The sequence below is a fragment of the Lynx canadensis genome, chromosome C2 (genome assembly GCF_007474595.2).
Source record: "Lynx canadensis isolate LIC74 chromosome C2, mLynCan4.pri.v2, whole genome shotgun sequence".
In the NCBI taxonomy this organism is placed as follows: domain Eukaryota; kingdom Metazoa; phylum Chordata; class Mammalia; order Carnivora; family Felidae; genus Lynx; species Lynx canadensis.
In genome coordinates, this window is record NC_044311.2 from 9,851,207 (window position 1) to 9,992,709 (window position 141,503).

A 141,503-nucleotide genomic window follows, 5' to 3' on the forward strand; every position below is an offset into this window, starting at 1 on the left:
TTAGGACTCTCAGGTGATGGCCCCTGTGCCTCAGAACACAGAACTGAACAAACAGGAACAGTTAGTAAAAACACGGTCACACCTAACCTTGGCTGAATTTTTAAAGTTTTTGTTTGTCTTTGCTTTTTTCTGTTTTCTGCTCCTTCTTCCACTTCTGAATTTGTTTTGTGCCTTCTGACAAGTAAGGAAGGGTGGGTCCCCCGGGGGAACAATTTTGAAAGAACAAAGGAGTAATTTTCATTGCAAAGAATCTGCAGGGAAACGATTCTCCCTTAGTCACCTGCTTCCTTCCTGGGAGCCTGAGGAGCAGGGAGGAGGCCCTGCCAATTACCCTTAATGCCTCAAGCCTGCCCAGGCCGCTAAAGAGAAAGGTTCTTGTGGACCACCCTCCAGAGCCGGGGGAAAGAAAGCACATTCCCAGCTGGGAGCCTTGATTCCCTGTCTCCTCTCCTCCCACCAGCCACCTGACGGGCCTGAGTGTCAGGTGGCGAAGTGGGGTCTGGCTCCCTCCTATTCCCCAGTCCTCACCACCTTCCTCTCAGTGCATTCTCAAGTAGCCAAGATTCCTGTCCTCAGAGAGAGCAGAACTTGAAAAGACCGAGAGACAAGCTTTAATGGTGGGACTTCAGTATCCTGCAGTTTGCTAGGTGGTGTGTGTGTGTGTGTGTGTGTGTGTGTGTGTGTGTGTGTTGAATGGGCAAAGGTTTATGAGAGCCAAAGCCCATGGATTTGTCGTTCACATCAGGCACTCCTAGGACACTGTGCCAGCAGAGCACTCCCCAGAACTGGGACCCAATTCCACTGTCCCGCTGGAGAACTGAGACTTGAGAAAGGGTGCTGTCAGGGTCACAAGGGGAGTCAAGGACTCCTGGCTCCTGAGCCAAACCTGGCCCCCAGAAATGGAGATGGCAGAGGAGAAGCCTGGAGATTCTTCAAACACATCATCCATCGAAAGGCTGGGTCCAAACCCCAGAATAGCCAGGTCAGAGGCATCTCCACAGTGCCGGTATCTGGGGAAGGGCTGCTGTCCAGGCTCATCTGGAAGGAGGGAGAAATTGTGGGGAGTACAATAGCTCTCCAGGTCCCTCTCCATCAGGAGGTGCTGCTGTCTTATCTACCTCTGTGTGCAGCACAGAGCCTGGCACACAGCAAGGGAGAGAGAGAGAGGGAGAGAAGGAGGGAAGCAAATGCTAGCACCCCAAATAAGCCTAAGTCGAGGAGGGCCTGGGAGCTCATTCCTTCCAGGCTTTTGCCTGACTCCCCATAACTTCATCCCCCACCCCAGAAAGCCAGGGGCCGAGTTTCCCACGCTGTAAGAAGGGAAGCCTCGTTGGGTCTGCAGGGAACTCTGACGCACCTGCTAGTCAACCAGCGCCTGGAGTTGGGCCTCCTTCAAACAGCCTCGCCTCAGGCTGGGCGCCCAGGGACGCACCAACCCTCTCTGCCTCTTCACTGAACAGGCATCCCCTTATCAATACCCGCCGTCCACCTTATCTCTGCCGCCGCCGCCTTCAGCCTCGATCACAACGTCTCCAGCCCTCGGAAAGAGGACAAGGAGGCCACCCGCTCTTGGTCTACAAGAAGACCTCCCGGGGCGCGGCGCCAGTGTACCTGAGCCTCATTCTAGGGACGAGTAAAACTGAGCCTGAGGACGCGCAGTGGACGCAGGCTGATCCGTTGTCACCCAGAGGCCGACCGACTCGCCCGGTCTTGGAAGCGAGGCACCAGAAACAGGCGGCCCGAATCCAGGCCTTTCTCTGCACTTCAGTTTCCCGGGCTGTGAAACAAGGAAGGTGGGGCGGGGGGAGGAAGGGGAGGAGGTCTTCAGCTCCGTTTTAGGTAGGCTGCGCAGCCTGGTCGCGAGCACCGGGGACAGATCTTCCCTCCCCGCATGGGGGCGCTGGAACTTCGGCCCAGCCTCCCTCGGGAGGTGCCCGGGCAGGGGCGCGTGAGGGCGCGGACGTGCCATCCTCCCTAAAGCACAGCCCCCTCACTCCCTGGTCGTGAAGGGCCCGGAAGCCCAGCCGGTGCTAAGCGCGTCCTGCCAGGTCGCCTGGGCTCAGAGGTGGCACCGAGGATCCCAGCGTCGGGCCTCACTCGCGCTCTTGTTTCCCCTCGCTCTGCCTGTCCCGGCGAGGGATGAGTTGGGGCGATTGAAAATGAATCAAATCAACGCGCCCCACCTCCGGGTCGCTTACGACCTAGGGCCCTACGCAGGCCGCAGCCCGCAGGCCGCAGCCTGGGGGATAAGAAGTGACCTGTCCTGTCTCAGAGTCCGGCCCGCCCGCACCTGTCCTCCGACGCGCAGAAATGGGAAATGGGGAGGCTGGCAGGGAGACTTCCTGGAGGAGGTGGCTCTGAAGGTGGACGTGAAGAGCGTCCTGGGGTGGGGCTGAGGGGGCGTGTGGGAGTGGGAGATCTCAACCAGGCGCTTGGAAACGTTGTGATCTAAGCAGGGGAGGATGTGGCGTGTTGGGGTCTCAACACTCCCGAGGATGCGGCCCGAAGGGGTGAAGGCTTGTGAATCCCCGGCGACTGAGGAGGACTGACGTGGGTGATCCGCGGCGAGATCGCGGGGACGCCCCACTGGCGGGGGAGCCCCCAGCCCCGCCCCACACCTGAGCGGCGGCCCCGCCCCTGCCGATCCATTGGCTAGACCCGCCGCCCGTCAGACGAGCCCCCGGGGCCCGCCTCCAGCCCCGAGCTGCGCCTCTTCGCGTTGGGGCCACCGCGGCAGCGCCACTCGGCCCGGCTCCCCGCCGTCGACCGCGCGGTGCGCCGCCCGCCCGCCTATTCCCGGCGCGGGGCCGCCTGTCGCGGGTTCGGGGCGGACCATGCGCCCGACTAGCCCGCCGCCGGCCCGCTGGCTATGCGTGCTGGCCAGCGTCCTCGCCTGCGCTCTCGGCCCCGCGGTGAGTGTCCGCCGGGCCCCCCCCCCCTCAGTCCCGGCCGCCGCGGGTGGAGTGGGGGGACGGCGGGAGCCGGGCCGTCTGTGCGCACGTCTGTGTAAGGGGAATGGGGGCACGGAGCGCTGGGTCTCGCCTCCCAGCTCAGCCTCGGACTGGATCTAGACCCGAGGGATGGGATCTCGGTCGCGCCTAGTCCCTCCCAGCGCTGCTGGGAGCCCGCTCGGCGCGGTGATCTGAGACACCGGTGGAGGGGCGCCAGGAGAAAGCGTGCTCCCCAAACTTGCCTTTGGTGTCGTGGCTGCGTCGTGCGTGGGGAGAGGAAGTCAGTGGGTGCAAGGTTGGGGACTGTGTGGTCGATTGGAATGGAAGGCCCGGTAGACCGTGGGTGGCAGGGAGGGAGGCTGTGAGGGTCGTCGTTATGGGCTGTGCCCGGCTGGAGGTGTCTGCGGGGCGTTGTGTGTTACGTGTAGGAGTGACGTCTCAGCAGCAGACCCAGCGCTGGGAAGGGGCTTTGGGGATAAGGCGGCTGACTGGCAGGCCCTTCCTGTGCCCTCCCACTGAGCAGAGCTGAAAGGTAAGAGCCCGAGGTGGAAGGTGGTGGGCAGTGAGGGGTTGAGGGTGGTGTTTATCAGGAAGGGCCAGACTTGTGCATGGGGAAAGCTGAGCAAGGTGTGAACAGCCAAGAGGCAGTGGCATCCTCTTCCTCCCACTCCTGGTTCATCCCCACACAGGTATGTGTATGCCTCTGATGTGTGGCTGTGCCCTTGTGTGTGGCTGCGGGTGGCTCACCTGCAGGGCAGATCCTGGTTCAGGCAGGAGACGCATGGATCATCTCCCTCTAAGAGCAGGGAAGACCTCAAGACTCACCGAATCCACCTAAGCCCATTTTACAGATGGGCAAAATGAGTCCCAAAGACACCTGTTCCCCCCCTAATCAGACCAGGACTGAGGCTGATTTTCTCTCTTTCCCTACCCCAGGAATCTGGGGGGAATCTGGGGTTGCTGCTTGAGGAATCTGGGGTTGCTGCTTAGTCAGAGCCTAAAACCCAAGTGGGTCCCAGGTGTGGCACCAGCTCTAGGTTGGCTGCTGGGTGGGTAGAGTATATTGATCACCTACTCTCTTCTAGCCCATAGTTACCTCCCTTACCGTCACCTCCACCAAATCAGGAATCTCTGTGTTTCCATCTAGCTAATGTCTTGTACATCCTGGGGACGAGAAGCTCATTGTCTGTCCTGGGAGCACAACTCAATAACAATTGGTAGGAGCCTCCCCTCCTCCCATCGAGAGACATGAGACCCACCTCCTGAGCACTCAAAGCCCCACCTGCTTCTGGCCCTGAGGCCACAGCTCCACAGCCCTGGCACCACTTAGAGCCCCTCAGTGTCCTGGAGCCTCCGGGCCTCGCCAACAGCCCTCTGGCTCTCCCAACTGGGCTGTGACCACTCAAATTCTCCTTGGATGAGCCAGGTTTCTTGGGACCACCACTGGTACCTCACTCCCCATCCTTGGAGGCTTCTCAGCCCAGGGGTGGAATACTTTCAGCAGGGCCTCCTGTCGTGCTAGGCCACATCTCCCCCCACCTCCTGAGGCAGTCCAGGCCTGCCTCCTCCAATGCCTACTGTTCCCCGTCCTTCCACATTTTATTCACTCAATACCCCACTCTATCACCTCTTCCAGACAGCCTTCCCTGATTGCTCCAGCCCACTCAGCCCTCCCCCCCCCCACTCTGACCCAACTCTTCAGCCCTACCCACCTCCCACCCTGGGCTCTTCTGACCACCCCATGGATCAAGGGCTGTGGTCTGTCATTTTTGCTGTCCCCCACAGCCCAGTGCAGGGCTGGGTCTGAAGAGGGAGGACAAGGAACCCACCCAGGACTAGGTGAGGGCCACCTGGGATGAAGGGTTCCCCACATGCTTCTCCACTTGACACTCCTCCCCACCAGACACCACTTTCTCCCTCACTGAATGGACACCAGGCAGTCCCGCTCCAGCCAGACTCAGGGTTGAGGGGGCTGATGTTATCAGAGTCATAAAATGGCAGCTGCAAAGTTCAGTTTAAAGACCCAAGGCCTTATCGCTCCTATTTATGGTGCCCTGACCTCAGTCAGGGAAAGGGAAATCTCTGAACAGGGAAGCAAAAAAAGGGAAAGAAAACCTCTAGTGTCTCAGAAGAGGAAGTCTGCCCCAAGGCCACCTGTCAGGCAGGCCTTCTACTGCCCCTACCCCCTGGACAGCAGACACGGGACTCCTCGCTGGTAGCAGAACTGGACAGGGCAATGCCCAGCCCAGGGACAAGGAGAGGGGTGTCAGAGGAGGAGCAGACCCAGGTCCCTCCCTGGGAAGATTCTCAGGCTGGTCAGGGAGAGCAGAGCCAGTAAGCCAGGAGGAAGGCCCCGGGGCGTGAGGAACATCTCCCAGAACTGAGGCAAGAGTAGCTGAGAGAAGCAGTCAGGGAAGGCTCCCTGGAGGAGGCAAGACAATGCCCCAAAGAGTTTCGCCACATGGGCCAACCTTCCACCAGAGACTATAAAGGAGCCTCTGTTGGCAGGACCAATGGGCCTGACCCCGGAAGGAGGAAGAAGGTCCCAGGTCCCCCTCTGAGGCTGAGATGGCCCAGGGGTTTGGGGAAGGTTTGGCTCCTCTAACCCCTCTCTGAGGCAGTTGCTGGCCACCTGCTCCTGAAGGGCTGAGTCTGCCGTAGGCATCCCGCCCTGGCCATCGGCTCCCAGCCTCTCCAGAGGCTGTCCACAGCTGGCCCGTCTCTCTTGGCCCCCAGCTGACCACCCTGTGGGCTTCTGGGAACACGGCTACAGTGGGGTCAGGGCCTCCTCCTTGAGCAAAGTGACAACCTCAGGCCCGCCCAGGGCTCCTGGAGGACTGTGCTGGAAGAGTGACCTCCTCCTCGAAGTTTCCAGCCTCCCGTCCTGGTGCTCTGAGTCTCAGCCTTCCCTGACATTTCTGGAGCACATGAGACCTGGTCCTCGCCCTACTCTGTGGCAATGGTCAGTTGACCTTGAGAACAAGCTGGTCTCTGTGGAAGGGCCTCAGTCTGCTCATCACAAAAGGGAGGGTAGGAACGTTGGCCCCGGCGTAGGAGAAATGGGGCGAGAGGGCTGGGTTGGAGGCCAGTTGCACCCTGCGACTGGGGCGTAATTTTCCCTCTGAGCCTCAGGACTCTGTGGAAGGGGACTGGTCCTCTAGTCAGGACTTCCAGGATGCTTGAAGGACAAAGTGCCATGTGAACTGAGATAGGCCATTTCTTCTCTTGATGCCCCAGCTCAGGAGCTCTGGGGACGGGGGTGTCCTCATGAGGTAAGCCAGGCAATGTGGGGTTATGGCTCCAGGCCCAAATAGGTGATGAGTTGTCTCAGGGAAGGCTGGGTGGCAGGCACTGGGCCTCCTCGCACAGGGGGCAGCCTCAGCCTGTGCGAGCCTGCCACTCGCAGGGATCCCTCACTGCGGCCCCTCTGGCGGTGGATGCAGGAATGGGCAGGGGACTAGACGAAGCCCTGTCCCTTTCTCCCTGCTTTTGCTACTCAACCTCCCACGCTCTGCCCTCCCCAGTGTGACTTCCCACCGCAAATGTATACAATGTGCCGAGTCTCACGCACACCTTAGATGTGTTTCAGAAGTAGTAGAGACACAGCTTAATGTCTCCACCACATGACGAGACTTTTTAGCCAAACCTTATCGTAAAGATTTTCAAATAGATTTTAAAAAGGAGAATAATATCATGAGCATGGAAATACCCATTCCTTGGAGTGATGTCAGCAAAATGGCAGGATGGGAACTGCCCGTGCTCGTCCCCCCAACCCCTAGGTGTGACAACTAATAACCCGTAACAGTTCGTATTTGCAACATTTCCCTTTCGCGGCTCAAGTATTTTAAAGTAAATTATAGACATGATGACCTTGTGCTGCAAATTGTCTTAAGATGCATCTCTAAAACCAAAGGACATTTTTCCCATGTAACTATAATACCGCCACCACGCCTAACAAAATGAACAGGCATTCCTGAATATCTTGTGTTCAAATATCTCCAAACAGCATTTAGTCAAGCACCCCAGTATCATCGGGGGGTTGGGTCTGATAGCGAGGAGCATTCCTGCCTGGGTTGTGACGAGCCTGGACAGCGAGCTGGGGGGTGGGTGGACATCCAGCCCTTCACTGGGACATGGCCCAGTCTTTATCTGCACTCCTTTCCTTGTGGCTCATGATGTGAGGGTCCATATCTCTCAGGAAGTCCCTCCCGCCCCCGCTATCTGAAAAACAAGCTTTCTGCACAATCTGTCATCAGAAGAGGGGAAGAGGTCACCAACTGACTCTGGAAGTCTCGCGGCCTCGTGGCTCAGCCCTCTGCATGGGGCCCCAACACCAATATCGCCCTCCACCCCCACCCCGGACACCACGGGTGTAAACTGAGTCCTCTTTCTCCAAGAGTGCCCAGGATGACTTCCAAGAGGCAGAGGATTTGAACCTGAGTCCCTGCTGTTCCTGCCTCGCTGGCTATTGCCACGGTGGTCCTCTGCAAAGAAACTCTGAGAGGCTTTGTGCCCCTAAGTACACCTCACAAGAAGGGCCCTTAGATGAGGCCAGGCTTAACCACAGGCCGAACATCTTTGCTTGTATTCTGATAATGAGAGCCCTTGTCCTGGGGCCACCCTGCAATATGGAAAGTTCTTTCTTGCCCCAAGCCCAAACCTGCATCCCTGTGTCTCCCTCTCTGTCTTTACCCCTGCACCCCGCACTACCACCCAGAGTTCAGCCTTTCCCAGGAGGAGGTACGGGTGGCAAAATTTGGATATTTAGAGGGGAGGCTTCAGACTATCAGTAAAAAAGATATAAAAATACATGGAGGGAGGGGTGCCTGGGTGGCTCAGTCAGTTGAGTGTCCAACTCTTGATTTCAGCTCAGGTTGTGATCCCAGAGTCATGGGATTGAGCGGGGAGCCTGCTTAAGATACTCTCTCTCCCTCTGCCCTTCTCCCCTGCTCAAACACTCTCTCTCTCTTTCTCTAAAATTAAAAAAAAAATTTTTTTAATGGGGGTGCCCGGGTGGTTCAGTGTCCAACTTCAGCTCAGGTCATGATCTCACAGCTTGTGAGTTTGAGCCCCATGCCGGGCTCTGTGTTGACAGCTCGGAGCCTGGATCCTCTTCGGAGTCTGTGTCCCCCTCTCTTCTCTCTCTGCCCCTCCCCTACTCACACTCTGTCTCTCTCAAAAATAAATAAACATTGAAATTTTTTTTAAGTAAATAAATGATTTAAAAAAGCTTTTTAAATACAGGGAGGAGGAAGAAGTCAGACTGCAGTGGGCGGGGGGGGGGGGGGGGAACACCCGACTCGAGACCTCCCTTCTGGTGGGTACAGCTGCTGTCTGTCTATCCGTGGGACCTTCAGACTGCCTGGGGTTCTGTGGCGCTCGTCAAGGCCGTGGCGAGGCCGGGGTCCCCTCACAAGGCTGGCCTGGCATGTAGGGCTGGCGGGGCCTTTGACAACAACTGCTAACCTTGGTTGGCAGTCCCCTAGTGCCGTTTATGTGTGACCCCGGACACAGCCCTGGGAGTGGACAGCGCTGCCATTTGTCCCCATTTTCAGACGAGGTGGGAAGACTCACCCAAGGTCTCCCAGCCAGGGAGTGGCTGGCAGTCTGATTCTGGAACCTGTGGACTTAACTGGGCTCTGCCGTCTCACCAAGAGACGTTGCTTCTTCCCAAGCAGCTGTAGCATGCCCCGGGCTGCCCCGGGACGCAGGAGACATTTTTCAATTCATAAAATGTACAAATCTGGAGTGACATCCCGGGGAATTGTCACATACATATCTGAAGTGACGGCTCAGGCAATTGTCACCCATGTGTTCACCCGTGTGGACACCGCTCAGATCAAGCTATTCCACACTCCCCATCACCCCAGGGGTCTCCCTCGAGCCCCTTCCCAATAGGACAAGGCCTGATTTCAACTTCTTGGAGTGCCCTCTGCGAAGCTGGGAGCGGGTTTCTCCTCTTTTCTGTGACTTCTGGATCGCATGACTTACCTTACCTTCCTGTGCCCCCACTTCCTCCCTTCTGCCCTTATCTCCTCCTCCTCCTCCTCCCCCTCCTCCTCCTCCCCCCTTCCTCCTCCCCCTCCCCCTCCTCCCCCTCCTCCTTCTCCTTCCTCTCCCCTTTGCCCCCATACACCCTCTCCATCTCCTTACCAATTCAAACACAAAAGCCAGAATGAAGGGCACAGCCTGGGAAGCTGGGTTGGGGTCCTGTGTGCCTTTGACCACACTGCTTTCTCTCTAGGTCCTCAGTTTCCTCCTGTGACTCTTTGTTGCCCCATTATTTCAATAGGGGGAGGAGGCTTAAATAAATCATGGGATGGTGAGGGGAGAACAGTAAATGAGACCGCCACAGCCCTTTATTCTCCGTTCCCCAGTCCCCTACAACTTGGCGGGGGGGGGGGGGGGGGAGGGGGGAGGGGGGTGGGGAAGGGCCCTCCTTGACAAGTCTCAGAAACACAAACCATTCACGGTGACTCCTAGGGCTTGGTAATTCCCAGGCAGGAAGTGCTTTCTCCGGTCTTACCTAATCTAGCCTGCTGCATTTTTCACCCCTCTCAGAAACCAGCTGCCCCTCAGAGGGACTCCTGTTTCCCCACCATGCTGCTTCTGTCTCCCTTGGCTTCTCCCACCACAGTTCTCCGGCCCCAGATGAGGCCGGGAGTTCTGATTCCAGACAATAGCTGTGGGCTCAAGCTTCCCTTGAGGGATGGGTATGGCACCCACAAAACCTGAGTCAGCCCTCCACCCTGTCTTTCAGAGCCCCTAGCGTCTAACAGCCACAACTCCCAGCATCTACACCCTACCCCAGATCTCAGTGAGCCCCACATGCGGGAGAAAGCCCTCACGGTGGAGATAGAGGGGAAGGGACCCAAGTAAGCCGGCGGAATTAACAAGACTTGGTTAATCCCTGCCCCCAACCAGAGACTCAGGATTCTCCTGCCAACTTCCAGTCCGTCACCTCCCACCTGCAGCCAGTACCATGGCAGGGGACATAAGAGGACCTGGATTGAAGGGAGGCTACAGACTGCCTCACCCTTGCCTGGGCCTCCTCTTCTGGGCTCAGGAACTCCTGTGATAGAGAAGGTGCTGGGGACTCGGTCGGGCCTGAAACTCTCACCTCAACCCACCCACAGGGTCAGGTGACTTTAAGCCCACTTGGAGCTCAGCCCAGCACAGGAATCGGTGAGGGCTTGAGAGAAAGCCCTGTTTTCTCCTCTCCACGTGGGGCCTCAGGAGACAAGTTGGGAAATGTAGGCAGTAGTCGAAATAAGGAGGGACTTGAATGCCAGTTTTGAAGTGTGGGCTTTGACTGCTAGGCTTTGGGGACCCTGAGGTGCAGGTGGTGGTGCTGAAAACTAGTACACTGGCCCAGGCAGGTACTGGAGGCCTGGCCCCTGCCTGTATCCCACAGCTTGTCTCTTGATGCCTCAGGACCCCTTGCTGCAGTCACCCCAGGCTTTTGCAACCTTGCATGGATTAGACATTTTCATACCTTCATACTAGAATCAGTAGGCTTGGCTGTATCTGGCTGGGAATTTTCCAACTTCGCGTGTCTGCAGTCCAGAGGGATAATGAGGATGTTTAGCATAGGGAAATAAGTGGAAGAGGAAGTTCAAAGTCTGCCTGAATTCTTCAATGATAAGGACTACAGGGAGCTGCCCTGGCCCTGTCCCCCAAAGGGCAATGGTAGACCAGATGGCCCAAAGCAAGGTCATGGAGAGGAATTGATGCAGTCCAGACTAGTGGTCAGAGATATAGGTCCTATCTAGGAATGTGCCTTTGCTAGGTGACCTCAGATCCCTCTTTGGGTCTCTCTTTCCCCTACCCTTCTTCAGATGGGCTCTAGCATTCAACTAAGCTGTGGTAAAGACAGAGCTCATCTTCCAGACCATGCTCACTTTATTCAGAGATACCCCAGGCTCCTAGGTTATCCCAGGGCCTCCTGCCCCTGCTCTGCAAACTGCCTCTCAGGAAAGGCTTTATGGCTGTGCTGATGGGCGGTGCAGGCAGACTTGGCTAGAGAAGCTGACCCGATAGCTTTCCAACGTCAGAAGCTACTAGGAACCCTATGATGCCCTCAGTAATTTTGAAGAAGAATTATCTCTTGGTAAACAGCATGGCCACAGCTCTGGCTTAAGAGGACCCAGTAAATGACGGCATCCATTGTCCTGTCCTCAGAGCACTAGTCTGGACTCTCTTGGTTACAGGGATAGAAAACTCAACTGATTCTAGAAATAAAGAAAGACATTGACTCATGTTGTTGGAAGCAGGGCTACTTTCAGACATGGCTGCATCCAGGGACTTAGATGATGTCAAGAGGATCCAGTTTTTCTCTATCTCTTCATTCAGGCTTTACCCGTGTGGCTTTCATCATTGTGTTCCACAACAACACAAGAAGAAACAAGATGGTGACAATAGTTCCAGCCCCTGCACCCTTTGAGGTTTCCAGTCTAGTGGGAAAGACAAAATCCAAAGCCCCAGGAATGAGCCTGCTGGCTCTGAACCGCCTGACTGGGGCCATGTGCCAGGCACTAAGGCCGGGAAAGCTCTGACGGGCTCAAGTCTGATCACATGTTGATTTCTTAGAAGAGGGTTCATCAGAACCCCGAGAACTAGGGGTGGGGAAGGAGGTGGTTTCCCCGATAGAGATGAGGACGTGGCACCAGAGGAGGGTAAAGGATGGTAGAAAGGCAGCAACAAGAAATGTTTACTACCATCCATCCTGCGTTCATGTTGTGGGGGGAGCGGAGGGGAGAAGGGGCAGAAGGCAGAGCAAACCCTGTTGCTGGAGCTGGGAAGGCACTTTGGGGAAAAGCATGCTCCAGGCAAGCAAGACAGCCCAGCAGTGGGACACAAGCCCATCCCCAGGTTCTTCTTCCAGAGGCCACCTCTGGGGTCCTTTGGCCACCCCTCTTCCCATGCCTGAACAGCACGAGCCAGCCACAGATCTCTTGAGATAGAGCATCTTGAGTGTTTCAGTCTCAGTAATGCTTTTGAACAGGAAGGGAAGCATGGGACCCCCAAAGAGGGACCACCGCACCTTTCCTTCAAGTCTCATATATTTTCTTTTAAACAGTTATACAAAACAACAACAACAACAACAACAACAACAACAACAACAACAACAAACATATATCCTGCTACATAATAGATCTTTGTTACTCTCCATATGCCAAGTTTTTTTCTTTTTTTTTTACATTTTTTTTTCAACGTTTATTTATTTTTGGGACAGAGAGAGACAGAGCATGAACGGGGGAGGGGCAGAGAGAGAGGGAGACACAGAATCGGAAACAGGCTCCAGGCTCTGAGCCATCAGCCCAGAGCCCGACGCGGGGCTCGAACTCACGGACCGCAAGATCGTGACCTGGCTGAAGTCGGACGCTTAACCGACTGCGCCACCCAGGCGCCCCTCCATATGCCAAGTTTTAAAGACTTAACCAGCTAATGCCTTTACCCCAATTAGATGATAAAGTTAAAGGTCCAAGATCGAACCCAGTGGACCTTCCAGGCCATGGCACATGGGTGAGTGAGGTCTAGGTGCTAGGGAGTCTGAAGGCATCCTGGACAAGGACATCCTCCCTTGGGCTAGGCCAGCAGTGGTGCTTAGCTGCATATGGGAAGGTTGGACGGTGAGGACCTCTGTGACAGTGAGGCTCCACCAAGGCCTCCACAAGGGATGAGAGAGTATTAAGTGGAAGGGACTCAGCTGCACAGCTTCTTGGGCACTGAGTTGTCCAGCTTCAGCTTGGACCCCCTTCCTCTATAGCAATGGAGAGCTCCCTGGCACCTGGAATGCTTATCCCTCCGGGGGATCACCTTACTTAGAACAATGGTCAAAGTCACACCCTTGGTACCAGGCCAGATGGGGATACACTTAAGGAAAGAAATGCTTTCCCCCATAGCCCCACTGCAACAAGGCTTTGAGTCAGCAGGGGAGTTGGTAGAGGCCCGTTTGGCCTACAAGGAAACTGAGGGAGGTAAGGACCTTGTCCCAGGCCAGAAGGAACAAGTTGGAAGAGACACTGAGAGTCTCTGATTCTGGAGCTGCCTTGCTGAACAAGACTGTTGGGGACTATGGCATTCTCTTCCCTGGGCAAAGGTGAGGAAACCAATGTGGGGTTGCAGCCACTTCCCTAAAGCCAAAGAGACCAGCGGAAGCTTCTACCAGCTCAGTGGTTCCTCCATGGAGGCCTTCACCTGCCCTTGCCCACCCAGTGGTTCCCAAGACCCGTTTTGTTTCTTTTCTATCTGTTCCTGGGCAGCCATCACCCCTGCTCACCTGTTGGCCCCAATGCCAATGCCTGCCCACCCCCCATGCCTTCACACAGGTCTGGTTCCATCCCTGATCCCCTCGTAGGGTGCAGGAAAGGGGAGGGGAGAGGCATGGGCTTTCCCATCACTTCTCCCCACCTCCCAGAGGCAGGAGTAGGGACAGAGGAGGTTTGGTGGGATGGCAAGACAACCTAGAGGGTCCTCCCTTATTTCCTGAAACCTCCCTTCCTTCATTAGATCTGATATAGCTTAAATTGTTTAGAAGCTAAGAAGAAGGCAGGTGATGTGTGGGTAAAGAGGGCCAGTGTCCCCTTCCCAGCCTGGTGACCCAGGAGACCTAGCACAGGCTCCTGGAACGAGGACAGAGGCTGGAAGATGCAGCCAGACTCCTGGATTCCTCCCAGGCCTGGCTCCAGGGACCAACTCCTCCTAACCAGGTAGCGCTAGCTGAGCCCCAGTCATCCGCAGAATCTGAGGCAAGCACTGAGGACTCCCCACCCAGGCTGGAGGGGAGCAGAGTCCAGAGGGCCGGCTCTGAGCTCTACAGAGAGGTGCCAGAGGGGTGCCACCCACAAAAAGACTAAGTTGTTACAGCTGCAGCACTATTGGAGCCATCAGGAAGCCATGACAGGGCCCTCAAGGCAGACCCAGCTTTGGGGACTGTGGTCAAGAGTTCTGGGTCCAGTCCAGGTCAGGGTTGGGTTTTAGTCTGGGGTTGGGATTGGGGTTCCATCTGGAAGCTGGGTCGGTCAAGTGACAGGCCTTGTTGGGTCTCATGCCCCTGGAGTCTGTGGATGAGAGGTAGGCCGTGGATGAGGCTGACGGGTCCCCCCTCCCCCTGTCTCTGTTCCCCAGGGCACCCGGGCAACCATCCTGCAGCAGGAGGAATGTTACTATCTGCAGCTGATCGAGGTACAGCACAAGCAGTGCCTGGAGGAGGCCCAGCTGGAGAATGACACGGCAGGTGAGGCCCAGCAGGAAGAGAGGGCCGCGGACCTCCAGGGAGCCCTGCTTGTCCTCACCCCGTGAGCCCAGATCCAGGGTACATGCCTCCCACACGCATCAGACGGGAATGGCACCACGGAGCTGCTGGGGGTGAGGAGAGGACGCCGGGAGAAGCTGGGGGGCCAGGAAGCGAGAAGTCCTAACAGGCCTCTCCGGTGCCATCATCTGCCCCTGGTCTGGAAGCGTCCTGCTGTTAGCCCAGGAGAACACACTACGTGGGGGGTTCTGAGGCCCAGCTTCTTCCTCCCAACCCCAAGCTCTGCACCCAGAGGTGCCACCGCACACACACAGGCCCCCAGGCACACACGCGTCCCTCCCCATCCCAACCCACCTTCAGCAGGCCAGATGAACCACCCGCTCATTGTGCCGCTGATGAGACAAGTCTCAGTCAGACTCAGAGGCTGAGCACATGCGGGCCCGGCTCCCCCCGCTCAGGGGGTGTGGGAGAGCTCCAGCCTGGTAGTGCGAGGGCGTGAAGGGCGGTGCCAGAGGCACCCTCAGGCCGACGCTGCCCAGCTGCCCAGAGCCAGCAAGGCCATCACATCAGATGACACCTCCCTAGCCCGGGCGCCCCACACTTGGCACAACAGCCTGGGGAAGGAATGGGAAGGATTCCAGAGGCCTTCCTTTGCAAGGTGCCCTCGGGCCAGATTCTGAAGGGTGGGCAGGATGTGGAGAAGCCGAGAGGCTGCGCAGGTGGGAGGCGCCTAGGCAGACTTCCCCTGGGGACTGGGGGTGGGTATGGCTCGAGGCTCACTGAGGGCAGAGAAGGGCTGGAGCCGCTGGGTGGATGTGCCTGCTCCGGGCCTCCCTGCCAGGTCACCCCCCTGAGGCCAAACTTGCAGTTATGTAACAGCCTTGCTCAGGAGCAGGGAACATCTTTATATCTCCCAGGCTCCCCCGTCTCCTGTCACCTCTCTGAGACTGACAGTTATGCAACCCTTCCTGGATCCCTCCTTCTTGGCCCTGGTGCCCAGAATCTCTGCTTCCTACACCGTGAGTGAGTGCGTGTAGCCTCATGGGTGGACTTTGCCTCCCCAGCTCTTGAGGAAGGACAGACTCCTGTCTCCTGAGGCCTTAAGACTGAGACCTGGGTGAGGGGTGGCCTGACCATCCACTGCCTATGCACCCCTCCCCACCCTCCAGGTGGGAGAGGCAGGAGACACCGCGGACCGTCCTCAGCAAACCCCAACAGTAGGATCTGGGGGTGCACGTAGCCCAGAGAGGCCCTGACCCCGGATCTAGGCCCCATTGCACTGCCTCCTAGGCCCCAAGGGTAAGCCACCCTCGTGATCCAGGTGAGGTAATTGCTGGCACAGGGTGCCTGTCCGCTGCCAGCATCCTGTCACCAGGAAGACAGCCTGGGATCCAGAGGAGGGCAAGTGAGTCTGCCCATGACCTTGTGTGGGTGGGGCTCTGTGCGTGTTCGCGCACATCCAGATGCGTGCTCGCGCACATCCAGATGCGTGCTCCTGGCCCACGGCCGTCTGGAGCGGTCTCTGTGTCTGGGGTCTGTAAGTTCGATGTCTGACTCTGAGTGGCCTTTGTGTGTTGTCTGTGTGTGATCGTGGATGTGTGAGTGTGAATATCTGCGGTGTGCCCAGTCATGTCTATGCATGTGTGTTTGTGACTTGTGCGTGTCTCTCTGTGCCTTTGTTTGCTGGGGTCTGTCCTTCCATGTGCAAGTAAGCATGCATGTGTGTATATTTGCATGCATGACTGTGGTTCTCTGTGACTGGGAGTGCTTGTCTGTGTGTGTCTGTCGGTGCACACATATCTATAAAATGGCACAGTGGAAGCCCCCACCCTGCCTCGCCACCCCCGCCCCAGTCTCCAGGCTGTCTTTCTTGTTGAGGTGGCAGTCCCTTTCTTGTGGGGGTGACACACACAGCCAACAAGAGCCCTGTTTCTCTGTGGACCTGGGGACATGTGTGGTGGGGCCTGTGGGGCCTCTCTGGGGCAGGCACACAGAGAATACTCCTGAGGCCCAACCCAGGACAACAGGCTCTCCAGATAGCCAGCATTTTTTTTTTTCTGATTTAAAACAATTTGTTTAAGTTTATTTATTTAATTAGAGAGAGAGAGAGAGCAAGTGAGCATGAGTGGGAGAGGGGCAGACAAAGAGGGAGAGAGAGAGAATCCACACTGTCAGTGCAGAGCCCGACTGGGGCCCAAACTCACAAACAGTGAGGTTGTGACCTGAGCCGATGTCAAGAGTTGGGTGCTTAACCGACTGAGCCACCCAGTGCTCTAGCATTTGCTTGGCTGTTACTCCCTTCTCAGCTTCCTGACCCTGCTGCCTCCTCCAGGAAGCTTCCCTGACCACATGCCTCTAATGGACTTTCTTCCCAGGGTTCCCTGCCATGTCCACTGGCCTGCACCCCAGGACAGTTCACAGCCCAGTCCTGGTGGTGTTGAGACTCCTTGAGGCCAAGTGCAGCCCCCCACCCAAGGGCAACACCCAGTCTCCCTCTCCCTGTGCCACTTGTGGTGAAGCAGAGCTCAGGGCCAGAGACCCAGCTCTGAAACTGCTCTCTGACTATGCTGCAGCTCAAGATCCAGAGAGCTCTAAGTCTGGTGAGGACACAGACACAATAACTGGCCTATAAAACAAGGTGTGCCCAGCATTGTCAGAGAGGGCTGAACAGAGTCCAGCAGAGCAAAATTCCCCAAGAAATGGGCATCGAGCCCTTCAGGAGAAGAGGAGCGCAAGAGGTTTGCTGGAGAGGGAGCGTATGAACATGCGAACAGGCTGCGCCATTCACCAGCAATGTGACCTTGGGCTTAGTTACCGAGTTGCTCCCTGCCTCAGTTACTCGTCTGTAACATGGGAGGGTTAAATAAATAAGTTATGTATTTAGAGAGGGTAGAACAGTGCCTTGCACATACAAAGGCTACATAAGTATTTGTTGATATTATTAATAGCGTCTTGAACCGCTAGCAGGATTTACCTGGCATGATGAGCCCCTACATGGCCTCCAGAGAGGCTGGCACAGGAGCGGGGGAGGGACCGGGAATCAGAAGAAGGCCACGGAAGCCTCATGACAGAGTGGACAAAAGGGCTTGGGGGCCCTCAAGGAAGGGAGGCTGTGTTCTCTGGCAGGGCCAGAGTGGATCTGGGTGTTCTCAGAGAACGGATCAGAGAACGGATCCAGGTGTTCTCAGCCTTCAGCCATAGGTGCTACCTGGCTGCTGCAGCCCCGGAAGGTACCCCTCCCCGGGGCCACCCACCCCAGCACTCAGAGTCCCGAGGCTCTTTCCCACGTGGCGACATCCTTTCACCTCCTCTCTCTCCCCAGGCCCCCTTCTTGAGAACTTAGGAACCTTCGGACCTGGGCAGGGCTGGGCTTGGCTGAGCTGGCATTGACTTTGGCTCAGGGGTTGGGTTTCCCAAGGAAATCTATGGGACTGGCAGGGTTGCAAAGAAACAATTAAACCTCCCTCAGGGAAGGGGTTCCAGGGGAGTTCCAGTCCCTCAGGGGCACCCAGACCCTGAACAGGCAAAACCACGCATCTGCCAATTCAAGCAGCCCCCTAGGGACTCCACTGTGCACCCTTCGCTAGCCAGCCCTCGAGGCTAATACGTACATGGTGGAAAACACGGCCTGCAGTGCAGGGATTTCTTTGAACTCCCGTCCTGGACACCACCACCCCACAGCACAAGTCACAATTTGACGGAGTTAGGGGCATCTATGTTGCTTTTGAGTTCTATGAAGACTCCTCAGGAACTAGCCAACCCCCAATATACCCATCGTCTCATCACACCCAACACCTCCTTTTATAACAAATATTTTCTAATGTCTCCTTTCCTATACAATGAAATTCAGGACATGTGCCTTCATTTTTTTTTTTTTAAATGAAGTTCTGGTTGTAAAAGGAACATAAAAAGGAAAGTGATTTATAATAAAATACTATGTACATATTCAGGCACAATCACACTAAAAGATAAGAAGACACAGTTTGAAGGTTGTCCCTATAAACTCTGGGAATGCAGTAGCTATAGGTGTAGATTGATACATACAGCGGTTGCTTCACTGACTCAGGTTCACGGGCAACATTGCTGTCGGTAATGTGATTTTCCAAAACCTTGAACAACTCTTAATAATGTTCAGCATTTGAGAAAGCACAGTCTTCTCTCCCTTTACTCAGTTGCATTTCAGGAAAACCCCGTGTATGTTAAGCCTCTGCGGTAAGTGCCTTGTGTTTAGATGTGAGATGGAGGAAGAGTCTAGACTCCGGCCATTACAAAAGAGTTTCACCTGCACAAAGGCCCAGTGGCTCGTCTGAAAGTCTTGCAGAATACTCCGCTTACAGAATATCTCCCTGGCACAGACCCATCAAATGCCAGGCGAGGCCTCCAATCTCTGCAACAAACAAAACCCCACCACTGTTCAAAACACCCCCAGGGGGCACTCCAGCCCTCACTGAGGACTGTGGAGCTGTAGTGATGCCTCCTCCCCACTCCCTGTCAGGACAGGCCCTTTACAGCCTGGGCAGGGTGATGCCACCCACCCCTCTCAGACTGAAGGCTCCTCTAGGTGGGAGCCTGGAGGGAGAAGAAGAGTGGGTGCCTGTGGACTCAGGCCCCAAGCCTGGAGGCACTTGGTGGCCATGCTGACCTCTGCGTCCTCTGCCTTCACCCCTCAGGCTGCAGCAAGATGTGGGACAACCTCACCTGCTGGCCAGCCACCCCTCCGGGCCAGGTGGTCGTCTTGGACTGCCCCCTCATTTATAAGTTCTTCTCTCCAGTTCAAGGTAAGAGCCTTGGGTGGAAGCAAGGGAGCCAGGGCAGTACAAGTGGTGCCAGCTGGAGGGGGTACTCACCTGTCAAGGAAGTGAGAAGGCAAACGGGAAGGGGTCAAGGGGGTGAGCAATTGGGGGTGCGGGAGGAGCTTTGTGGAAGAGGATGTGCCAGAACTAGGTCTTTGAAGGATTCGTGGAATTTGATTAGCTCTTCACGTAAAAGATAAACACGCGGGAAGGGCTCGCTAAATATTTGCTCAGCAGTTGATAACCAATTGACTGACAGATACAGGACTAATTATGGCTCCCATGTTCCCCGTTGTCTTGGGCTGGTCATGATTCAGTCTTTCACTGGCTGGAGCCGATGACCTTTTGGGCTTTGCTTACACACCTTGTCATGTTTGTTTGTTTGTTTATTTGTTTGTTTTTATTTTGAGAGACAGCGAACGTGAGCAGGGGAGGGGCAGAGAAAGGAAGAGACAATCCCAAGCAGGCTCTGTGCTGTCAGCACAGGGCCTGACACAGAGCTCGATCCCACAACTGTGAGACCATGACCTGAGCTGAAATCAAGAGTCTGACACTTAACCGAATGAGCCACCCAGGTGCCCCACACCTTATCATATTTTTAAATGAATGTTCCCATAGAAGGCAGAAAAGAAGAGGGGCCTCTTTAGGAACTGGGCTTTCTTGTTACTGATTAACCAAAGAACCTTTCCTGCATATATTCAGCCATTCTTTCTTCAGTGAATATTTATTAAACGTCTACTAGCATGACAAGCATGGGCTAGACAAACACAGCATGAAAACAGCCATGCTCTCTGCCCACAGGGACCTAACGTTCTAGTTGAAGAGACATTTAGCAAGAGAACAAACACGTGTCATAAATGGTAAGAAGTGCCAGGAGGGAGAAGGGGGTAAGGCACAACATTAAGGCAGGTGTTCACGGATGGACGGGCTCGCCGAGGGGGTGCCACTGCAGCTTCTGTCTGAGGACCCGGAGGCCGGAAAGATCCTGGGCTGGGGGATCATTGAGAGGCAGAATCAGCAGCCTGCGGGATGGGCACTAAGGCAATGCAGTGGAGGCCAGGGCGGCTGGAGCAGAGAGAGCTCAGGGGAGGGAGGAGAGGAAAGAGACAGGTGGCAGAGGCCAGACCGTGCTGGCCCTGAGCACTGACTGAGGACTTGGGATTTTTTCCTAAGTTCACTGAGAAGCCACTGAAGGCCTGAAGCCAGTAACTGACATAGTCCAATTTAGGTTGAGGTTTTCAACCAGTAATTCAGATTTTTCATGAGAAGGAGGAATTCTGGTAGTGCAATGGGAAGACCCATTCACAGGGCAGCTGAAAAGTGGTAATCGTTCGGACTTAGAGTGTGGGTGGCAGAGGAGAGAAGTGGGAAACTTGCCCATGAAGGGTGTGCCAGGCTCATGGCGGGGAGGGAGAGATCCAGCATGCCCCTCTGGGGTTTAAGTTTGATGAGCTGAGACACTCACCAAGGACTAAGGGAGAAAAAAAAAAAAAAAGAAGACTAAGGGAGGAGCAGGTCTGGAGTGGGGAGGATCCCAGGGAGGAGCCAGTCCAGAGTGGGGAGGATCCCAGGGAGGAGCAGGTCTGGAGTGGGGAGGATCCCAGGGAGGAGCAGGTCCGGAGTGGAGAGGATCCCAGGGAGGAGCAGGTCCGGAGTGGGGAGGATCCCAGGGAGGAGCAGGTCCGGAGTGGAGAGGATCCCAGGGAGGAGCCAGTCCAGAGTGGGGAGGATCCCAGGGAGGAGCCGGTCCGGAGTGGGGAGGATCCCAGGGAGGAGCAGGTCTGGAGTGGGGAGGATCCTTTGGAGGAGCAAGTCCAGAGGGGGAGGACCCGAGGGAGGAGCAGGTCTGGAGGGGGAAGCATTAATGAAGAGCAGGACCCAGAGTAGAATTCAGAGGGGGCGCCTGGGCGGCTCAGTTGGTTAAGCCTCCAGCTCTTGATTTCAGCTCAGGTCATGATCTCACAGTTTGTGAGATCGAGCCCTACGTTGGGCTCTGTGCTGACAGCTGGAGCCTGCTTGGGATTCTCTCTCCCCCTCTCTCTCTGCCCCTCCCCTCCTCGTGCTCTGTCTCCTCTCTCTCTCTCTCTCTCTCTCTCTCTTAAATAAACATTAAAAAAAATCTTTTAAAGAATTCAGAGACTGAGCAGAAAGACTCTTGGGCATCTCTTACTTCAGGTGGCCTTTCCCTCTCTGGACCTGTTTCCCTGTTTGTAAAATGGGGACAGGAGGTGGGCCAGAGGGACTCTTTGGGGCAGGCTGGTTTCTCCCCCCAGGGCTCCGTGTTGTGACCTCGGCAGTCAGTGAACGAGAGATGTCAGTGCCCTCCCTGGGGAGTCTGGGAACAGCCACAGATGTGCCGTATTCCAGGCCAGCCCCCACCTAGCCCAGCTCTCCAGCAGAACCCGGCACCTGGGTGGGTAGGCGAGGAGCTCCTCCGGCAGCTCTCGGGTGTCCAATCGGCAGAGCCTGCAACCAGCCTTCTCTCAGATTCCCTGGAAGTGCCTGCTCCTTGTGTTCCTCCCTGACTCTCTGCTAATTGCATTCCTCCCGACGGCATTTCCTTCTGTCCCTGCTGGAGTTATCAAGGCAGCAACTTCACATAAGAATCTGGACCGCAGCCCACCATCTGGCTAACCCTGAGGCTGCCAGCCTCCATGGGGCCCACATGGTGCCTTGGTGCAGATGAGGAAAAGGTAGCCCTTCCTCAGGCAGAGTCAGCCTGTCACCAGAAGCCACCTAATGACAAGTTGAATATGAAATAGATTGCAGCCCCCACCATTTATCAGCCAGATGCCCCTGTGCAGTGAACAACCTGCACAGCTGTACTTGGTGCCTTAGCCTCTGAAAATGATGGAGAGAAACAGGAGACTAAGTTAGAGGCTGAAAATGTAAGGGAAAGAGGTGTGTTTTCCTGGGAAGAAGGTGTAAGCCAGTGACCTTAAACTCCAAAGAGGGAATTTCGAGAGAAAGGCAAATGTGAAGCAGGAATAATACCATCCCTAACTCTAGTCCCTTTGGGTGACAGGACTGAGGAAGGAGTGTCCTCCCTGGAAGGGTTGGAAGGGACCTAGTTCTACAGGGAAGGCTGAGGACACCTGAAGAGAATAAAGACTGTAGAGTTAGAAAGAAGCCATCTCCCGGGCTGGGTAAACATCCCGGGGGAGGAGTGCCGGCCAGGCAAGGGATTGCTCATCCAGGGACCAAAACGTTTGTGGGGACCTGATCCTTTAATTCGTGGTCTGTATGTCTTTTGTCTGTGGTGTTTTTACCTTTAAATATTTGAAAAGACATTTTTTAAGAGTGAAAACTAGGATCGCTAATTTGGTTGAGAAAATTCAACACAGGCTGCTAACTGTGTCTCTGGGGTCTAAGGGACACCTCCTCTCCCCACCTCACCACCTGCACTGTGAAGCCATAGATAAGAGGGTTGTGATGCCAACCTAAGACGTTTGCCCCGGTTGACTGGGACAGGATACCACTGACAGGATTTTAGCAGGAGAGCACCACGGTCACATAGAGGATTTAGAACAATCTCTCCAACTCTCTCGGGTTGGGAGTGGGTTAGCGGGGACAGGAAAGCAGGGAGAGCCATCAGGAGGCTCCTACCTAATTCCGGGGAGATAAGGTGGTGGTGGTGGTGGCGAGGAAGGGAGGCTGGGGCAGGACTCGTGGCTGAGGTGAGGTGGCGGGGGGCGGGGGGTGGAAAGAGGGCGGTGGGAAGGAAACGAATGCCCGATTTCTACCTCTAGTCACTGAGCCGTGCTTTTCACATGGAGGGCCCAGGGAAGAGTGGAGGGGTGGCTGTGACTTCTTTTCATGACATGGTGAGCAGGAAGAGACTCCTTCCTGCATATCACCCTCTACACACGCAAGTTCTGCTGGTTCCCAGGGCCGGACTGGGCTGCGTCTTGGGGTCCCATGGTGGCCACCTTTGAGATCTCCTCAGGAAGAGTTCCCTTTGAGACCTGGGCCCCAGTCCCAGGGCTCTTCAAAGAGGCCACCCAACCTTGAAGATGTCCCCCTATCCCCTGCCTTCCCCCCCAATACCCAGGGCGGCCAGGGTTCCAGGGGACAGGGTGGCCCTTCAGCCGCTCTGGAAGTTCAGAAAGGTGCAGTCAGGCTAACCCAGGTCTGTATCCCAAGCCTGCTGCTTCCTTGCTGTGTGACCATGGGCAGGTCACCTGTCTCAGCCTTGGCATCCCCCTCTTTGAGTGGAACTAATAATAGCTCCTAATCACTAGCTTTAACACAGTACTGTTTGTTGCCTCCCCCCCCCCCCCCCCCGCCACAGGAGGCATGAGAAGCTGCTGTGTAGATACAGATGGGGCACCTAATTCATGGTACCAGGTGCCTGCTGTGTCATGGGCCTGGCCCATGGGGCCCTGGTCCTTCTGGTGAGAGTGTAGCTCAAAACTTGAGGCATTAGTGTCCCAACCTCAAGGCTGGCTGATCTGACCTTGTCCCCTTTTTCTACTTGCCCCAGGCTGGTGGGGGAAGTCCACACAAGAATCGGATCCTGGGAGGGGCCCACGGTGAGCTCCCTAGATCTGGGGCGGAAGCAGGCCGGCGGTTTACTGACGGTCTGGCCGAAGCCTGCCTGGGCCACAAGGGGGAAAGCTAAGGAGCTGAGCAGGGCCAGCAGGAGGACCTGTCTCTCGTGCTGGGAGCCTCCTGCAGCAGTGTGCTCGGGAGGCCTGTGTGGGAAAGGGCTGCCGAATCAGGAACCGGTGCCTCTTCCTCAGCAAAGTCCCTCCTGCTTCCTCCAGGACCTCGCAGTGGCAAGAGACCCAGGCCCAGCTAGTCCTCCCTGACTGTCCCCAGCCCCCCAGCTGTCCCTCAATTCCTCAGCCATAAAGTAGGGTGCTAAGAACCTCTTTCAAATGGCAGCCAGGAGGATTAACAGAAATAGCGGACAGGGAATCACCTGGTATATTCCAAGCACACAGCCAAGTTTAGAAATAGTGGATGTACATGCACGGTGGACCCCCCCCCCGCCCCCCACCGAGCTCTCTGGACAGCTCGACGTCTCCAACAGCTCTGCACCTGGACACCTGACACAAGTCCCCAGGTCCCTTCAGTGCAGACGGGGGCAAGGGGGCAGCTGAGAAGACTCTGGGGGTCACACCTGCTCTACCCTCTTCTCTCCGTGTGGCCTTGGGCAAGTGACCAACCACTTGGAGCCTCACTTCTCAAGTGTGAACTGGGCTTCCCTTCCTCACTGGAGGGTGGAGGGGACTGAGACACTGAGCCTACACTGCTCTGTACAGTACTGATGAATGAAGAGTTCTCGAACTTGTCTTTGTGATGGAGCTGATGCTGCTGCTGCTGCTGATGCTGCTGGTGGTGGCGATGGGGACCATGGTGGTGACCGTGATGGTGACGATCGTGGTGGTGCTGGTGGCGGTACTAATGATGGTGACAGTGACGATACCAGTGATGATGGGGACAGTGGCTGTGGTGCTGGTGAGGGAGGAGCTATAGGGCAAGGACGTTAGGACCCATCTTCTTTCTCAGCTTCACCTCACCTCCTTCCCTACTGTGCTCTCCCTCCTCCTCCCTCTTCCTCCATCCCTTCACCTCCTGCTCCTGCCTCTTCTCTCCTCCTGCCACCCCCACCCTCCTCTCTCCCTCTTTCCTCCTCCTCCTTCTCCTCCTCTTTCCCCCTTCCCCTCCCCCATAAGCCAGCTTTCACCCCGGACTCCAGTGCCCCTTTAATGAGTCCTGGGATAGAGGGAGGGGGATCTTCTCTGGCTCACCCATTTTCCTTCTTTTTTCTTTTTTCAGTTTATTTATTTATTTTGAGAGAGAGCTAGAGAGCAAGCAGGACAGGGAGAGAAACCCAAACAGACTCCACACTGTCAGCGCAGAGCCGGATGTGGGGCTCAAACTCACAACCCTGGAATCATGACCTGAGCCAAAATCAACAGTTGGACGCTTAACCGACTGAGACATTCCGGCGCCCCTGGCTCACCCATTTTCTATTCAACTCCTCTCCAGGGCTAGAGAGTGGGCAGCCTCAAGGTAGCCCTCAGGTCACAGGCACTCTCATCAGCCCTGTCCCTTCGCTACAGCTTTGGGCCTCCAAGGACAGTGGAGAACTCAGTGAAGTTCAGCCGTAAGCTCCTGTAGCGCTGTGCTGCTCGATTCCCTGCACACACATGCCTTTGCCCGGGCAGGTTCCCTGCCAGGATTCCCTGCTTCTCCATTCATGAGCATTTCAGACCTGCACCCTTAACCAGGTGCCCTCCACCCCCACTTCCTGCCTCACCTTTGGTCCCTCTCCAGCAGCACATCTGAGCCACACCAGGTGTGGGAGGAAATCAGGCCCATCGGCCCAGGCGAGCTGACCCAGGAGGAGTCCCGCGGCCCAGCCACAGGACAAAGAAACCATCTGCCACACCGGCTCCTGTGGCCCTGTGACAAGAGTGAACATTTAGCTCGTGACAAGGGTCATGGGTCATTCTATACCAAGAATTCAGGCCGTGACAAAAATCGCTTTATTTATCTTCACCCGGGGTCAGTTTCAGACACGACAAGGGGCAAAGCTGAGCCCAGGAATGTCTGCTCTGACTGTTACTCGTGTTGCCAAGCCCTGGAAGAGCTTTTCCCTGCCCCAAGTGCCCCGGCAGCTCCCTGGGAGTCTGGGTCAGGGCCGCTGGAGCCTGATACAACTGGGGGTGCCGGGGAAAGGCTGAGCTCAGAAACAGCCCAGCCCCATACCTACTCCACGGACTCACGCTGCTCCCAGCCTCAACCTCTCTCCTCTCCCCCTCTCCCCTCCACCCAGGCCGCAACGTGAGCCGCAGCTGCACCAACGAGGGCTGGACGCACCTGGAACCTGGCCCCTACCCCATTGCCTGTGGCTTGAATGACAAGGCATCAGATTTGGAAGAGGTGGGCCTCAGTCCACCCCTGCCCTCCCACAGTGCCTTGGCCTGCAAGGCTCCTTCCACCCTCTCCCAGCAAGGAGTGAGGTTGCTGTCTATGCCGAAGCCAGGACTCGTGGGGTCTGCCTTCCCCAAGCCTCCTCCCTTGCCAGGTCTGCATTTCCAGGGGATCATCCCCCTCTCTGTCCCTGACAGGGAACAGGAAGGGGACTTTCATGAGGATGACACACAGCGACAAAAGCTGAAACAGCACTCGGCCCTCCGGCTGGGCCACCCCGCTGACTCATGGAAGCCTTGCTCCAGCCCTAGAGGGGCAGGGAGGGCAGATATCATCTTCCTATCTCATGCAGAGGGGAAACTGAGGGGCACACCCTCAGCAGCCAGTCAGGGACAGGGACAGGGACAAGACCGTGGTCCTCAGTCCCAGGACAGGCATATGCCCTGGAGCAGGTGAAGCGTGAATGGTTGCTGTGCAGATGTGGGCCCCGGAGCCACGTGGGAATACTGATGGGAAGCGAGAGTATAACTGGAGTCCTCGGCTAGGAGCCCCCTCACTGCTTCGGTGTGGGGTCGTGGGTATGTGTGTGTGTCCGTCTGCTGTGACGTTTGTCCCACCCCCCAGACACCCTTCTCAGAACTTTTGCTCCTCCCACAAGGGCAACTTCTTCAGAGGCCTTCAAAGCCCACCAGGTCCCCAGGCAGGATCTAAATCCCCCAAATCCCACTTAACCACTTGCCTGTTCTCCAGCAGGGTGTGGGACGTGGAGAGAAACAAGGGACTCACCCAGTGGCCAAGGATCTGCATACGTGTCCCTAGGGAGGGTTCCTGGAGGGGCCAGCCAGGAGCCTTTGGATTCCAGATTAGTCCTGTCCCCCTGCAGAAAGGCTAGATTGCCCTCCTCCTGCTGACCCCTGCCTCTGAGAGCCCCAGAAGGGAAATTGTCCCAGTGTCGTCTTTAGTATTCTAATTCCCTGTGTGGCTCTCTCGCTGCATGGCGGGAGGTCCTCACGTGGAGTCTGAAGGGCACAGTGTTGGGCCGCCGGGGGGCCGTGCCCAAAGCTGGCACGGAAGGGGTGCTGAACACATGACTGCAGAATGAACAAACGGGCACATGGAACGCGTGAGGTCTTTGCTCTTTCCGTCACTGACATTTCCCTCATGAAAGAGCAGAGAGAGGAGGTTCAAGTCAACCCCCGCCCCGCCCTGGGAAGCAGTCCTGTCCCGTCTGTGGAAACCCAGGGGAGGGGTGTCAGGGGTCCGGGGACCGGAGGGGGCGGCTCAGCTGCTCTTGGGACCCTGGAGTCTCTTCATCTGCCAAGGCAGGGATGGGAGGCAGGGTGCGTAAGGCACCCACCCCTGCCAATACCCCCTAGGTGAGCCCACCCCACCCCCACCTAAGACCCCCAACCCCGCCACCCTCTTCCCTCTAGCAGCAGCAGTCGATGTTCTACAGTTCTGTGAAGACCATCTACACCATCGGCCACAGCCTGTCCCTCGCTGCCCTTCTGGTCGCTACGGCCATCTTGAGCCTGTTCAGGTGAGGTCCAGCCGCAGCAACAAGCCTCAGAGCAGACGTAGCCAGGTCGCTCCTGTGCTCGAGCCCAGCCTGGTCCAGTCATGCTCTGGCCCCTTCCCTGTCACCCCCAGGCAGCATGGAGTCCCTGCCCTGTCCCCCTACCACCAAAGTGCTCCACCTGTCTCGGCCTAGTCCCCATGGATGGCCCTGCACCTGGAGATGGGGCACCAGAGTGTGGGGCAGGCTCTGGAGGCTGAGGCACTCGGAGGCCAGGCTGCGCCAGGGTTGTGCCCGGGGGCGCGGCCTGCCCTTGGAAGCCCTGTGCTCCCCCGCCCTGCCCTTGCTCCGAGCGCTGGACAGCGTGGTTGGAGTGGGGGGTCCGAGGCCCCCTCAGCCTCCCAGCTCTGCCCGCCTTGCACAGGAAGCTCCACTGCACGCGGAACTACATCCACACGCACCTCTTCATATCCTTCATCCTGAGGGCCACCGCTGTCTTCATCAAAGACTTGATCCTGTTCAACAGCGAGGACGTGGACTATTGCACCAAGGGCTCGGTGAGGACCCCGCCCAGGCCCACCTCCCTCTCCCTCTTCGCCTTTACCTTCTCCAATCTCAGTCCCTCTCCACCTGCTGCTTCTCCCCCCTTCCTCTCTTCTCCTTCCTCCTCTCCCTCCCCGAGAATGGCCAAACCCCTACCCAACCCCGTCTGCGGCTCCTTGAATCCCACCCCCCTCCCAGCCACAGGGAGTGGTGCTCAGCCACCTGGGAGCTCACAGACCTGCCCCTGCCCGTGACAGATGCCTCTCCTTGGTGGGAAATGCGACACTTCATAGCCAGAGTCCACAGTCCCCCGTCCCTCCTCTGTTGCTAACTTCCAGAGGGATCTTCGGGAACTCCCTGCCTCAGTTTCCCCATCTTGCAAGGACTTCCAAGCTTCCATCCTACTCCCCCACCCCTACCACCACCTGGATTCGGTCCAGATACACACACAGCCCTTCTCTTCCCTTCTTCCCCTGCCATCAGTCCGTTCTGGGCCTTCCTCAGGAAGGGAAGTTAAGACAGTGTCTAAGGAATTAATTGCCCGTCACTAAGGGGTCCATCTCCAAATGACTGTGAGCTCAGGACCCCCTCCCTGAGCGCCCCGGAGCTAAGACAGAGAGCCCAAGACCAGCCCTGGCTCCTACCCATTCCTGTGGCCAGTGACTCTGCTTCATGAGGACCTACCCCAGGGGCAGTGCATTATTTTGGGCGTCAGCAATACCTTCTCCTCAGAGAATGGACCTATGATGGTGGAGTCTTAGGCATGTAGACAAGAAGGAAGGGAAACGCAGGGCGGCCACCCTGGACAATCCCAGAGCTCCTCAGAGGATCCCACCCAGGAGCTGGGGCCCATGAGCCATGGACCCGGAGAAGCCAGGAAGCCTCCAGCACACTTGTTAAGCATAATTGTGGAGACTGGCTTTCTGATTCATTAGCAGCTCTCTGAAGCTTTTCTAAGGCAAGAAGCACAGATAACTGTCCTATTAAAGAGATGAGCTATTCTAGTTGCAAGGCAAGTGGGGGAGGATGGGGGACACAGGCCCGCCTGTAGCTGGAAGGACTGAAGTGGGACCTTGAAGGAGCTTGCAGCCACAGGAAGAGGAGAGCAGACTACTGAGGATGTCTCAAAGCCAAGGGCACAGAAAGGAGGGAGTGGAATCTAGAGAGCTTCCCGGAGGGGGGAGGGCTTTAAGTTCTGGCTCACAGGTATTGGGGCTTGATCTGAAATGGAAAACTTTCTGGGAGAGAACAGAGGACAGAGAAGGTCCTCCAGTTGTGCCAGGTGGGCCACCCAGAGCCCCAAGTTGCCCTACCTCTGCCTCCTCTTGCCTCTTCTCCTCAACACTTCCATCAGGGCCCCACTCCACAGCCCATAGCCTACAGCCCCACATATTCAGGGAACCCTTGCAAACCCAAGCAAGAATTCTCCTCATACCTCTTCTAGCTACCTTCTATCCTAATTGAAATAAGGTGAATGAGTAGGTGGGGGCGGGGTTAAGTGAACGGGCAGGTAGACGGATGCTGAGTAAATAGATGCGTGGATGGCTGTACAGGTGGAAGGATAGACGGGTAAAGTAGGAAAAATTGGGTAGATGACAGGTAGAGGGGTGGATGAGTAGATAGGAGGTTGGATGAATGGATGGATAGCTGGTTAGGTGTGTGGGTTGGTAGAGGATGGCTAGTAGGTGGATAGGTAGAAGAATGGAGAGATAGGTAGGTGAGTGCGTGGGTGGGCTGATAGACGGAAAGATGAATAAATGATCAGTGGGTGGACAGACAGATGGGTGAGCTGGTAGAACACCTAGTGGGTAGATAAACGGATAGGTGGGCAGATGGATGGTTGGATGGGTAGGTGGGTAGATAGACATATAGAAGGAAAATGAATAGATGATAAATTGATGGATGGATCGTTAAATCTGCAAACTTACCCCAAATATCCGATGATCTAAAATCAGGGATAACGGGAAAACCACCGGGTACATTTCGAAAGGGACAACGCAAGAACAACAAAGAGATTAAGCTGGCCGTGCTGCACCTGTGTTTGTTGCCCCAAACGGAGATGTGGGCAGGCAGGGGACCCCAGTGAGCCCCTTCTGTTCCTCCCCCTGCAGGTGAGCTGTAAGGCAGCCATGGTCTTATTCCAGTACTGTATCATGGCCAACTTCTTCTGGCTGCTGGTGGAGGGCCTCTACCTGCACACCCTGCTGGCCGTCTCCTTCTTCTCTGAGCGGAAGTACTTCTGGGGGTACATACTCATCGGCTGGGGTATGGTACCAGGGAGGGCTGCCAGGCTGGGGACGGAAGGGGCAAGGCCTGGGGAGCTCACTAGGGGGTGGGTGCCAACCCTGCCTGCACTCGTAGGTCTCCCTGGGCCGCCGGTCCTGCCTACCAGGCTCTAGGCCAAGAGTTGACAAAAGTCCCCCCCAGTGTCTGGCCCCGGGGGTAGGTGCCCTCAGGCTGCAGCTGAAACTAGAGCTGATCTGTGGGACAGAGAGTTTCTGTGAGCATCCATTTCCCCTTCAGCCCTTGAAACGCAGGGCCACTGCTAGTCTGTAAAGTGCCCCTGTCAAATTGGGAAAAAGACCCTCCCTTTAGGGGGACACAGCCCCTCGGGCATAGCGCTCCACCCCCTCAGTAGAGCAAGCATGTTTGCACAGTGAACGGCCTGTGCAACCGCACGTGGCAGCCCCGGAAACCCACTCTTCTCTCCCTCCCTTTCTCTCTCTTTCTCTCTCCTAAATCTCTCTCTTGTGCCCTTTCCTCTTTTCCTTTTCTTTGACCCTGACAGGGGTGCCCAGCATATTCACCATGGTGTGGACAATCATCAGGCTCTATTTTGAGGATACTGGGTGAGCTGCCACCCCGCCCCCTCCCCCAGGCTGCCATCATCTGGGGCAGATCCCCTAGGTGGGATGAAGGGAAGCTGGGAGGCACAGACTCTGGGCCTATGGTCTCTCAAGGGCTCGGGGGCAGAGCCGGAGCACCTGGGAGGGCCTCTGACCCTGGCTGAGGACAACCGTTCTCATTCTCCCCCACCATGCCCTATCCAGATGCTGGAACACCATCAACTCCTCATTTTGGTGGATCATAAAGGCCCCCATCCTCACCTCCATCTTGGTAAGGCCTCCTCCCACCACGTAGAGATGGGGAAACTGAGGCCTAGATTGGGTAGTCCACTGACTTCAGGTCACACAGGAAATTCGTGTCAGGATCACAACGGAAACAGAGGCTTCCCAGTGACTCTAGGCAGGGTCGTCCCCATCCTTTTCCCCATCAGTTTCTCCTCTAGGGTAAAGAACACAGATGGGGAGGGCCAGTCCTTCAAGATGTGAAGTAGAATTCCCAGATGACCCCCCAAAGTGGGGAAAGCTAGGGAAGAGAGAAGACGGATAGACAGCAGGGTCCTGGGGAAGAAACCAGGACATCAGTCCGGGGAGCTGGACCCCTCAGCCTCCCCTCTCTGACCACTAACCTTGGCCGCATCCACCAGGTGAACTTTATCCTGTTTATTTGCATTATCCGGATCCTGGTTCAGAAACTTCAGTCCCCAGATGTTGGAAAGAGTCACAGCAGCCCATACTCGTGAGTATGCTCTGGCTTCCCTGGTGTCCCCATCCCCCGTCCCCAAATCTGCCCACGTGTCTTTGAAGTTTTCCAGGAAGTCAGGTGACTCCAGAGTCACCAAAAAGCCACCTTGCTCTTGCCCACCTCCAGCCCCCATGACCTGGCTCAGCCCACAAGTGTCCCCCGTTCCATCCCTACCCTTGCCAGGCCCATAAACCCCGTGCCCGCTTCCCCTGCAGTCACTTACCCAGCAAGCGATCCGCCCCAGGTATGTATCCACTGCCAAGCCAGGGAGCTTGAGAACACAACAGATCACTTGTGCCCTATTCACACCAGGTGCCCAGTCCCTGGCAAGGGCCTGGCACAGAAAAGGGACACAGTAAGTACACAGTAGATGGATGCCCTGGGGGAGCCCCCAGCTGAACAACGAGGTAGCCACATAGGATTAAGTAGTCCCCAGGAATAGTTAACAGCAGTTTCCGTGCCAGGTGTGCTAAGGGGTTTCCACATATCATCTCATGTCATCCACACAGTCCCCTACAAACTGTCCACATTTTACAGGTAAGGAAACTGACACTCACTCCCTCCTCTTCAAGGATTTGGGAGCACGTGGCCCTGGCAGGGGGGAGGGCACAGTGTCCCTGCGACAGTGGTCATGCTCCTTGTTTGGAAAGAAAGGTGTGAGGGCTGTCTTCTGCTCTTGGCAAGACTGGAGAAACAGGAAGGTTTTCATGAGAACAGGGCTGGAAGCCAGAACTAAAGAAACACGGGCAGGGTGGCTGTGAGCAGGTGAGTAGGGGTCTGCATGCCCACCGATGGGAACAAGAGACTGGCTATCAGGGCTGCAGAGACAGGACAACCCTGGAGCATCCCATAAGGGCCGCCCAGTCCTGGGATTCTGGACCGTTCTTGGCCTGGCTTCTCTTTGGAGAGTCTTGTGCTGTGGTTCTAAGATTCTTAGCTAGAATGTCACGAGCTGCTGGATTTAGGATTCTATTCTGGAATCCTGTGATTCTCTCTGATGAGACTAAGACTCACGTTCCTGGTGTGACGGCATTCTCCCCCGCTGGGTGCGTAGGAGGAACTTCCCCTCCAGTCTGAGAACAGGGCCTGTAGCCTGCCAAGGGGCAGTACGTCAGGCCCGGGCATCCTTATCCTCTGCTTTGCCTGTGGGGCCCGGTTTGCCCCAATGCACAACTGCTCCAAAGGGCTTGAATCTGAGGCAAAGGAAGCCGGTCATCACCAGGTCCACGTGGGTGAGATAGAAACCGAGCAGCTGTCGGCAGGCAGAGGGGTGGGGGGAATAGGAGATGGGGCTCCCCGCTGAGGGGCTGTCGGCTCCCACTCTCTACCTCCCCATAAGCCTTCAATTTAAAGAAAGCCTCCATCTGTCAGCCTTGGGCATGCAGGAGAGATTTGTGGCCAAAAAGGGGTGGGCAGTGCTCAGGATCTTGGCATGGCTGGGACCCAGGTCTAGGAAGGAGCAGGAGGGGCAAGGCTGGGGGACCTCGGGCCCAGGACTAGGTCTCCCTGGACTGACTTCTGAGGCAGAAGGGATCACAGCAGACACTCCCAGCCCCTCAGACCTCTCCCAGCCAGGGAACCGCGAGTTCGCACTGTCTGGACCGGCTGAGGTCAGGTGGTTGGGAGGCCTGAACCAGGAGGAGCCCTGCTGCACAGGAGAGGGATGAGTCATTTAGAATGAATATCGACCCTGACAAGCACACAAGGCTGGAGAAGGAGGAGCTGGTCCTTCAGAGCCTGCTGAGAGTGTGTGTATGGGTGTGGGGAGCCAGGGAGGGAGGGATGCAATCTCAGAAAAGGTGGCAACTTCTAGAGAAGTGGACAGGCAGAGAAGCCAAAGATGGACTAAACCAGGCGTAAACTGGAGTGCCCAGCATCCTCCCAAGTGGCCTTGGGCATATGTGGTCAGCACCCCAATTACAAAATCTCCCTTCCCAAATGTCCTCATCCCTAGTAGAGAATTAGTCTCTTGTGGATGCACTGCACTTTATAACACCCAAAGTAGTTCTGAGTTTCCAGTGAGGCCCATGTCTGTAATTTGATCATATTGAGCATACATTTACCCCCACCGTAAAGATTAGGGAAACTGAGACCAGGAGAGGGGGAACCAGGATCTCCTGTTAGCTGAGAACGTCTCTCCCTTGGCTGCCACAGACCCTGAAATACTATGTCTCATCCTCAGGGTTCAGCACTGACCTCCTCTGTGGTCTCTCCTCCAGAAGGGTGAGAAAAGAGAGCTTCCTTCTCCTTCATGCTTCCTTTTAGGCTAGGAGACCTGGAGAGGGGGTGGAGGTGGAGGGTAGAGGCACTGCAGATATGGAACAGGAACACATGTGCACATACTTCCAGGAGCCAGTGGCCTGTCCTCACACATCCTGGTCATCATCCCTACCTCCTATACGCACTGTCTGCCCTCCCCCTTGTCCCCAGGAGGCTGGCCAAGTCCACTCTTCTACTGATCCCCCTGTTTGGAGTGCACTACATCATGTTCGCCTTCTTTCCCAACAACTTTACAGCTGAGGTGAAAATGGTCTTTGAGCTCGTCTTGGGGTCTTTCCAGGTATGAACCATCCACCAGTCTGCATTCTTCTCTGGGCTTTAAGGGAATTCAGCCTGGGGCCTTGGCCCCTTGCCACTGGATTCCATTTTTTCCCCACTGTAATAAGTCCTGATTAAGCACCTACTGTATGCTTTGCCCTTTGGTTAATCAGGGGAACGTAAGGACCAGGGCCAGGGGTGGTACAGGGGCTGGGGGAGGCTCCTGGAGTCTGTCCACCTCACCTCTCCTACTCCCTTCCTCCCCAGGGGTTTGTGGTGGCCATCCTGTACTGCTTCCTCAATGGCGAGGTAAGCCCCTCCCAGACCTTGGGGGCCCGGCAATAGCACTCAGGTTGAAACTCAGGTTTCAAGGTGCGGAAACACTAATGGGATATGTGCAGAGCAAGGATGGGTTAAATCTTGCTACTCCAAGTGTGGTTGTCAGACTAGAAAACAGGTGATGGCACATACCTAGGACCTGGTTAAAAAGGCTGATTTCTGCCCTCTGCCCCCCAGACCTGCTGACTTAGAATCTGCATTTTAAGACACACACACACACACCTGGGATTTGTGTGCACATCGGTTTGGTTAAGTGGCTGTGTCCAGCAAGTGGGGATAGGGGCAAGGGGGTGGACTGCAGTGGAGGCTGAGTTACCGTGGAGCCTGGTTACAAAGCCCAGAAATCCATCCACTCAGATGAGCGCGAGTGAGCTGGGGGGCAGCGATCAGGGGAATGGGGATTCAGCCACCCCCAGGCAGTACCCCTCCCCCTCCCCGACTGCATTCTCTGATCCTCTCTGCCTCCTACCGCCTCTGGCTCCAAGGCCTTGATTTGACCCGGGTCCCCAGTGGTCCCACTGTGCACTAGCCTAGGTAGCATCCGGGTCCCTCAACTTAGACTCCCCAGGAGGATTTGACTGGCTGGCTCGGCACCCTAAATCCAGAGCAGCCCGATCAGCAGTGGAGGAGGCTTACTGGGGGCGGGGGCTTGAATACCTCCCTTTCCCCAGGTGCAGGCGGAGTTGCGGCGGAAGTGGCGGCGCTGGCACCTGCAGGGCTTCTTGGGCTCGGACCCTAAATACCAGCACCCGTCAGGAGGCAGCAACGGGGCCACATGCAGCACGCAGGTCTCCATTCTGACCCGCGTCAGCCCGGGCGCGCGCCGTTCCTCCAGCTTCCAGGCCGAAGTCTCCCTGGTCTGACCGCCAGGCGCCCAGGGGCCCCCGGCGGCTCCTCCCGTCCGCACCACCCACCCCGGGCGGCACCGGGGACCGAGGCCTGCCCGGGCGAGGCCAGCCCCGGCCCCGGGCTCGGAGGCTGCCCCGGTCCCCAGGCCACTGTCCGGACGCCCCTCGAGAACTCCGCCCTTGCGCTTGTCTGAGAGTAGGGTGCACAGATGCGGGAGCCGCTTCGCTGCAAGCAGGTGCGCCGGGGGGCTCCCACCTGAGAAGACGTGGGGTGGAGCTCAGCCCTCAGACTCCTCCCCGAAAAGTCCTCGTCCGCCAAGCAGGGGCAAGAAGTCCACACACTCTCCCCTGACTCGGCGCTGGTGGCTCTCGGGCGCCGTCCAAGGCAGGCAACTGCCCGTCCTCGGACAATGAATGCGGGATCGTGGTGTGCGCCGAGGACACAAAGGTCTTGCCCCTGAAGATCACCGGCCACCACCACCTCGACGGAGCCTGAAGTTCCACCATTGCGTCAAGTTCCTTTGGGTTAAGCATTACCATTAAGGCATCTCTTCCCAGATGCGGTCGCCTCCCCCAGCGTCGTCCTCTGAGCTGCCAGCCCCTCCCAGTGGAGGAGTTTGCCTCAGACGGGTGTGGTTTTGATAGGGAGTTTAGTTTGGGGCGCACAGGTATCTCCATAGTCCCTGCTGAAGTGCAGTGGTCCCAGGATGGCTGGAACGATCGAGACTGCCGCCAGCCCTGCCATCCCTACAGGCAGTGGGAGCTTCCCTTGGCCGCCCACCTATGTGCCAACTATCAGAACCAGGCTGAGAGATGTGCGCTCGTGCGCCCCTTAATCCTCCCATCAACCCAGCAAGGTGAGAACTACTGTCCCTATTTCACAGGTCAGGAAACTGAGTCTCACAGAGAGGTGCCTCGCCTTGTCACACAGGTAGGGTTCGATCTCAGATCCGTCAGATGAGAAAATGAAAGCACAAATTCTTAACTGCTGCTTTTTATATATTGTAACAAGCTTCATCCTCTTAGTTATTTGTATCACCACTGATATTATTGCTACCATCCCTGCAATCCCATTCCCACCCCAGCCACACTGGAGTGTGGCTGAGAAGTCCTCTAGCCCACATATTGTCTGGACAGGAGCCTGGTGGTCAATAACATCCTGTGCCTACCCTGCACCCTGTGGCCACGTGGCTTCCTGCCCACACTCCAGCCAGAAGATCCCCTCAGGACTGCAAACAGGCTGTGCGACAATAAATGTTGGGTTGAATCGGCTTGGCTTCCCTGGTGGTTGATGTTCCCACGTGACCTAAAACGGGGACCAGCTTTCAACTTACGGCCATTTTCCCCCATTCAGAGGAGGGGAGGTCGAAAGCATCACTGAAGCCAGCTGTCACCACCCTTCTGGCTTTGGATGGGAATCCTACACTTCTAGGAGAAGCACGGAGTTCTAAAGGCCTTCACCCCATGTCTCATTGAATGGTATCCCATGTCTTCTGAGCGTGGGGAAGTTATACTAGGTTCTTGTTGTGTCCCCTGACCTTCTAAATCCAACCAAGAGAAGGAAATTCTATTCTTGGATTAGTACAGAACAGCTGACCGAGCTGCCGCAGTCCCAGAAATGGTTAAGTGGGAGCATGTTGCAGGCCACAGGGATTCCTGCAGACAGGGGTGCATGGGGTATAAGCTGACCATGTTTACACTGCCCAGGGTTCAGGTAAAAAGAGATAGAGGACAGAAATGTCACCAAAATGAGTGACAGAGCCAATACGACTGGTGGAATGGTTTAGACACAGGCAATAGGGCAAAGTAGATGATTTCAGTTAGCAAGAGAGGTCTCCCTCCAAAGCCGTTGCCTGACCCCTTGGCTTCCACTTCCTGCAAACCTGCAGAGGGGTTGTCTTGTTTGGGAGCAGGAGAGGGATGCCAAGCTGGTAAAAAGAAGCTAGAATAGGCTGGCAAAGCCTCAGATCTGCTTGCAAGGCTCCTTCAAAGCCTTGTCCTACTCAGTACCATCCCAGAACCCATCACCCAATGACAGCCCCAACCAAACTAGCATGCTGAGGAGGCCTGAGTCAGGGGTGGTCAGGCCAGGATCAGAGTCACCGTGAACCCAGGGCAGGGGCAGCCCCAGGCACATACCCTTGGACCAGTGGCCCAGCAGGTCTGACAGTGGCAAACTCCGTCTAGAGTCACATGTCACGCCTGCCCTGTGCATGGTCAGCTGTAGGACAGAGAAGGGAATATCCCTACCTTTGGTTTCAGCCGCTCTCTGGCCTGCTGGAGAGCGCATTCTCAGCACTCACCGTCCCTTCCTCAGCCCGGGCCAGTGGTGGTGACCACCAATGGGGTGTGGAGAGCTGGGCATGGGCATTTGGGTCACCCGGAACTTGTTCTATTCTTCCCCAAGAGTCTCCCATCCCTACTACTCCAAGGCATGGGGATAAGAGATAGGGAACAGGTGGGAGGGCCATGCTCCTCTCTCCCAGCTGGGCCATGTCACTGTCTGATTTCCCTCCCTGCCTCCCCAGCTCAGTGCTTCTCTAAACCGGTTCCAGAGATGTTGTCTACCACTAAGGTCCAGAAGACCCAGCCCTACTCTTTTAGTCCTGATTCGAATTCCGATATTCTTGTAGATCTTGAGCAGTTCCCTGTATCTCTGGGCCTCAGTTTTTCCACCTGATGGATCGCTAGGCTTAGCTCCTGGCTAAGGCATGGGTGGCTAATGAGGAAGGGGCTGTCCAGAGCCCTCTGCCACCCGCTGTGTCCTCTGGGCTAGGGGAGGACAGCAACTGGAGGGAGATCCCCAAGCAGACTGGGGACCGAGGGAGGCACAGAGGTTGGAGGCTGTGAGAGAACAAGAACAGTTCTCTCGAACTGAGGGATGAGCTCAGGCTGGTGCAAGAGGGTAAGGGGAGGAGGGAAAACAGAAATGGGAGGAGTCAAGAGATCCAAGAAGTGGGGCATTTGCAGAGGAATGGGCAGGACCTTGCCTCCCAAATCAGTGACCCCACAGGCTGCCTGAGCTATGGGAAGGCCAGGAGGGACCACCCTCCAAGCTAGACCCAGCCCATCCACCACAGTGCCCGAAATCCCACCGTTAGTGAGTCATAGCTTCACAGTAAAGGAGAGAGCCCAGGGGAGACCGGATCGATCAGCCAGGAGGGTGGCATATGAAGCAAATGTGGGGAGACCCAAGACACGGGCAGCAAAAGGGAGAACACTGGTGAGGTCCTGCCCTGAGAGTAGGTGAAAAGTCCAGTGTTGGGCATTCAGGAACAGAGAGAAGCTGAAATACTGTCTCGGGTGGACAGAAGCCAGGAGGAAACATCCCCAGGTGCCTATGGAATGGGAATAACCACGAGCAGAATTTCTCCTGCACACCTTCTTCCCCCCAACCTCCCCTGTCCCTCTCCTGCCTTGCAAGGCACTTGTCAGGCCAGGCCGGCTCATCTCTAGCGCCACCTGGTGGGTACCTCAAGGACTTCACCAAGGTTGGCCTTTGGGACCCAAACATCACAGGGTTCAGGCCCCTCCACAGCAGGCCAGGTGACACAGAGGGCAGGCCTGTCCCCTCAGCTCCATTTCAGAGTGAAATACAAGAGGGAAAATGTAGTGAGGCCACAGGACTGGTGACCCCAGGGACAGCCTAGGAGATTAGGGAGACCCAGAGCCCAGTCCCTAGACCCAGTCCCCTGACTTCTGTGGCACACAGTGATTCCTGTCCCAGTCCCAACTGTAGAGTTGGGCCTCTAGGGCACAGATTAGGCCCTGGCCCTTGACTGAGCCCTGACCCCAGGTCCTGAGGACAAAGTCCAGTTAACTCCGGTGGGCACCTCCTGGAAAGAGGAGCAAGGAGCCCCGTCCAACCTGGTGCAGAGGGCCACCATCACTTTGATGGCAGAGGCCACCATGTGGACAGTACCTGTCACTCTGGGGCACAGGCTGAACAAGGAGGGTGGCCAGTGTGCCAGCTGAATGGATAGGGAGCAGCCTCCCAGGTGAAGAGACCTCAAGTTTTCTCCAAAGACTAAGCAGGGGCCTCTAGGTCCCAAGAGAGCATGATGGGTGCCAGGGACACCCAAATCCAAGTAAGCAGGTGCCTGGGGTGGGCCCTTAGCCGCAGGAATCCAGTGGAGGTTTCTTAAATGAGGCCAAGGGGATGGGGGTGGTCTTGGGTCCTGAGAAGGGCCCCAGGGGCAGACTGAAGAAAAGCTGCCAGTCTATCATCCAGGTGTGAGGGAGGAAGAAGAGAAGGGGGTTTGGGGAGATGACCTGGTTGGGGACATGCTGAATGTAATGTCTGTGGGATGTCTGGGGAGAGCCCCAAGGCTACTGAAATCAGGATGGAAAGCGACAAGGCCCAGGCAGGAGTGGGGAGGCCTGGGCAGCCCCCATGGGGCAGGGGGCACAGGGAGTCCGTATCTGCAGGCACCTCCATCTGGCAGTGCTGGGCCAGGCAGGAGAAGGAGTCAGAGTCAGCCCCTCTGTTCCCACCGCTTGCCCAGGGCCTGTTTTCCTGAGAAATGACCCTGCCTCCTCCCAACTCTCCCTATGTGGGAACAGGAACTGCTCTTATCTCTCCCAAGGGAGGGGGCCAGAGCCACAGCTGGCAGTCATTAAACACCCTGATCAGGCCGGGGATGGTGGAGATATTAATAGCCAGGAGTCAATGGCCCAGGAGACACAGCCTCCCGAGGAGAGGGACAGTAACCTCAGCAGGCCATGGGGATGAGGAAGATGGGTCAGGAGACCATCCTGGCAATGCCCTAGCCTCCACGCAGGACAGATGGGGGTAACCAGAGTCCAGAGAAGGGAAGGGACTTGCTTGGAATCACCAGCAAGTCACTGGCAGAGCCTGGCCATGAACCCAGGTCTTAAAATCCCAGAGCCCCGCTTTGTTATACGGATTGTCATAGGTGAGATTCATCAAGAGTGCCCTGTGTGGAAACAGGCAGAGCAGACCTAGCAGGAGACACTAACTCTTTAGTCTCTTTCCAAAAATCTTGATATTTTGTTCATTGTGTATTTTTTACATTAGCTTTGATTTTTTTTGAAGTATTGCATTAAAAAACTGTTTATCCTGATTACTGAGTTTTTTGCCACCTCCTTAAAATTTGCATCTGAGGCAAATGCCTTGCTTGCCTCACCCTGGTCCCAGCCCAGCTCATACAAGTCCCAGTATCCCTAGGTCCCAGTATGTCAATGTGCAAGAAAGGGAAACGTTCTGCACCGGCCTCTATGTGGCTCAGAGGGAAAGGGTCCCACCTGGGTAATGCCTAGTAAAAGTAGGCAGCTCCAGGGTTAATGCTGTGGCTCAACCTAGTATTTTCTGTCTGTCCCCTCTACCTTCCTCGGTATGTTGACTTTCATCACAGACGTACCCCCTCGTGATTGCAGATGGCTGTCACTACCCCAGGCATCATGTTCTCACAGAACTCCATCCAGTGGCAGAGAGAACGTTTCCTGTGTGTCTCCAGTTATCAGAAAGATAAACTATCCCAGAACCCATCTTCTGCACACTTTCCTCAGGCTTCTGGGCCGGGACCAGGTCACATACCCAAGGCCTGGCTGCAACTTCCAGAAGGAAAGTTGATCTAATAAGGAAGGAGGGAGGGATGGCTGCTGGCTCTCTTTCTGGATGTTTCTCTGGGTAAATTTGTGGCCTGTCAGCATCCCTCCATCTGAGCCTGGTGGTATAGTAGTGTGAGGTGTGTAATGTAGAGGTGAGGAAGTCCAATCAGTCCAGAATAAGTGCACAAAACAGAAAAGACTCTAGGTACTTTGTGCAGAAAGATATTGAATGTAGGGAATTAAATGTAGAAAGGTCTGGAGGCATGGAAGTGAGGGCACACTTCTGCCCTGTGGTAGGTCATACTACCCCAGCTGCCACCTTGCAGGAAATTATTGTCAACATCCTAGTTGCACATCCATTAAGCTGTGACAAGAAAATGGAAGGAACAGTGTCCTGCTGCTGTGAAAACTCCTGTCTGCCAGATCCCAGCCAGCAGCCACCACACTGCAGGAAGAATGGCCTCCACCTCCCTTCTGTCTTCCAGCTCTCTCCTGTGGTGCTTCCCTCTGGTGGGGCCTAGGTTGCATCCAGATCCCCAGCAGCAAGGGGGCGCTGGGAAAGGTAGTCCTCAGCATTCCAGCCCTTGCAACACACAGGAATATGGAAGGGGCAGACAGGGATGGTGGGTGCCAATAGATCATTTCTAGCACAGAGGCTCAGTGGCCTTGTAGCCTGTGTCACCAGAAAGAGAGCCCGAGATAAGAGTCTGTGATCAAGAAATAGGAATTGGGGACAGAGAAGTGTGAAACAGGGAAACGGGGAAAGCCAAAATGGTGGTGAGTTATTGCACTGGTCACTGGTGTGGCTACTGGGACCCTCTATGAGAAACAGGCAGGACACGCCTCAGAAGAGTCCTCCTGAGGGTCAGGATTAAGTGCTGGTTCCCAGCATCTGTCACTCCAGGTCTGCCATGTCAGTATCGTCATACTTCCACGCATGAGTTGTCAATGGGTTCCTGCAGGTGTCCCACACCACGGCTTCGGAGGAGCTCTGGGCAGAAAGTGATAGATGAGGTGGGGAACAACAGGTTATTCCTGTAGAACCGGAAAAAGTACGTCAATAGGCTACAAGGCAGCAAGTCCAGTACGTGGCCTCCTGCCGGCAGTGCGACCCTCTGTACTAGGGTCTTTCCACGGATACTCACTGCGGCCAAGGTATTCATAGCCGGTTCTCTTGGCTGGGGCCCCAGGGCCTGCCCTGGCAAATCCGGCCCCGCCTTGGCTCACTCTGGCCCCTCAGTCACGCCTCTCTCCAGCCCTGGGTGTGAGCTACCCTCACCTCACCATTAACCATGGCCGTGCCACATGCCAGGCCCACCGGCTCTAACTCGGCCACCTTCCTCATACCCTTTGGAGCATGCAAGAGTTTCTGGAGGGCCTGCCAGGCCTCTGGGAGCTGAGAGAGGCTTGGTGGTGCTCACTACAGCCTTCTAGCCATCAAATCCACCCATCTACTGTCTTTACCTAGTGGGGCCACCTAAGGGGCACAGGCTGCTTGGGAGACGGATTCCAAATGCGGAATGGGACAGACGCCTGCCCCCTCTGTTTTCGCTTTTTAGGGTTTTTCCCCCCCTCTCAAGATTTCATCCCAGAGGATGAGACCATGACACGTCTGAGAGATTCTTCCCCTTCTCGGTCTTGCCATTCACCAACTTAAGACGGGCTTTCCACCCTCCTCCTCCATCCTTCCTTCCGGTTTCCCGAGAAAGTGTCCCCTGGGTCATCATGGTGGAGTGGCTACTAGTTTCAGGGGTTGGGAGATGAGAGTTACATCGGTCCAATATTTTCAAAGTGTGAACGCCATGATATTCATTCAGCAAAGAGTCACTGAGCCCTTACTGTGTGCCCAGAGGGACCAAGGCACAGGCCCCACCCTCACAGAGCTGACCCTCTAACGGAGGAGTCAGATGCATAAACGGGGAAAATTACACGAGGATGAAAAAAGGACAGCGCAGGGAACACAGTCAATAATGTGATAATGTATCGTGTCAGATGGTGACCACACTTACCGTGGTGAGCGTGGAGTAATGTTCAGAGATGTAAACCCACTATGTTGTACCCCTGAAACTAGCACTGTATGTCAGTTACACTCCAATAATAAAATATAGAAAAATAACCTATTGATGTTCACACACAAAAAATTTTAAATGAGGAAAATTACACAAGGAAGAAGACAGGATGAGGGGCTAGAGTAAAGGGGTGCTCTGTCAGGACGGTCAGAGGAGGTCTCCCCAAGGGGTAACAGTGGAATAGGAGCAAGTCATTACCCCATCTCGATAATCAGAGGATTTTAAACCACAGATACCAGAGCCAGGGCCCGAGACCTTAAGGACCGGGTCAAAACAGGCAGTCCCCTGCCTCTGCAGCAGCAGCCTGAATAGCATGTGAGGAGAGCACGTACCGGGGGCCTGGGCCTCGCTGCCTAGCCCAGGGCTCGGGTGCTCACTGCTTCCCGAGTGACCAGGACGGGATGCCCGCCTGGACATGGGGTGGCTTGTTTCTTGGGCCCTCCGTTGCAACAGTGACCTAGGCCCACAGACTCCATCTGGGTGTGGGGATCAAGAGGTTCCCCCCCGACCCCGCCAACCCCAGCTCAGTGTCCTCAGCGGTGGTGCCAAGTGACAGAGAACAGGCAGCTCTTGAAAAGACTAATATTTACTCTTCAACTGGGAGCTGGCACAGGCCGTTTCCTGCGACTGGCGTCTGGCTCACCCCATGGGATGGACACAACAGGAGGCACCCGGGAGACAGGCAGATGTCCCTGCGGACACCAGCACCCAGGATGAGGCAATGTCGCCGAGACGGGGACGGCATGTGCCGAGGCCCCATCCCACACAGCTCCGCTCCGCTTGCACACCTTCGTGGCGGAGCGCTCACGATCTCCCAGAGCCCTGCTGTACGGCCCTGTGAGAAAGTTCACCGTACTCTTAGCCCTGTGTTCCTCGCTTCTGGCCGCTGCTCTTACCCCTGGGGCCTCAGAAAACGTGCCTGGAATAACCCCTCAGGGCCATGGTGGTCCTGGTTAGCTTCACCCTGCCGGCCCCAGCCCCCTCGGCCTTCACTTCCCCAGGCACATGCTTTCGGCTGTCGCCAGAACAGACTATTTCTGGGGTGGGAGGAAGGACTTGCCACCGGGGGCACCTCCGTCCCTCCTGCAGCTGTGTTCCTTTTTCCCTGAGAGTCCCCCGTGAGAGTCCTTCAGCTGAATGCCTCATGTGGGAAAGAGTCTCCGCCAGGAAACTACTGGTCAGACGGCGAGAATCTGGGAAGGATAGAGTCCCCGGTGGCCAGAGCTGGCTCACCCATCTACTTTCTCCCTCTGGAGTCCCCTCCTCTCTGCTTTCTGCCCTTCCCCTTCCGCCATGTGTTCCAGAAGCGCTCCCTGACCATTATAGCCCCCGGCCTCGGCTGCAGTTCCCCCACCTCACCCACTGGAGAACCCAGGGAGCTCAAACACCCTGCCAGCGTTTGGGGCTAGAGCCCCGCAGAGGCAGGCCTTCCCAGCCTCAAGTCCAGTGAGGGCTGGGCACAGCGGGGGCAAGATCCCCGGGGGCAGTGCAGGCCCCCTGTTCACCCAGGGCTCTCAGACCTGATGCTGACCCTAGCAAGTATTCTTTTCTTTCAATTCCTTATTGTCTCTGTCCCTAACTCCCATGCTCCTAGCCCCTTCAGGCCACCACGCGGATGTATTTAACAGGTATCTTTTAGAATACATTCTTACAAAATACTTTATCATTTTGTGTGCATAGATTTCCAACCATATAAATGTTATTTTTCTACTCAGTTCTACGTTTTGAAGATCCATCCATGCTGCTACATCACACCAAGTCTGGAACTTCCGCCTGCTGTGTAGTGACCATGCTGAGCCTGCGCACTTTACCTGTCCGTGCGTGGAAGACACACGGATTGCTTCCTGCCAGTACAGATCATGCTTCTGTAAAACCTAACTTCACACAGGTCCCCTTAAGGATCTGTGTGAGAAGTTCCCAGGGACATATAACCAGGAGTGAAGCATCCACATCATGAGGCCTGAGCCCACTCAATTTGGGTAGGTAGCCGAATTCGTTTTCTAGGGCTGCCGTGACAAAGTACCACAGACTGGGTGGATTAAACGACAGAAATTTATTTCCTCACCGTTCTGGAGGCTGGAGGTTGGAGAGCAAGGTGTCGGTAGGGTTGGCGTCTTCTGAGGTTTCTCTCCTTGGCTTGCAGATGGTTGCCTTCTCTGTACCTCCCAATGCACACACGTTGAGGTACTCGGGTAGGGGTTAGGGCTTCAACATATGCATTTGGGGAGGGCACTGTTCAGCCCACGACAGGGGCACTGCCTTTCAGATTGGCTGTGCATGAAGTCCTATAACCACTCACTCCCTCCAGCATTCGGTGCTTCCTAAGTGTTACCAAACTAATAGGCACAAGGTGACATCTTACTGCTGTTTTAATAGGTACTTCTCTGTTATTTCTAATGATTTTACACATCTTCCTACGCTTATTAACTTTCTGGGTTTTCTCTTCTGAAAACTGTTCATTGTTCTACTGAGGTTGCTGTCTTTCTTGCTGACTTACGGGAACTGATTGTACATTATTGGCTTCAGACATTCTAAGTACCTTCTCCCACTCATTTTCCCCGTGAAATCTTTATTTGTATGCAACCAAATTCATCAATCATTTTGCCTTAAGCGTTGTATCTGTAACATTTTTATTTAAGAGCACTTTCCCATCCTTGGTCACAAAGATACTTTCCTTCATGTTCTTCAATGAACTTTATCGTTTTTGCCTCGCACATCCGACCCAGTGACCTCTTGGAGCCGACGCCACAGAATTAGGCAGCACTTCCCTGCCAGGCGCAGCCGCAGAGGCCCCTTCCTCTCTGAGCCTCACTCCTCCACTGGCACTGCTCAAGGATGCTTGGCAGTTGTCTGCTCCCTGGCCCCGTCAGGAGGTAGAGCCCAAGAAAAAGAAAGGCAACTCCGTAGCCTGAACCGGCACCCGGCCCTCCTGGAGCCAGAAGGGCATCTTTCATGGGCCAAGATCCCCCTTCACTCTTTGTGGTGCCGCCGATGGCACACAGTACCTTGTCAACAAGGAGGTGGAACCAGGTGGTGGCCAAAGGCTCTGCCAACTCCCAAATCCCAGAACCCGGTAACTTAAGAGTCTACTTTGGAAGTCTCTGCCCTCCCCCAATCAGGACAGACGGTGGAGAGGAGCTTGGACCATGCATTCCCCACCGCGCCTCAAATATGGGCAGAAAATTGGTGCATCTGTTTCCATTCTGGGAACTTCGTCAGCTGCTTACAGGGAGGACCTCTGTAAAAGGGTGCAGTCCCTTGGGCCCCGAGCCTGCCGACCCGCTGGCAGCTGCGCCTCCTGCTGGCCATTCTGTGGTGGGGCTGGTCCTGGGAGATGGAACTCAATGGTCCCTCAGAGCACGGCCAGGAGCTCAGAGCCTAGAGCAGGGCAAATGCCCGCTCACAGGCACGCAGATAAGCAGGGGCAGAGCCTGCATAGAAGGCGGGCCTCCCAGCTCCCAGGGCTGCTCTGTGACTGCTATGTTGGCTTTTCCGAGGTCTTTCCTGGACCCACGATCGCTTTCCAGAGTCTGGGGTTGGTGCTAAGGACTGAGGCCTGGCACCTGTCTAGACACCGGAGACGAGGATGTGAATTCCACTTCTTTCGACACCCCCCGCTCCATGATGCCAGGCCCACATCACACCCTCTAGGAAAACGGACCCAAAACTCAAAATTTTTTACACAAATACACACAACGTAATAAGCACCTTAGATTTATTCTCCTCTCACTTCTGAAGCCATGTTATTTAATTTATATATACATAGTATATAAATGGCTATACAATATTCTTTACATATATTAACACGAGTTTAGGCTTTACTACTGTGTGAGAGTTTGTTAAAACATACCCATCATGTATTCAAAATAGATCTTTGTTATTACATGAAAACAGTAAGAAGCTTGTACAACACGGACAGCAAGCATTCAAAACACATATGCGAAGGAAATGGTTTTGCCCTGGCTAAATCAGTCTCAATCTTTTACGCTCTTAGTAGAAAAGTCTATTAAATGGAACAGAATTCGGGGGAGGGGGGGTCAAGTCGTACAAGTAATTCATTAAATATACTTCTGAAGTAACCCCAGAATCACAGAAGGGTTAAAGAAGGTCACACGTACCAAGCACAGGTTAGAAGAACAGAATGGATTTGATAATTTGACCCGAAATAAAAGGCGCTTGTGAGCCGCAGCTCTGCCATCAGCACACACGGACAGATGTTTCCATATCCGGCCATTCCCAGGTCTTACTGACAAGCCCTTTTCCACAGGTTCCCTGCCAAGACGTTTCCCCAGCAACCAGGGTCTGACATCACTGCTCCCAGACGGGAGACTCAGAGCTCTCCCCATTTGGCTCAGGGATGGACTTGAGGTTTGGTTCGACCAGCAGAACCGGCCTCCCTGGATGCCGGAGGGCCCAATGCCAATGGTAGCAAGAGCTCTGTGACTGGAGGGCAAGAGGCACGTTCAGGGGGGAGAAAGAGAGGTCACCACCTTTCTCGACTGGAAGACTGAGCCCATTTACCTAGCAGGATCATAAAAGGCCTGTCTTCGTAAAACCTGGAAGACACGGCTGCACTGTGCTGCGTAAAGCGTGAACTTCCTCTCGCCGGGTGAAAGCCTTTTTCCTCCTGCACGTGAACAGGGGATTCACCCAGTATTCTCCTCCACTAGGCTTTTCTCCTCATGACAGCATGCCGGGGGAGTAGGTGGTTACCACCGCTTCCCAGCTGAGGACCCTGTCCCTGCGGGCAGAACCTGCCCACAGTGGTGGAGGCCTGAGCAGGAGAGTCAAGTCTCTCTTCCTCTACCATTGTTCACACTCACAGAGCACAGTGGAGCTTCCCTGTGCCCGGGCAGGATTCTGTGGAGGAACGTTTGAAGCGTGAGCAACACCAGAGCGGGGTGCACATCTGGTCCCTGTAAACACTCCCGTGCCTGCCGGGCCCCACTTGCGCTGCCCCGTGCACGCACAACAGCAGTCTCCTGAGGGCCACCTGCCCTGCATGTTACAGTGAGTGGCCGATTCCTTCAAGGAAAAGCAAACAGCAGCCCTGGATGAAGGTGCAGCACGTGCCCCCAACACGCCAACTGCTTGAGGGCGGCTGCTTGAGGGCCCCCAGCTCTGCTCCTCACCTGTCTCCTGCTTGCTGCACCCCAAACAGCCGGCCCTCCTGGCGGTCGTCTTTGCCGACCCTGGCAGTGCTGACCGCCAAAGTGCTGTTGCCCTTTGAGCCCCGACTCCCAACTGTGTGCTGCAGCTCCCGGGGGCACGGAGGAAGAGGGCCGGGCCTCAGTGCACTCTGCTCCGCCCCTGAGCTCCTGTACCCACCTTATCAACTACAGTGAAAGACGGCTTTCCCCACCCCTCCAAAGATTCCAGTTTCAGCCTCTGTTTCCAGGGCTGCAATGTGTGGGACAGACACGGAAAGAGGCAGAAGAGTCCTGGAGAATAGGGGCACCTAGGAAAATAACAGGGAGCTCAAGGTGAGGTGACAGAAATGAGATTGGTTTAATTTCAGCACTCCTCCTAACACCCTTTTTCCAACTCCTTAAGGAATTTTAAAAGGTTGCTTCACAAATGCCTGTAACACAGACCACAGGGGTGCAAGCCTGAGAAGCAAAACCGGGAGCCTCCGGTCACATTCCTCCCACCACCAGCAGAGGGGCCTCTAGTACTGAGAGGTAATGCCACCCCCAAATACACCCCTGATTGTCTCCTCCCAGGAAAAAGAAACTCAGGAATGATCCCTATCACAGTAAGGCTACCCTAGGGAAATGAAACCAGAGTCTACGTGTTTCTCTCACCTGCATACTTGAGGAAGGGAAAACCCTGTGGGCCTTGGCCCCATGGTTGGGAGACCCTGGCCAGGAGCACTGAGCCACATCCCAAGCCCGATACAGGAGATGGGAATAATGCACTCCGACGTTCAAAGATCTTGCAGTATCTGATCCCAGAAGGCACTTTTAAGGTTTGTTTTCAACATTATTTCAACTATTCCCAGATCCACCCCTGCGAGGTTGGTTGGGCAGGTAGCATTGAACCATTGGGAAAATAAAGTGCGAGAACAGCAATGAGTCCGTGGGGTGGTGAGGATAACTCCTGCGACGTGCAGCCACCTTTCTGGCATCAAGGATGACACAAGGGGCCACAAAACTCCAAGCCTGAACCAGGTCAACCCTGAGCTGGGATTTCCCTTGGACAAAATCCCCAGAACTACTTCTCTGTCATTTGTCTCTTCCTCCAGTGAATGAGGCTTCTTTTAGCTGGGTTCCAGGTGAACAATGTTTATGTGGTTATTATTTTGTACTATTTGTCCAGTGCATCCTTTCCCTCTCATTTGCAAAAACGAATCTGAAACCCCATGTAGATGTTAACTGATGAAAACCACATTCAACCAAGTGTAGACAACATCTCCACCAGTGCGGAAAGTATTCACCAGGAGGGCCCACTCTTCAGGATAGTTCTCTACTGCCTGCCGAATATGGATCACAGATTCTGCCCCCGAGAGCATCTGGGGTATAGGCCTACACGGCAATAACACATGAGCTCAAAAAATATTAATAACTCACTTATAGGCTGTGCTTACCAACTTTTAAAGCCTTTTTCTTTTCTTTTCTTTTTTTCTTTTTTTTGGTGCTTCTAATGTACAAAGACTTCTCTTCCCTCCTTGGCTTTCCATTCTATTTTACCATCTCTTCAAAATTATCTCCCAGAGAGCCTGAAGATTCGCCTGCTGGGTATGCAGAAAATTACGAAAATGCAACACTGATAGAGTGACAACTGTGCAGTTGACATCTGAGGATGTTGCCAATATAACCTTCATATCAAGATATTTTGATTAAAAACAGAAAATTGTATTATAAGAAAATTACTGTAGCATCATTTTCCCAACAGTTTCCAGTCACATAAACTTGTTTTTCTTAACCTGACACCAAGGTAGCTCAGTAACAATGCACTACCAGTAACAACCAAGTACAACTGAGTTCCCTAAAATAATATTCTTGCTTTCCCTACGTACTCAATAATTCTTGTGAAGCTTTTCAACTTTTAAGATCAAAGTAGGATTATTTTATTTATCAAGACCACATAATTCAACCCAAAATATCCCACGCAACTGCCAGTGAGCTATTCAGATTCTAGACTTCTACCAAGAAAATCCAAAGAGGGGCGCCTGGGTGACTCAGTCGGTTAAGCGTTCGACTTTAGATCAGGTCATGATCTCACCACTCGTGAGTTCGAGCCCCACATCGGGCTCTGGGCTGACAGCTCAGAGCCTGGAGCCTGCTTCAGATTCTGTGTCTCCCTCTCTCTCTGCCCCTTTCCTGCTCACGCTCTGTCTCTCCCAAAAATAAAATAAACATTAAAAAAAAAAAATCAACAATCCAGAGGGCAAACTCCTGAAATGGCCTCCTAAATGTACTGGACAACCCAGGCTGAACTTTCTGGAGACCAAAAGGATCTTATACAGAGCCTCTTTTTGGACAACTGTGATCAATCACTATTTTAACAGAGAGAAGAAAAGTAACTTTTCAGGGCATGGGGTTTATTATATCCTTATGAAGCTTGAAAAAAAGTTAACACCTCCTTAACTCCTGTTCATAAAGAACGAGGCCCTCCATCTAATTAAGATGACTGGAAGAGGGGTAGAGGAGTAATTAACTCAGGAGGTCTTCCGGGAACAGGTACACAGGGTCAGGCATTCATCATCATTAAAATGACAGGCACTCAGCTGCCATGTACAAGGCTGATGACGAGGGTTTTTTTGTTTTTTGTTTTTTGTTTTTTTACTACAACCTGCATCTGTAAAGTGCCACTGTGTGAATCCATGTGACTCACCTACTCCTGTCTGTGGCCCCACCGCAAAGAACCCTGAAATTCTCGGGCTCATAAGCTCATCCTCATGAGCTTATGATCCAGTAGCACTGGTTACTCAATTTTTTAAATATTCAGATATACCCTGCAGACAAATACAAAACTTTTCTGTGCCCACGCAGTCCCACCACCATAAAAAGTTATATACAAATTAAATAAACTCGGCTTTCTTAACCATTTTCTCAGCTTGAGTTTATCCTTTCCCCAAATGAAGATACGTTCAATTTATATCCAAAATACATTTAAATATTCTAAAGGTATCGTATCAGACCTAAGTTATCAAAAAATGTAAACAAAATTTATCTAGCTTATACTTATGAACCAGATTTTAAAATGTTTAATTCACCCTGTATTGACCCTCTACAAAAAACTAACCAAGTCCCATTTAGACTGAAAAGCTGATGTGGGTTTTAAAGTGGTTCCTCAGAGACAACCGCCAGTTACTAAAGCTAGTGTTATTGAATCTAGTGGTTTATTGCATCATTCAATTTAAAAGACCAAAATAATTCCATTCTGATCTTCTAATAATGTTCCTTCTGAATGAGCCCCCAGATTCTGCTGTCCTAAGTAAATGTGCTGAACTGGAGATTCCGCCATGACGCCCAGCACAAAACTGGGGCTGGGGTGACCTCGTGTGTTCCATCGCTCCTGTTAAAAATCCCCAACTTTCAGTATCACTCTGGTTTGGTCGAAAGGAACTTCAAGGATGGAAACTCGAGGTGAAGTCGAAAAGCAAAAAGGGAAACAGAGGTGACTCTCACAAGAAAACGAAAGGATCCATTCATCACATGATGTCATCTTCATACTCCATAGTCAGACTGCTTCTCCTGAAGCTGCCTGGTCAGTATCTGATATGAAGACAGAGAAGCCACTCCTATGTGGAAAAGGATTTGCCAGAGGTTCCTTAGCCCATGCAGGTACATGTTGCCCAGGCAGATAAAGAGCAGCATCAGCACCACCTTCACAGTCCTGGCTGGACTGTAGAACAGGTACAAGTAACACTGAAACGACACCATAAGAGGCAGTCCAGTCAGAGAGGAGAAAACAGCCACAGGTCCGATGCAGGACTCACTTCCTACACCTGCACACACAGTGTCATCTCACACATAGTAGCTCATTAAACTGAAATCATGACAACGGAGCCCGGCCTCGCCAGGTGAGCTGCTGTTAATCAAATCACTGGATGAAAGTGGAGATCCAGAAGAGACAAGAAAAGTGGAACAGATGTCACAGGGGGAATTAGAACATGACACTCTTGAAAACATTTAAGAACTACAGACAGAAATGCCCAGGCTGTGGGCTGTCGAAAAAGAAGAGGTGCAGGTAAGGGGAAGAGAGCCAGGCCAAAGACACCCCAACAAGAACGGCTGGTCTCCAACTGGACTTTTCCTTCCGGGGAGTCATGACAGGTAGGAAAGCCAGTAAAAGAAGCTATGCTTTTATTATTTGTTTTTCCTGAGTTCCAACGACATCAGGGACCAATGTTCCCTAGACATCCTCCTTATCGTGTCTTCAAAAGCATCTCTGACACAGGGAAAGGTCTCACAGCAGGGAGGGGGACTAACATTTTGTGTAGGGCATTCACACAGAAAAGAGGCCATTCTTGTTCTACAAAAGCTAAAAGTAACTTTTTGGGTCAATGTTTAAAAAAAAACCAAAAAGCACATTCTCAAAACACAGAGCAGTTCGACAAAGGCTCAAGCTCCAGTGGGAGGGAAAGAGTTCCCCACTGAAAGAGCTACCCAAGTAAGAATGCAGTTGGGGGAACGAAGGGCAAAGTGCAAGATCCCTGCAGCCCTGAATACAGGCTCTCGGTACCTCAAATGGCAACACTCGAGGCTTGGGACACTTGATTTCTAAAAAATGAGTGCATTTTTGGTCCTGGGTTGAAAATTTCTTTTCCCACAATCATGTCACTCTTAAAAAATAGACCATTCTGGGATGTATGTGGAAGAGAGAAGAAGCGTTCTTTGAGAAAATAAATTTTAATTGAAAGGAAAAGAAAAAAAAAAAAAAAAGCTTAAGAATGTAGACAAAGTACTAAAATCTGAGCCTCTATGGAGGATGGGGAAAGAAAATTACAGGTTTTTTTTTTTTTTTTTTTTTACTAGAATTAACTCTACCTACAGAGGGTTCAAAAGCTCCATTTTACTCTGCCCTGTAAGTATGCAGCTTATTTGAAAATAACTAAACAGTAACCAGGGGCGCCTGGGTGGCTCAGTCGGTTAAGCAGCTCAGGTCACGATCTCGAGGTTCATGAGTTCAAGCTCTGCGTTGAGCTCCATGCTAACAGCTCGGAACCTGGAGCCTGCTTCAAATTCTGTGTCTCCCTCTCTCTCTCTCTCTCTCTGCCCCTCCCCACTCACACCCTGTCTCTCTCTCCCAAAAACAAATAAATCTTTTTAAAAATCTGAAAGTAACTAAACAGTAACCAACAGTAAAAACCCACTAGTTAATGTTGTAATGTTTGCCTCGTTTCCTAACGACAGATTTGAGTCAGATGGTATGACTATTAAAAAAAAAGTTTTTGGGGCGCCTGGGTGGCTCAGTCGGTCGAGCGGCTCAGGTCATGATCTTGCGGTCCGTGAGTTCGAGCCCCGTGTCAGGCTCTGTGCTGACAGCTCAGAGCCTGGAGCCTGTTTCAGATTCTGTGTCTCCCTCTCTCTGACCCTCCCCCGTTCATGCTCTGTCTCTCTCTGTCTCAAGAATAAATAAACGTTAAAAAAAAAAAAAAAGTTTTTACCTAGTCTTGTATTTAAACAACACACACGCACACACACATGCACGCACATGCAGTTGTTACTTCTGCAGGAGGACATTTCTATACTTGGACTGCCGTGACACTAAGCAACACCCTGCCTCACATTAGTCAGGTAACCCAATCCCCACAGCACTCTCAACTTTCCCTTCTTGAAATGTGAGTCCCAAAATTCCTGGCTTCTGTTCAGCCGTTGTGAAAGGCTCTGCGGCCTAGGGCAAATGGCTTTCCCTTTGAGTCCAATGCTGTTCCTTTGTAAAACGAGAGGACTGGACAGGATGGGCCTAGCGTGGTTCCACTAAGGGCCTGGTATTCCGTGACAGGCCTTGGTGGGAGAAAATCACATCTAGAAATAAGCTGACGGTCCCAACAGAAGAACAAAATAAGGTCACGGGTTCAACCCACTCAAAATATCAATGTTTCACCCACCTGGAAAATACAGGCTACAAAAGGAATAAGAAAAGCCAGAATAGTTCCGATTTCCTCGTGGGCAACCTAAAACAAATGTAAGAAACAGGAGAAAAGGAATATTCCGATGAAAGGAAAAACGATGACATGAAGCTCTTCACACCTCATTGGGTCTGGTTTGGTTGATAAAGCAAAATCCCTGACTGGGACAGAGCACCCTGTTTCTATACCAGAACCGGGGTTGACATGCAACTGTTTCCAACAGCCTGGACACCACCATGTGCCCTCCTGTCCCCGAGCATCTGTACGAAACCCCCAGGCTGGAATGCCCCCCAACACTACTGCCTCTCAAAATCCACTCATTTGTCAGCACTAAGCTTTCCCTAATTCTGCATTCTTCAGGTACTGCCACCTCCTTAGTGATGTCACCACACTCTACTTTGTGCCCCATCTTAACTGTCTTGTCGGCCATGTAACTGTTCTAGTGCGTACAGACGCTTGGTAAGTGTCTGGGCATGGATAATCATAAAAAATAAGAGTAGGAAACAGCACCCATCAGCCAAAGACAGGACGCAGTAACAGGCGGTCACCACTCTTACACACAGGCCTGCTGCCACTCTCCACACAGGTCAGTCTACATTAGTCTCCTGAGAGCAACACCAGCCATGCTTCAGCCTTTAGCTACCGCAGTGATGGTGTGGGCACGATGGCTCTATTTTTAAATGAGGTATCTATCCGTTTATGCCTACAGTGATTCTATGCTTTTTCAAAGTGTTTTAAATACTTCAAAATTTAAAAAAATATTTTAAGAGCCCTGACATAGAAAGTTGCTTTGATTTAAGCAGCCTGGCAAACCAACTGCCTAATGATACAGTTCTGACAAAGACATAGGGAAGTGGCATCTTGCTTGATATAAATCAGACTAGGAGCAACTTTTTAACAGGCAGAAACAGCCTGAACCTCAGAGGCTGAGAATCAGATTCGCTCCTGACGAGCAATCAGGACCCTGGGGTGACTCCTGGGGCCCAAGGATGTCCCTGTACCAAACTATTTCTCACCAATTCCCCCTGACAGGCCCCTTTGGCTTCTTGGGACAACAGACACAAAAGAGCAAGTTTTATATTTGTTCAATTTACTATAAAGAATAAACTTTAAAATAAAAAATTGTATTTTAATTAAACAATTGTTAAAACCTTTGTACGTAATAACCTTACGAATAAAGCATCTCCCCCATCAGTTTCTGCCATCATAGGTCCTTCAATTTAAACTATAAAAACAAGGGTTACCTGTAGAGAATGTTCTGCGAGGTGAATCCCACGGATGAGGTTCAGAGCAGCACACATGATGTTGAGAATGAGCGAAAGGACACCCAGGGCTGTCACTGGCTCCATTCGGAAATTAGGGGCTTCACAATTAAAAAAAATAAGTGTCTAGTGAAAATAATTTCTATATGAAAGAAAAATAAACAAAGACATTAACTAGACCTCCACTAATGATAGGCTCATTATGTTAAACACAGAATAACAAACATATTAATTAAAAGCAGCTGCTGTTAGACGGCAAAAAGGCAAGAAATGGAGGACAGAATGGATCTGGGAATCTGAAGTGAGTTTCTTTCGGCATGAAGACTGTCTCTGAGTTAAGCACAGGTTTTTCAAGGCCTGATTTTCTTTCTACTTAAAGCAGTGGTTCTCAGAGAGGGGCGATTAGCCCCTCAGTGGGCAACTGGCAATGCCTAGAGATATTTGGGGTTGTCAAAACAGCAAACAGGGTATTACTGGCATCTAGTGGGCCACGAATGCGTCTAAGCATCCTGCAATGTACAAGACAGCTCCTCACAACAAAAAATTATCCAGTACAAAATGTCAGTATGGCTTAGGCTGAGAAAACCTGATGTAAAGCAATTTATGGCTTTATTTGTAAATTGATTGTCAAACTGACAGCATTTCTATCAACTCTCAGCTTCTAAACAAGGACAGTATTCAGGGACTCGTGGGCTTCCGGGGCAATGTGCAGCAAATGCAGTTTTTTAAATTCTAAAATAATTGGGAAGAGGAGGTAAAAACACTGATTATTTGAGCCACAATCTGTTTCTGGAACTCTACACCAAATGATCATTCTCTCCTCAGAGTTAACTACCAAGACCGATTCTGGTTCACACTATTAAAGGGTGACACCCTGCCCCATTCTCTTAGTATGATCTTTTAAATCATCCCTTCTGGTCCTTACATTTCCCACATACACACACATGCGCACACACATGCACACACACAAGTATCTAGCCACAACCCAAGGGATGCCTAGTGTTAGTGTGTTAGAGTTTCCACTGAGCTTCCAAAGCTCCTGTTAGAACAGAACATGCTACCTGTAAAGATTCTAGCCTCAGGACAATAGGGTGGGTCAAACCACAGTAAAATGTCCTAGAAAGATAAGCAAGTTGATGTTTTCTGGATTTTACTCCTCTTGTCTAAGTGGTTGAAAAACAAAATACATTACAGAGCCACCCCATTTTTATATATGGCAAAAGAAAAAGCTTGCGGCTCAATTACCTTCTACGAAAGTTAAGTTCATTCCTAGCATAAATTACACGTTACTGATTGGCATAAAAGCCAATCCAGGAATGTATTTGGTTTAAATTTAAATAGATTAAATCAAAACACAAAGTTAAGCCAAAAAGGTGAACATTAAGGAAAAAAAATTTTTTTTAATGTTTATTTTTGAGAGAGAGAGACAGAGACAGAGAGACAGAGCACGAGTGGGGTCAGGGCAGAGAGAGAGGGAGACATAGAATCTGAAGCAGGCTCTAGGCTCCAAACTGTCAGCACAGAGCCCTATACGGGATTCAGATACACAAACCGTGAGATCATGACCTGAGCTGTCGGACGCTTAACCGACTGAGCCACCTAGGTGCCCCCCAAGATGTGAACATTTTTAATACACCACTTTTAAAATTCAAGCAGTGAGTTTAGTATAAAAACTGTTAAAACAAAATAATTAGACTGTTATAGTGTAGACAACTCTATCTTTCAAAGAAGGATTCAGCTCTTAGACCATTACAGAATGGTTAGAAGATAAATTCTACTTTAATTGAAACTTGGTTTGTGTGTGTAATCATAAACAAGGAATAAAAAAAAAATCATGCTTTGTTATGTGCTCTTAGACCATTACAGAATGGTTAGAAGATAAATTCTACTTTAATTAAAAATTAGTTTGTGTGTGTAATCATAAACAAGGAATAAAAAAAAAAAAAATCATGCTTTGTTATGTGCTCTTAGCCCATTACAGAATGGTTGGAAGATAAACTCTACTTTAATTAAAAATTAGTTTGTGTGTGTAATCATAAACAAGGAATAAAAAAAAAAATCATGCTTTGTTACATGCTAGGCATTGAGTGGCTAGTGGTGTTAACGGCGGACTAAGTCACAGAGTGCCAGGGCACCCAGCTCAGAAATCCACAGGGCTCACGGGGAAGCAAACTGAGAACATTCAAAGCCCTGGCTCTGGCCCTGCCCACCCTCATCCCCAAGGCCCTTCCCTCCCAGGTCAAGGAGGGCATGGTTTCTCAGCGGAGATTTGCAATGTTTTCACTAAGTGATAAGATGAGATAAGGATTCATTGTCAAAAGAAAAAAGAGAGAAAGAGAACAGACAAATCTGTACACTTTAGTAAGTGACTTCCAGCAAAACCGAATGACTTCCCTTTACATTTAAACGGGTAGACTTCACCCTGGTTGAGAAAACAAGTCACTCTTCTGAATTTCATCAAGAGTTGCACCGCCCCCTCCCCAGAACGACTCACTATGGTGACAGGTTTTTTGTTAACAGTCACCTGGAAACAGGTCAGTCCATATTTTCCAGACATATTTTCCAGACACCCATCCCCTAAAAAACAACTCCCTGGTTTAAAAAAAAAAAAAAAAGCCAATTGTGTTTGAAATACCTAATGTCACCTCATCTTCACCAACATCGGAGAAGAGCAAACCACTTACCAGGCTCCAAGTGTATCTGTGTGTGACCGTTCATTATCCCATTCGCTATATCTGTGTCCTCCACAGTGAGAACCACTGGAGGTTGGAAGTCAAGCTCCTCCTGAATTTTTTCTAAGCTGCTCTCCATCTGAGCGGAACTTACACAGTTAAAATGCCACTTCACTTTCTGAATGATGCTATCTGCAAAAAGAGAGCAACCCAAGTTGAGCAGTTGCGTCAGGATGGATATTACAGAACAATATGTGCAAAATGAAGTTCACCTTTCTGAGCAAGCTAGTAAGTCAGCCAGATTCTGGGAGTGTCTGGATACACCTAAAGGTCAGATGTTCACTGGGTGTCATTACTGCTCTCATCAATCTCTTCAGTGCATAATACTTAAAATGCGATTGTCCACAGAGAAGGCAACAATGCTTCCCGGAACCTCAGTGATGAGGGAGTCAAGGGATAGGGGCTGGAGTCTTACTCAGCCACTGCTGATAGTACAATCCTGGGCTGTTCACAGAATGATGCAAAGCTTAACAGAAAGGGGAGACAGTTATTCTTGAATGAATTACCTCAAAAAAGGTACGGGAGAAAAAACTTACAAATAAATGTGAGTATTTTGTGCAAACTAAAATCACATACTTCAAAGATATCGGTTTTAATTGCTTTGTTTGCCTTAGTATTAATCGATTACCAAGTTTTAATAAGCACTTGGAGTTTCGTACATATTGGCAAAGCAAAATCACGCACAATGCCGGTATCTAGTATCCACCATTATATTCTACTCTCACTCAGTGATGAGCAAACACGATGCCGGGACAGGGTCTGCTGTGTGATCAAGCACACCACTTTAGAAGGAAGGCACATGCAGAGCAGCGGGGAGCAGAACACGGTCCACACTGCATATCAACCGCCACAGCTGTGGTCTGCCTGGGGCCAGCGTGCCCTCTTTGTAGGAAGAAGTGGGGTTGAGAGCAGCGGTGGACGAGGCCTCACAGGGAGAACCGGGGAGAACTCTGTCTACATCACAGGTCTGCCTGGCAGAGGCCTGCGTACCAGGGAGCTTGCCAGCACCTTTGGGTGACAACAAAATGCACCAGCCAGTGGACCACGTGAGGGAGTGCGAGGGCTACGGCAGTACAGCCAGGAAGCACACGTGCCAACACGCCTGTGCACCTGACCCTTAGTACCGACTGCTGCCAGCCCCTCATTCAAGGGCATCACAGAGACAGCAGCTAGTTTACATACAGGCACAGGATGCCCCCCACTCCCACCTCTACTCCTGTTCTCCCAAGAGCTTAGAATGACTTGACTCACACCTGAGGAAAAGAGAGCATAGGCTACAGCTACCATGCTGTGTTCCAAAGCCTCCGAGCCTCTACAAGCCTCTCTGACAATGCCTAAGAGAAAACAATCCTCTTCCAGGGCAGTATTTCTCAGACCTTTGAATAAAGGGGCAGTTTTTCTTATTTCCAAATGGTTACAGACTGATTCTTTGATAAAATGCAATAAAAAATACCGCAGGAATGTCAAATCACCATACGAGTTTCTGGACACTTATTCTCACTTTCTGTACCTCCCTCATGATAGAACAAATTCCCATACCACCTGTTGAGTAGCACTGCTCTAGAGCAGGGGTTAGCAAATTTTCTTAAGCTGCCAGGTAGCAAATATTTGAGGCTTCTAGGCCCCATATGGTCTCTGTCACATCCACTCAACTCTGCTGGGTAAGGGCAAAAGCAGCCACAGGCGACCCATGAAAAGAATGAACGTAGCTGGGTTCCACTGTATTTACAAGAAAAAAAGAGGCGGGGGCAGCTGGCCCTTGGGCCACTTTGCTGACCCCTGTCCCAGAGGGCTGTGGTGAATAATCGATACAAGTTTCACCACTCCCCAACCTGCCTCAGGCTCTGAAGAGATGAAGAGCCAGCGGTAAACCTTGAAGCTCTCCAGGCCGCTCCTTCACTGAAATCTCTTGGTACAAAACTGATCTCCAGTGACATGTTATAGCCCCTGCAGTGGTTTTCCCTGATGGTCAAAGCCAAATCTAAACCATTAATTCTACACATACGATGCCGTGAGAGAACAGTAAATAAGAAAGAGGGTTACAAACCAAATTCAAGAAAGGCGTATGGCCTGGAGGCTAGGCCAATACAGGTGGTGTCATAGGAAGCTGTGAATTCCCACCACACGGTCTCCAGGAAGCAGAAGGCCATGGCCGCTGGACACTGGCGGGAGCAGATAGCCATGCAAGCCACATCCCCCAGCGAAGAGAAACTGAAACAAAAGGGCAGTATCTCCATTACTGGGGAACAGACCCCTGTATTCCCATCCCATATTCAGACACAACGATGCTTCTGCCCTGCTCTTCCTTGGCCTTGAACAGCCCTGGAGCTGTTTGCTGCATGCATACAGTCCCTTCAGCTGGACCTCCCTGGGACTCTCTTGTCCTTCCTCTAAAATAGAGAGCAGTTGGGGCACCTGGGTGGCTCAGTTGGTTGAGCGTCCAACTTCGGCTCAGGTCATGATCTCACGGTTTTTGAGTTCGAGCCCTGTGTCAGGCTCTGTGCTGACAGCTCAGAGCCTGCAGCCTGCTTCAGATTCTGTCCCCTTCTCTCTCTGCCCCTCCCCACTTGTGCTCTCTCTGTCTCTCAAAAATAAATAAATGTAAAAAAAAAAAATTGAAATAGAGAGCAGTTATTTGCCACTGACAATGTGAAATCACTCCTACTAATTTGTGCACGAAGGATGCACGCTTCATGAGGGAGAAGTAGCCTCAGACTTCTCTGCATCTATTGAGAAAATATTTTTTTTCTTTAATCCACATCAATAGCTTTCTAATGTTAAATCATCCTGCCATCCTGAAATAAAGCCAAGAGGTTATGAGTTTGTACATATGCACATACACACAACTTACTGGATATAGTTTGCTAATGTTATATTTAGGATTTTTGTGTCTATGCAAAGTAATATTGGCCTGTAATTTTCCTTTCCTGCACTATCTTTATCTGGTTGTGGTATTAGGGTGATTCTGGTTTCATAAAATAAATGCAGGGTTCTCTCCTTTTTCTACCACTTTTCAGAATGTCATGCTACCATTTGAAGTTCTGGGGACTCGAGTTCTCCTGTCTGTGGTGTCTACTGACTCACACTCATTGTAGAGTGTCTCCTCTGCTGTCCTGTAACTTTTGGTGAGAGGGGACCAGTGTGGAGCTTTTTTCTTTTTTTTTTTTTTGTCCTTCTTTAAGAATCTCTCGAGCACTGAGTTGTGGCACACTTCTTCCAGAGTGGTTTTATGTGCAGCATTGGTGGTATCGTCCCTTCCAGAGTGGTTTTCCATTTGCTCTGGCCAGCTACTCCAGGAGTGTCATCAGTCTGGAACCAAAACTGAGAGCTGAACCTTGTTTAGGAATTCCTAGACCATGGAGAGTATAAACTCAAACTCCAATCCTACAGGAGGCACAGAAGCTGGGTTTCAATTTCTTAGATGAGATTTTGTGTTTCCTTCCCATTCAAAGCCAGGTAGAGATGAGCTACCCTGTACTGGTGGGTGGCTATTTCTCACCTATTGTCATTCCACCTGGGCTGTGTGTGGCCTCACAAGAATCCCTTCTTCATTCATGGGTCTTCTCACAACACCTCAAGCCCAAAGGCCTCTCCCTTAATGGGTACTGAAACTCAAGCCCTGAGTATACCATGACTGACTTATTACCCAAGAGCCTCAATGTCAGCTCACACACTTACCACACCCTGATACTCTGTTCCCCATCATTTCTGGCACCTTGGGAATTCTTTATTTTAAGCTCAGCTACACATTTAAAATAATTTCTCATATACATTTACTCACATTTCAGAATGTTTCTGGAAAAGAGTTTTACAGTTATATTCTTCTATCATCTTTTCATAATTGCAAGTCTCTATATAAAAACTTTTGTCAATTAAAAAAAAAAAGACAACCTGCTCCTTATACAAGGAATTTTCCAGAAGCCCCTATTTGTGGGCTGACTTGTATCTCCCAAAAAATAGGCCCAAGTCCTAACTCCCAGTACCCGTGAACATGACCTTATGTGGAAACAGTCTTTGCAGATACAATTAAGATGAAATGAGATTATAATGGATTAGGGTAGGCCTCCATCCAACGACCGGTGTGAAATTTGGTTTTAGAGACCGAGAGGAAGAAGGCCATGTCACCAAGAAGGCAGAGATTGGAGTAACTCTTCTAAAAGACATGGAATGACAAAGACTGCCAGCAACCACTAGAAGGTAGTAGAGAGGCATGGGAAGGAGTCTTCCTTAGAACCTCCAAGACAGCACTGCCCTGCAGACACCGCGATTCTAGACTTCTGGGCTCCAGAACTGTGGGAGAATAAATTTCTGTTGTTTTAACTTGTTATGGTAACCGTAGGAACATAACTCAACTCCTTAACTATAAAATAAGCTATAGTACTGCCCACCTGTACAAAAAAAAACAAAAACAAAAAAACACAAACTTCAGGTTCACCTGTGAAAACAATGGTGAATATTTAATTCAAAATACAAATGAGAACGTTTTATATTCTAGTTTTCAAAAAATGACTGAAGCACCCATAATTTCATTTGATGCCAAAGATGTTTTCTTAACAGAGAAAGGTTTGAGGCGTGGCACCAAGATCCCATAAGGTGTTAGAGAATCAGAGCGTAATGAGGGAGGGACATGAAGGACAGTGGTTTTGGGCACCCAGAGAAAGGAGGCACAAATGCGGACAGAGGCAGCTCAGCTTTGGCTCCTGAGCCCCCAGAGCCCACACCACGGGGTAACAGCCGCATGTGTTTGCTACCTGGCGCCCCCTTCAGGCAGGCCCCTCTTGCCCAACGACACCAGCAAGCCCCAAGTCAAGCCTGGCCTTTTCCTTTTGTTTTTCGGATTCTGAGGCTGAATTCCCCTAAAAGCACCCTACCTTATCAGGTCAACTAAAAATTTAGTGTTCAAAGGGAGCAGGAGGAACTTGGCAAATGAGGGCCCAAATAATGGAAAACAATGACATAAAATCTATGACAAGCCGTTGTGATACTTCAAAATCTGCCAACCCCTGCGCCCTCCTGTAGAATGGCTTCGTGCATGCATCTTAGTGCTAGAGTAAGAAATGACAGAACACATGAGGAGCAGCCCTTGGGGCCCAGCTGCCTGTATTCAAATCTGGGCCCTACCACTTACTAACAGGACAACCTCAGCTAAGTCACTGAACCTGTTTCCTCCTCTGTAAAACACGTATGATACTGTCACCCACCTCACAGGCCAATAAAGCACTTAGAACAATGCCTGACATATAGAAACCACTCAACAATACTAGCCATTCTTACTAGAAAATGCTTCCACTGGAGCACTTTCCCTACTGTATTATATTCAGTTAGGTATTTCTCTTGTTCCCTCCTTAGCCTTTAAGTTCCCTCGGAAAAGGGACCTACCTGTGCTCATTATTCACTCCCCTGCTCCATTACATAATAAAAAAATTTTTAATTTAAATTTAAAAACCAAACAGGCGAAAAATTTAAAAAGTAAAAAACTAAAGGCAAGAATTAGAAGTCTTTTATTTTCTCGGCTTTCCTACTCTCATCCTTTTCCCTCCCTGACATTATACCCTAGACTTCTCCCCCTTCCTCAGTGTTTCCACCCCTCCATCTAATGCAGAATAAACTACCAAACTACAGACATGAAAACTGATTGAACCCAGGTCTCCCGACACTCAAGAGCAACCCCACCAGCAGAAGGGCAAGAGTGGGAACAGCACACCCCCTTGATCCGATGGCTGTAAATGCACACAACCTCAGACTGCTGTCTGACGGCAGACCTACTCTTAACACACAGTGTGATCGGCCTCATGTTACCCCAACGTATGGTTAAAAGTAAACCCAAGTTTGCGGATGTTGTGGAAGAGTGAGCATGCTTGCTTACTGTATACTGAAGTCACGTCCTTCTGCAGAACCTCGACCTGGGTACTGGGTCAGTCGCAAGGCTAAAGTCTTGAGCCGTCTCCTGCATTCCAGAAAATCCTGGGTGTGGTAAAAGTCAGTGGAAGCCGAGAGGGGCAGTCCATCCCTCACCCTCACCACACAGGCAAAAAGGATCATAGACATGGTCTGCAGGGGAAGTCATGAGGACACCTGAGGAAAGCAAGGGCACCTTGTTACTGAAGGCAGACGATGGTAAGAGAGACGCCCCCTGCCCTTGAAACGTCCTTTCTGGCTGTTTCACCCTCACCCCACTGTAACTGCAAATGTTGCCTTTATTATTACTTCCCTGGCCTCTACTGCTAGGTCACGGCCTGTCTTCATCCCTTCATTTTCCTTCCTGTCTCTTCTTCACTTATAATCCTCCTTTCCCTTCTCTCTAATGAATCTCTCCCTTTCCAGAAGTCTACCAACTAGGATGAGGGAGAAAGGAATGGAGAAGCAAGGAAGCAGTGCCAGAAAGGCTAAGGAGCAGCAGCAATGACAGTGGGTCGTAGGACACAGGTAGCAAGACGGCCCGAAGGGACAGGAAACACCCGACACTGAAGCAGCAGGGATGGGGCCCAGTGACCTATGCGTTTCAGGTCACCCAGGCAGGTAGGTGCTGAGCAGTTTTGTTGTCTTATCCTCACCTGCAGTAGAGGGATTCTGAGCATCCAACCTGAAGTTGGTGGCAAGGAGAACAGAAGGTAAAAATGGAACCGAGGGAGTATAGCATGTCCTCCTGAATTTCTCCAAGTGTTTGATCCCAAGCCAGTCTTTGAAATGATGACTGAGTCCCTACAGATGGCTAAAGGAAGTCATTTAGCAAATTATACTACAGTAAGTTACTCAATATTTGGCCATGAAATGTGGGCACTATTAAGCAACAAAAGGAATCAGATCTTGAGCCCTCGTGGTGCCTTTGGCAAATCAGACCAGAACGCTTCTCAGGGTGAAAAGAGAGCCTGGCAGAGCCTGGCTGGGTTTTGGCCCCATCTGCTAACTCTGCAGGTGCTTGCACAGGCCATAACCTACACACGTAGGCCGTGGCAGCCCGCAACCAGGGGTTAGTGAGGTGGCCAGCGTAGCTTTAATGGGTCTTTCCATGCACCCACACATCCCGTTTCACAGATTTTGTTCGTGAGGTCCTCTACTTGATAGGATGGTAATAGGTACACACATTGGTGGGCTTTTCTTTCAAAGAACTCCAAATACGTCACCTTATTTGGCCTCTCAACTCCTACGAGCAGTAGGAAAGGGGAACCCCCATGATGCACACTACTCTCTTCACCTCTGTGCCTCTACGGATTCTTTTCCTCTGTCTGTTCCTCCTCTGATCTCCCCATATCCAAATCCGCAGCCACCCTTTCCATGACCCCTTCCCAGGCTTGTCTGGCTGGAAGTCTTCCACCTCCTCCAAATTCTCAGAGACCCTATCTCCTTGTTCTCTATTTTACGAATTTTTCATTTCCATTACCTAAGTGTCGGTTCTAAGAATAAACACCCTATCTGGAATGCATAAATGAATAATTCTTCCCATTTTACCCATGAAGAGACTGCAGTGGTATAAAAACAAGAGAAAGCCAAAAGAAAACTTGGTCTACTAGCCAACAGATCCTACAAAGTCCGTTTGTCCCATCTCCCCACACTTTCCATTCAAGAGTAAACATGTGAAAAGCCCCAGGAAAAATACCTCCACACACAAAATTGCTACGTTCCCAGCGCCAGTGGCAGGCCCTGCCAACTGCCAGAAGGCCATGTGGGCCACACCCCAGCTGCTTGGCCAACGCTGAGGTCTCTGGTACCAAAGAGGTCATCAGGGATTGGGTGTGTTGCGGCTAATCTCATGACCTTCTTATACTTTCATGAATGCTTGAAATATTTAATTTAGAAATAATTTTTTTTAATGTTTATTTTTGAGACAGAGAGAGACAGAGCATGAGCAGGGGAGGGGCAGGAGAGAGGGAGGCACAGAAGCCGAAGCAGGCTCCAGGCTCTAAGCTGTCAGCACAGAGCCCCACGTGGGGCTCGAACTCAGGGACCGCGAGATCATGACCTGAGCCGAAGTCGGACGCTTAACCGACTGAGCCACCCAGGTGCCCCTAGAAATAAATTTTTAAAGACTTACAGGCACAAAGCCCTGATAGAGACAGGGGAAGACTATAAGATCAACTTGAGACTAGGCCTTAGGAGCAAAACAAGAACGACAACTTGCTTGCTACCTTGAGAACAGTGTTATTTCAGTGCATGCAAGTTGTAACTATTCTGCAATGCACGTAGAGGAGTGTTTAAGAATACTTGTAATTAAGGGGTGTCTGGGTGGCTCAGTAAATTAAGCATCCAATTCTCGATTTTGGCTCAGGTCATGATCTCATGGTTGGGAGATCAAGCCCCCAAGAAGGGCTCTGAGATGGGCTCTGTGCTGGGCACGGAGCCTGCTTAAGATTCTCTCATCCTCTCCTTCTGCCCCCTCCCCTGCTGGTGTGCACTCACGCGCAAGCACTCTCTCTCTTAAAAAAAAAAAAAAAAAAGAATACTTGTAATGAAGATGTTTCTAAAAACACTACTAGATAAGAAAGAACAATATAGACACTGAGCCCCACCCCCCCCCCCACACACACCACACCTAAAAAAGAGAGACCGCGAGAAAGACAATGAATTAATGAGATACCGAGAGAGTCAGAGACTGGACAGAAATGCCCCAAGGCAAAATAAGAAAGACACTGCTTAGGGGGCTGAGTAAATTCTCTGCTCTTTAAAGGAAAAGCAATATACATGTATTCCAACTGTCAACCCCCAAATAGCCTCTCTAGTGCTGTTTTTATGGAGCATCTGCCATGTGCCAGGTATCGTGTTAAACCAATAAAAGAAAACAATGAACTTTTACAAGTGATAGTAATCTAAGAACGAGTTCTACCACTCTCTAAAGGACACAACTGTCACTTTAGATTCTCTACTTGACCCACTTGATCCTTTTGGTGACCAAACAATAGCATTCAAAATAAATAAAACTGTTGGTCAGTTCTCCCAAGTTACTAGTACTGGAAACTAGTGAAACCCACATATATTTAAGATATTTAAAATTTTTTCTGATGCTTAAATGAAGGGGATACTGGGATATTAAGTGTTACTTGTGTTTGTGTATACATATGAGTGTGTAAACATACAGGACGACAGCTGCCTGAGAGGTGGAGGGATTTTACACACTGCTGTGTTAGAGTCTAAGAACAGAGACAACATTGTTTTCCCCTTTTTGAAAATGTACTTTGTATTCTAAAAAATGAAAAAAAAAATTAATACAAATAGGGAGAGACTCATCTTTGTGTCCTCACAGCGCTTGGTAAGAGCTTTGCATACTGTAGGGAGCTGATGTTTGCAAATTCAGATTATGAACTATGATGAGATGATCTGTACTTGCATAAGAGATCTGACCACTGCTCAAAAAAGAATGAACTGAGGCTTTTGCTTCTGAAAAGGTAGAGTTGAAGGGCTTTTTTCCTACTCCCACTAATAGTGGTATAAAAAATATGGACACTATATACAACATAAACACAAATAAACATCTGAAAGGTGGGGACAGGAAAGCAGACTGGCTAGGGACTTTGGAACCTGAGGAATGGCACAGTTAGGAGTTTGCTCAATTTTCTTTTTGCCTCAGATATTCCTAGTCCTGGTGCTGGAGAAACCGGCAACCCAGAAATGCCAATGAGTGCAGGCAGGAAAAAAGAAAAAAAAAAAGCCCAACAATGAAAAAGAGCCTGGTCTCTCCAGCCTAAGAACCAGGAAAGGTGCGCACAGCCTAGCAAAACAGTAAAGGTTTAGACAAAAACATTCTACTCCAGTCAAACACCACAGAAAAACTGCAGCCATCATATACCCACAACAAAGGCTGAAATAAGAGCCCAGACTTCTATTTTTGCTTGGCAGTAATGAGGTGTCCCCACCAACTCTCCACACTGCTGGAGTGTCAGAGATCAGGTAGGGAGCTACAGGCAGCAAAGAGCCAGCCTCTCCCATTGTATCATTAAGGAAACAGAAATCCCCTTCTCTTCAGGGACCCAAAAGAGGCCCAGTGGGGAAACCTGAACTTTTACTCCCACCTGGAAGTAATGAGATAGTACCTCCACCACCCCTGCTAACACAGTGTCAACAAAGGCCAACTAAAACAGATCTAAATAAGATCCAGAGTCTCATAACACCCCAAATGTCCAGGTTTTAATAAAAAAAAAAATCACTGGTCATACAACGAACCAGGAAAATCTGAAATTGAGTAAGAAGAGACCATCAACTGATGCCAACATCAAGACGATAAACTTTTAAAGTAACCATCATAGGGGTGCCTGGGTGGCTCAGTCAGTTAAGTGTCCGACTTTGGCTCAGGTCATGAATTCAGGGTTCGTGAGTTCAAGCCCCACATCAGGCTCTGTACTGACAGTTCAGAGCCTGGAACCTGCCTCAGATTCTGTGTCTCCTTCTCTCTCTGCCCCTTCCCCACTCAGGCTCTGTCTCTCTCTGTCTCAAAAATAAACATTAAAAAAAATTTTTTTTAATTTTTAATAAAAAAATAAAATAAACCATCATAAAATGCCTCAATGAGCAATATAAACACACTTGAAACAAATGAAGAATTAAAAGTCTCAGCAAAATAATAGAAGGTATAAAACACCAAAGGGAAGTTTTAGAATGTAAAAAAATACAATAACTGAAGTAAAAAACTCAATAGATGAGCTCAACAGCAAAATGGAGGGGACAGAAGAAGGAATCGAATCAGTAAACATGAAGACAGAACATAAAAATTACTTAATTTAAACAATCTGAGAGAAGTTAGATTGAAAAATATTATACAGAGCCTCAGGGACTGTGGGACTATAACAAATTATCTAACACACCTGTCACTGGAGTCCTAAGGAGAGGAGAAAGAGGGTAGGAGTGAAAAAGTATTCAAAGAAATGTCTGAAAACTTCCCAAATTTGGCAAAAGACATAAGGCAACAGATTCAAAAAGAATAAATCCCAGGGGCACCTGGGTGGCTCAGTTGGTTGAGTGTCTGACTTTGGCTCAGGTCATGATCTCACTGCTCATGGGTTCGAGCCCCACGTCAGGCTCTGTGCTGACAGCTCAGAGTCTGGAGCCTGCTCTGGATTCTGTACCTTTCTCTGACCCTCCCCTACTTGTGCTTTGTCTCTCTCTCAAAAAATAAATAAAAACATTTAAAAATGTGTTTAAAAAAAAGAATAAACCCCAGAAAGGATAAACCTAAGGAAATCCATGCCAACAAAAGCAACAGTCAAACTTAAGAAAACTAAAGACAGAAAAAATCTTGAAAGCAGCAGAAAATAATACAGAGGGGGGAAAACAATTCAAACGACAGCAAATTTCTCACAGAAACCATGGAGGCCAAAAGGAAGCACGTTTTTAAAGTGCTAAGAGAAAAGAACTGCCAACCCAGAATTCTGTATTTTCAGCAAAAATATCCTTCAAAAAGGAAAGGAAAATTAAAACATGTTTAGATGAAGAAGACTAAAAGAATTTGTTGCCAGCACACCTGCTCTAAGAGAATGGCTAAAGGAAGTTCTCTAAACAAACAGGAAATGATAAAAGAAGGAAACTTGGGAAACAAAAACAAACTCAAAGAGAATAAAAACATGGGAAAATACAATAGACTATACTTCTCATGAGTTTTGTAAGTTATGAGTTTTGTAAGTTATGTTGGATGACTGAAGCAGTTACTAGAACATTTCTGATACTCTCAATGTATTTAGAGGAAATATTTAAGACAATTAGTAATGGCGGGCACAGAGATGTAAAGGCAGGTAAAGTTTCAATGCTTCACTTGAAATGGTAAAATCCTGTCTGCAGGAAACTGATAAATCATAAATATGCACAAACATAGATGTACATACATGCATAGATAAGTATGCATATGTACACAGGTGTATACTAGAGCAACCACTGAAAAAGCTATACAAAGAGATACATTAAAAAACACCATATGTAAATACAAATGGACTTCTAAAACATGTCTGAATTATTCACAGGAATGCAGGAAAAAAGAAAACAGAATTTTAGTGCTCACTTTGGCAGCACATATACTAAAAACTGGAACGATACACAGAAGATTAGTGTAGCCACTGTGCAAGGATATCACAAATTCGTGAAGCGTCCCATATTTAAAAAAATAAAGAAAGAAAGAAGAAAGAAAACAGAATAAACAGAAAACAAAAAGTAAAAGACCATATTAAGCCCTAACATCTCAATGATTACAGTAAATGTAAACGGTCAAAATACATAATTAAAGACAGAAATTGATAAAGTGGATAAAACACATGATCCAATTATTTACTTTCTACAAGAAATTCACATCAAATATAACAATATAGGTATAGGGGCGCCTGGGTGGCTCAGTCGGTTGAGCGGCCAACTTCAGCTCAGGTCATGCATGATCTCTTGGTCCGTGAGTTCGAGCCCCGCGTCGGGCTCTGTGCTGACAGCTCAGAGCCGGGAGCCTGTTTAAGATTCTGTGTCTCCCTCTCTCTGACTCTCCCCTGTTCATGCTCTGTGTCTCCCTGTCTCAAAAATAAATAAAACGTTAAAAAAAATTTAAAAAAAAAAACAAGCAATATAGGTATATTGAAAGTAAATGAATAAATATACCATGCAAACATTAATCAAAAGAAAGAGTAAGTTATATTAATATCATAAGCAGACTTCAAAGCAAAGAAAATTTCCAACGATGGAGAAAAACATTACATAATGATAAAAGAATACATCTACCAAGAAGACATAAAACTAAATGTATATGCACTAAATAATAGGGGTGTAAAATAGGTGAAGCAAAATTGATAAAGTGAAAGGAGAAATAGACAAATCCACAAAATTACAGTTGAAAACTTCAACATCACTCTTAACAATTGATGGAAAACCAGCAAAGATATAGGAGATCTTAACATCACTATCTACAAAAGTAGGTAATCAACATTTATAGAACACTCCATCCAACAACAGAGTTCCTTTCAAGCACTGACAGAACATACGGCAAGATAGACGTGGGTCATAAAACAAACCTCAACAAATTTTAAAAATACACACAGAGTATGTTCTGGGACCACAATGTAATCAAAATAGAAATTAATCAAAGAGAGGCACTAAAAACCTCCAAACACTTAAAAATTAAACAACACACTTTTAAATAATCAATGAGTCAAAAAGGAAGTCTCAAAGGAAATTTAAAAATACACTGAACTGAATAAAAAGGAAAACCTATCAAAATTTGTGAGACACAGCTAAAGTAGTGCTAAGAGGGAAATTTACTGCACCAAATGCTATCATTAAAAAAGAGGAAAGGTCTCAAAATAATAACTTAAGCTCACATGTCAAGAAACTAGAAAAAGAACAAAAAACAAAAACAAACTGAAAACAAACAAAAAACCCAAAGCAGGCAGGAGGAAGGAAATAATAGAAATCAATGAAACTAGGAACAGAAAAGTAATAGAGGAAATCAATGAGATAAAATTTTAGTTCTTTCAAAAGATCAACAACATTGACAAATCTCTACCAAAACAACAAAGAAAAAACTAGACAAGAGACATATTACTAATATCAAGAATCAGATAGGAAATATCACTATAGACACTATGGACATCAAAAAAATAAACAATGGAATACTATAAACAACTCTACACCCATAAATGTGACAATATAGGTAAAATGGTCAATTCCTCAAAAAACACTACCACAATTCAACCCAATATAAAACATGTAATTTAAACAATCTTATAACTAAATTTCCTATTAAGAAATTTTCATTTGTAATTTTAAAACTCTGAAATCTCCAAGTCCAGATGGTTTCACTGGAGGATACTACCAAACATGTAAAAAGGAATTAACACCAATTACACACAATCTCTTCCAAAAAATAAAAGAGGAGGAAATAATTCCAAATTCATTTTATGAAACTAGTATTACCCTGATATTAAACCCAGAAAACTGTAGACCAATAATACTAATGAATTTACATGTGAAAATCCTTAACAAAATATTAGTTAACTAGAAATCAGCAATATAATAAAAAGAATTAGACATCATAACCAAATGAGATTTATTCCAGGATGCAAGGCTGGCTTAACATAGTAAAATAAACCACTATAATCCATGATATTAAAAGGCCAAAAAAAATGATATCAATTAATACAGAAAGGGTGTCTGACAAAATTCAACCCTGCTTCATGATAAAACTTTCAGCAAAATAGGACCAGAGGTGAACTTCGTCAATTAGAGGAAGAGCATCTACAAAAAGCCTACAGTTAACATGATACTTAATGGTTAAAGACTGAATGCTTTCTCTCTAAAATCAGGAACAAGGATGTCTGCTCTCACAACTATTTTTCAACACATTACTGGAAGTTCTACTCAGTGCAACAAGGCAAGAAACAGAAATAAAAGGTATAAAGATAGGAAAGGAAGAAACAAAACTACCCCTATTTGCAGATGACAAAATCATCTACATGAAAAATCCTGAGGAGCCCACCAAAAAAACCTTCTAGAACTATTGAGTTCAACAAGGTTGCAAGACATAATATAAACATACAAAAATCAATGTACTTCTATAAACTAGCAAGAACACATAGAAACCGAAATTAAAAATAAAATACCATTTACAATCACACCAAAAAAAGATCCCAATAAAGCTATAATTTTTAAAATAAAATACTTATAAATCTAACAATACAGGGGCGCCTGGGTGGCGCAGTCGGTTAAGCGTCCGACTTCAGCCAGGTCACGATCTCGCGCTCCGTGAGTTCGAGCCCCGCGTCAGGCTCTGGGCTGATGGCTCAGAGCCTGGAGCCTGCTTCCATTCTGTGTCTCCCCCTCTCTCTGCCCCTCCCCCGTTCATGCTCTGTCTCTCTCTGTCTCAAAAATAAATAAAACGTTAAAAAAAAAATTAAAATAAAAAAAAAATCTAACAATACATGTACAGACTTTTTTTTTTTTAATTTTTTTTTCAACGTTTATTATTTATTTTTGGGACAGAGAGAGATAGAGCATGAACGGGCGAGGGGCAGAGAGAGAGGGAGACACAGAATCGGAAACAGGCTCCAGGCTCCGAGCCATCAGCCCAGAGCCCGACACGGGGCTCAAACTCACAGACCGCGAGATCGTGACCTGGCTGAAGTCGGACGCTTAACCGACTGCGCCACCCAGGCACCCCTACATGTACAGACTTCTATGCTGAAAACCAGAAAACACTGCTGAAAGAAGTCAAAAAAAAGTTTTAAATGAGAAAATACATCATGTTCACAGATTGGATAACTCAACATAGTAAAGATGTTAATTCTCCACCAAACTGACATAAGGGTATCATGTAATATACCAGAATGACAGTTTGTAAAGATAGAGTATTCTAAAATTTATATGGGAAGGCAAAGAAACTAAGATAGCTAAAACAACTTTGAAAAGGAATAAAGTGGAAGGAACCATGCCATTCCATTTCAAGACTTATTATATAGCTACGGTAGTCAAGATTGTGTGGTATTGGCAGAGGAACAGACACACAGATCAATAGAACAGAAGAGAGAACAAAGAAATAGATCTACAGCAGTACAGCTAAATTATTTTCAACAATGGTGCAAAAGCAATTCAATGGAGGGAGGACAATTTTTTCAATATTTGGTGCCAAAGCAATGGATAGCTATAGAAAAAAAAATGATTGACCCAAACCTCACACCTTACATAAAAGTCAATTCAAAATGGATCATAAATGTAAATCTAAGAAGTAAAACTACAAAAATGGAAGAAAATGTAAGAGAAGATCTTCAGGACTTGGGGATGAGTTCTTAGACATGACACCAAAAGCATAATCCACAAAAATCAGTAAATTGGATTTCACCAAATTAGAAACATTAGATCTGCAAATGCCACGTGAAAAGGAGAAAGAACATGGACAATCCAGCGACTGGAAGAAAATATCTGTAGACCACATATCTGATAAGGGTCTCTGTATATCTAGAATTTATAAAGAATTCTCAAAACTCAACAGTAAAAAAATCCAGTTAGGGGCGCCTGGGTGGCTCAGTCGGTTAAGCGGCCGACTTCGGCTCAGGTCATGATCTCGCGGTCCGTGGGTTCAAGCCCCGCGTCGGGCTCTGTGCTGACAGCTCAGAGCCTGGAACCTGTTTCAGATTCTGTGTCTCCCTCTCTCTGACCCTCCCCCGTTCATGCTTTGTCTCTCTGTCTCAAAAAATAAATAAACGTTAAAAAAAAAAAAAATTAAAAAAAAAATCCAGTTAGAAAATGGGCAAAGTACGTGAACAGACATTTCACCAAAAAGAATATACAGATGGCAAATAAGCACATGAAAAGATGTTCAGCATCACTAACAAGTCAGGGATAGTAACTTAAGATCACAATAAGATAATGCTCTATACCTGTGAAAACACCTAAGATTTTTTTTAAAGTGAATGCTGTCAAGGCACACAGAGGAAGTGGATCTCTCATACATTACTGGTAAGACTATAAAATGGTAGAGTCGCTCTGGAAAATAGTTTGGCAGTGTCCTTTACTTTTATTATTTTTTTGGCAGTGTCTTAAAATTAAACATGCAAGGGCGCCTGGGTGGTTCAGTCGGTTAAGCATCTGATTCTTGATTTCAGCTCAGGTCATGATCTCAAGGTTTTGAGATTGAGCCCCATGTCAAGTTCTGCGCTGACAGCATAGAGCCTGCTTGGGATTCTCTCTCTCCTCTCTCTCTCTCTGCCTCTCCCCTTGCTTGTGCTTCTCTCCCTCTCTCTCTCTCAAAATAAATAAACTTTAAAAAACAAAACTAAACATGAAATTAACATATGATCTATCAATCACACTCCTGGGCATTCATCCCAGAGAAATGAAAATTTGCATCCACACAAAACCCTGTGTACAATTGTTCATAACAGCTTTATTTGTAATGGCCAAGAACTGGAATCAACCAAAAATTCTACAAATACTGAATGGTTAAATAAAACATTACATTCATACCACAGAATACTACTCAGCAGTAATAAGAAATGAACTACTGAAATTCAGAACAACTTGGATGGATCTCAAGAGCACTGTGTTGAGTGAAAAAAAAAAAAAAACAAACCTCAAAAGGTCACATACCATAGGAATCCTTTCATGTAACATTCCCAAAATGACAAAATTACAGAGATGGAGAAATGACTAGTAGTTGCTAAGGGTCAGAGATGGTGGGGAGGAGGGGAATGGTTGCGATTATTATAAGGGAGAGCAAAAGATCTTTGTGGTGATGGAATAATTTTGTATTTTGCGACGGTGGTGATAGGAATCTACATTAAGTGCTAAAATGGGCATGGAGCTATACATACTTTATATCAATGTTGATTTCCTGGATTTGATGTTGTACTATACCTAAGTGAGATGTAACCAATGGGGGGGAAAGTAGGGTAAAGGGTATATGGGACCGCTCTGTACTATCTTTGCAATTTCCTAAAACTGGAATTATTTTTTTTAATTATTTCTTTTTTAACGTTCATTTATTTTTGAGACAGAGAGAAACAGAGCATGAACGGGGGAGGGTCAGAGAGAGGGAGACACAGAATCCGAAACAGGCTCCAGGCTCCGAGCTGTCAGCACAGAGCCCGACGCGGGGCTCGAACTCACGGACTGTTCGGCCGCTCAACCGACTGAGCCACCCAGGCACCCCTGGAATTATTTTTAAATAAACTTTGAAGAATAAAGTATTAACTTCAGATCTTTATATCACTTACTTAAATTATGCTCCCACTTGCTTTTTATGTGTAAGCGTCATTTTTAAATATCTCTATAAGTAGGGGCTCTGGATGGCTCAGTCAGTTAAACGCCTGACTTCCACGCAGGTCATGCTCTCGTGGTTTGTGGGTTTGAGCCCTGTCTCGGGATCTGCACTGACAGCGTGGAGCCTGCTTGGGATTCTCTCTCTGCCCCTTCCCCACTCATGCTTTCTCTTTCTCTCAAAATAAATAAACTTTAAAAATAAAATAAACATCTCTATAAGTAGATCAATAATCTTTTCTGCTAATTAACTGTAGTTTCAATGATTTCTGCTTGAATGTTGAAAAACATGTTTTATAGTGAGCAGCTCCATAACTACATGACATTTCCAAACTAGAAGGTATTCTAATCTCAGGATTAATTAAAATAAAAGCTATCTGCATTTAACTAGTATTCAGTTCAAAAAATAAGAGGTAGTGGGGCACCTGGGTGGCTCAGTTAATTATCTGCCTTCGTCTCAGGTCATGATCTTGTGATTCGTGGGTTCCAGCCCTGTGTGGGGCTCTGTACTGACAGCTCGGAGCCTGGAGCCTGCTTCGGATTCTGTCTCCCTCTCTCTCTGCCTCTCCCCCACTCACAATCTATCTGTCTGTCTGTCTCTCTCAAAAATAAATAAACATTAAAAAAAATTTTTTTTTTTTTTTACATTTTATTTATTTTTGAGAAACAGAGTGAGACAAAGCATGAGCAGGGGAGGGGCAGAGAGAGAAGGAGACACAGAATCCGAAGCAGGCTCCAGGCTCTGAGCAAGCGGTCAGCACAGAGCCTGATGCGGGGCTCGAACCCACGAAACGTGAGACCGTGACCTGAGCTGAAGCCGGACGCTCAACCGACTGAGCCACCCAGGTGCCCCTAAAAAAATATTTTTTAATAAATAAAAATAAGAAACAAGAAGTAATGGTATAAATCTGAAAAATCATGCCACAATAATAAAAAAATGTATTATCGATTATACAAAGACAAAAGCACCCTCAGAGTACTCACACAGAGACAATAGTCTCTTCCAGGTCTTTCCAGCTCCCTCTACAAGCCAGTAGACTGGCTTCCTAACCTAACACCATGCCTGGCACACATGAGAAGCCTTCAGTAAAAACTGTTAAGCAAACGAATGAATGACCTAACAGCTGCCTTATTTTTGCCCAATGAAACAAGAAATGTGGGTTTTCAGATCTTGTCATATCCTAATCTATATTTTGAACACTTTTCCACAATAAATTTCTACTTGGAGAGAAAAAGACATTTATACAGATGGAATTTTTCTGAAGTAGAAACTGAATTAGTAATCAAATATACATACCCAAGTCACTGCTACCACGCTTTATAAAAATTACATTTTAATCTGCCTCCCCCATTTCCTAAATCCTCTTCTCAGCATCTATTTATAAACTGCTCGTGTCATAGATTATCCCTACTCTACCAGCAAAGACTTTGTCCTTAGCTGGAGGCCACCCTTGCTTGTTCCCATTGTTTTTTTTTTCCTCACCCTTAGCCCACCCCCAAATCCCTACCACATATGCTCCTCCCCCTCCTCCTCCAAAAAAGAGGGAAAGAAAAAGCATGAGAGAAAAACAGCATTAAATGACCAGACCATGACCAAGCCTCGCAAAACAGTAATGCAAACAAACAACGAATTTCATTGGGCACACAAATACTCAAACACAAGTCTTCACCATGAGGCATATTACCCACTCCTCAAATACACAATACAGAAAACAAAACTGGGTTAGTCACCCTTACTGAATTCATCTTCAACTTGAGAACCGGTAACCTAATGTGTAGATCACTCAGGATCCTCTGTTCCATGTTTCTTGGGGATGGTGTGGGGATAGGGAGGGTACACATAACTTAAATGAGTTAAAAAGAGTAGGGGACTGAACTTGATAGCAACTAACATTACGCGCGAGGCACTGTGCTAGGAACTTTTAAACTGATAATGTTATTTACTGTTCAAAACTATCTGTGAGGTAGGCATGATCTACACTGGACAGGTAGGAAAACTAAGACATAAGCGAGAGAGCCAGGTTTCAAACCCAAACTTCCTTACTGAAAACATCTGAAAGCCTATGCAATCTTTTCAATATACTCTGCCTCTCTAAATCCAATTTTGGGGATCACAGCTACCCTATTTCTATTTTCTCTTTCTCCTAGAGCATTACTACCCAACTAATCAGAGACCTGTTAATAGAAGGAGCAGAGGCCTAGGGTCACACTTGTTACAATTACTCCTTACTCGCTGTGTTACTTTGAATAAGCCAATTTTCCTCTCTGACCCTCAATCACCTTTTGGATGCAGCTTGTTTCTGAGGCTCTTTCTGAGAATAAAACTTTCGGACTCCAAGATGTCTTCTGTGTTGTAAAGACAAACAGAGCTATAACCGCATTGTCTACAATGTATTTTCCAGAGCAAACTCTATTATATCGATTTAATTCTATTTACCAATATGAAACCACCTTCAATTATTTACATTTTAATTTTACTAAAATTACCTTTATCAGGATTAATTCCTTTGTAAAATTTAATTAAGATGTACCCTATCCATTGGTCTGAGCTTTACTTTTTTGTCCTGACCATGTAACAAATGTCACCAAATACTTTTCGCCACTAGGAATAATTCTTTTGTGGTTTTGATTTCTAAAAACCTCATTTTTCCCAGAGTGCTTTATCCTTCTGTCTCTGGAGGTCTAGAGGTAAGCCTGTAATGGACACAAATGTACATCACCTCCTACATCTAATGTTCGGAAAAGCTGGTCCAGTGCACCCAGTATTTGGTAAACCAAGTCGTATAATTTCGGGATGGTAAGGGAAGTTTGCTATTAAAATTAAACAGTACTCAGACCGGGGCTTCGTGGATAACCAAGGATAATCAAGGAAATCGTCCCCCCTCTCATTTGGACACACCCCTTCTCTTCCCACTGGGAGCAGCGCTCCACGCGCATCAGTCAGTTTAGGGTTCCAGCAGGCGCGCCCCGGTTGTCCCCGAGTCCAGAGAGCCGCCCGGGGAAGAAAGGGGGACAGGCGACTCGGGGAAGACCCACGAAACCGGGTGGGGCTAAGTCGGGCCTGAGGGCGGGGCGGGCCCGGGGCCGCCTCCACCTCCAGGCCCGCCCTGCGCCACACCCGACCCCGCCTGCTTTCCGCTAACGGGCCGCGGCACCCGACTCCGCCCGCCAGCCCTCACCTCGCCCCGACGGCGGCCTCCGGGAGTCGGCGCCCGCCCGTCGCGCCGCCTCACCGCCGTACCACCCGCCGCCTCCTCTGCAACCTCAGCCCACCGGGCGGACCCGGCCCAGGTCACTGGCGGCCCAGGCGCAGGTAGGCGATGGTGCGCATGCCCGAATCTTGAATCCCTATTTGCAGCTGCTAAGCGACACCCGCACCCGAACCGGCCAATCCTGGAGTGGCTTCCCCGCCCAGTCCCGGAGGAGTCCCGAATTAGCTAGTTCTTAAAGGGCTTCCACCCAAAGGCACAGGGGGAGTGGCAGGGGCGCGCGCTCCTCCCAGCTTTCTTCCCATCTGCTGGCTCTCACCCGCTTGGGTTTGACGTCCAAGCGTGTAATTCCCACGTCCGGAGGTGCGAGGAAACTTCTGGGTCTAAGCTCGATTCCTCCTGGGGTAGAGTACAGAACTGACGTGCCGAGACAGGGAGGTTCTGCGTAAGACCGCGACACGCCCCCGCTGTGGGTTCTGCCGTCTGCGCAGCTGGGCGGGAAGTCCGAGATAGGCAAACCAAAGAGCACAGCCTCCTGCCAGCCTGGATGAGGTGCTAAAGTCCGACCCTGGAGGGACACACCCCAGTCTGGGGGTGGAGGCACTCACAGGTGTCACACGGATGGATGGCCCAATGCAGGGAAGCGGAACTCGTCCATTTATTTTTCGCCCAACACATTTTGAGCACCTGCTGTGTGCCGGGCACTAGGCCTGGCGGTGGGGACACAGTGAGGAACTCCTGACACTAAACACTATGTTAAGAGAAGGCAGAGCGAAAGCACTCATCAATTAAACAATTACACAACATGTGTTGAAATACAAACTGAGATGTGTGCTCTTCCGAGAGGAACAAGGTTTTTGAGAGAAGTTACAGGAGCTTCTGGTCTGAACTTGGGAGTCCGAGGAGGCTTCCTTGAGAACGTGACACTATAGCTGACTGGTTGCTCAGTAGGCAAAGGGGAAAAAATGAGTGTTTCAGACCGAGGGCGGTTTGTGTATAAAGAACAAGAAGGCGGCAGGGCTCCTTTAGACGGATGAAAAGAAAGAGGTGGTGCATAAGGAGCTAGTGTTTAACAGGCACAGAATTTCAGCTGGAGAATATGAAAAAGTTCTGGAAATGAATGGTGGTGATAGCTGCACAATAATGTAAATTTTTAAATGTCACAGAACATTTAAAAATGGCTAAGATTGGGGCGCCTGGGTGGCGCAGTCGGTTAGGCGTCCGACTTCAGCCAGGTCACGATCTCGCGATCCGTGAGTTCGAGCCCCGCGTCAGGCTCTGGGCTGATGGCTCAGAGCCTGGAGCCTGTTTCGGATTCTGTGTCTCCCTCTCCCTCTGCCCCTCCCCCATTCATGCTCTGTCTCTCTCTGTCCCAAAAATAAATAAACGTTGAAAAAAAAAATTAAAAAAAAATGGCTAAGATGGTACATTTTAAGTTATGTATATTTTACCACACCAAAAAAAAAAAAAAAAAAAAAAAAAAGACAAGAAAAGGAACTGAGAGTTTAGAGAGTAAGGAATAGGGTGAGAGCCACTAGAGAGAATAGAAGAGCTAAGACCAGGTAAGACCTTTGTAGGCCATGCTAGAAAGTTTAGGACAGTGGGAAACTGATAAAATTTATCTTGTGTAAAATCACTTTGGCTGCTGAAGTTAAGATCAAAATGAAAAAGGCTCACAGAAGCCCTGGTAGGACCAGCTGGGAAGCCAATGCAGTCATCTGGGCAAAAGACGATGAAGCTGGAGCTCGCTTAGACTTGGACTGGAGCGATGGTGAAGAGGAGGAGAACTGGACAGTCTGCAGAGACATGTAGGAACAAAATCAACAAGACGTGGTGACGAATTGGATGTGGAAGAGTAACAAAGTGGCTTCAAGGATAATGCCACTGTTCAGCCTTGAGTGAATGCGTAGATAGTGGAGGGGTTCCTAGATACAGAGAAACTGGAAGAGGATCTGATTTTGGAAAGAAAAATGATCTCTAGTTCTATCTCAGACAAGTTGAATTTGAGGTAGCCTAGAGACTTCTGGTCCAGATGTCAATGTAGGCAGTTGAATGTACAGGTACAGGTCTGGGCTAGACATCAACTTTTGAAAGTCATCACCACATGGGTAGAAACTGAAGCAGGCCTTACATAGCCAGAGAAAAATTACAAAATGAAATCAGATGACCTCCAGGGATCCCCACCTCCTGGTATTCACACTCTTGCGTGGTCTCCTCCACATTGAGTCAGGGTTGGCCTGTGTGACAAGTGATCATGAGGCTAGGTCATAAAAAGCACAAAAGATAAAAGCAATGAGATTTGATTGATAACAGAGATTGAAACCTCCTCACTGAATGTGAGGGAATCACTGGGATTCCCTCTCCAAGTGTATTGGCAGGTGAATGAAGACCTGTTCTTGTCACCACAGGTCATGAAAACAAAACTCTGGCTTAAATGGGGAAGGAAAAATTGGTGCCAGACCCACAAAAACCAAGAGTTTTTGAATGTGGAGCCTCAGGCTCTCAAAACCTGCTATGTGAGTGCTTTATAATAGGGCTTTGTGCTCTCTGACGGGTGCAGATAGAGTGGCTCAGGCACCATAGTGGATTGGGCTACAGGGGTAAGATGTGGTGTCTGGAGTCCTAGCCCTCCTCTCCAATCATTGGTCATTTTGACCCCAGGCTCCAGAGATTTTCTTTTCCAGCCTTCTTCATTCCTCTGCTTCCAGGCTCACACCCTAGATTGCTGTATCACCACAGAAGAAGAGCTCCACCTCTGAAGTTGTAAACGCAGACACCTGATCTCTGACTGTCCCTTGGCTGTTCTCAGAATTCTGCCCACTGTTGCCTGGCCTGCGGAAGCCTCCAGTCCACTTGTCCTTCTACTTTGTTGTATGTATCACCTTTCTCCAATCTTTATTTCCTTCTCCATCCACTGAAAGTGCAGGGTTTATCATTTCCATCACATTCTTCCCAATATGCTTACCTCCATTGTGCAGTTTTTCTTCTGTCACATCTGCCTGGGAGCACTCCAATTCAGGAAAAAAATCCAATCTTCTGGCTTCTCTAAATAAGCCCCTGAGCTGGAAGTGCTGCTGGAAAAAAAAAATCGCACAACCATACAGATCAGTGCTATGTATGTACCTCGCCAGCCTCCACCAGGTCCTCAACACTGCCCGGCAGTCCCATGTTTGCTGGGTTGGCTCTGTCTCCAGCTCTCCCCAACACCCACCTCAAAATCTCCTGCGTGCTCCCCAGATCTACCACTCTTCAAGATCCCCCTAGCCTCCCAGGTGCCCCCTTCACCGAGGAAAGAGCAGCCACTAAAGTAATAGCCCTCAGTTCCCACCAACTTCTGTCCCTCTACCACCTTCTTTCCTTTTTCCCCTTTATTGCCAGGTTTCTTGGAAACAGTGGCCTGCTCTAAAGACTCCATTTGCTTCATCTTTCCTGTATTTCATAGTCCCTGGAAATTCTCACTTCTGCCTCACCACATCACTGAAACCTCCTTCATTAAAGTTCTAGTCTTTACCTTGCTTGACCTTTCAACAGCATTTGTCATTGCTGTCCTGTCTTGCTTCCTCAGTCACTCTTATTTTTATATGACCCCCCCCCACCTGATTTCCTCTTATATCTCTAGTCTCCCCGCCCCTCCCCCATGCTCCTCTGTAGCCTCTTTTCCTTGGTCATGAGAGAAACCAAGTCACTCTCCTTGGGCAGTCTTATCCACTGCATGGTTCCATTTCCACAAGTGATGCCCCTCAAAGCTTATATCGCCAGCCCAGCCCTTGACCCTGAGTTCCAGACCCAAATAGCCAGCCATAGACTTCTACATCTCCGTCTGACATCACCTTGCATGCACGTGTCCACAGCTGAATTGATCACTCTCTCACTTCCAGTCCAACTTCTCCTTCACTGTCCCCTGTCTCCAAAAATGGCATCACCAGTCTCTCAGTTGCTGAAACCAAGACACCAGAAGTCATCCCTAATTACTCCTTCTCCCTCCCTCCTCCATTAATTCACTAAGACCTGGCAAGTCTATTCCGAATGTCTTTCAAATGCACACATTTTTTTCACTCCTCCACCGTTTCCGGCCTGCACACCTGCAGCAAGTAGCCTTCTCTGTAGTTGTTTGTTTGTTTGCTTGTTCTTTAAGGAAAACTCTAAAATGCATCTCTGACTTCACTTCTTTTTTGCCTAAAACTGTCTATAGCTTCCATGGTTCCTAGGAGAAAGTCCAGACTCTGGGTACCAGTCACCTGGGTAACCTCTACTTCCTCTTCATATTGAGACATCTGTCTGTTTTCTGTGGAGCCTTTGGGGACTTTTCCCAGGGAGAGAGCCTTGCTGGGGTTAATAGTACAGGCTTGGGAACCAGGAAGCCCTGAAGTCCTGGTCCAGTTCAGGTATGTTGCCCCACTTTTCTCACTGGGTTTTACTCCTCTGTGAAATGGAATGAAAGCTGCCTCCTCACAGGGTTGACTAAGGGAATTGTGGAGGGAGAGCCCAGCAAAGTAGATGAGCCTGCTCTGGATCAGGGCCACTACTCAGGGAAATGAAGCTCTATGAGGCAGAATTGCCCCCCCTCCCCCGATCCCTTTTGAGTAAAGGCTTCGAAGATCTTCCTCCTAAATGATGTGGCTGCTGTTCACCCTGTGCTGCAGGGAAATCCAGCCTTGTTCCCATGTCCGTAATGGATGGGTTGAACAAGAGAGAAGACAACCACTTCAGAGTGTCAGCGGTTGCCAGCAGGAACTATGTGGCCCAGGAGGGTAGGACCAGCTTCCTTCTTTTATCTTGCAGCAAGCCACCTCTGCAGTATGGTGCATAGGCAGTATGGAGTAGTAAGTTAAGAACGAGGGCTCTAAAGCCATACTACCCGTGTACAGATATTGGCTCTGCCCTTAGTGGCTGTGAGATCTTGGGCAGGTTACTTAACCTGTTTTCTCATCTGTAAAATGGAGAAAATAACAGTTCTTTTTAGGGCCGTAAACCTAGTGAGCTTTATTACTACCCAGAGGAAAAATAGGTGTAGATACAAGTTTCTTCCTCAGCAAAGAATAAAGCTAACAGCAGTGTTTTCCTACTACCTGCAGGGTTTGGCTTGGCAGGAGGCAATGGCCAGGGTTCACGTTCCAGACGCGTATCTGGAGGCACCAGAGTGATGTCGAAATAGGGAGGAGTGGACTTGGAGCCAGATATCTGGGTTCCAGCCACAATACCCGTGTGACCCAACGCAAGGTGCTCCTGCAGATAGACTACCCAGCGCCTAAAAGGCGAGGAGCTGACGCCCGGCCCCGCCCCCGAGGCTAGCTCTCCAGACTGCGCAAATGCAATCGAGCGCCTACAGCGCTGAGCCCCAGGGGGCGGGACCGAGGCTGACGCTCTGACCATCGCTCTTGCGCGCCCAATCACAAAGGACGTTCCGTCTGTTCCCAGTCACCGGGAGGACCCAATCAACGTCGAGAGTGTAGGCCCCACCTAACATGGGTCCCTGCTTCAGTAGTAGTGCGCCTGGAGCTGCCGGTTGGCTCCGGTTTAGATGCACGGGGGTCCTCAGGGCCTGAGACCGGGTTCCAACCTGGCTTCTCGGGATGTCGGTGGCCTTCGTACCGGACTGGCTGAAAGGCAAGGCGGAAGTTAATCAGGAGACGATCCAGCGGGTGAGCGCTAACGAGGGCGGAGAGAAGTTCCTTGGTTGAGATCTTGAAAGGGTTCGGGTTCGGGTTCGGGAAGCTTCCTAGAGTGAGCAGCATCCCAGTTGAGGCTTGTGGTGAGTTTGCGTAGGGGCTTGGCTTGCATTGGTGTGGCGTGAGACCGGAACGAAGTCGGCAAGAACACTGGGGCAGTACAGCCCCGCATTGAAGAGACTAGGGGGCAGTGTGCCTGGCCGTCCCGATGACGCACTGCGCTGACCCTTTCTCTGGTCTTTCAGCTCCTGGAGGAGAATGACCAGCTCATCCGCTGCATCGTGGAGTATCAGAACAAAGGCCGGGCGAATGAGTGCGTCCAGTAAGTACCCGCCCCTCCTCCCAACTTTTGAGAGGAGGATAAACCAGTGTGGTGATACAGCAAGCTGACCTGAACTAGGAGTCTTGGGTGACTGATCCCCGATGAGGCTCAGAGGTTACTTACCTGCTCCAAACCACACAGACAGCACATTGTGAAGCCTGGAGTCAGATGTGGCACCCTCTTTGAGTTTGAATTATGCTCACTGCAAACTTCCTTCAGGTAGACATGTCAGTTGATGACAACAGGGGTGGAGAGAAGATCACGTGGAAAACTAGTCTCGGGAGATGAGCGCTGTGGCCCCTTGCTCATCATGGATCCTCAGCTCATCCTTTTTCTGAGGGGGTCAGACCATTTGACTGTTAAGTTAGTTCCCTTTCATTTTCTAACTCGCAGTCTGTAATGCACACAAGGACCATAAAAGACTTACAAGTTAAGCCAAAGGCACATTCAGCACAGTAATTGAATGTGTTTTCTAGTTATATACCAAAATGAGAGAAAACAGTCTTTCTAAATGTAGTCCAGGAATTATGCTCCGTTTATTATTACATTATTTCATTCTAACTGAAGACATGTTTAAGAAAGCCATGCTTTTCCCACCCCCTAAAAAAATCACCCACAATCCCTCACTGAATAGCTCAATGGAATAGTAGAGGTATCTTTGTGTAAGTCTTTGCATTTGATTCTGGCATCTGGCAATTTGCTTTTTTACAGTTTATAGTAAACTCTCATTTTTCTATATAGAAGTTGCAAAACATTCCATTTGGTGTAGCGATTCTCAACCTATGCATAAGAAAGTTATCAAAATTTCCTGGTGGGCTTTTTCACATTGCATAGGCCATGCTTCCTGCCCTCCTAGTCTGATTTGCCTTCCTAGGTAGAGAACTCTGTCACCTGATTGAGAATCACTACTATAGTAAGCTCACATTGATACCACAGAAGTGCTTTGTCCCTCTAAGTTTGTTCAACAGACATTCTATAAGTACTACTGAGTACCAGACACTGTTTCAGCTACTGGGGAATCAGTACCAAAACCAGCTTTGCTTTTTACCAAATCAGGTACCTTGTCTGCTCTTACAGAGTTTACATTCTAGACTCCAGAAGCTGGAAGGAGGAAATCATACAATTAGGCACATAGTAGTAAGTGCTTTGAATAAGAATAAACCAGGGTAAGTGAGGAAGAAGGGATGCCATTTTACAGAGGGTATATCTGATGAGACATTTGAGCAGACACCAGAGGTGAGGGAGCCAGCTATATAGATTTGTGAGGCAGAGTCAGCATCAGGTGGAAAAGCCCCCTAGGCTGGGACACGCTGGTTATCTTCAAATCACAGCAAGGAGGACACTGCAGCCAGAACTCAGTGAGCAAAGGGAAAGTGGTAGGAGCTGAGATCAGAGACGTAACTGGAGGCCCCAATCTTATAGCCTTGCAGGCCATCAGAAGGGCTGGAAGAGCTCAGCTTTACTCAGAATGAGATGGGAGCTTTTGGAGGGTTTTAATCAGAGGTATTGCAAGTCTTCACTTATATTGTACAATGATCCCTTAGGTTGCTACTTAGGAGTCAAAGGTAGAGCAGGGAGACCAGTTATGAGACTGGCCCGATACAATAGCCTAGGCAAGAAGGGGAGTGGTTTGGCCCAGAGAGGTAGCCATGGAAGTATAAGTGCAAACAGGTAAGAAGCTGGATATATTTTCCTTGGTGTTAAATAAGGAGGTTGATGATACTAAATCATCTAAACAATAGATGAGCCATTCCACTAGGGTGGGTAAATTCCTTTCCAGTGTCTTGTTAGTGTTCAGTAAAAACAAGCCTCTGATTTTTGCCCGTTTTTTACCCATAGGTACCAGCATGTGTTACACAGAAATCTCATTTATTTGGCTACCATCGCAGATGCCAACCCCACCAGCCCTTCAAAACCAATGGAATAATCTTTCAGCTGGCTCTCATAAGGAGTAATTGAGGGTAACCCATTTCCTATGAAGTAGAGATAGGATCTTTACCAACTCAACTGCTTGAAACATGAATGAAACCTCTGTGACTCTTTTAAAAATGTGAAAAGGTGAAGAAAGCTACTAAGTTAACTGTATTCGCAGCGTAAATACTTATTTTAATAATTAAGCAGATTAAGTTGACTCCAGATGTCCTCTTTCCTGTTTGGATGTTTCGATAACAAAGATATCATGGGCATCTTCAATTCAACCTTTTCAGTTTCAACCTGAAGAGGAAACTGAATAGATGTTGGGCAATCAACAGGAATTGGCAAGACTCCTAACTGAGGCCCTGCCGAATGGATGTGTAACTGTGTGCTCCCTCCTAGCAGTTTGTAGTTGTGGACCTGACGATTTTTTTCAGGTTGCTTTGAAATAAAGCTCGCCTTTCCATGAAAGACTCCTACTGAGGTATAGAGGTTTTCATATAATAAGTGTTCCATTTGTCTTCTGGAAAAACTGTGAGGACTTAAAAATATATGTAACAACGGGACACCTCTGTGGCTCAGTCAGTTAAGCGTCTGACTTTGGCTCAGGTCATGAACTCACGGTTTGTGAGTTCGAGCCCTGCATCGTGCTCTGTGCTGACAGCTCAGGGTCTGGAGCCTGCATGGGATCCTGTGGCTCCCTGTCTCTATCCCTCCCCCCCACTCAACAATGAATAAATGTCTTAAAAATATGTATATATGTAACAACACCATTATCATTGCTAACCAAATCAATAGTAATTCTTAATTATTATTTAATATCATCTAATATTTTTTAAAATACCTTTTTTTTTTTAATTTTTTTTTTCAACGTTTATTTATTTTTGGGACAGAGAGAGACAGAGCATGAACGGGGGAGGGGCAGAGAGAGAGGGAGACACAGAATCGGAAACAGGCTCCAGGCTCCGAGCCATCAGCCCGGAGCCTGACGCGGGGCTCGAACTCACGCACCGCGAGATCGTGACCTGGCTGAAGTCGGACGCTTAACCGACTGCGCCACCCAGGCGCCCCTAAAATACTTTTTTAAAATATCTTTTCCCACCTATCTTTTTAAGGTTCTTGGCTGGGCCTCTATAATAAAAGACAGGTTAACAAAAGAAAAGCATATAAGTTAAGTTTGATGTGACATGGGAGGGCTTCATAAGGAAATGAAGACCCAAAAAACCAGTTAAACCTGAACATTTTTATATTAGATTTGATGAAAAGTAGAAAGTTGTGGAAAACTGTGGGTGGAACAGTAGGGTATGAGTGCAGCGTAGTAAATTAGGGGAACTTAGCATGGCCTTTTCATTCAAAATCTCAGTGTCCCTCCTTTTTAAAAGATAAAGATGCTCCTTGCTTCTGGGTATAAGGAGGGCACTTCTCACATGGGGTCTCATGACCTTGCTTCTTGGGAGGTCAGAAAATCCTTCCAGCATCTCATTTTTCAGATTCCTTCAGCTTAAAATATTCAGTACACCAAGGTGTCACGTTTTGGAGTAGCATGTCCTGAACTCCATCAATTATCACAAAATGTCTTTTTGTTGACTTGTCTAACTCTGGGTCCAAACAAGTTTCATAACACTGCATTTTGTTGACATCCCTTAAATCACTGTAAAAATACTTAGCAGTTCCCCTTCTTGTCTTCATTGCCATTTGTTGGCAAAACTAGGTGATATGCCCTAAAATTAATCATGTTCTGGATCTGCCTAGTTGCATCCCTATGATGTTATTAAATATGTCCCAGTATTGCCCACTTTTCCTGTAAACTGGTAGATCTAGAGGCTCATTCAGACTCAGATTCTAGTATTTTTGGCAAGTATACAACATAGGAGGTAAGAGGTACTTGCTTCTGCATTGTATCAGGAACAACCTGATTTATCCATCAAGTGCCCAATAGTCTTTGACTTAAATTATGATCTACCTAGCTTTGATCTATTATTTCGTTAGGGATTGCATACCGGTGATTTTCTATTTTATCCCTCCTGCCTTTATTAGCTTTGTCCAATAAAGAACTTTCCCTCTTTGAGACTTCTCTGTAAAATGAAGCGAGGAGATTTTCGTAAGTGAACCCAAAATTAAAACCTCCAGTGCCTGGCTCCTTTTGTAGGAGTTAAGGGTTGTCACCTAGAGAGGCCTCATTTTGATTCCCAACTCTATCATAACCTCTGACCGCTGCTTCCTCACCTATAATACGATGATAATGAAAGTAGTATCTGCCTCCTGAGGTTGTAAGATTGAGGTAATGTGGTTGAGAGCTGGGCACATAGTAAACACTCAATGTGTGTTAGCTCTGATGTGTTATCTAAGGGCTCTGGCCCTTTCTGGCCCTTCTCTAATCTGGGAAGAAGCCAGTTCTTTGTTTCCTCATTCCCCCATTCTTCCATCCTTAGAGTTCTAGTCCATTAATGAACGACTCCTTCCCCCACTGTTCATGGGGTTGGTGCCCATACTCTATGCGATGTGGTCTGCTCATGGGCCTGATCTGTTTAGCAGATATGGTGGGCACAATGCAATGTTTTTAGTTTTGAATTAGGTGCTAACATTTAAAGAGGGTCTCCCAATAAGCCTGAATTTCTAGCAGTGCTGGGCCTGCAGGTCCACATGGCAACCATCAGCTGGAGTTGGATGGCAGTTTCCCCCTTTACTAGGCAGCTTGACCTGTTCACATAGGGCTTGGCTCGAGCTGGAATAAAAATGCCAGCTGATGTTTCAGTTTGGACCTCCCCTAAAACAGAGCCTGAGACAAGGCCTTGGGTGCAGATAGTTTATTTGGGAGGTGATCTCAGGAAACAGGAATAAGGCCATGAGGACGATAAGACAGAGAAGAAGGAAAAGCCACTAAACAAGTGTGTTATCAAAGTTACCGCTATAGGCAATAAAGGCTCAATTCTGGGGCAGGGGTCAGAAGGATGGACCTAAAAGCATACAAACGTCTCAGAAGTGTCTGCCTGAGAGACCCTGGCTGGGGTTGCCTCCAGGGGAGTTAGCTCCTCTGTACTAACAAGCAGCCTTTGTGGCCAAGTGGGCCCTAGATGTCAGAGGAGGAAGAAAGTAAAAAGCTGCATGGCAGCCCCTCCGATGGGCTTCTGCTAGCACAATGTGAGTCTGACCTTGTAGGAACTGTCCACTACTGGCACGGGAGGCAAGGGTCTGTGACAGAGCACTGGAGGTTCCATTGTATGGGTTCTGAGCAAGCCGGTGTGGCCTATGGCAGTTTAGGGTAGCTTCCTGTGTAGCAGGGGGAATAGCCGTAAAGACAAAGTCCAGTTCCCCCTTAGAGGGAAGGAGTTGGTGACCTGCTGTGTTCCCCTCTTTTCGTCTCTTGGAAGGATATGTCAGTCTGCATGTAGACAACTGAATCAGGGCAAATCAGAGGCCTCTGGAAACAGCCAAGTCTGTTTAAGCCACAGTTTACCCGAATTGCCAGAAAATTGCCAGACTCTCCAGAGGGCCCTTTTCTGGAGAGACACACTGGAGAAGTTGGCACAGGCCACTTAGCTGTTATGGTACACGCCCCAGCCCGTCTCTACCAGTCTGCTTCAGAGGGAAGCACCTACCATCCCTCTTAGGGAACCCAGAACTCAATATAGTTGTGAAAGGTGATTTAAAAAGGTAAAGACCAAACCTGACCAGACTGTATTAACTGCTTTTCTCAGAGGATCTCCTGCTTCAAGATTAAGCCTCCACTCTGCCTGTCAGCCCTTTTCCAGCTCTCGGGGTCAAGCTGATCTCCCAAAAGCCAACATAGGGCCTGGGCCTTTCTCTTGGGTTTCCAAGCCTGCTTCCCAGGATTTGCAACTGTGGCGACTGATGTCATTATCACCTTCTCCCGAGATGAGGATATGGCAGCTAAAACAAAGAGAGCAGATAATTTGAAGTCAGGTTTATTCCACAAAATGTTAAGCTATTTTTTCCCACTTCCTCATGAGGCTTTTTGACATTGCAGTCTGACTTTTGGGGACCGTAAGTAACAATATGGCTAGGGAGGAAATGATGTTCAGTGCTATCTCATATACTCTTGATCCTCTGTAATAAACATCCATTACTAAAGGTGATCCTGACTATATTTCTTAAGCTGGACACATAGTATCTTCATTTTTGTTGTTACTCTACCTCACACATATATTGTTTTGATTCTATTTTAATAAAAGTGATTTTAAGAAGTTATCTGTTACCTCTTTTCCAAATGAAAATCCCACAGATTCTTCTGGAATCTAGACATTCCATTCAGTCACTGGGACATTTCTTTCCTTCCTAAATCTTTTCATCTTTTAAAAAAATTTTTTAATGTTTATTTATTTTTGAGAGAGAGAGAGAGAGCACGCACTAGCAGGGCAGGGGCAGAGAGAGAGGAGACACAGAAACGGAAGCAGGCTTCAGGCTCTGAGCTGTCAGCACAGAGCCCGACACAGGGCTCGAACTCACAAACTGTGAGATCATGACCTGAGCCAATGTCAGAGACTTAACCAACTGAGCCACCCAGGTGTCCCATCGTAAATCTTTTTAATAAGAGTCTAGGGCCCAAAGGGAAGTTGTTTGTTTTCATTTCTGTTTGTGATAAATTCATTCATAAAAAAAAAATACTTACTGATCCACTAGTGTGTGCTGAAGGTACTACAGTGAGTAAGCCAGACAATGTCATTGCTCTCATGGAAACTTTATTCTTATATAAAGAAGGCAACACGGTATAAATAACCTGTATTTCTGGGGGAGACAGGCAACAAAATATAAACCATCAATGAAAGCTTCACATGGCAAGAAGTGCTGTGCAGAGAATTACAAGGTAATGTGCTAAAGAGTGTCTGGGTGGCCACTTTAAGTAATGGAGTCAGGAATGACCCAGGGAGGTGACATTGCAGCTGAGATATGAACAACAAGGAATCTGACACATGACCATCAAGGGACCCAGCAGTGCAGGCAGAAGCAAGAGCTATGCAAAGACTTTTCATTCCAACTGGCTTTTCTTTTCTCTCTCTCTCTTGAGTCCATGTATAGAGCAGTATTCACCTATGTGGTCATCAATTCAATTAGAACGTGAGTTCTCGTTTGGCCAGGCCTGTGCTGGGTTCTCCAGTGAGGAAACTAGAGGAGACAGGGCACTGGGTCGTGCTTTCAGGGAGCTCCCAATAAGCCTGACAAGATAAAAGAGGCCTACACCCAGGCACGGATCAGGGCACTATGCAGGACTGAGGATGCTGAGAAATTGTCCATATATTGAAGCTGCAGGGATTCCAAGTGGAAACTAGCAAGTGCTTCTTACAGAAAAAGTCTATGCTTTTCCATTCCTGAGCACCCTTTTGTCTGCAAACAAAAAACTGCCCGTTGTAGCAGAAGCTACCAGCATCCCACGCTCATTTCTTGAACTTTATTTACTCTTTTAATTGTGCTGCAACCAACTCCCAACAGTCCATATCTGTATCTTTATTCCTGAGGACTTTTTTCTAAAACTAGACGTCTGCCTTGCCCAGGCATCGTAGACCAGAAGAACCTGGAGATTACCATGCTGGCAAAAGCTTCTCAAGTCAGGACTCTCAGTAGATGGAGTATTAACATCCCAGCTTCCTCACCCCTCCGTAGGGATAATTCCAAGATGTTTCTTGTGTACTAGTTGCCAGAGTTCCTCATCAGGATTAGGTTCTAATCACCCACTATGGTAGCCGGTTTATTAATAGCACACGCTTTACTGCCTATCTTCTTTGTTTCGCTTCTCCATCCTCTGAATGGAGTTTCCTAGGGGCACTTCTTGCACTCAACTTGTACTCAAACCATCATCTCAGAGTCTTCTTCTGAAGGAAATAACCAAGATACCAGTTGTTTAATGCCTTACCCTTGGTAGGTAGACCCAGTTGGACTGGCTTAGCAAATATAGCTTCCATTAGCACCAGAGCAGATAATTTTTTACCCAAACCCTGTCTACTTGCAAACATTAGTGTCTAGAAAAAGCATCATTAGGACCAATTTACAGTTTGCAATCAGAGAACAAGTTGATCAACATAAAGTGAGGAACCTACCTGACAAGAAGTGCTTGTTGTCGTGAGTTTTTCATATGCATTTGATGGGAGCCAAGCTCCCTGCTGAAGAGGACGAAGCATTAGACATTTGTGAAAATACAATCACGCTTTAAAGCAAGTTAGTGACGGGGCGCCTGGGTGGCTCAGTCGGTTGAGTGTCCGGCTTCGGCTCAGGTCATGATCTCACAGTTTGTGAGTTCGAGCCCCGCGTCGGGCTCTGTGCTGACAGCTCAGAGCCTGGAGCCTGCTTCGAATTCTGTGTCTCCCTCTCTCTCTGCTCCTCCCCTGCTCATGCTCTGTCTCTCTCTCTCCTTCAAAAATAAATAAAAACACTAAAAAAATAAAAAAATAAATCAAGTTAGTGGCAAAAAAGCCACTTGCCTAAAAGGCCAACAGATGTGTAGTATCCACGATTAAGGTGACTTCTTAGTTTGCAGCCATTGCCTCAGTGGCCATTTCTGTGCTGCCATACCCCTGTGCTTCTCCTGGTAATTGGTGCCACCCAAGCTGATCAGTCACGGTATCTGCCCACTACTGTGACCATCAAGACTGATGGACATATGAACCTCATCAATTCAACAGATCTCTCGCTGGGATTTTTCTCACTGGTGCTGGCAGGAAAAGTGTCTTCCCCTCAGATTCCCAGGCTATAAGAATATATGCTGGGATCTGCCACAGCCATGTCCCCTGACTCCCATGGGAAAGCCCATCTGCTCTTGACTAATATCATGAGAATGTCATTCTCTCAAAATGCCCATTTTCCTGTAAAATGGAAGTCTACTTGTTTTCCACAAAAGAATAAATCTAGGATTTCAAAAAATGTATTTAAAAAATTTCAATACAGGTATTGTTATCAAATTCTGGTAATACTTCTTTTGCTATGTTTAGGTCCTAAGGTTACCTCCAGGTTTGATGATTGGCTAGGAGGACTCACAGGACTCAGCATATATACTCATACCTATAACTTTTTATAGCAAAAGAATACAAAGCAAATCAGCAAAGGGAAAAGGCACATGGGGTGAAACCCAGAGGAAACTAGGTTCAAACGTCCCTTTCCCAGTGGAATCACACAGGATAAGCTTAATTCCTCCAGGGATGAATCATAACAACATGTGAGAAATGTCTACCAGGGAAGTTCATTAGAGACTGAGAGCCTTACTGGGGGCTGGTCACATACGTATATATCCTCTGCCTAGTACATACCCAGTTTCTGGATCCACAGAAGGAAAACAGGTGTTCAGCAGATCGTTTGCTCAAATAGTTCAGGCATAATAAAGCATTCTAATCGTTCAACTGAAGTTTTCAATAAGCGTAGGAAATTGATTACCATTCAAGTTCCCTGATTCCACCCACAGAGCAGCCTTTTAGGCAGGCTTTTCTAAAGATAGCAGTCTTGGGCCTATTAATTCTTTTCTGCACAATTTCCTATTTAAGATATAGGATAGCCTTTAATTAAAAAATGGTATAAGCAAATAAGGTAGAATTGTATATGTATCTTCTCACTGGATTCCTTTTCTCCCTTTTGTTCACCTTTTTTCTCCTTTCCCTAAATTATAAAAACATAAAAGTTACTTTGGTAGGGATCCCTGTGTATTATAGTGGTTATACTGAAGGAACTTAGAGGCAGTAGATAACCAGTACACCATACACTGGGATAATCATATGCCTTTTCCTTATTCTGTTAATATGATCAATTATATGAATAGATTCTCTGATCTTGAACCATCTTTGCCTTCCAGAGTTAAAGCCAACTAGGTCAGGAACATTTAGGGGTTTAAATGCTGCTACATTCTATTTCTTAATATTTTATTTGATTTTTAAATCTATGTTTATAATGAGATTGGTCTATAACTTTCTTGCCCCGTCTTTGGTATTGGTATAACAAGATAAGTTAGGTAGCTCTCTTTTTCCATTTTCTAAAATATTGTGATTGAGAAAAGATTATTGATCTTTAAGGGTCTGGTAAAATGTGCCTATGAACCAATGTGGAACCTGTGTTTTTCAGAAAGGAAGACTATGTTTGGTCATAATGGTTTTATTATGAGTCATTTCAAAGAAATATAAAAGTAGAGAACATAGCTTGCTCAAAAATCCCCATATACCTCTCACCTAGATACAATTATCAAGATTAAGCCACATTTGTTTCATTCATTATATCTAAAAAACAAAGGACATTTTCTTGCATAACCAAAATGTCATTATCCTTATGTTCATTATTCATTATTAGATGGCTAACAAAATTAAATGTGTTTCCTTGTTTTCACCTACTATCTAGACCATTATCAAATTTCCCATCTGGCTATGTCAAAATGTCCTACACAGTTGTTTGGAAAGAAATTAGGGGTTACTAATTCAATTTTTTCAATGGTTGCTAGTTTATTTAGGCCTTCTATTTCTTTTGAGTCAATTTTGGCAATTTCTCTTTTCTAGAAAATTATGTTTCATCTAAATTTCCCGACCAGCACTCCTGATTAGTTTTGCCAGGGTCCTATCCATTAAAGTGCCAACTGCTGGTGTGATCCCACTGTAAAAGGCTTAAAACTCAGAATCAATACCTGAATATTCCTGCTACTAAGGTTCTCCAAATCAAGCCTGAGTTTGTAAACTCCTTGGATATTAATTTTCTACTCTGGAGGAAGAGGGAGGAGGTATCAGTCCTTTTGGCGCATGCTGGCCCTAGGCCTGCCTTCTCCCAAGAGTTCCTTCACCTTAACCACAGACTGAATAGCATACCTTATGCTCAAATCATGTGAAATATAATTTTAATTCACAGAACAGAATAAAAGAATTTTGAGCAAGGAGGGAACTTAGAATGTATTTCATCCTGCTTATTTTCCAGATGAAGTCACTGAACTCCAGGATCAAAGTGATTTGCCCCAGATCATTTGATCAGGAGACTTTACTGGAGGAGGAGAGGGGAGGAAGGAGACTTTAGTGGAGTGGCAAGATAAAAACGAATTCCAGGAGATTTAATGCATTTTAAATACTCCCCAAATTAAGTACAGTACTACATTCCAGAGCCCTAAAGTCTAGTTACATTGAAGTCAGCTGCCCCAAAGCATAGTAATTACAAATTATTCCCCATGGCAATGCTTTTCTTTCTTCCACAAGTCTTTGTATGAAAGTCAGTTTTACCAACCCATTTCATCTCAAAGTAGGCAATGTACATTTCACTTTTTTCCAAACCTATACATGGTCAGCTGTAACACTGTAAGCAAAATCAGACCCAGGACCACTAACTTCTCAATTCAGCCTAGGTTACAAATGTGAACCCCAGGAGACTGTTGCTTTGATCGAGATACTGGACTTTTAGAGAGGTGGAAATGGCAACCTGACAGAGACAGCACTTCCACTGTGGTGCAGAAAGTCTCTGTACTTTACAAGGTGACACAAGTGCAAAAACAAATTAGAAACCACCTGAGTGACCCTGATTAAAAAAAAATTTTTTTTTTACGTTTATTTTTGAGAGGCTGAGAAAGACAGAGCACGGGTGGGGGAGGGGCAGAGAGAGAGGGAGACACAGAATCCAAAGCAGGCTCCAGGCTCTGAGCTGTCAGTACAGAGCCCCACACGGGGCTCGAACCCACGAACCGCGAGATCATGACCTGAGCTGAAGCCAGACGCTCAACCGAAGGAGCCACCCAGGCGCCCCGTGACCCTCATTTTTAAATTTACTGTAAAGCTACAGTAATCAAAACAGTATGCCACTTCAGACTCATCAGGATGGCAATTATTAAAACAAAACAACAACAGAAAATGACAAGTGTTGGGGAGGATGCTGAGAAATTGAAACCTTGTGCATTGCTGATGGGTGTGTAAAATAGTGCAGTTCATCATAAAAACAGAATGAGCTTATGACCTAGCCATCCCACTTCTGTGTATGTACCCAAAGGAATTGAAAATAGGCTCTCAAAGAAATATTTGTACCCTCCTCCCGATAGTCATATTATCACAATAGCCAAAAGGTAGAAGCAACCCAAGTGTCCATCTGCTGGTGAATAAAGAAAATATGGTATACTCACACAATGCAGTTATTATTTAGCCTTAAAAAAAAAAAGAGAAGGAAATCCTGCAATATGTGGTAACAGGGTTGAAACTCGAGAACATTATGCTAAGTGAAACAGGTCAATCACAGAAAGACACATATTGCATGATTCCACCTGTATGTGGTAACTAAAAGAGTCAAACTTATTCAAAGAATAAAATAGTGGTTGCCAGGGGATGGGAAGAGGGGGAAAGCAGTTGCTATCAAGGGTTACAAAATTTGACCTATGAAAGATGAATAAATTCTAAAAACTTGCTGTACATTTTGTCTACTGGTAACAATACCACATTGTACATTTAAAAGTCTGTTAAGAGGGTAGATGTCATGTTAAGTGTTCTTACCATAATAAAGTAAAAAAAAAAAAAAAAAAAAAGAGTGGTTGCCTGAGGCTGGGTAGAGGGGAGAATACAGTTGGATACAGAGTTTCAGTTTTCCAAGATGAAAAATGTTCTGTGGATAGATTGGTGGTAATGATTGCACAATGTTAATGTACTTAATGTCTCCAAATTTTACACTTGAGTTAAATGACAATTTTAGGCAATGTGTATTTCACAGTTTTCAATTTTTTTTCAACGTTTTTTATTTATTTTTGGGACAGAGAGAGACAGAGTATGAGCAGGGGAGGAGCAGAGAGAGAGGGAGGCACAGAATCCGAAGCAGGCTCCAGGCTCTGAGCTGTCAGCACAGAGCCCGACGCGGGGCTCGAACTCACGGACCGTGAGATCATGACCTGAGCCGAAGTCGGATGCTTAACCGACTGAGCCACCCAGGCGCCCCTACAGTTTTAAGAAAATAAAACAAAAACAAAACAGTGTGGCCCAGGCATAAAGATAGGTACATGGAACAGTGTAACAAAGTAACTGCAGAAATAGAATAATAAGTGGTCGCAAAACCAAGGTAATTCAATTGATAAAACGCAGTTTTTTCAACAAAGGTGGTGGAACTACTCTGTTTTCATGGGGGAGGGGGGTGTCAAATGAACCTCAACCTCTACCTCGCACCACAATGAAAAGTTCCAATAGATCGTATTCTTACACGTAAAAATTAAGACTATAAAACTTCTAGAAGAAAACACAGGAGAAAATCTTCAGGAGCTTGGGGTAAGCAGAGATTTCTTAGCACAGAAAGAGCACAAACCATACGAGAAATTGATCAAGTGCCTTCACTAAAATTAAAAACTGCTTCGCACAACCACCGTCTAAACGAAAAGGCCCAGCTGAGGAGAAAACATTCGCAATTATATATGAAAAAAAAGATTTGTACTTAGAACATATACGTCTCACTCGTTTAACAAAACATTTGTACACATAACTCTCGCATTCAATAAGACGAAAAGGAATAAAAAAACGGCAAAGGTCTTGAACTGACCCTTCACAAAAGAAGTAGAATGGCCACGAACAGAAAACTATTCCGGGGACGCTGGAGCCAAAGAGGGAACGAACGCACATCTCAACCTAAAAGGCTTTTGAAATGAGACAGTCTAACAGGAGGAGACCGTCTTAACTACTCCTTGCGAAAAGGAAAACAGGCAAACAGATCGGTCGGTTGACTAGACGTCAACGACTTAATTTCTCACTGCTTGCTCACAGGTGTAGACAACACGGAAGCACCGCGACACCGGAAAAAGCGCGGACGCTCACGGCTCCAGAAGGAGGGCCAGAGGAAGTAGAGAGTGCAGGCGTGATCTCAGCTCCCAGATTGGGCGACTGACTCCGGGGCGGGGCAAAAAAGGACCAGCTCAGGTATGGGAGCTTCGGACCAGAAGCTCTTCTGGAGCCCCCAGACACGCCCACCTGCGCGCGCACCCTTCAGTTAACCACCCCCCCTTGGAGACAGTGCTCTCGCGGTATTTGTCCCGACTCTCGCGGGGTTTAGCGTGGCACTGGGAGGCCGGGCCCCGGGGAGGGGGTGGTGGTCGGTTAGTGGCGTTGGGCTCCGACCGCCGCGGTGGCATTGCTTTCTCCTCTGCTTACGGGGAGCTGCTCAGGCTGGAGGCTAACCAGGTGAAGAGCTCGCCCGCATGTGTGTGCGCGGTACTTGGGAGTCGGGAGGCCCGGCGCTGGAGGGGACCCCGTCTCAGCCTCCCGTGGTGTCGAGGCAGGCCGGCGCGAGGCGACCGTGGCGCGGGCTCCGCCCCAGCCTCCGCCCTAGCTCCCGCCCTGACCGCTTTCCTCCCCCTTTCTCCTAGCTCTTGCCGCCGCCTCGGTCGCGATGGGGGCGCAGGACCGGCCGCAGTGCCACTTCGACATCGAGATCAACCGGGAGCCGGGTGAGCCGGAGACTGGGCTCCTGCTGGGGCCTGGACCATCCCTGGGGAAGGAGAGGGGTCTGCCCTCATCAACCCTCCCCCAAGCCATTTTGGGAGCGGGTAGACGCAGTCAGCACTCCCTTGTCTCCTGAACGAAAAATCCATGGAAAGGAGATTTTCTACGGAAAATCTATAGCCCGGATCCACCACTCCCATTCTACTCGGAGTCCGGGCCTCGCCCTCCCAGACCCCTTGCGGGGACACTACGCCCTGCACCCCCGAACTGAGTGTTCGTACCATGCCTGGCGCCAAGATAAAGGGGGTGCAATCCTCGGACTTCTCTCTCAGTGTCTCTAGGGGCAAACACTCCCAATTCCTGTTTCTTGTATTTTTCTCTCTGAGGTTTGGACTCCTATATTGTCTTTCCTACGCCTTGTATATATCATTAGTAGATTAACCCCACTAGTATTTTTCCTTAAGTATCTTTAGCCAGAATTTCTTGGTTCGTGGGAAAATTACTTTGTGAAAGTCTCGTGCGATACACCAAAGCAGTCTGTACCAACAGGCTTGCAGCACGAATGCACGTAGCATTAATGCTTCGCCTTTAGGGAAAGCAGCCGTTCGTGAGTATATTTTATTGAGAATAAAATGTTTTCTTCTGAAGAGTAGTTGCTACGTAGCAGAGCCTTCAGGATTCCGAACTGTTAGCCTTCCCCCCCCCCCACCCCCGTATCTGTGACAGAAGTTTTAGTTGGAAAGTCTTTGTGCAGCGTCTTGTTCAGCAGATTCTTACTGAGATCCTGCAACTGTTCAAGACTGAGGACAGCAAGGAATAAAACAAAGGACTCTCTTCCTTGTAGTTTGTATTCTGTTTGGGGGAAGACCAGACCATAAACAAGGGGGAAAAAATACAGTGGCTTATAGTAGGGGTACTGTTTTAATATGTTGGTCAGAAAAAGCCTTTTCTGAGATGACAGTTAAGCAGGCATCTGGAGGAGATGAGGAGGGGAGCCATTGTGGATACCTTTGAGGAGCATTCCTGGCAACCGAAGTTAGTACAAAGGCCCTGAGGAGGGAGTGTGTTTGCATGTTTGAGGAACTGCTGGAAACCCCTGGTGGAGTAGAGGAGCGATGAGAGTAGCAGGAAATGGCTGCAGACCATAGTGAGGACTTTGACTCTGAGATAAGATATTGAAGGGTTTTGAGCAAAGGAATGTTATGATCTTAGAAATCTTGTTGCATTCTCAGTTTTTAATATATATATTTTTGGGGGTTGATGGATTTTCCTTTATTTTGACTGTTATAGTTGCAGAACTGTATGCATTTGTCAATATTCACAAAACTTTACACTAAGAAAGGATTAAATATGCTGTATGAAAATGATATCTTAACAAAATATTATCGTTTAAAAACATCACCTAAAATAACCACAATCATTCTGTGACACAGAAACATCACTGGGAAGAGATTGATATAATTAGGTTGAGCAGTTCATTCACTCTTTGTGGTGGTTGTAAATGGAAAAGACGATAATTTTTAGTTGAAGCTCATGGATGGGTGTCAAAATTCCCTAAATATTTGCATTGTTTTTTTTTTTTACCTGTGTTGCATAAAATCAAATTGAGCAAATAGTGCTTGTCACATTTATCATTACATTTCCACAAATGCAATATGTAACTTATCTTTTGTGCATTGTAAAACTTGCTTTCTCTTTGAAATAAACATAAAGTACTTCCAAATTTACATTTATAGCACCCAAAATAAAAGGAAACTCTTTTTAGGATGTGGCATAAATATTATTGACTTACCTTTGGAACAATGTGAAAATATCTCTTTTTAAAAAATTGTTTTTAACCATGTTTATCATTTTTTAAAATTCATATGCAAGTTAGCATATAGTGCAACAATGATTTTGGGAGTAGATATCCTTAATGCCCCTTATCCATTTAGCACCCCCCCCACAACCCCTCCAGCAACCCTCTGTTTGTTCTCCATATTTAAGAGTCTCATGTTTCATCCCCCTCCCTGTTTTTATATTATTTTTGCTTCCCTTCCCTTATGCTTATCTGTTTTGCATCTTAAAGTCCTCATGAGTGAAGTCATACGATATTTGTCTTTCTCTGACTAATTTTGCTTAGCATAATACCCTCTAGTTCCATCCATATATATATACATATATATATATATATATATATACCATATCTTCTTTATCCGTTCATCCATCGATGGACATTTGGGCTCTTTCCATACTTTGGCTATTGTGGATAGTGCTGCTATAAACATTGGGGTGCATGTGTCCCTTCAAAACAGATACCTGTATCCCTTGGATAAATATCTAGTAGTGCAGTTGCTGGGTCATAGGGTAGTTGTATTTTTAATTTTTTGAGGAACCTCCATACTGTTTTCCAGAGTTGAGCATTTTTTTCATGTGTCAGTTGGCCATCTGGATGTCTTCTTTGGAGAAATGTCTATTCATGTTTTTAGACCATTTCTTCACTGGATTACTTGTTTTTTGGATGTTGAGTTTGATAAGTTCTTTATGGATTTTGGATACTAACCCTTTATCTGATATGTTGTTTGTGAATATCTTCTCCCATTCCGTTGGTTGCCTTTTAGTTTTGCTGATTGTTTCCTTCGCCGTGCAGCAGCTTTTTATTTTGATGAGGTCCCAATAGTTCATTTTTGCTTTTGTTTCTCTTGCCTCTGGAGACATGTTGAGTAAGAAGTTGCTGTGGCCAAGATCAGAGAGGTTTTTGCCTGCTTTCTCCTCGAGGATTTTGATGGCTTCCTGTCTTACGTTTAGGTCTTTCATCCATTTTGAGTTTATTTTTGTGTATGGTGTAAAAAAGTGCTCCAGATTCATTTTTCTTCATCTTGCTGTCTGGTTTTCCCAGCACCACTTGCTGAAGACACTGTTTTTATTCCATTGGATATTCTTTCCTGCTTTGTCAAAGATTAGTTGGCCATATGTTTGTGGGTCCATTTCTGGGTTCTCTATTCTTTTCCATTAATCTGAATGTCTGTTTTTGTGCCAGTACCATACTGTCTTGATGATTACAGTTTTGTAATACAGCTTGAAGTTGGGGATTGTGATGCCTCCAGCTTTGGTTTTCTTTTTCAAGATTGCTTTGGCTATTTGGGGTCTTTTCTGATTCCATACAAATTTCAGGATTGTTTGTTCTAGCTCTGTGAAGAATGCTGGTGTTATTTTGATAGGGATTGCACTGAACATGTAGATTGCTTTGGGTAGTATTGACATTTTAACAATATTTGTTCTTCCTGTCCAGGAGCATGGAATATTTTTCCTTTTTTGTGTGTGTCTTCTTCAATTTCTTTCATAAGCTTTCTATAGTTGTCAGTGTATAGATTTTCACCTCTTTGGTTAGATTTATTCCTAGGTATTTTATGGTTTTTGGTGCTCAGTTTTTATATTTTGAGGCTTGATGGATCTTAATCCTTACACCATAGTGAATCCATGTTTCAGATAACAGGGCTTATGTTTTTTTAAGAATTAAAAATAGCATACTCATAAAAAGTATTCAGCAAAACAAACATTCTATACATAAAATACTCCTTTCCTAGTACATATTCATATCCTAGATTTGCAAATAACCTTTGTTATGAAAAATCTATAGAAGATGTTTGGTAAATGTTGTGTGAATTTCAGTCCCCAACATCCAAGGTAATTCATTATAATACCATACCATTCTGACAGAAGTGACTAGCAGTCTTGAGAACACTGAAACATAACAAGGAATGCTTATACTGTTCTAGGTTGACCCAGTTGATAATTGGCAATTTTATATGGTTCAGTCTCACATAGAATACTTTTAGCACTTTTCAGTGTATTATCTAAGTAGTAGGTAATTGATTTTTACACAGCTTTTAAGGATCACTTCAACTGTTTGAAATGAGGTACCCCACTTTATAGGATTTAACCATTAGTAAGTATGTCATTTGAGTACTTAGTCAAGTGATATTCTTGACTTCCTGAATTGTTAATAATTTGCTTAATGTAAGTACAAAGTAGTAACAAAGATGGTTTAGAAATGGCCATACTGTTGGGGCACCTGGGTGGCTCAGTCGGTAAGTGTCCGACTTCGGCTCAGGTCGTGGTCTTCCAGTTCGTGGGTTTGAGCCCCACATCGGGCTTTGTGCTGACAGCTCATGGCCTGGAACCTGCTTCAGATTCTGTGTCTCCCTCTCTCTCTCTGCCCCTCACCAAACTCACTCTCTGTCTCTCTCTTGCAAAATTAAATAGAAACATTAAATAAAAAAAAAAAAAGAAATGGCCATACTGACCATATTGATGAGAGATCAAGAAGTATTGATAAAAACTGAGTTGAATACAACACAGTATGTATTATTTTCCATTACTATCAATGGAGATGTGTATGTTTTATAGCAAGTTAACTAGACTTTTGAATTACAAAACTACAAAATGAGTGCAAGTATATATTAAAAAAAAGTGCCTTTTTTTAAGTTTATTTTAAGAGTGAGCAAGTGCGTGCACTCTTTTAAATATAGTTTTTTAAAAATTATTAAGGTTTGATAGGTTCTATTTTAGGGGAGGGGCGGGGGGAGGAGAGTGAATCCCAAGCAGGCTCCTTGTTTTCCGCACAGAGGCCTATGCTTGTGGGGCTTGATTTGGGGCTCTATATCACAAATCATCAGATGACCCGAGCCAAGAACAAGAGTGGGTTGTCTGCCCTACTGAGCCATCCAGGCACCCTAGGAAGAGTCTTTATATATGAGTTTTTCTCTGTGAATCCAATAAAATGGTTCCTATTTGAAATAATTCCAGACTGTATCTTAGGAATTTTTTTTTCAGAAGGTTTTTAACTAAAATTTTCATTTCCTTAATAGTTGCAGAATTGTTCATATTATTTCTTCTTGTGTGAGTTTATCTGTGGGATCTGTAGTGATAGCTCTTCCTTCATTTCTGATATTGATAATCTGTGCCCTTTGTCTTTTTCCTTGGTCTGTTTGGCTAGAGGTTTATCATTATTATCATATTTATTATCATTTCAAAGAACTAGATTTTGGTTTATTTTTTTCCACTACTGTTTTTCAGTTTTTATGATTTCTGCTCTTTATGTCCTTTCTAATGCTTGCTTTGGCTTACTTTGCTCTTTTTCTAGTTTCTTTAAAGTGAAAACTTGGATTGTTGACTTGAGACCTTCTTTTCTAATGTAAGAATTTAATGCTATAAATTTCCCTCTGTATGCAGGACCCCACAAATTTTGATATATTGCTTACTTTATTTTAGTTCAAAATATTTTCTAATTTCCCTTGAGGTTTAATCTTTGGCTCATGAATTATTGAGAAGTGTTTTGGGGCACCTGGGTGTCTCATTTGGTTAAGTGACTGACTCTTGGTTTTGGCTCAGGTCATGGTCTGATAGTTTGTGGGTTCAAGCCCCACATCGGGTTCTGTGCTGTCAGCACTTGGGATTCTCTTTGTCCCTCTCTCACCCTCTCTGCTTTTCCCCTGTTCTCACAGATGTGCTCACACCCTCTCTCTCTCTCAAAATAATAAACTTTAAAAAAAAAAAAAATAAGGGTTTTAATTTCTAAGTACAGTACTTGGATATTTTGCAGTTGTCTTTCTGTTAATGATTTCTAGTTTAATTCCATTGTGGTCAGAGAATATACTTTGTATGACCTTAGTTCTTTTAAATTTATTAAGGTTTGATATGTTCTATTTTAGTGAATTTCTCATGTACACTTGAAAAAACGTCTGTTTTGCTACTTTTGTGTGGATCTACATTTTTAAATTCTTAAAAAATGTTTATGTATTTATTTTGTGGGAGAGCACGAGTGGGGAGGGACAGAAAGAGAGGGAGAGAGAGAATCCCAAGCAGACTCCACACTGCCAAAGCAGAGCCTGATGCAGGGCTTGACCTCATGAACTGTGAGATCATTACCTGAGCCAGAATCAAGAGCCAGATGCTTAACTCACTAATCACCCAGGCACCCCTCTGTGGAGTGTTCTATAAATGTCAGTTTGACATTTGGCTAATAGTGTTGTTCTATTAGTTTGGGTACAGGTGTCATTTCGACACCAGTTGGCTAATAATGTTGTTCAGTTCTGTATTCTGGCTGGTTTTTTTGTCTCCTTGTTCTGTTGATTACCAAGAAAGGAGTATTGAAGTCTCCATATATAATTGTGGATTTGTTTATTTCTTCTTTCAGTTCTGTTAGCTTTTGCTTCATTTACTTTGAGGCTCTCTTGTTAGGTGGATGCAGACACCTTTAGGATTGTTAGGTCTTCCCAATGAATTGAGTCTTTTATCATTATGTAATGACCCTTGTTAATTTCCTTGCTTCAAAGCCTGCTTTGTCTAATGTGAATACTGCGACTTCAGTTTTTTTTGTTAGTGTTTATGTGGTATGTCATTTTCTATCCTTTTATTTTCTAACTTCTATTTAAAGTAGGTTTCTTGTAGATGGTAAATAGTTGGATCTTGTTTTTTCTCCCCCCCTGGTTTTATTAAGATATGATTAACATATAACATTGTGTAAGTTTGAGGCGTACATACGGTATGAAGATCTGATACACATATATTGTGCAATGATTGTCATAGTAAAGTTAGTTAACACTTGGATCAAAAGCAACCTGTTGCTTTTTTATAATAACCTCTTTCTTTCGATGTGATTCTCGGGATTAGAATTCACTTTAGAATGGATGTTGTTATACTGTCATTTAATCCTTACAGCAGCCTTGAGAGGTAGGCATTTTTGCATCCCTCTTACAGATCAGCAACAGTCTCAAATAAGTAACTTGCTCAAGGACACAGTGCTTATTAAGAACTGAGATTCAAAGATGGATCTTGTTTTTTAACCCATTCTCACAATCTTTTAAACAGTATATTTAGACTATTTACATTTAATGCAGTTATTGTTTGGATTTGTCTAATATTTGTTTTTGCTTCCTCTGTTTTCTTGTGTTTGGGATTATTTGAATATTTTTTAGTATTTTTAATTTTTCTATTGATTTTTGATGATCTCTATAATTTTCATTTGATGCAGTTTTAATAAAAACTTTATTATACATCAATAATATAATCAACACTTTTCCAAATCCAAATGATACTGAATACAGATCTACATGGTGGATCAGAGTGACTCCAACAAATTATATGGATTCAATCTCTCTGCATAGTTTTAGTGGTTACTCTAGAGATTACAATATACATATTTGGCTTTTCATGGTGTATCTAGAATTAATATTTTACCACTTCAGGTGAAATGTTGAAGCCACCCCACCATATAATATCCCTTTACCTCCTACTTTATAGTGTATTTGTCATGTGTATTACATCTACAAACACTGAAAGCCTTTGCTTTCAAACATCACACATAGTAGCTTAAGAAGAGAAAAAATACTCTCATTACTTTCTCTCATTATTTCTGTTGCTCACATGTGTTCGTTCCTGAAGTCTCAAGTTCCCTTTGGTATCATTCCCTTCTACCTGAAGAACTGGCTTAAAGTATTTCTTTTAGAGCAGATCTTCTGGCAACAAATTCTCTTTGTTGTTTTGTTTTGTTTTGTTTTGTTTTGTTTTGTTTTGTTTTGTTTTGTTTTGTTTTTAACCTGAGAATTTTACTTTGCTATTACTCTTGAAAGATATTTTCACTAGTTATAGAATTCTGTGTTGACAGTTACTTTCTTTTAGTACTTGAAAAACGTTCACTGCCTTCTAGTCAGTTTGGTTTCTGATAAGAAATCCATAGTCGTTCAAATTGTTTTGCCCCATATGTAATGTGTTACTCTTGTCTGACTGCTTTTAAGATTTTTACTCTTAAATTTTAGCAGTTTTATTGTGATGTGTCTGGGTGTGAATTTCTTTGTGTTTATTCTCTTTGGGATTTACTGATCTTTTGAATCTGTGTTTGTCTTTTGCCATCTTTAAGAAATTCTCAGCTAATATTTCTTCAGCTATTTTCTGTCTAGCACTCTTTTCCTCTTTCCAAGACTTTGATGACACAAATATCAAACGTTTTGATGTTACCTCACAAGTCTGAGGCTTTGTTCAGTTTTTCTCCCCCCAATATTTTTTTCTCTCTGCTTTTCAGATTGGATAATTTCTATTAATTGGTCTTTAAGTGCACTGACTTTTTCCTCTGTCATGTCCATTGTACTGTTGAACTCACCTAGTGAATTTTTAATTTGGCAATTGTATTTTTTGGTTTTAAATTTTCCTTGTTTTTGCTTGAGAGTTTCTGTTTTTCCATTCATTTGTACTTAATGTAGTATAATTGTAATAGCTGCTTTAAAGTCTTTGTGTAACAGGTTTCTAACATCAGTATCATTGTGGAGTTTCTGTTTTTGTCTTTTCCCTTATGGATTATGAGACTTTCATGGTTCTTTAAATGTAGATAAATGTTGAATTGTATCCCGGACATGGCCCTGAGTGTAGCTTAATTCTTGTGGAGAATGCTCACTGTTGTTGGTATTGGTGATGATGATGATGATATTGTAGTAGGCAGTCAGCCTGCAACCACCTTCTGCTGTTTAGAGTCAGTTCCACGCATGCATAATGCATGGATAAGCCCTGGAGTTCGTACCTTATGGGACGGTTTTCTTGAGGGAGCTCCCTCTTTGAGATTTCCTCAACACGTTTTGGCCCTTAAGGACTCCCTTTTTTGGTCATCTGGCCAGAAAGCTCGAGTTTTAGTTTCCTGACTCTCCCATGTACTTCTTATGATTGTGTCTGTCTCTGAGGCTAAGTGGCAAGAGAATAGAGAGTAAAAGCAGCAAAGGGGCACCTGGGTGGCTCAGTCTGGGTGGATCAGTCGGTTAAGTGTCCAACTCTTGTTTTCAGCTCAGGTCATGGTCTCTTGGTTGTTGGGTTTGAGTCCTGCATTGTGCTCTGCACTGCTGGTGTGGAGCCTGCCTGGGAATCTCTCTCTCCCTCTCTCTCTCTGCCCCTCCACCACATGTGCTCTCTCTCTCTCAAAATAAATCAACTTAAAAAAAAGATAAAAGCAGCAAGGATTCTTATCCTTTGGGAACACAGTTCCTCTAGTCAGCAAGATTTACCTCCCTTGAAGTTTAAAATTTTTTTTATGTTTTTTTTTTTTTTTTTTTTTTTTATATTTGAGAGAGAGAGAGACAGAGAGACAGACAGAGCATGAGCAGGAGAGGGGCAGAGAGATGGAGACAGAATCTGAAGCAGGCTCCAGGCTTTGAGCTGTCAGCACAGAGCCTGACTCGGGGCTTGAACTCATGAACTGTGAGATCATGACTTGAGCCGAGGTCAGCCGCCTAACCGACTGAACCACCCAGGCACCCCAACCCCTTTGAAGTTTTATATGCTTGCTTGGTCACCACTGCTCTTAGGCTGCTATCACTGTGGAATTGCCTAGGAGTTAAAACAGGACAGAGTGGGAAAAACAGAAAATGAGATTTCCCCCATTCACTGTGATCTGTAGGAGTCCTCTTTCCTGCTCCCTAGACTAGAAATAGAGGGCTTTCCTCAGAGCTCTTTTCTGTACCCAGAGTGCAGTTCTGGGTTTCTTTTGGTTCCAGGTCACGAGATAAGGTAGGAAAACAAAATCCATTACCAATTCGGTGGACTTTTGTGTTACTTCCAAGTCTGCCTGCTTCCATTTATTTTTATTAGTCCTTAGGTAACTGTTCCATGCTTCCTGTCCAAGGTTTTTTAGTTGAGTTGCATTCAGTGAGAAAGTTAGGGTGGAATATATTTGTTCCATCCAGCTTCCTTATAAGGAAGTCTGAATCTAGAATTCCTCATAAATTTCTAAAGATGTTAACGGATAGAAATTAGCCAGTCATTTTTCATTGTCTTTATAAATACGTTCATGTTTTCTGAAGGCATAAGCTTTTTGAATGAAATGTGATACCCACTTTGGAAATACATATATATGAAATCCTCATTGACAACTTCATTTTTCTGACAGACTCACCCTTCTCTGGTTAAATGTTAATTCTCTAGGGTTGTTAGTGAGAACATCCCAGGGGGGCATGAAATAGTAATCTTGTTTTTTTCTTGTTTGGTGCCTCAGGAGCTTGCCTTTTTATTCAGATCCCGGTACCAAGAAATTGGGAGCCCAAGGAACTGTGTTTTAGATGTCTATTAGTAAACTGATTTAAGCTAGGTTAGGCAAAGAATGGCCATTGGGTTTTTTTAAAGTACATATTGGGGAGTTGCCAATGAGTTAGGTGCAGGCCATAGATTGCCTTTGTCACAATCTTGCTACCAGGCTACCCCCAAAGTCACATTTTGCCAACGCATAGACATTAGCAAGCAAATATGCCCACACATAAGAAGTTCTGTAAGTTTGATGAAGTCCAAGTTCTGTTTTTTTTCAGTGCTCCAAGAACTCTTTATGTGAAAGATTCCTGCTCCTGAAAATTGTCACGCAAATGTTTATCAGGCACCAGAATACTCTAAACTCGTGGCTAGACTCAGGACTTTTTTGGTGGACCTAGCCTCAGGTTCTACTCCAAAGGGTGACCCTCCAGATTCATTTGTCCTGTTAACGCAAGGGCATGGATTATCCCCAAATATTTTTATTCAGTCTGTATATCACTAATTCTGAACATGGCCAATAAAAACCCATTTCTAACATTTATGTTGCTAATTCTAAGGCCTCTGGTTGGTGAGAGATAAAGATAGTAAAAGTATTTTTAGTAGCCACCTCTGACTGAGATTTGGCCTTTGATTATCACCTTTGGAGGGTGTTTCTTTATGGTTAAGGTGAGGTTAAAACTTGTGATCCCTTTATATCAATGTCTACGTAAGATATCTTAAATTATAGTTATACTACATCATAGTAGTAAAATGATGTAGGCCATTTGTTTTCAGATTGCAAGATGTTTTCACTTTTTTTTTCAACATATGAAATGTATTGTTTTCCATTGGTTTCCATACAACACCCAGTGCTCCTCCCAAAAGGTGCCCTCCTCAATACCCATCACCCACCCATCCCCTCCCTCCCACCCCCCCATCAACCCTCAGTTTGTTCTCAGTTTTTAAGAGTCTCTTATGCTTGCAAGATGTTTTCATGAAGCTCCAGGGTATCAGACACCCATTTGTTCACTTGCATCCTGTCAGTGTGCAGTGGTTTCCCACAGGTTACGGGACACGTGATGACACAACGTGTCAATGCAATGCAGGAGCAGTCAGGAAAACCTGTCTTCGGCCACACCAGACATTAGTTAGATTTGCAAAAATGTAAAACCATGACACTTGAAAACTTTTGGTTCATTTTTTGAAATATAAATTATTAAAAATATTTGTGTTAGCATGTAATGAGTTTATTGAAAATTGATTAATATTTTTTAAAATTTCTCCATTTTACTTTCTAATGTGGTAAATATCAGTAAATATAAACCCATATAAAAAGTCTTTAAGGTCCTCAATAATTGTTAAGAATATAGAGGGGTCTGGAGTGCCCGGGTGGCTCAGTTGGTTAAGCATATGACATGAGCTCAGGTCATGATCTCATGGCTCATGGGTTTGAGCCCCACATTGGGCTTTGTGCTGACATCTCAGAGCCTGGAGCCTGCTTTTGATTCTATGTCTCCCTCTCCCTCAGCCCCTCCCCCACTCATGCTCTGTTTCTCTCTGTCTCAAAAATAAATAAACATAAAAAGATTTTTTTTTAAAGAATATAGAGGGGTTCTGAGACCAAACAGTTTGAGAACTATTGTTCTAGACACATGCTTTCATGGAATGCAAGCATTGGGCTTTACCTAGAGATGTTTTGAACTTTTTGTTTGGCTATAATTTCATATTTGTAAGAAGTTGAAAAATAAAAATAGTAAAAATCATCCATTTATCCTTTACCTAGAATCACCTGTTATATTTTATACCATTTGCTCCCTCTGCACATATAATTTTTTTCTGAACCATCTCAGGGTAAGTTACCTACATCATGGCTCTTTACTCTTTTACTTAGCATATTTGTTAAGAATAGAGATATTTCTTAACTACAGTGTAGTTATCAACTTTATAAATTTGCATTGATGTGATAACTTTAATCTGCCGTCTATGTATTCCTTCCATTTTTGTGATTTGGCCTAAAATGTCAATTACAGCATTTTTTCTCTTCCAGTACAAAATCTAATCTAGCATCACATATTACATTCAGCTGTCATGTCACTTTATCCTTCTCTTTTTTTTTTTTCAACGTTTATTTTATTTTTGAGACAGAGAGACAGAGCATGAACGGGGGAGGGGCAGAGAGAGAGGGAGACACAGAGTCGGAAACAGGCTCCAGGCTCTGAGCCATCAGCCCAGAGCCCGACGCGGGGCTCGAACTCCCGGACCGCGAGATCGTGACCTGGCTGAAGTCGGACGCTCAACCGACTGCGCCACCCAGGCGCCCCTATCCTTCTCTTTTTAAAAAAATGTTTATTTACCTTTTTTGATACAGAGCCTGCACCCAGGTGAGATTAGAAAAGAGGCAAAGAGAATCCCAAGCAGGCTCTGCACCAGCAACACAGTGTCTGATATGGAGCTTGATCTGACGAACTGTGAGATCATGACCTGAGCTGAAATCCAGAGTCAGACACTTAACACCCCTATCCTCCATTTTTATACCTTTTTTGTTTCTTTTGTGACATTGACATTTTAGAGGAATACAGTGCCCTTCCCTCATTTTTAAGTAGAACATTACATTTTTTATTTGTCAGAGGCTTGAAGTTTGTTTTCAAAAGTGATAACCAGGGTATTTCTTTAGAGGAATGTTCAACTTTGGAATTTTTATGTGGGCCTCACAGCAATATCATAAAACCTGGGCAATACATCAGAATTGGTAAAAAAAAAAAAAAAAAAAAAAAAAAAAAAAAAAAAAAAATGGGTAAATAGTTGAAGTTGGTGTTTTTACTTTATTGCTTACGATTCACATGGATTCAAGAAATTGAACTGAAAATGGAGTACAACTTGTGATCTTGCACAAGCCGCTTGACCTCTTTATAGAATCAGTTTTGTCTTAATGTGATTCTGAAGATAGCACAGCAAAACTTGCTTATATTCAGAATTACCCTTTAAACTTTAGACTCACACTCAATAGAATTTCTCCTTTGAGAGTGGGGCATGTGGGGATCTGGTATATACTGAGGGAACAGGAGGTTGCGTCTGCCATGTCAACCTCTCCCTGGTCCTAAACTCATTAATAGAGTGACTGGAGGCAGTGGTCTGCACTGTTTAGATGATTTTTTCCCTTTTTCAACGTTTATTTATTTTTGGGACAGAGAGAGACAGAACATGAACGGGGGAGGGGCAGAGAGAGAGGGAGACACAGAATCGGAAACAGGCTCCAGGCTCTGAGCCATCAGCCCAGAGCCTGACGCGGGGCTCGAACTCACGGACCGCGAGATCGTGACCTGGCTGAAGTCGGACGCTTAACCGACTGCGCCACCCAGGCGCCCCGATTTTTTCCCTTTTTATATACTCACAAATTAAATAGGACTCCAGTGTATTAGTGCCTGTGTAGTAAGGTTGTTGGGAAGACTAATAAAATAATAGAACCAATTGTCTTACAGATTGTGTTTTTGTAACATGAATTTATTGTGATGGCATTGGTTAATTATGGAGCATAGTTTTAATTAGTTTTAATAGAACACAGGCTACTGTTTGTTTATAACGATCAGATAACAAGGTGAGGCACTAGTTGTGTAGGAGGCAAGGGCAGTTGGGCAGCACTGCTCTTCTAAGTTATTCTTGTCTGTCCTGACTAATCTGAAAGACCACAAGAAGAGTTATGTTAGTGATAGTGCTGGGAGAAGGGGGGAGAGTGAGGTGTGATCAATTGTAGGATTTCCACAGTGATGTTTAAGTTTTATAATAAACCCTTATAGCTAAAAGCATGCCTTTGTTAGGTGATACTCCTCTAACAAAAAAAAATCATTCTTACTGCAACCCCACATTCCTTTGTTCCCCCAACTCTCATTTTCCCATAGAAACAGTTGTTTTTATATACGGTTATTGATAATGCAGTGTTTCTTTAAATTCTGTCATGTTATTTGCGGAGCAGACTCTTAATCTGCATCTAGCACAGTGACATAACTGTTTTTATGTTGCTTTAATTATAACATGTGCATGAATATGAGCATGCACACTGAGTTAAGTACAGCTTTCATATTGAGGTATTGTTTAGACAGATCTTTGTAGATTAAGCCTTTTTGTTCACGTTGTAGTGAAAAGGCTTGTTTCAGGTTTCTGTAAGCAAGAGGGTTTGGTGTGGTTTGTTTATTTTTTATTCATTTATTTTTTAAAGAAATTTGGCCTGGAGAATCCCAATCCAGGCCTGACTGGATGGTTTTGAAGGCAGACACATAAGGGTTTTCATGGGGACTTTGAGAGGAGTAAGTTGACTTCTTCGCACCTTCCTTTCCCTCCCCTTTCTCTGCCTCAGAAATCCCAAGTGAAATATACTAACTTTTTTTTTCCCTTTTCTACTTTTAACATAAGATGGCTGTTTCTTGTCTGACTCCCACCTCCTATCCCCCCATTGAATTCCTGTACTTTTCTGTTGTTTTTCTACCTTTGTTGGTTTTCATCTGTTAGTGTTGTTGCAAAGGAAATTCTGACATTAGTGGTATGAACCAGCTGTCCAGTACAATTCTTTACAGTTATGATTTGCACATCATTTACATAAAGTCTTAAAAGCTTTCCAGAATATATATCTTTCAGCCTGAATCCTTGATAGAACATAGCACTTAACACAGATGGTCAGGTGTTCAGTAAACAGTTATCCTACTGGGAATAAAAGCAGATGGAAACTAAAAAGATTTCTTTAGATAGCCGGAAGAAAGCTCAGGCTAAAAAGGGGAAGACTTAGGTAACAGAATTATCTAGAATTGAGATAATGCTTTCAAAGTTATCTCAAAAATTGCTGTGCTCTACTGTGAATGCCTTACTATGTAAGCCTTGCCACAGGTAGAGCCCTATTGTAGTTTCATTGTGCTTCAGGGGACTATGTCTTAAGTAGAGGGCTATATAGTGAGATCTTGAATTTCTGTTTCCAGTCCTTATAGACTTGTACAAATCATTGAAGCTGATGCTTTTTTTTTTTTAATTTTTAAAAAATGTTTGTTTATTTTTGAGAGACAGAGTGTGAGCAAGAGAGGGGCAAAGAGAGAGGGAGACACAGAATCCGAAGCAGGCTCCAGCCTCTGAGCTGTCAACACAGAGCCTGACCTGGGGCTCGAACTTACAAACCCAATCGTGAGATCATGACCTGAGCTGGAGTCAGACACTCAACCGACTGAGCCATGCAGGCACCCCGAAGCTTGATTCTTAAGTCATGTGTGAGTAGAGGGGCTATAAAGGGTAGATTCCCTCTATTTAGGTTGGGTACCCCACATGAAGGGGGAAAGGTAAGAGTTAACGTTCCTAAATTAAGCTCTAGGAAGGGATCCTTATAGGTAATGTAGATTAATATGAAGACCCTGATATTTTCATCACAGAACTGCAGTGACACTGGTAGTTTGGAAATGACCCAGACAGCGTGAACTACTATAGCTGCTGCTCTTGTCTCTGCCTCCCTGGTCTTACCTAGCTGTTGTCACCACCGGAAAAACTTCATGTTTTTTTAGAAGTCTAGTTCCGGGAGTTGAAGAAGGAGACTGTGAAAAGCAGAAATAAACCGATGGTGTGTAGCTTCTGCCCCAAAACAGTTACCTTTCCCAGAGAGCCTGAAAGTTTCCATATGACCTTTCCATACCAACTGCAGTTCTGGGTACATAAGCATCCCCTGTTTAAGAATGCTATCATCTCTGGGAAGGTTTGTTTTTATACATAACCTGAACTTATGCAGCAAGAATGCTTTCTTCTTTTTTTTTTATAATGCTTGTTTATTTATTTTGAGAGAGGGAGCACATGTGAGTGGGGGAGGGGCAGAGAGAGAATCTCAAGCAGGCCGTGTGCTGTCAGTGCGGAGCCAACTCAGGGCACCGTCTCATGAACCGTGAGATTATGGCCTGAGCCAAAGTCAAGAGTCCGATGTTTAACCGACCGAGCCTCCCAGGTGCCCCAAGACTGCTTTCTTCTAAATTGTTTGATGAGAGAGCCACTCTGGGAGTTGCCTGGGGCAAGGGGAAGTCGGGGATGTTACAGCCAGGGAAGACAGCTGAGTATATGTATTGGAAAGAGCATTGGACGAGGACTCAGAAGACCAGGCTCTGGTTCTGGCTCTGCTCATTTCTATGTAGGTGGCCTTTGGTAAGTTACATTATTAATAGCCAAATGTGTTTGAAAACAGGGTAATAATCTTGGCTATGATAATAATACCATATATTTTTAAGGTGTCTTAGTCCATACAGCATTATGATGTAAGATTTATACCCATTTTAGAGATGAGGAGTGTCTCAGAGGGGCTAATTGATCCAACCAAGATCCTATAGCTAGTAACTGTGAAAGCCAGGGCTCTAGCCTGGGTTTTCTTTCTTGCCCACTATACCATGGCTGCTGTGTAAAACCTAGGGTTTAGTATTATGAAGTTGCTGGAAGAGCAGATTAGATTTGAGGATAGTGCTGAGTAGGGCAGCATTAGGATATTTGTTGGTTGGGGAGTGGAGCACCTAAGATAGGAAGGAAGATAGATATGGCAGTAGGGAATTCTTAAACAAAAAAACAAAAGTATTTCCCAACTGTATCTTCCGTTGTCATTGTATACTGGAAGGAATGAAAAACTCCTTTTACCTTTTCCTCCCTTTCTAGAATTTTAGCTAATACTGTTAGTTATTTGCTTGATTGCATCAGTATCATGGATCAGGTAGGCTTTCTTGGCTGTCTTCAGAACTTAATCGCCACTTACAACATTGTTTCTGTTAGAAAATATTTTCCATATTCCTAACCACCAATTTGAAGATGATTGTTTATTTTTTATTTTTATTTTTGTTTAATTATTTTAATATGAAATTTATTGTCAAATTGGTTTCCATACAACACCCAGTGCTCATCCCAACAGGTGCCCTCCTCAGTGCCCATCACCCACTTTCCCCTCCCTCTCACCCTGAAGATGATTTTCTAAACATGTAAGATTTAAGATAGAGATTGCCAGTGTTTATGAATGACACATTAGGGAAAGAAAGGAATATTACAATCAGTAAAGTTAATTCACAAGTTCTAAACCGTGTGACCTGAACTCTTACTGCATGTTTGGCACATTTTAAGCTGAAAAGGGCTTCATTGTTTTTTCTGTTAGTAAAAATAGTGCATGCTCATTATAAAAACACCAATAATATTTAAAAAGTTAAACCTGTCGTAAAATCCTGCCATGCAGAGATAATAATCACAGCTAACCTTTTTTGAACCTCTTAATTCTGTATAATGGTTCATACATAATTTTTAATTTTTTTTAATGTTTATTTATTTTTGAGAGAGACAGAGACAGAATGTGAGTGGGTTGGGGCAGAGAGAGAGGGAGCCACAGAATCCGAAGCAGTCTCCAGGCTCCGAGCTGTCAGCACAGAGCCTGACGTGGGGCTCAAACTCACGAGCTGTGAGATCATGACTTGAGCCGAAGTCGGACGCTCAGGCACCCCCATACATAATTTTTAAAAATGGTATAAGCTCCATTCTATTCTGGCCCTGCCTTTTTCTGTTCAACAGCATGTTCTCAACTTTTTTCCACTTCAATAAATCAAGCTTTATGTAATCACTTGTAGTGGTTATATAGTTTACTGTCATATGGAAGTATCTGTATTTGTTAGAGTATATGATGGCAATGGTTGCTAAACATAAAGGCTGATAAATAACAGTGACTTAGATTTAAGACAAATTTTCTCTTACACAGCTCCCAGCCAGTCAGCAGATCAAGGCTGATGATGTCAGGGACTCAGGCTTTGCCTTGTTACTCTGTCACTCTTGACATTGGGTGGATGGGTGAAGCTCTTAACAGAAGAATTCAAGCTGGGTAAATACAAATGAAATGATGGAATTAGAAGAAACATTTTGCAACCCTCAGTATGATTGGTGCGGAAGAGGATCATTAGTGGCCAAACTATTGGGTGAAAAGTTGTTATAGAACATAGTATACACATAAGTTTCAAAATATCATTCCAGTTATGAATTTAAAAATGGGGGAAGTACATTTACAGCTGAGAGATTGGCTAATATAATACTTCAGCATTACCAGTAATGGGTCAGACTGACATGTGCTTCCTGATGGGATGCAAAAAAAGGGGGGGGGGGAATGTTTTAGATTAAAAGAGACCAAAGCATGACAACCAAATCAATGCATAATCTTTGGTTAGACTCCCAGATTTAAAAAAGAGGTATAAAGGGCATTGTGGAACCAGTTGGGTAAATATGAATATTGACTATTATTAGACTGTGGTGTTAATCACTGTTAACATGTTGTGACAATGGTATTGGGGTAAAGTACAGAATATCTTTGTTCTTTGGGAGTATATAGCGAAGTAATTAGGATGAAGCATTACAACATCTATAATTTTCAGTTTGAACCAGAAGAAAATTATGTGTAACGTGGTAGGAGTAAAGTTAACATGGCAAAGCATCTTTATAGATTTAAAATTTTTTTTCAATAAAAAGTTGATGGGGAGGAGGGCATTGTGTGTTCATTCAGATAACCTTCAGATAATTTTGTTAAATATCTCCAGAAATCTTAATACTTTGGGGGGGTTGCAATTAAATGACTATATTTTACTTTCGCGAAAATTGGACACATTTGCAATTTTGAGTTTTCCTGTCTAAGAATAAGTTACGTCTCCTTTTATTCAGATTGCCTTTATGCCTCTCAGAGGTTTGTAGTTTTTATGGGTCCTACATTCTTAAGGCTAAGTAGCTAGAATGTTTTTTGGTGGTGTCGTGAATATGATTTTAATTGTTGTCTTTTTTACTAGTTCTTACTGATCATAAAAAATATTAACAATTTCAGTGTCTCCATTAATATTTCAGTTGGTTCTTTTAGGTTTTCTAGATGTACAGCTATGTCTTTCAAATAATGATGAATATGCTCTTTTTGATATGTATACTTCTCATATGGTTCTCTTGTCTACTGCATGGCCTAGAATTTCTAGAATAGCATTAAACAATAGTGATGATAACAAGCACCTTTTTAATTTTATTTTATTTTTATTTTTTAAAATTTGTATCCAAATTAGTTAGCATATAGTAAAACAATGATTTCAGGAGTAGATTCCTTAGTGCCCCTTCCCCATTCAGCCCATCCCCCCTCCCACAACCCCTCCAGCTACCCTCAGTCTGTTCTCCGTATTTATGAGTCTCTTCTGTTTTGTCCCCCTCCCTGTTTTTATATTATTTTTGTTTCCCTTCCCTTATGTTCATCTGTTTTATCTCTTAAAGTCCTCATATGAGTGAAGTTATGCAGTATTTGTCTTTCTCTGACTAATTTCGCTTAGCATAATACCCTCCAGTTCCATCCACATAGTTGCAAATGGCAAGATTTCATTCTTTTTGATTGCCGAGTAATACTCCATCGTATATATATACCACATCTTCTTTATCCATTCATCCATCAGTGGACATTTGGGCTCTTTCCATATTTTGGCTATTGTTGATAGTGCTGCTAGAAACATTGGGTTGCATGTGTCCCTTCAAAACAGCACACCTGTATCCCGAGGATAAATGCCTAATAGTGCAATTGCTGGGTCGTAGGGTAGTTCTATTTTTAGTTTTTTGAGGAACCTCCATACTGTTTTCCAGAGTAGCTGCACCAGTTTCCATTGCCACCAGCACTGTAAAAGAGATCCTCTTTCTCCACATCCTCGCCAACATCTGTTGTTGCCTGAGTTGTTAATGTTAGCCATTCTGACAGGTGCGAGGTGGTATCTCATTGTGGTTTTGATTTGTATTTCCCTGATGATGAGTGATGTTGAGCATCGTTTCATGTGTCTGTTGGCCATCTGGGTGTCTACTTTGGAGAAGTATTTTTCGTGTCTTTAGCTCATTTCTTCACTGGATTATTTGTTTTTTGTGTGTTGAGTTTTTGATAGGTTCTTTATAGACTTTGGATACTAACCCTTTATCTGATATGTCGTTTGTGAGTATCTTTTCCCATTCCATCGATTGCCTTTTAGTTTTGCTGATTGTTTCCTTTGCTGTGCAGAAGCTTTTTATTTTGATGAGGTCCCAATAGTTCATTTTTGCTTTTGTTTCCCTTGCCTCTGGAGACATGTTAAGAAGTTGTTGCGGCCAAGATCAAAGAGGCTTTTGCCTGCTTTCTCCTCGAGGGTTTTGATGGTTTCCTGTCTTACATTTAGGTCCTTCATCCATTTTGAGTTTATTTTTGTGTATGGTGTAAGAAAGTGGTCCAGGTTCATTTTTCTGCATGTCGCTGTCCAGTTTTCCCAGCACCACTTGCTGAAGAGACTGTCTTTTATTCCATTGGATATTCTTCCCTGCTTTGTCAAAGATTAGTTGGCCATATGTCTGTGGGTCCATTTCTGGGTTCCACTGATCTGAGTGCCTGTTTTTCTGCCAGTACCATACTGTCTTGATGATCATAGCTTTGTAATACAGCTTGAAGTCCAAACAAGCACTTTTGACTTGTCTCTTACTTTAATGACATTAGTGCTGTCCTGATGTTCCACCACTAAACATAATGCTGTCTCTTGATTTGAAGGGTGTCTGAGAATTTTTGTGCTTATGTTAAGGGATGAATGTTCAGGGTGCCTGGGTGGCCCAGTCTGCTGAACATCCGACTCTTGATTTTAGGTCACGATCCTAGGGTCGTGGGATTGAGCCCCCATCGAGCTCCGTGCTGAGTGTGGAGCCTGCTAAAGAGTCTTTCTCCCTCTGTTCCTGTCCTGTGCTCATGCTCGCTTGCTCTCTCTCACATTTATTCTCCCCTCCCCACTTTTTTTTTTTTTTTTCCCTTCATCAAATGCTCTTTTGGTTTCTGTCTCAGGATAGTACCTTTTAAAAAATGAGATTGATATAGAGAGAGTTTTCAAGTTTGTTTATGTCATCTTTCTCAGACTTTGGTATCAATTTAATTTGCTTCATAAAGTTTGTTAAGCTTTTCATCTTTTGCTGTGCTCTGAAACAGTTGAGATGGCATTACATTTTAATCTCAAGAGTTATTTAACAGCACTCTTTTGGATGTATACTTACCAGCATTTTGTTTCTTTCTTGGCTGTTTTTTAGTCTCCATCAGCATGGAGTTGTAATCCATACCTTCTTACAATTTTTTCCTACAATTTAGTGTCCCTTTTTATTTTTCCTCCAAAAGAGCCAGCTTTGGAATTTATCAAGTCTAATATTTTTTTTTAATGTTTGTTTATTTTTTTGAATGAGGAAAACATTGATGTATGTTTATTTATTTACAGAGTATAAAATAACCCTCTCTGCAAAAGAAAAAGTGAACATATAAATTAATGACTGATTTTATTTTATTTTGATCTAAAATTTATTCATTCTTAAAATGCAAGAAACAATTATTTATAGAAGAAAATATAACCAATATGATTTAATACCTGCATTTAACATTATTTTAATATCAGTTTTGTATATAAACAGCCACATACACACTTTTTTTTTTTTTTTTTTTTTTGACTGAGCCACCCAGTCTTCCCAATGGGCCACTTAGTTTTTTATTTTACTTTACTTTATTTTATTTTATTTTATTTTATTATTTATTTATTTATTATTATTATTATTATTTTAAATTTACATCCAAATTAGTTAGCATATAGTGCAACAATGATTTCAGGAGTAGATTCCTTAGTGCCCCTTACCCATTTAGCCCATCCCCCCTCCCAAAACCCCTCCAGTAACCCTCAGTTTGTTCTCCATATTTATGAGTCTCTTCTGTTTTGTCCCCCTCCCTGTTTTTATATTATTTTTGTTTCCCTTCCCTTATGTTCATCTGTTTTATCTCTTAAAGTCTTCATATGACTTTTGTTATATGATTTTTGTCTTTCTCTGACTAATTTCGCTTAGCATAATACCCTCCAGTTCCATCCACATAGTTGCAAATGGCAAGATTTCATTCTTTTTGATTGCCGAGTAATACTCCATCGTGTATGTATATATATACACGATGGAGTATATATATATATATATATACCACATCTTCTTTATCCATTCATCCATCAGTGGACATTTGGGCTCTTTCCATACTTTGGCTATTGTGGATAGTGCTGCTATAAACATGGGGGTGCCTGTGTCCCTTCAAAACAGCACAACTGTGCCGTGGATAAATGCCTAGTAGTGCAATTGCTGGGTCATCGGGTAGTTCTATTTTTAGTTTTGTGAGGAAGCTCCATACTGTTTTCCAGAGTGGCTGCACCAGCTTTCATTCCCAATGTTTGTTTATTTTTGAGAGAGACAGAGCATAGTGGGGGAGGGGCAGAGAGCGAGAGGGAGACACAGAATCTGAAACAGGCTCCAGGCTCTGAGCTGTCAGCACAGAGCCTGACGCGGGACTCAAACCGATGGACTGTGAGATCATGACCTGAGCTGAAGTCAGATGTCTAACCAACTGAGCCACCCGGGTGCCCCATGTCTAATATTTTTATTTTCTAATTTATTAATTTTTTCTTATACTTTTATTAAAATCTTTGTTAGGTTTGTTTATTGCTTTTCTTTCTTCATTTGAGTGAGTAATGTGTCTAATCATTAGTGAAAACATTTAGGGCTGTGTGCACTGAACAGGACAAAGAGGTGGTATTCAGTATTTTTGGCCTTTTGAAACCTGGCAACTCTGCCATTCCCTGGCCTCATTCCCTGACATCCTGGTTCCTACAGTTCTTTGGTTCTCTGCTCTCAGCCCATATCCTTGTCAACTAACTACACAAGCCAATAAATTCTCTTGAGTTTTTGCTGGTACTATCTGCAGGATATTTTTAGCTGGGTGTTAGTTGACCTATCATGAAAAAAGCTCCATGTGCCTAAAAAATTAGCTTTTTGGTTTTATCCGAAATCTTATGTTTTCATGCTATTTCCTTTTCTTTGTTTATAGCTTTTTACTGTGGATTGCTCCTCCATAGTAACTTGAAAAATGTTTAATATATCTTCATGGTATATTCATTAAGTGAGTAGAGTATAGCACAGTATGCATAACATGCTACCTATTTTTTTAACCAAGGAATTACTCATTTTTATTCATGTTAAAATTGAGATATAATTGACATATAGGGGCGCCTGGGTTACTGAGTTGGTTAAGCATCCAACTCTTGATTTGGGCTCAGGTCATGATGTCACAGTTCATAGGTTCAAGCCCCGCATCAGGCTCTGTGCTGACAGTGTGGAACCTGCTTGGGATTCTCTCTCTCCCTCTGTCTGCCTCTCCCATGTCTCTCCCTCTCTGTCTGCCTCTCCCATGTGTGCTTGCTCTCTGTTTCTCTCACAAAATAAATAAACTTAAAAAAAATTGATATCTAACATCTTAGTTTCAGGTATACGCATAATGATTAGATATATGTATGTATTGTGAAATGATCACTGTAGGAAGTCTTGTTAATATCCATCACCACACAGAGTTAAGTTTTTTTTCTTGTGAGAACTTTTAAGATTACTACTTTCAGCAGTTATGCTGCTTTGTAAAACAAGAAAAATAGAATATATCACTATTTGCCTGTGTGTTTGAAGAGACACTGGAAGCACACACGTGGTATTAATGAAAGTGATTACCTGTTGACAGAAGTACGAATAAGACTTCTCATTCTTTATGTTTTTTCCACTGTTGGATTTTTGAATCATGTAAAACATTACCTAGTCAAAAGAAAATATTTTTAGAAGGTTCCTAAAAATAGCCAAAAGAAATTTTACCAACACCTACTTTGTTTCCCAATAGCTGAAACATTTATATTTTATTTTGTAACCATACCTACCGTAGTTGTTTAGGTTTAATTCTGTGTTGTAATGGATTTAGTGCTCAGTATCACTCTTTTCCCACTAACGTTTTCTCATTTGTTCTTTGAGTCCTATCTTAGGCTTATATTTCAAATAGATTTTCCAGGATGAAATCTAATTATTGTATTTCCTTTGCTATGTATAGAATTCTGTGTTCACAACCTATTAGTCTGTGTAAGATGGTAGGCAGTGTTCTGTTGTCTCCAGTTTCTAAAGTAAAGTGTCTGCAGTCAGCCTAATTTCTTTTCCCTGTAGGTGACATGATTCTACTGCCTGAATGCTAGAAGAAGTCTTTCCTTTATATCTCTGAAAATAGCTTTTATTAAGCAATGTCTTGATGTCGTTCCACTTGTAATAACTTTTCCTGGTGTAATGAATACTTTTTATCTGTGTATTTAGGTGTTTGTTCATTTATATTTTGTTAAGTTCTATCTTTGAGTAGTTTTGGTTTCAGGTGTTTTTATTGTTTTTATTCAAGTATTTATTGTGTACTTATTTTGTACCAGACTCTGTACAAATCAGTGGGGATAAAGTGGGGAGTAAACAGACCTGGTCCCTATCCCTCTGCCCTCACATGCATCAGTCAGGCGTAGGGTGGATATAAGTGCATTTTGTTCATACTATTGACGGCTCACTCCATTGTGTAAGAATTTGTGTCTGTCATTCCCAGCTAAGACAAGAGCTCCCCCAAACAGGCGCTGTGTCTTACGTACTATTGGACCACCTGACACCTGGGGAGGATCTCAGTTAAATGGATAAATGGCCTGGTTTTGTCGAAGTGGTATATCCATTCTTTAATTTCCTCTTAGATTTTGCTCTCTGCCTAACCCCTATGACCCGTTCATACCTTTGTTCTTATCCTCATCTCTTACTTGTAATTGTATATGTGATATTCTTTGCCTTGTGCAGTGTACCATCTGCTAAATATTTTTTCCCAACCAGTGCTCACTTTTTCAACTACTGTATCTTTCATGTCTATGATATATGTCTCCTTTTTCACTACTATACCTGTAATTCCAGTGCAGCTGTTTCTGAGAACAAGAAACAATGATATTATTGAAAGGTGAGGTTTGTTATATTCATATTCCAAGTACTTGCTGATTTTATTGCTGCCATCTAGTGGCCACATCAGGATTACAACATGACTTAGGTGTGTCTTGCTTGGCCTTTCCTGCGTGTAGCCAGTGTTTATTTATTTATTTTTTTAAGTTTATGTATTTATTTTGAGAGAAAGAGAGACTGGGGGAGGGGCAGAGAGAGAGCGGGAGGGAGAGAATCCCAAGCAGGCTCTGCACTGTCAGCATGGAGCTCACCGTGAGGCTCGAACTCCTGAACTGTGAGATCATGACCTGAGCAGAAATGGAGTCGGATTCTTAACTGACTACGCCACCCAGGTGCCCCAGGTATGCAGACATTTTAAACTAAGAAGGCAGTCTCAGCCAGTGTGACTGAATGTCCATAGCCTTTCTCATGTCTTGCATGCCCGATTGGGTTAATCTGTTCTTTCTGTGGATTTTTAAGTTATTTTTCTGGGTTTGGCAGTGTTTTTAACCTGGCACCCTGGTAGTGAAGCCAAAACAGTTTGGTTTTAAGTTTATGTATTTAAGTAATTTCTATACCCAGTGTGGAGCTTGAACTCACAACCCCAAGATCAAGAGTCATATGCTCTTCTGACTGAACCAGCTAGGCACCCCCAAAACAATTTGGTTTTGTTCTATTTTTTTTTTTTACTTTTTTTTTAAGTTTATTTATTTATTAAAAAAATTTTTTTTAATGTTTATTTCTGAGAGAGAGAGAGTACGAGTGGGAGAGGGGCAGAAAGAAAGGGAGACACAGAACGTGAAGCAGGCTCCAGGCTCTGAGCTGTTAGCACAGAGCCTGACATGGGGCTCGAACTCCTGAACCCCAAGATCATGACCTGAGCTGAAGTCGGATGCTTAACCAACTGAGCCACCCAAGTGCCCCTAAATTTATTTATTTATTTTGAGAGAGAGAGAGAGAGTGAGCAGGGGAGGGGCGGAGAGAGAGAGAGAGAGAGAGAGAGAGAGAATTCTAAGCAAGCTCTGCACCATCAGAGTGGAGCCTGATGCAGGGCTTGAACTCACAAACTGTGAGATCATGACCTGAGCCAAAACCAAGAGTCGAACACTCAACCGACTGAGCCACCCAGGCGCCCCTTTCATTTACTCTTAACAACATAATGCCATAAAGGAACCAAAACTTCAGCTCTAACTTAGACCCTGTCCCATGAGATTGAGAAGTGAATAGAATTTTTTTTTCTTCATCAAGTTAGAGGGTAAGATATTTAGAGGTGAGTGGTTTTTTAGAAACATCATTGTCGTTTGCTATCCCTCTCTGAATATTAGACCTGGAAATGTAATTACATTTAACTGTTTTCATATGTATTACACCACTCGAGGGTTCATAGCTCTTAATCATCTGTAAAGGAGGAACTAGAAACATTTGAAACTTTTACTGGCTTTCATTTGGAAGCATCAACGGTTTTGAAAAAAAGAAACTTGATGTTGAAGTTACTATAGTCCTAAAAGAAAAAGCTAAGTTTTTGAATGTTTTGATTATATCTTTTATCCTGGAAAGTAACTATCTTACAGGGATTCCAAAAATCTATGTTCTAGTCCGCAAAGCTAGATGGTTTTGAACTGACTTGTCACCAACCTAGTCAGCTATTTCCCAGGGATTTATGAAGATTGAAAATATTTTTATTACACTAGCAAAATATTTCCATGTAAATACAAAGAGTGGTATTATTACTGGTATTACATGCATTAAAAAAATTCTAATTCCCTATCTTTTTCTTCATTCCTTTAGATGTAAAGATGAGCTAGAACGTTTTGAAATTGCTTTAAAATTTGGCTCCATTGAAGCGATAAGCAGAGTGTTGACACAAGAAAGTCTTATGTAATGCCATTAATCTCACTTTTTATCCCTTAAGGGTGTCTATTATGAGGTAGTTTGTAGCTTTGTTTTGTCCTCTGAGAAACTGACTGACATGGCCAGGAATAAATTCAAATCTTAGTGGTACAGAGTGATTCCAATCAGTGTGCATCTGTGCTGAAGACAACTTAACATTTGGTCCACAGTTAATTTTGATTTATTCTGTAAATCCCTTTGATTAAATAAAAATGTTAATTCATAATGGAAAAGACTGTGTAGAATACAAAGGAAAGGGGACTCGGGAAAGTGATTGTAAATCAAAATATTTTTTACTCTATTTGAGAACCTTTCAGGTCTGTAAAGCAAAACTACTTTGGTAGTAATACAGTTTGCCTGTTGTGCTCTCATTCACAAGTCAAATTTTCCAGATATACAATACGTAATGATCTCACCACTCTGACAGCTGATGGAATGTATGCTTTATATTCTTGTCTTTTAAGAATTTCAGAGTTTTAATTTATAATATAGTAAATAGCAATAGATATAACCCACATTGTAAAAGCTCAATAATTTTTAAGAGTTTGAAGAAGTCCTGAGACCAAATAGTTTGTGAAGCACTTCCCTGTGGTATAATTAAATCAAATTTGTAAGCTTGTTCCTTCTCATTTCCTGTGTATTGTATTTTTTTTTTCTGTCTGTTTTGTGTGTTTTTGGTATTTTTTAGGAACCATAACCAAGATGGCAGTTCAGGAAGTTGGTTCTAAGTAGTTCTTGCATAAAGGTTGAAAGCTAGATCCAGAGGGCAGAAGAACCTTCTTCTAACAGTATGGGCCAGAATGAGTGTCTTATGATGATGTGCTCTCATCACTAGAGGGGCATAGATTAGACAACTATTATTGAGAATATTTTAAAGCAGATTAATGGTGTTTAGATAGGAGACTGTACTAAAAGGGATCTAATAATATGAAGCCCCTTTACAACACACTTGAAATCCTACAGTTTTCGGGCTGAAGCCGCTTAGGCTGCATATGAGTTCTAGCACTAACAAGTAGAGTAGAATTCTTGTTAGTTGTTGTTGCTCCATTAAATTTTTTCCCGTTAAGCCTTTTGAAAAATTAAATTACAAAAATGGACTTTTCAGTTTGTTGATTCAGTTTATTTGTGTTTTCTCCCATATAAAATAAAATGACCTATTTAATCATCTTGCTTACCTTTGTTTTTTTTAATGTGTTTTATTTCAGTTGGTCGCATTATGTTTCAGCTCTTCTCAGACATATGTCCAAAAACATGCAAAAACTTCCTTTGCCTATGCTCAGGTAAATGAATTGTTAAATTATTTCTGATGAGAAGTCATGACTTACAGTTTTATCTTGCTTAACAGAATAGATGTTTTCCTTAAAAAGTAATGGGCTGTAAAATGAGTTTAGCACGTTAAAAAACACTATTTTCACTGGTAGGAAATCAGGGAAATATTTCTTGAAGAGAGGACAAAGAAATGGTCTCAAAAGTGAAAAAGAAAGTACTACTGCATGTAATTAAATCATCTCTAAACATTGTAGTTCAAAATTCTAAATTTTAGTATTTTGAACAAATTTACATTCCAGATTTCTAAGAAATTTAGGATTAGAAGATAGGCAAAACATAATGCAGTTGTTCTTATTTTTAGTTGAGTTTATGTATATTTTTTAATTAAAATAGGAAAAACATCTATGTTATTTTAAAATAGCAAATTAAGATTTTTAAGTGTGTGCTTGGATACACTTACATACATATACAGTGTTTGTACCAACTCCTTCACCGCTCTCTTGGTGGAGCGATAAGCATTTCTAATCTGCTTTTCTCCTATAGCATATAGAGTCACTGCCACACAATTTAACATTTATGTGCTGCTTGATACTTACTTTTGGAACCCATGTGTGTATTCCGTCGTCACCCTGTGTCTTGTATCTCTTACAGTGCCAGCACACAGGAGGGATTTCACAAAGGACTAATTTGGACTAATTTCCATGGACAGATATATTTGTAGCTAAACGTCATTTCTTTGTTTTCCAGGAGAGAAAGGCCTTGGGAAAACAACTGGGAAGAAGTTATGTTATAAAGGTTCCACATTCCATCGTGTGGTTAAAAACTTTATGATTCAGGGTGGGGACTTCAGCGAAGGTAGAGCTAAAAGTTACGCTTTTAATAACTCCAACTATCGGTTTCTTATGTGTCTCATACTGTTAATTGTAAATATTGTATCACGGTATGAAGTAAATATTAAGTGGTCAGTGAATAGATGTTGGATGAGTGAATGTTGTAGAGCAAAAAATGTATGAAAAGCGAAATACCAAGCCACTTTATTTTGTTTTTATGTACTTTTAATAATATTACAGATTTTTGGTGAATTCTCTTACAATGAATACCAAGTACCTGTGGATTATTTTTATTCTTCCCGAATTTTGTTGGTATGATTACTTTATGAAATAAATTGGTTATGGAGCTAGTTTATTATTATTATTTTTTTTTAATTTACTTTTGAGAGAGAAAGAGAGCTCAATGAGCAGGGGAAGGGAAGAGAGAGGGAGACAGAATCTGAAGCATGCTCCAGGCTCTAGGCTCTGAGCTGTCAGCCCAGAGCCCGATGCGGGGCTTGAACTCAGATCATGACCTGAGCCAAAGTTGGATGCTCAACTGATTGTGCCACCCAGGTGCCCCTGGATATAATTTTTAATAATATTTATTATAACAGTACTGGACTTTTTTGCACTTATATTCAAAGATGAGGTTAATTGAGGATTTGTAGAATTTTGATTATAGCAATTACAAGTTGTTAGTTTCTTTAGTAAATTGAAAGCATAAAAAGTAATTTATATGTATTAGTATATTTTAAATTGTCATTATAACTTAATATAGGTCATTATTTGCAGGTAATGGAAAAGGTGGAGAATCAATTTATGGTGGATATTTTAAAGGTAAGGCTTAATATTTTATGGTCTTTTGTTTCAGTTCTGATGTTAAAGCAAATTTGATCATGTACTTTTAATGAGGAGAGGTTTACTTATAGTTCACTTTTTGCATGAAACTAATGCTGCATGAAAATACTTTATTTGCATGAACTTGGGGATAAATTATATTGTAATATGTAACTTTTAATTGACAAGATTAATTAAGGCTAACTTTATGGTTAAACATGACTTTCAGCATGGAGGTTAGGCAACTATATACATGAAAACTCCTATCTTCCTGCCTAAAACTGTCAACATATTCTTTTGTTTATAGAGAATGTGGTCTTTTGCAAAATGAAAAGGTAAGAGAACGAAGCTCAGTAACACAAACTCCAATTCTGTTCCCTTGCACCCTTCCTAATAAGTTTATGGACAGCCTGGGTCAGGTTGTGGCTGGATTTCTTATATTGCTTGAAGACTTGGAAAATTCTGTATACTGTTTCATACGTGCATCTGTATCTTTTTTTCTTTTCACAATGGGCTCTTAGTTCTACATCAGGGGAAAAAATCTAGTTGTGTTTTTTTCCCCCTAAACCAAACAATTTCTTTGAATAAAAGTTGGTATTTCCTACTTTCTCAAAGGTTTGTATGTTTTCTTTTGTATACTAGAATTATATGATTGTATTTTATTCCTACAGTAGTAGTATTTGCATAAGTCTAACTATTGCATTTGCCCCAAAAAGCCTTAGAAAAGTCAGTTGCAGAGATTGATAATGGGATCCAATCTGATTAGATTTTAATGCCATGATAGCTTCAGCGTTATAATAGTCTTTTATATTTCTTTTGGGGGAAAATGGATTACCACTCTTTTTCAGAAGCCTGTTCCCAAGGTAATCATTTTTTAAAGTTTTCTATGTTTCTGTTTGTTCTAAAGAAAGGTTTGTTTGTATGAATGTTAAACGGAAATTTAAATTCGTTTTCAAGATATTTCTGCTGGAATTAAAATCCTCTCTGAGTGATCTTTATGGCAGTTTTTCCTTTGAACCAGTAGGAAGCAGCTCATTAGCTGGTTCTATCAGCTTGTAGCAATTTGAGACTGATGTTGTAGGCCGCTTGAATGTGGTTGTTCCCTGCGGCAGATACTTATGTATCTTAAAACTATATTTCGCCCTTCAAGTTTTTGTTTTTATAGGATTTTCTTCCTTAGGTAATTTTTTATCCTGTTGTTAGGAATCTATATACTTAATTTAATTTAGGCATATCCTTACAACTTGAGTTCTGTAATTTTTTGTTTTTTGCTCTCGTAGTCTAGCTTTAGTACAGTTGAGTAATAAATTTACCATATAGAAACTAAGTACATAAGATTATTAAACTTCTCCCATGTTTAGTGCATTAAGTAGGATAATTGGAAATTTGAAGGAAATGAGCTTTACTGTAGAGATTTTTCTAAAATTTCTTTACTAGTTTTCCCTGAAAGTCATAGTTCACATATCATGTAGCCAAACTATGTTACTACTAAAAGTGACTGTTCTAAGGCTGTTTGTATAAAGTATTAAATATATGTTCTTTTCCTCAAGGCTTTAAGTAGTATCTTTGATCTTTTTATGCTTTTGTTTTTTGATTAGTTGTAAAAATTTTTTTCTAAATATTCAGACAAGTATCTGTACTGACCAGAAGAGGAATTTCATCCTTTGCTTTCTATTTATTACTGTGAACATTACACTTTAAAAGTGGCTTATAATTGGAGACTGACGAATTTGTGTTTTCTTCAAACAGATGAAAACTTTATTCTCAAACATGACAGAGCGTTCCTTTTGTCAATGGCAAATCGAGGGAAACATACCAATGGTTCCCAGTTTTTCATGTGAGTAGGCATAATTCAGAGATGAGCTTTTCTTAAACAGAGAAGCGCTGTTCATGAGAAAGATGGTATAGTTAAACCAAGTTTAATGTTAGAATTCTGTCAACTTGGGCTTTATTATTAATTTCTAATGTTACAGAAACTGGTAAGCTCTAACAGCCGCCTCAGCTTTCAGCATATATCCTGCATTTGAAGAATGGTACTTACGAGATGTAACTTGAAGATGTACATTATTTTCAAAATATGTTGTCATCTTAAGAAAAGAAATCGGCTTCTACTTAGCAAATTTGGGGGCTCAGTTTGCTAAAACTAGATTGGAACATAAACTATCGGTCAACATTTAAAACTTGTTCATGGCCTAGGAGTAGATGTCCTCTTGGCCTGGAAAGTAGTTGCTTTGAGTAAACCATTGTATGGTGGCTTTTTCTCTTAATGATGCTCTTTGAGTTCATTGGAGAGAGGTGCCATTATTTTCTGATATTGTATAGAGATGAGTGATTTGCTGTTGCATCAACATTGTAGAAATCTTAAATCTTCTGAGATCTCTGTACATAATTGAATTAACCCAATATTGCTGTCATTTCGACCAAAATTTATGAGATTATCACTCAGGAAACTTCCGAATGCCGAATTTGCTTTTTAAAAAAATAAACAACTTTTCATGTATGTGCATGCACAACCAAAACCTTACTTCCTTCTCATCTGAAAGCCCTTTGGCATACTTGTAGTTATATATTCTAATCTAAAGCTACTCTAAAACCTATTTTTATTATAATCCCAGGATATAAAATAAGAAAGATAATTGACTAGCATGAAGTTCAATGCTTTTGATTGGAAGTAAATCTCTAGAGTTGTGCTACCTATGTTGGAGAAATATTTTATTCACAGTTTACCAGAAAAAGTTTTTGTCATCTTTCTGAATGGATGAGTGTGAATGGCGCTTCCCTGTCTTTAAAGGAGTAAATTATTCATGTAAAATAAATCTCACATTTTAAAGTTGTCTGCAAAATAGATTTCCAACATGATCTGATAAAAGTTCAGATAAGGGGCATTCTATTTCTAAGAATGTCCTAAAAATGGAAAGCTGCTGGAAGATGACAGTGCTTGGAGCTGTGAAGGAAAGGAGGACCAAAACCAATTTGTTCCTAGATCATGTTTTGATCCCATAGAGCAGTAGTTATTAAGACTTCTCTACTAGAGCATGTTTCTATCCTTAACCTTCTTAAGGGCCAAAAAAAAAAAAAAAAAAAAAAAATTAGTGGGAAATATTTTGAAAAACTTCTTTTATAGTAATTTAATATAAAACTGTTTACTCTTTGATTGAGGTTTCCCATTTTCCATTTTTAAGCTTATCTGAACTGTGAACATGATAAACTAATGATTCATTGGTCAAGAAGCTACCATCTGAGGGCTCTAAAGTTTCTTTTAGATTTCCTTTTTTATATCAGTACATGAAAATTTATCAGGCAGCACCAGCTTCTTCCCATTGCCACATACCAGTTAGCTTGTGTATAGAATGTAAAAACTGGTGCATACATTAATTACAATCCAGTGTCTGAGGTTCTCCCTTCAAAAAATACAGAGTATTTTGTTTCTATGTACTTCAGTACGTCCTTAAGTCATTTCTAGGAATGCTTAGTATCAAACAAAATTAAGGCCATTGCTGTTTCTACCTAGTTTAATTTTACATTGGACTGCTGTTTTTGACAAAGAATGCCAAATGAAAATTTTGACATCCATGAATTAGGATTAAAATTTTTCAGCTTCTTTTCATAATTAACTGTAGATGGCAGTAAAATCACTGTGAATTTGTGTTGAAAGAAAATTTTCTATTTTTAGTTTGAAATTTACTCATGGAAATGAATTTGCAGTTAAAAGCAATCTTGGAAGCAAATTTAGTGTTTTTGCACATACAAAAAAAAGATCCTTATCTTTTTTTTTTAAAGAAATTTTTGTGGCATGTGCTTTTTTTATGCTGGCTAAAACTGCCAGTTCCCCATGTGTTGAAGGATAAAATAAAACTAACATTCACCTTTCTATACAAAGCACTTCCTTGCTTTTATAGAAAGGGAAAATGGAGATAATGGTCCGTAAAAGAGAAATGTTTGAAAATCTGTCTTGCAAGTCCAAATCCTTTTGGAGTTGGAAGTAGTAAAAAAAAAAAAAAAAAAGTAGAACTTACTATCTTCAAGTTGTGTAAACCGTCACAGACAATCACTCTAAGAGGTGGGGCTGCGAGGGTTGGTGGTAGCAGGGCTAGCTGCCAGCTCCCCAAGGGCGGCAGCTACACCCCTCCCTCTCACCACAGCTCTGCCCTTTGGCACCTTGAGCAGCTCTTCTGCATTCCAAACAAGAAAGGGTGGTGTGACAATGGTGGTAAAATGCCAACGACTCCCTATATGGTTCCAGTCTCATAAGCTTACTAAGGACTTGTAATGCATCCTTACAAAATTGCATTTGTAGCTCATATTTTAAATCTACTTTGTAATTCCTAAGGAGTAAATTTGGTGCTGTTAGTGTGAGTATCTGCAAAATGTTCCTCAAAGATTCTTGTGCTTTGTGCAGTAACTATTGTCTTTATTATTTACGCATTTAAAACTTCCCCTTCGTAAGGCATACATCATTTTTGTTAAACATGATTGCGCATATATTGCTTCCTTTGGATGGAACAATTATGTATCTGATAAAATTCGCATTTTCTTCTTTAAAACTATTTGTGATTTTTGCAGTTACTGCCTATGTCTACTACTGTGTTAGTCACAAAGATTTTGCTTTGGAGGGTTTAAATAGAATAAAACTGATTCTTTTTGGAATAATACTGCTCAAGAAACATGGAAGAGATGATATATAGCACTGTCCCCATGAATCACTAAGGAAATGACGGTCTGTTCATGTTGAAGTATTTTTGGAGAAATTCGAAGACCTGGGACCAAAGTAGTAATAACCCAGTTAACTCAGTATTTAGTCACTTTGTCCTTTATTATTTATTTGTTGGAGCCAAACACTAGAAAGAAACCGTAATAAAAGCTATAGAATTATAAAGTCTTAGAGGAGAAAAGGATGTGATCCTCTAGACCAACATTTTCCTTGTATGTATAATGCTAAGATAAAATGACACACAGGGAAACATTTTTCTTTTCCTTTGGCTGTTAGTAACAGTCTGTTAATTCTGCTCTTATTTTCATTGTTTTTGTATATACTCATTGAAGAGATAAAGAAGGTATTGTATGAAGTAGTCATTAAAAAGATTAATTAGGGCGGTTTATAGCTTTGTATTAAATAACTATTTTTCTGGGTTAGAGCCACTAATCTAGCTCTCAGGAGGACTTGGTTCTCGTTTTATTTGCTATTCACCTTGAATTAGTTCTATCTTTCCTTTTCGGTTTATAAGATACCTGCCCATTCTCATAGGTAAAGTAAACATTTTGGCATGAAAATGTGGGCATAAAAGGAAGAAAGTGTTTGTAGGTTGATCCTAAGTTTTTGAATATGTGGAATGATTTCTGTGCAAACATTGTCTTGCCCCTCGAGGAGATAGTTTGCTAATTGCCTAATTTTCATCAGTCTGAAAGGTGCTGCAAAGAAACTTCGGGCTCATTTGTCTAAATTAGGCAGCAGTCTTCATCAGCTATGGATAGAACGATGGCGTGGTGGTTACACTGGTCTCCCTTTGCTTAGTGTGTGGGACCTTATGTACAGCCGTGGAGTAGGAAGACCTACGGAGCTCTGGAGAGCAGTGTTTGTCACTGGCCACGGTCATTGGTCATGGTAATTATAAAAAGTTAAGAAAAGATAATGTAGGCGAGTCAAGCTTGAAACAAAAAGCCTTATATTTTAACAGGCATAAAGAGGACTATAGGAGGACAACATAGAGAAGTTCCAGGATGTGTTCTAACCAGACTTGTAGGTGGCTGCTCACCTCCATAGGAGAGAAGTGCTGGTCACTTCAGAGCAGAGCAAGGGGTACTCAGGGTGGTTTGTTGTTAAGGGGTTTATAAAACTGTGGAGATTTTGGGTAGCAAAAGAGAATTTGTGCAGAAATGCTTTTTGCCTCCACACATTCATGAATTTGAGAAGAAATGCTAGTAAGTGTTAATAATCTGGGCAGTTCTGGTTTTCCTTCCTTTTGGGGGGTAATATCTTCATGTGTAAATTGTAAGATTTTTCATCAACAAAGATGTTGATGAAACTTGACCTTAAACCCAAGTTCTCTGAATATGAAGTGTCATCTGTAACATCCAGTCTTACTATTACTTAGTGTTTATGTGACTTATGTGTTAGCCGCCTGGAAGGGATTTTGTGTCTGGTAGTGTTTGATGTGTATTATGTTAACCTGAGTGCTGAACTTTTGAAAGCTGTTCGGTGACTTTTGGAACACACAGGAAGAGCTCTGTAACATGGCTTGGTTAGTTTCTGTGGCCCTTGTCACTCTATATAATTTGGTGCCTCTTCCATGATTGTGTGGTAGTTTCACGAGTTGAAGGGGAAAATTGCATGTGAGAGGCTACGCTAGACAGAAATAGGTTATTTTTACTTCCATACTACTTTACACCTGGAGTCACTTTTTCTTTTGAAAACATCCATTGAAAACACCACATTATTTGAAACATATTCTTTTTTAACAGTAATTCATGTGTCAATGCCTTTATAAGAAATTAAAGCTTATTTTTAAAGATTTCAAGGCTTAATATGTCCAAAACCTTAATAAAGAATTTTGTCCACTGTGTATAATGTGGGTTTTGGTCTGATAATAGTAGATAATGTTTAAAGTTTAATAGAGTTAGAGTTGGTCAGACTGCATACTTTTTGAAAAAAAATTTTTTTACAATGGGGAAAGTCAGATTAGGCAGGGAAAGCAAGTATCATGGCCAAAATTTGACATCATACTCTTATACTTTTATCTCCCTTGCCTTTTTATCCTTTGAGAAGATCCTTAAAATTCTAATTATGCTGCTTTATTATTTTGTTATTGTTAGTTTTGGGGACTTAACTTCGAAAGTGTGTGTAAAGGCAGTGAACAGAAACTACAGTCCAAACTTTGCTCATTTACTCCTGATAGTGGTCTGTTGTGAAGTGTGATGAAAAAGATTTCAAATGTAGAAACATGAAAGGTTCTTTAACTACTTGAAGAGACTGAAAAAGAAAAAAGTTCCCTGAAATTTTGTGCTGAATTCTCTTAATTCTTTTCATTGAAGTTTTGCTTTCCACTGGTAGTAACTAACTGCTCCTGGGCATTCAGATTTTTAGATTTGTATACTCAGGATACATTATTCTCTTTTTGAGAAAGATGTTGGTTGACTTAGCAAGTTTGTAGGATTTGCAAAGCGAAATAGAATGCTTTGTTATTCACACTCTAGTGTTACAATATTAAGGCTCTGAGCAGATTCCCATTTTAACCACAGTGTTTTTCTTAAGCATAGTTCATCTCTACGTACATATCCTATGTGAAAGAAAATTTAGAGCCCTCCATTTTAAAAAAGCTCTTGTGCTTTGCATAAAACTTGAAAATACTTAATTTCAAAGTTATATTGATATTAAAACATAGAATCAGTCTTGTCTTAAAAGTGTATTACAATTTATTTCTTGCCATTTTTGTGTAAAATTTACAGAAAGAGTGTTACACCGTGCGCTCCAAAGGTAATGTCTCAATCCTCTAAGGCTCTCTTTTTCTTTCTTTGCCTTTATCTCTTTAATCCTATTGTTATGTGCATTGAACCATTTTAAGAAAAACTTTCTGCTTGATTTATGGCAGCAATACATGTAAAACAAGTGTGTTTTATTGTTCATGGTTAATCCTGGGAAGTGTATTTTAATTTCAGTGGCTTGTTTCCACCATTTTCCACACCTCTTCTGGGGGAGGGTGGGGAAGAGGGTATATTGTATAAAATGGTTTAGATTTCATTGCAGTACAGAACTATTAATTTCTGTGTAAGGCCAAAAGATTCTTTGATAATGGTATAAAACTGTAGATTGTTTTTTGGAGTAACAGTGACACTTTTTGATTTCTAGGATTTACAAAGTTTAAATGAATCCTTATGCTTATATTTTTAAAGTATATTCACGGGGTAGATAAAACTGGAAAATCAGTGTCGAGTGACAGGAGAAAATGGAAATGTGAAAATATCGAAAGCTTTTATAATTTGAAATGTTCTTTGTGGTTCTTTCTCTTTTAGGTTTGTTTTCATAAGCGTGTGTAAACTTACATATTTATGATAATCTCTGGCCTTTAAGGTCTGAGCTTACTGAGCATATGTCCCGTCCCCACTGCATGGGTCTTGACAACCGTATAGTTTTGAAAGATCAGTACGATGAAGAGGTGGTGGGATGAGATCTCTGCCCGGTTGAGTAGGATTGAGTAGCATGGACGGAGCATATCTTTCTCCCTGCCCGTTTGGCAGTGCCCTCTGTTTTTCCATGTCTGTTGTCAGCCCAGTGCCAGTATGCCTGCTTCACAGTGTTATTTCTACTCCTGAAATGTAGGCTGAGAACCCCAAAGGGCTTCTTTGTTCAGATATTGTTAGCGTTGTTAATATGTAGCCTACCCCAGTTAAAGTATAAATTTGTATTTCTGCATCCTGAACTGCAGATGCCAGTGATGGACTTAATTACTCACACCAGCTTAGGCACAGCAGGCCAGCTGAAGTTTGTCCTTCAGATAATTTGTTCTTGTCTTCATTTGTTTTCTTCCCCGTTAGAATAAAGGACCGACTTTTTTAGTTTTCATGTGAATTCAAAGCAAAACTCGAATCTGTCACCGAGGTAGCCATTCCCTCTTCAGATCCAGTCTCAAGTAGTCTGTTGTTACATCACTGCAATTAGTTTTCATCTCACCATTTGCTCGAAAGTTTTGCCATCATGTGGTTTTTACAGGACTCCTATTAGCCAGCGTAGCAAATTGAATTCGGTTTTGTGTGTTTTAGGAAAATCTGTAGGCTTTTCCCTAGTACCAAAAGATTTGAGAGTTGTGAGAGAAAGGATCAAGGAAGGAGGAGGAATATACCTAATTAATACACCACTCCTTGTTTTCACTGCTACATATTTGAATTTGATCCCTTACACTATAAGAACATTTTTTACCTTTAAAAATTTTACCTCTTACATCTTTCATACAATAGAATCACTGTCCAGCATATGTACTAATTTCTTCCTGTCATTAGTGTGCTTTACTAAAGTTTTAGATTTGTGGGAAGCACATTATTATCCAAAGTAGTTTCTGGATTCTGGTTTAATTATTTAATCATTAGTTCCTCACCAGGTTGCTAGATTTTCTCTTTTTCTTTCTTCTGTTTTTACTCATTTTTACTATTATATTGGCTTGAATTACCACTTCTCAGTCTTCTAAGGAGAATTTGAGACTTTGTGGTTTTAAAATTCAAGATGGCTTTTAAAATTCTGGAACTTCCTAAATTGACAATTTAAAAAAATTCCATAGTACTTTTTCAGAACTGAATATTCTTAATGTAAGTATAAATGCTATCATTCCTTGCAGTGATTTTTAACATTGCTGTGAAGGTTAAAAATTGTGTTTTGTTGACTTACATGTCTTAAAATTGCCTTAAAATGAATATAAAAATTGATATGGGAGCTTCTAGTACAGTTAACTTCTTTAACATAGCCTCATATCCAGTGTCCTTTCTCAAATTCTTCTATTTCTCATTATTATAAACTAAGATTTTTGTGGCTTTTGAATTTTTTCACTGCAGTTCACATAGTGTGAAACTTTGTGAAAATGCTATGGGAAAACCAGTTTGGGCTCAAAATCTCTTAACCAGATAATACCCCATAGGCTTCCTAAGAGTGACTATCTGCCAGTTTGCAACTGTAGAAGAAGCTGGTTGGGCATTTTCTGGGCCATGGAAATTTAAGGTGTCTATAACGTTATCCATCATTACTTGCTGGCTGTCAGAAGTTTGACAAATTGGAGGTTTGCTCCCTGTCGCATTTTCAGAGTTGCTGTGTGAGTGGCAGAACTTCACCTTAGGTGGGAGAGGCAGGAAGTTTTGAAAACAGGACTCCCGAGGCCTACCTCCATCTGCCTTCCTAAAAGATGCAGACCGACTCAGTATGAGAAGTAACAAATAGAAGAACTCATTTAAGGGGGAGGTGGGGGGGGGGGGCAAGCAAGTGTTGATCACACTTTTTTTTCCTTAGGGCAGATGATAGTGCTTTTTATTCTCTTTAATTATCTTGATGACTTTTGAGTTGATTTTTGCTTTTGTTGTTATTTTGGATTCGAGAGTATCTTTAATTTTGTATATTTATGCTGTACATTTCAAACCTGTTTCATATGTTATGTATAGGTATAGTCTTCATATTGGAGAAATAGATACAACTTTGTAATTATAATCTTGAGGGTTTTTTTAACCAGTAAAATGGCTACTATGGCTGTTTGTAAGGTTTTTAAGTTGAGATGTGTATCATGTTTAACTTTTCCCCATCTTTTTATCTTTACCTCTTTGTTCTCTACATGCCCTTCTGCTCTGTTCACCCGAACACCGGTTTTTGTCATCTTTGTGTTGATGTTTACACAGTACTACCAAACCTGCTCCACACTTGGATGGGTAAGAGTTACATTTTATTACCTTGGGGAGTTGGTGGGGTGGCCAGTCTACTACAAATTGGACCATGGATGAACCTCTGGGGGGTGCTCTTGATTCCTGATCTAATCTCTCACAGCCAAGCCCCTCCTTAAGGATCAGAGGTTAGTCCGTCTTGAGAACTCATATTGTCATGTCATTGAATCTGGGCAATGGATAGACTTCTCAGCCTTGCTATCTCCAGTGACCCTGTAACAACGGTTTCTGAGTATCGAGTGCAATCTGTTCTCAGATTCTCCACCGTAAGATAGTTAAGAAATATTGTTTTAAGCAGAAAACTAAGGCCCGGTTTCAGTCGTGTTTTTATTTTTTCCTTTTTATGAAGCAGATGTCAAGTTCTAATTCCCTTATAGTTGCTTCATTCATCAAACACTTTGCTTTTATATTTAGTTCTGTAGACATGTCATTTATAACAGTTGTCTTGATTACTGATTGTGGCTTAATTGTCATCAAACCAATTCTTTCTTGAATTTGTATTGTGACAGGGTGCATGTCGTCTTTGGATTGGTTATTTCTGGTTTTGAAGTAATTGAACAGATTGAAAATCTGAAAACCGATGCTGCAAGCAGACCTTATGCAGATGTGCGAGTAATTGACTGTGGGGTGCTTGCCACAAAATCATCAAAAGATGGTAAGAGTTTTGGGGGGAGTGGAGGGGAGCTAGGATACTGGTAAAACACGGTGAAGATTATAGTTGAAAGATACCTCCTGAACTTTAGTAGTGGAAAAACCATTCAAGTAGTACATACAGCAGTAACCCATGCCTCTGTATCATACCTTATATCCAAGCCATCAACAAATCTTATCAAATCTTACTTCTTTTTACTTCCCATGTTATCAGCCTTGTCCAAACCACTGCTGTCTCTTACTTGGATTATTGCAGTAGCCTCATAACTATTCAGTTTGCCTCTGCCCTTCTTATAATCTCTTCTTGGCAGCAGTAAATTCCTAACTGGTCTCTTTGCTTGTACTCTTGACTCTGTAGTCTGTTAATAGCAACCAGAGTGATCTTCTCCAAGGGCTCCCTTCTTAGCCAGCCAAACTAAAGTCTTTACTTGGTCTGTAAGGCAGTCTGTTCTCTCCTGTGTCTCTCACCTCTTCACCCTCATTCATTGCCCTCCCAGCCATGTTGACCTTTACCCAGACATGCCAAGCACAGGGATTTTGTGCTGGTGTCCGTTCTTTCTGGAACACTCTCCATCCAGATACCTACATGACCCCTTACGTCACTTCCTTCAAGTCTCTGTTTGAATGTTATCTTCAGTTACTGCCCATCTCTCCCTATTCCCTTTACCCTGCTTTTTTTGTATTTCTGTTCGAGCACTTTTCATTTGTCATGTTATGCAGTTACTTACTTCTTTTCTTATCTGATCCAACTAGAATATAGACTTCATAAGGGCAAGGGCTTTGTTACCTTACCATCTCACCAGCAAATTGTGTTATCAGCGTGAAAAAATGTTTACTTAAATTTTGTCTTTAGTTTGCTGTTTATAAAGCATGTTTTATGATACTATTTTTTACTCTGAAAGGTAGACACTAAGATCTAGTACTAATATTTTTGTTAATATTTCTTAAAAGTTTTTGAGAAAAAAAGGAAGAAACCAACTCATTCAGAAGACTCGGATTCCTCTTCCAATTCCTCTTCCTCTTCAGAATCTTCTTCAGAAAGTGAAATTGAACATGAGAGAAGCAGAAGGAGGAAACATAAGAGGAGGCCAAAAGTTAAGCATTCTAAAAAGAGACGAAAGGAAGCAAGCAGTTCCGAAGAGCCAAGGAATAAACATATAATGAGCCCAAAAGGGTAAGTGTGAAATGCCAGGGTAATCTTAACCTAACACAAAGACACTCTGGAATGGGGAAAGTATATGCAATTCTGTAAACTTTGTTTTATTACCTATTGTTGAAAAAGGATAGCATTTTTTTTAACTTTAATTTGAAATCTGACAAATCTAAGGGTAGCACAGACATTTCATATTAAAGATTTGTGTGTTTGCAGGTGAAAAAAAATCCCTGAAACTCTTAAAAGAACAAAGGATCATTTGACAGTTTCATACCATAATTTTAGTACTGTGGCTTTTTCACTGTGTTAATGTTTTATATGTTCTTTGTGAAAATTGTACAAACCTTTTGAGATTTGTGAGATATTAATAGTTTTGCTGTTTCATAATTTAAAAAAATTTTTTTTAAGTTTATTACTTATTTTGAGAGAGAGAGAAATAGCGCACGTGCATGCGTGAACAGGGGAGGGGCAGATAGAGGAAGGGAGA

At 45.6% G+C, this 141,503-nt stretch overlaps 4 protein-coding genes, 2 long non-coding RNA genes and 1 other non-coding gene across 34 annotated transcripts in view; 4 read left to right on the forward strand and 3 right to left on the reverse strand.

Annotated features, from left to right (window-relative positions):
• Positions 1–594: 594 nt before the first annotated feature.
• LOC115524238 lies at positions 595–1,421 on the reverse strand. The gene is made up of 2 exons (XR_003971987.1): positions 1,358–1,421; positions 595–1,038 (listed from the first exon to the last, which is right to left on the reverse strand). It is a non-coding gene; the product is annotated as an uncharacterized LOC115524238 (long non-coding RNA).
• A 1,413-nt stretch (positions 1,422–2,834) lies between these two features.
• On the forward strand, positions 2,835–35,320 carry VIPR1 (vasoactive intestinal peptide receptor 1). 3 transcript variants are annotated; one of them, XM_030330216.1, is made up of 13 exons: positions 2,835–2,912; positions 14,082–14,190; positions 18,879–18,986; positions 25,789–25,895; positions 27,320–27,426; positions 27,827–27,959; positions 30,057–30,210; positions 30,734–30,794; positions 30,996–31,062; positions 31,436–31,527; positions 33,964–34,093; positions 34,339–34,380; positions 35,082–35,320. In XM_030330216.1, the coding sequence occupies exons 1-13, from the start codon at positions 2,835–2,837 to the stop codon at positions 35,271–35,273; spliced, it is 1,380 nt and encodes a 459-aa protein (XP_030186076.1). In that variant the 3' UTR covers positions 35,274–35,320. The 3 variants fall into 3 exon arrangements, with proteins under 3 accessions (XP_030186076.1, XP_030186077.1, XP_030186078.1); XM_030330217.1 differs by having other exon boundaries at positions 27,323–27,426; XM_030330218.1 differs by lacking the exons at positions 2,835–2,912; positions 14,082–14,190 and adding an exon at positions 14,204–14,321.
• Positions 35,321–46,596: 11,276 nt separating this feature from the next.
• On the reverse strand, positions 46,597–79,707 carry SEC22C (SEC22 homolog C, vesicle trafficking protein). 11 transcript variants are annotated; one of them, XR_003971614.1, is made up of 9 exons: positions 78,858–78,985; positions 63,839–64,047; positions 60,020–60,183; positions 57,925–58,104; positions 55,223–55,341; positions 53,958–54,023; positions 51,532–51,771; positions 48,703–49,631; positions 46,597–48,356 (listed from the first exon to the last, which is right to left on the reverse strand). XR_003971614.1 is itself a non-coding variant. In XM_030328574.1 (8 exons), exons 2-7 carry the CDS (start codon positions 64,018–64,020, stop codon positions 51,571–51,573), a joined length of 912 nt encoding a protein of 303 aa, XP_030184434.1. In that variant the 5' UTR covers positions 64,021–64,047; positions 79,207–79,707; the 3' UTR covers positions 46,597–49,631; positions 51,532–51,570. The 11 variants fall into 11 exon arrangements, 10 of the variants coding, with proteins under 10 accessions (XP_030184434.1, XP_030184432.1, XP_030184431.1 ...); XM_030328574.1 differs by lacking the exon at positions 78,858–78,985 and adding an exon at positions 79,207–79,707 and having other exon boundaries at positions 46,597–49,631; XM_030328572.1 differs by having other exon boundaries at positions 46,597–49,628.
• On the forward strand, positions 69,945–70,050 carry LOC115524329. The gene has a single exon (XR_003972040.1). It is a non-coding gene; the product is annotated as a U6 spliceosomal RNA (small nuclear RNA).
• A 625-nt stretch (positions 79,708–80,332) lies between the features above and the next one.
• On the reverse strand, positions 80,333–84,190 carry LOC115523012. Its single transcript, XR_003971615.1, has 4 exons — positions 83,957–84,190; positions 82,718–82,824; positions 81,853–81,958; positions 80,333–80,683 (listed from the first exon to the last, which is right to left on the reverse strand). It is a non-coding gene; the product is annotated as an uncharacterized LOC115523012 (long non-coding RNA).
• A 133-nt stretch (positions 84,191–84,323) lies between these two features.
• On the forward strand, positions 84,324–87,266 carry SS18L2 (SS18 like 2). Its single transcript, XM_030328582.2, has 3 exons — positions 84,324–84,529; positions 84,802–84,878; positions 86,718–87,266. The coding sequence occupies exons 1-3, from the start codon at positions 84,461–84,463 to the stop codon at positions 86,803–86,805; spliced, it is 234 nt and encodes a 77-aa protein (XP_030184442.1). The 5' UTR covers positions 84,324–84,460; the 3' UTR covers positions 86,806–87,266.
• An 11,348-nt stretch (positions 87,267–98,614) lies between these two features.
• The window catches only part of NKTR (natural killer cell triggering receptor), a 62,802-nt gene continuing 19,913 nt past the window's right edge, over positions 98,615–141,503 (forward strand). For 7 of the 16 annotated variants that reach the window (XR_003971613.2, XM_030328546.2, XM_030328551.2 and 4 more), the window contains exons 1-9: positions 98,780–98,893; positions 99,079–99,159; positions 127,093–127,167; positions 127,904–128,011; positions 128,761–128,805; positions 130,555–130,642; positions 139,171–139,200; positions 139,722–139,867; positions 140,815–141,037. Coding sequence is in view for 15 of the 16 variants with exons in the window: in XM_030328546.2 (XP_030184406.1) it covers positions 99,102–99,159; positions 127,093–127,167; positions 127,904–128,011; positions 128,761–128,805; positions 130,555–130,642; positions 139,171–139,200; positions 139,722–139,867; positions 140,815–141,037 (773 nt within the window). In the remaining variant the exon portion in view is untranslated. Of the gene's footprint in view, positions 98,633–98,776; positions 98,894–99,078; positions 99,160–123,202; positions 124,020–127,092; positions 127,168–127,903; positions 128,012–128,746; positions 128,806–129,112; positions 130,643–136,248; positions 136,277–139,170; positions 139,201–139,721; positions 139,868–140,814; positions 141,042–141,503 lie in introns of those variants that run through there. The other 9 variants (XM_032594652.1, XM_030328547.1, XM_030328558.1 and 6 more) reach the window with 9 other exon arrangements.

What these genes read in the sequence shown, in the direction of transcription:
- SEC22C (XM_030328574.1), bottom strand. Translation starts at nt 64,020, where the DNA reads ATGTCTATGATCCTTTTTGCCTGTGTGGTGAGGGTGAGGGATGGACTG. An exon ending in ACAGATACACTTGGAGCCTG is followed by an intron (nt 55,342 to 57,924) that starts GTAAGTGGTTTG and finishes TTAATTGTGAAG; the next exon opens with CCCCTAATTTCCGAATGGAG. An exon ending in TCGCAGAACATTCTCTACAG is followed by an intron (nt 54,024 to 55,222) that starts GTAACCCTTGTT and finishes CATTTGTTTTAG; the next exon opens with GTTGCCCACGAGGAAATCGG.
- SS18L2 (XM_030328582.2), top strand. Translation starts at nt 84,461, where the DNA reads ATGTCGGTGGCCTTCGTACCGGACTGGCTGAAAGGCAAGGCGGAAGTT. An exon ending in ATCAGGAGACGATCCAGCGG is followed by an intron (nt 84,530 to 84,801) that starts GTGAGCGCTAAC and finishes CTGGTCTTTCAG; the next exon opens with CTCCTGGAGGAGAATGACCA. An exon ending in CGGGCGAATGAGTGCGTCCA is followed by an intron (nt 84,879 to 86,717) that starts GTAAGTACCCGC and finishes TTTTACCCATAG; the next exon opens with GTACCAGCATGTGTTACACA.
- VIPR1 (XM_030330216.1), top strand. Translation starts at nt 2,835, where the DNA reads ATGCGCCCGACTAGCCCGCCGCCGGCCCGCTGGCTATGCGTGCTGGCC. An exon ending in AGGCATCAGATTTGGAAGAG is followed by an intron (nt 25,896 to 27,319) that starts GTGGGCCTCAGT and finishes TCTTCCCTCTAG; the next exon opens with CAGCAGCAGTCGATGTTCTA. An exon ending in CTCTATTTTGAGGATACTGG is followed by an intron (nt 30,795 to 30,995) that starts GTGAGCTGCCAC and finishes TGCCCTATCCAG; the next exon opens with ATGCTGGAACACCATCAACT.